The following is a 144,179-nucleotide window of genomic DNA, read 5'->3' on the forward strand; positions in this document are numbered from 1 at the left end:
TAAGTGGGGTCACCTCCAGCATTTGCATGTAAGCAAGGAAGTGCCTACAAGGCACTACTAGGGGGAAAGTCCCAAAAACTTTCTGGGAAATCAGCACTCTGGGATGCCACTCTGAAGTGCCTGTACACTAATGCACACAGTATTGGGAATAAACATGAGGAGTTAGACACCTATGTGCAGTAGCAGGGCTATGATCTTATCGGGATCATGACTGGAGCATCGCAATGGAGGGATATAGGCTCGTTAGGAAAGACTGGCTGGGAAGACGAGGAGGGGGAGTTGCCCTTTATGAGACAGAAATGCTGGAATGCACGGAGCTCTGTCTGGGGATGTGTGAGGAGCCAACGGAGACCTTATGGGTAAGGATGAAAGAGCAGGCAGGTAAGGCTGACGTTATAGTAGTTGTCTGCTGTTCCTGCCTGACCAGGAAGAACAAGTGGATGAGACCCATGTAGGAGTAACCTCGCGTTTGCAGGGACTTCAACCATCCTGATATCTGCTTAAGGAACAAAAAAGCAGGGCATAAGCAATCCAGGAAGTTCCTGGAGAGCATCGATGACACCTTTCTCACCTGTATAACAATCTCTGAAGTTCTGTGCCTTGCTTTACCCTCTTTAGAATGTGTCTAATGGCACTCATCAAAATGTACTGAGCTCTCCTTGCATCAAAAAAGCTGCTTCTGCATGTCTAGAACAAGATGCCCTGATGAGCTTTTCTTCTTTTCATGCATGAAGGCAAGAGTAAATCCTCTGCGCCAGTGAGTCTTACAAGCCTGGTGTAACAGAGGAATAAGACTTTTGTGGTGAATAAGGATTTTTTTCTCGTGTTTTATGCACTTGGAGGGTAAATAAAGAGTTACTCTATTCAAATTCTTTCAGTAGTAAGACATTGGCACAATTAGTATTACAGTATTAATTTATATAATTTACATCTGTCTTTGCATTAAGCTGAAGGGAACAAAATAGCTTTTTTTCAGAAGTGAAAATGGAGCTAATAAAACAGATGCATGATGTTTCCCTTTTCTCCATGAAGAATCATGTACTGGGAAAGGTACTGTCCAACCCAGCTGAATATAGTCTCCTGGGATTCTCTGACTCTCCAGAATTTCAGATTTTGTGCTTTTTGATTCAAATGACTGACTTGATAACCCTAGTCGTGTGGAGGGATTTTTATTAAATAACGGTCATCCTATGAACATTCCAAGCACTGAGGATTTGTTAGTAATAGTATAAGGCTGCTAAAGAGCAACTGTAGTTTTAGAGTCTCTGAAGTGATAGTAGAGTAGGAAAAACAGGCTGAGGAATGTAAATATCAGTAGATTATGTAACGGAATGCAGGCGGGGGAAGCGTTCGCGTGGACACCTGCTTTTGACCAATCTGTGTATGTTAAGATTCGTGTGCTTGCTGACTGTAAACCAATAGAGGATTCGTAGGTGCGCGTGTTAGTGTGGCTAGCTTATAAAAGTAGCACAATATCTTGAAATGAAGGAGAATGACCATACCCACATTGGGACTCCTCATTACTCCGGGAACGCACTCCCACTCCGACCCATGGTCACTCCAACATCTGGTAGCAGAGGATACGGAAACATGCTGGGCTCGTAACCCAGACGTCTGGTAGCAGAGACTACAATTCTTCGAGACTGCGGTAAGCGCAGCGAGAGAAGGGGAGCGGGAAACCAGCGACTGGGAGTTGTACTATTCTATTGCTCAAACAGATAGAATAGATATTGGTGCAGAGTGGCCAACTGCCTCCCAGAGGGTGCACTGCTATTATGGAGAATGAGGCAGCAGCTGCGTTGCTCGTAGGACTACTCTCTAAGAGAGGGATCGAGACAACGGTGAAACAGCTTATCAAGCTAATTAAGTTAGGACAATGTTTGGGACATTTTAAAGACACTCACACGTTGTTTTCTGTGTTTGAATGGCGGGAGCTGGGAGAACTAATGTGGCAGAAGCTTACTGGAGGTGATAAAAAATTTGAGAAGGACATTAAGTCTGTGTCAGACTTGTGGGGAGATGTACTAGACACTTTAAAAGCTATGAAAGCTGAACGGGAGGTGGCGTGTGCGGCTGTTCAGATGCTGGCTCCGGACCCCATGCCGGAACAGTCTAAGAGCATGGAATCCAAGGTGGGACCTTTCGCGCGATTTTTTGGGCTGCCTGCTGTGAAGGGTATGACGGGGTCCACCTGTAAGACTGTTGCGGAATTGCGCGATAGAGTTGAGCAGGACTTAAAAACGCCCGACAGTCTATGTTCGCCATCTTGCCCGACAATATCATCTGCACCACAGCAGCCGGAAGTTGCCGGGGCTAAAGCACAGCAGCAGTGTGAGGCAAAAACGGAAGAGCAACCGCTGGACATGAAGGGGGAGGAGTGGCCAGCTCCACCCACCCTCCCGATTCAAGGCAGGGAAACGTGCCGCCCTCCTCCCACTGCCCCTCCTCTCCACCCCCCCTTGCCACTCTCCAGTGATTCCTCCGGCGCTGCCACACCGCCATCTAGCGGAAAAGAGAAGAATTCAACAGAAAGTATTAATCAGCTGTTAAAAGACGTTGTGCAACAACTAAAGGACTTAACTACACAGATTCAGCAAAAAGGAGAACCTTGGTCAACCGCCGGTTCGAGAGACAACTTGCCACCCTGTTTCTCCGGACCTACTGCTGCTACCCATCCCGGCCGATGGAGTGGAGTTGTTCGGGATGCTATTTTGGACGGACAGTGGGGGGTTGTATCCAACATTGGCCCCATGGCTTTTCCGGTGGTACAGTACAACGGTCAAGGAAAATGGAAACCGCATGATTGGAAGATTCTACAACAAGCCAAAAATACTATATCGCAGTATGGTGTTAAATCGGAAGCCTCACGACAAATTGTTATTTGGATTTTTTCTGCTGATTTGATGTGTCCTCATGATTGTCAAAGTCTGATGAGACTTCTGTTGACACCTACACAGTTTTTGTTATGGGGATCGTCATGGTCTCAGAGGGCAGTGAATGCTGCTGCCCAACATCAACAGCCAGGGGATCCATTATATGGGATCACAGCAGAAATGCTCATTGGGGGGGGACGTTATGCTGATATAAATGTTCAACTAACTTTTCCTGTCAATATGTTACAGTTATCTTCTAAGCTTGCTTTAGATGCGTTTCTTTCCTTACCAGGATCGGAAGGCCCTTCTTTCAGCTCGGTGACGCAAGGTGTAACTGAGAAGTATAGCAACTTTATTGATAGGCTTTGGGATGCAGTAATGAACCACCCATATTTAGGAGAGAACAATAAACAACAAATGTTTAGAATTTTGGCCTTTGATAACGCCAATAACACTACCAGAGCCATTCTAGCCAGTCTGCCCAAAGGGGCAGGAGTGGAAGAAATGCTTTCTCGGGTGGAAAGAGCAGGAGTTCAACAACAAAATGAGTCGATGGCAGCTGTGGTGCAAAGTGCTGTCAAAGAAGTAGTACAACCATTGGCAGCTGTTGTTAGGCAAAAACACTCTCCAGGAATAGTTCAGCTCTTTAAAGGCATCTGCTATCATTGCGGGGAACAGGGGCACAGCAAGCGAAATTGTCATGCTCCCGTATGGTGTGATAGGTTTCAAAAAAATACCCATGCTGCTAAGACCTGTTCGGGAAACTTCAAATTGAGCGCGAGGAGAGGCCGCGTGCAGAAACAAATGCCCCCTCAAAACGACAGCAGCAATCAGGGTTTTCACAAAAACACTCGGCTGCCACCAAAGGAAGTTTGGGAGTCGACCTGGAAACAACAATAGATTTCACTTTAACCAATACAGAAGCGTGCAAAATCCCTAGCAATGCAGTAGGGCCTTTAGTAGCTGATAGTAATAGGATAGGTGGAATCCTTTTAGGTCAATCTTCTGCAGGAATAAAAGGATTGATCGTAATTCCTGGAGTCATTGATGCAGACTATACTGGTCAAATTCATATTATGGCCTATACAATAAGTCCTCCTCTCTTCATCCCAAAAGGCAGTCGAATAGCCCAGATATTAGCTTTTAAAAATCCTTTAAGTCGATCAAACCAAGATTGGGAAGAACGTGGCTGTAAAGGATTTGGTTCTACTGGGTCTGCTGTATGTTTCACTACAAAATTAGACCATCGCCCACTCGAAACTGTGACTTTGAGTCAGGAGAACCTTTCAATAAGAATCAATGCAATGTTGGACACTGGGGCCAACGTAACTATTATAAATCGAGCAAATTGGCCGTTGCAGTGGGACATAGAAACCCCAAAGGCATTAATTGCAGGAGTGGGAGGGAACTCAGCCCCATATATAAGTAGTAAACCGGTTCAAGTCAGTTTCCCAGAAGGCCAGAGGGCAACACTGAAGGTCCATGTTTTGTCACTCCCTGGAAATTTGGAAGCATTAATTGGACGTGATGTTCTCGGTCAGATCGGGGCAATGCTGACAACAAAGCATTTTTAGTCATGGGCACTGGGGAGCAATCGCCCAACCCACCGTTAACATGGATCTCCAATGACCCTGTTTGGTTGACCAGTGGCCCATGACTAAAGAGCGATTGCAAATAACTAAACAACTGGTATCCGAACAACTTATAGAGGGGCATATCAAACCATCTGTCAGTCCATGGAATACTCCTATTTTTGTCATCCCTAAGAAAAGTGGGAAGTGGCGTTTACTACATGATTTGAGGAAAATAAATGACCAAATGTTGCCTATGGGAGCCTTACAACGTGGAATGCCATCACCTAATATGTTACCTGAAAATTGGCACATACTTATAGTTGATTTAAAGGACTGCTTTTTCACAATCCCACTGCACCCTCAGGACACTCAGAGATTTGCATTTTCCATACCCTCGATAAATAAAGCAGCACCAGCAGAACGTTATGAGTGGGTGGTACTTCCACAAGGGATGAAAAACTCTCCTACATTGTGTCAATTATATGTCGCCTGGGCACTGCAACCGATAAGAGAAAAATGGCCTGACACTATCATCTATCATTATATGGATGATATTTTGTGTTGTCAATAAGTTCCTTTTGAAGTGCATCATATACAACAATTAACAACCATGCTAGCAGACAAGGGACTTGTAATTGCACCAGAAAAGATCCAGAGGTCTCCACCTTGGAAATACCTAGGGTGGACCATTGAACAGGCAAAAATTCGTCCTCAAAAAATAGCACTAAAAACTCCTCTTAAAACATTGGCTGATGTGCAAACGGTCTTAGGCGACATCCAATGGGTTCGCAATTGCACTGGCATTACCAATGCAGACATTAAACCACTAATTGAATTACTGCGTGGCACTCAGCCTGCAGCTGAAATTCATATGACGGACAAACATCACGTAGCCTTACAGCACATTATAAACAAACTTACTATAGCCTGGACCGCAAGAAGAATCCTTTAATTGCCACTTTCTTTGCTTATCTGTAACACCGAAGAATCACCTTTTGCTGTTATATGTCAATGGCAAAACAAGAAGGGGGAGATGAAGGGACAACAGGGCATGAACTCTGTGACTGCCATTGACAACAAGAGTAATGATAACTTGCCAAATTCCTCCTTTTTTCAAATTTTGGAATGGGTTTTCTTACGGGTACAACCACGTTTCAGTATACAAACTCGTCCTGAAGCCGTAGGGGAATTAATCCGAAAAGGCAGAACGCGAATTATAGAGCTGACAGGACAGGAACCAGCAGACATCAGTATTCCTGTTAACGCTGTAGATGTAGAATGGTGGATACGTCACATGCTGGCCATTCAAGAATCTCTGTTAGGATTTAGCGGAAAGGTGCACTCTCAGCAACCTCAAGGGAAATTGTGGCAGATTCTAAAACAAAATCAGTGGCTAGAAAAACCTAAGGTGGTTGATAGCCCGATACTCGAGGGGTTGACGGTATACACAGATGCGGGAAAACGTTCTAGACAAGCTGCATGCGTATGATGGGAGACAGAGAAGAGTCATCGATTATAATACATCACCAAAACCTTAAGTTTAACTCTCATACAACGCTTCCGAAACGAAAAGTAATGTATCGAGACCCAATCACTGGCATGTGGCTGGGCCCAGTTTCGGTAATATTTAATGGAAGAGGATACATGTGTGTTTCCACAGATAAGGGACCAATATGGGTGCCTAGCCGAGCGGTGAAGCCTGCACTTTCACAAGAAGAGGTTACCTAGGCAAACAAAACAGATCAATCTGCGTTTTGTTTTGTCTCTTGTTACGGCAACTGAGCCTTTCAGAACCTGTTTGGTGTGCCTGGTTTCTGGGTAGAAGAGTTTATGTGTTGCATGAACCTATCCGATCATGGTGAGTCTACACATAAACAATTACAATGGTTAAAAAACCATGTAAGCATGATACCACAAAATCATGGCATTTTAGATGAATGACTCATGAATATTTTTAGACAGTTGCTGCAATGGCTGATAGCTCTGATAAAAGAAGGTTTGCATATATTGATTATCATCTTAATATTGTGTGTATGCTTTTGTATTGCTTTTAGTTGTATAAAAAAGGCTGTATCAAAAGTAATCAATCAGGCTTGGATTGTTCAAAAACAAAAAGGGGGAATTTGTGGAGGGATTTTTATTAAATAACGGTCATCCTATGAACATTCCAAGCACTGAGGATTTGTTAGTAACAGTATAAGGCTGCTAAAGAGCAACTGTAGTTTTAGAGTCTCTGAAGTGATAGTAGAGTAGGAAAAACAGGCTGAGGAATGTAAATATCAGTAGATTATGTAACGGAATGCAGGCGGGGGAAGCGTTCGCGTGGACACCTGCTTTTGACCAATCTGTGTATGTTAAGATTCGTGTGCTTGCTGACTGTAAACCAATAGAGGATTCGTAGGTGCGCGTGTTAGTGTGGCTAGCTTATAAAAGTAGCACAATATCTTGAAATGAAGGAGAATGACCATACCCACATTGGGACTCCTCATTACTCTGGGAACGCGCTCCCACTCCGACCCATGGTCACTCCATCATAGTGGGGAAACTGCCTGTTATCATGTCAAAGTCTTCGACCAGCACCTTCACACTCCCATGTATTTTTTCTTTATGAACTTACCAGTCCTAGACCTTGGAAGCATCTCTGTCACCATCCCTAAATCAGTGAGCAATTTTTTGCTGAACACCAGATCAATTTCCTATTCTGGATGTGTTGCTCAAAACTTTTTCCTTGCTTTTTTCATGGTGGCAAATTTGTCTGTTCTCACTGTTATGTCCCATGATCACTATGTTGCCATCTGCCAATCACTCTACTATGCGAAAATAATGAACAGAAGATCATGTGTGGAAATGATAATGAGCTCTGTTATGCTCAACTCTGCGCTGCAAACTAGTATTATTTTTTCAGTAACATGATCAGTTGGTTCTTCTGTGAAATCCACCACCTTCTAAGGCTCTCCTGCCCTGACATCTACCACAGGGAAATTGCTGCCCTGATATTAATTGCTGGTTTAGCATGTTTCCTTTTTATTATTATGTCCTGTGTTCAAATTTTCTCCTTGGCAATGGAAATATCCTCTAACCAGAGTTGGTGCAGTTTTTTCCACTGGCATTCCTCATCTCTCTCTGTGATCTTCTTATTTGTTAGCACTCCTGCCTTTGCCTATTTGAAACCCTTCTCCAGTTCCTGTCCAGGTTTGGATCTCTTCGTAGCAACTCTCTGTTCTATTTGCCTCCAATGTTGGAGCCAATTATCTACCACATGAGGAACAAGTTGCTCGAAGCTGTGCTGAATAAAAGGACTTTCCTGAATTCATTTACTAGGACTACTTTCTTCTAGTTGTCTTAAACTTTCTTGGTTTTAAATGCTACAGTTTACAACATACGGCTAACACTACCTACAGGTGGGACAGTGACTATACATTCTAGATCTGCTGAATTTTGTATAATGAGTTTTGCTGTTGGTTTTGATCACAGGAGATCTGTTTCTCTACCATACAGTTAGTTATTTCCCTGTCTATACCAATATACAAGTCTTTTCTGCCTCAAATGCAGAACTTTGTCCTTTTCCATGTGGAACTTCATGAAATTTCTGTTTGCTAATCCTCAAGTTTCTCAACATCCTTCTAAGTAGAAACTCTGCTTTTTGGTATGACAACAACTTCCTCTGTTTTAGTACCATCTCCAAATTTGCTGAAGGTGCACTTTGCGTACCATCCAAGTAGTTGATGAAGATATTGAACAATTTTAGGGACTTCGAACAATTTACATTGATCTGCCCTGCTGAAATGGAAAAAAAATAGGTGAAATTATTTGGTGACAAGTTCCAGCAGCTGAGGATATTAAATGTATGTTAACTTTTTATTTTGTTTATTGGTCTGTATTAATGGCCACTTTCTAGCAAGTTACAACACACTTCTGTATTTTCAGAGAAGTTCTTCCAGATCTATGCTGGTGCCAATATGTGGTTATATGAGCTGAACAAGACTACTGGTTTGTGGATGAACAAGGAAAGTGATTTTTATCTGCATGTCTACGGTGGGTTGACCTGCGCTGGCTGCCAGACACCCACCCAGCTGCTCTGTCACTGTCTCTGCTCAATAGGAGGTTGGAGGGAGAAAATAACATGACAAGCTCGTGGGTCAAGATAAAGAGAGGGAGATCACTTACCAATTACTGTCACAAGTAAAACAAACTCAACTTGGGGAAAATTAATTTAATTTATTGCCGATTAAAATAGAGTTGGATGGTGAAAAACAAAGACAAAAACTCAAACACATTCCCCAACCCCCCCCCCTTTTTCCTAGACTCAACTTCACTCCTGCATTCTCAACTGCTCTACACCCTGCCCCAACCCCTCTCACCAAGGAGTACAAGGTCATGGGGAATCAGGGGTTGTGGTCACTCCATAACAGTTCATCTCTGATAATCCTTCCTCCTCATAATTGTCCCCTGCTCCATTGTGGGTCCTTCCTGCAGGCTGCACTTTGTGTGTGTCCTTTCCATGTGCTGCACTCCATCAGGATAAACCTGCTCCATTGGGGATCTTTCATGGGCTGCATTTCCCATCAGGACAACCTGCTTCTGGTTGTGGCTCCTCTCCATGGGCCACGGTTCCTCGTAGGAGAGCCTGCTCCAGCGTGGGGTTCTCCATGGACTGCAGTGTGAATGTCTACTCCAGCGTGGTCCACTCCATGGGCTACAGGAAAATACCTGCTCCACTGCATTCTTTTCCCCAGGCTGCAGGGGAATATCTGCTCCAGCACCTGGAGCACATCCTCCCTCTCCTTCTTTTCTGACCTTGATGTTTGCAGGATTGTTTCCTCACACTTTCTTCTCCTCACTCCTTCCTCATACTGCTGTGCAGCATTTTGCCCTTTCTTAAATATTTTTTCACAGAGTCTCCACCAACTCCCCTGATTGGCTCAGCTTTGTTCTGTGGTGGGTCCCTTTTGGAGCTGGCTAGAGCTGGCTGTGTCTGGTACAGGGCAGCCCATGGCCTCTTCTCACAGAAGCGAACCCTGCATCCCTCCTCATACCCAAACCTTGCCACTTAAACCCAATGCAATGTGTGGATGAGAAATCGCTTTCTGTAAGAAGGCTGCACATTACTGTATTTTTATTGATATATCTACTTAACTATTTGTTAGCTTAAACATGTTACCAAACTGAAGAGATGAATTAGGTGCCTGCAGTGTAATTGTTTACACATGAATTAGCTGTCTAGGTTCTTATTATGGTCAACTGAAATATAGCCAGTATCCTCAGTAGAGCTAAGAGAGGAATTGATGTGGACAATCTACAATGAGCTGAATCACTCTTAAGAAAAAAAAAAATATTGACTGTATCTCTTTGGAATACACAGCTAAGTGGTGCTTGGGTGATGGATGGGGACAGGGAATTTGATGAGTTTGATTCCTTGGGTCTCACTTAGAATTGTGAGCTACAGCTTTTTGTAGTTGTCTTCATTATCTATATGACAATGTGGCTGAGAAACTTTATGATCTGTCATCATATTGACCCCTGATCACAGCCTCAACACTCCAAGTTCTTTTTGCTGGACAATTTCTCTAAGGTCAATGCCAGTGATTTATTAGTCAATATGTAGGAAATTAATGTTAACAAAATAAATTTTTATGGAAGAGGAAAGCAATATTTAATTAGAAAACCTCTATGCTGTTTTTATCTGCTCACACTTGTTCTCATATAGATCTCATCCCTTCACAGCTTCATAAGCTCACACAAACCTGTTCACAAGCACCAAGACACATGAGACCAATTAATCCACCCGTTATAACATCTCACACAGAGGACAAGATATGCCAACTCTTGAGACCTCATCAGGTTTCTGGCTTTTTTTATTGATGAGAAATTACTAACTAGTGTTTGGACTGATGCTTATACTGTTTACACAATTGTTATGAGGTAGTTCTTTGCTTCAGAATCTGCCTTACTACAGTATCCATGTGTCTTAAGTAAGTCTGATGTTTGAAATATGCACATCTTTATGGCTATAATCTCCTTCCCTAATGGGTTAATAGTAAAAGGAATGGCATATGCAAGGTGCTACAGCATAGCTGCCACCCACCCACTGTTTGAGGGCTGACTCTTCTCCTGTGGTCAGATTCCTAGTGTTACTATGGTGGGTGGGCTTTGTCTGGCTGCCAGGTGACCACCAAGCTGCTCTCTCACTCCCCCTCCTCAGCAAGACAGGGGCAGAAAATAAGATGAAGACAGCTCATGGGTTGAGATAAGGACAGGGAGATCGCTTACTTACCAATTACTGCCAGGGGCAAAACAGACTCAACTTGGGGAAAGACTAATTTGATTTACTGCCAATTAATACAGAGTAGGATAGAGAGAAATAAAAACAAATCTAAATACACGTTCTCTGTGGAAGGATTTTTATTAAATAATAGATATTCTATGAACATTCCAAGCACTGAAGATTTGTTGGTAATAGTATAAGGCAAGCTAAAGAGCAATTGTAGTTTCCGAGTCCCTGAAGTGATAGTAGAATAGGGAAAACAGATTGAGGAATGTAATTATCAGCAGATTATGTAACGGAATGCAGGTGCAGGAAGCGTTCGCGTGGACACCTGCTCTTGACCAATCTGTGTATATTGGGATTCGTATGCTTGCTGATGGTAACCAATAGAGGATTTGTAAGTGTGCATGTTAATGTACCTGGCTTATAAAAGTAGTGTAATATTTTGAAATAAATGGGGAATGATCATACCCATATTGGGATTCATCATTACTCCGGGAACGCACTCCCACTCCGACCCATGGTCTCTCCGACATCTGGTAGCAGAGGATGCGGAAACATGCTGGGCTCGTAGCCTAGGGGTCTGGTAGCAGAGACTACAATTCTTCGAGACTGCGGTAAGCGCAGCGAGAGAAGGGGAGTGGGAAACAAGCGACTGGGAGTTGTACTATTCTATCGCTCAAACGAGATAGAATAGATAACGGTGCAGTCTGGCCAACTGCCTTCCAGAGGGTGAGCTGCTATCATGGAACGTGAGGCAGCTGCTACGTTGCTCGCTGGTTTACTCTCTAAGAGAGGGATCGAGACAACGGTGAAACAGCTTATTAAGCTAATTGAGTTAGGACAATGTTTGGGACTTTTTAAGGACACTCACACGTTGTTTTCTGTGCCTGAATGGCGGGAGCTGGGTGAACTAATGTTGTAGAAGCTTATTGAACATGATGAAAAATTGCAGAAGGAAATTGACTCTCAAAAATTGGAGAAGGAGATTGAGTCTGTGATAGACTTGTGGGGAGACGTACTAGACACTTTAAAAGCTATGAAAGCTGAACGGGAGGTGGCGTGTGCGGCTGTTCAGATGCTGGCTCCGGACCCCATGCCGGAACAGTCTAAGAGCATGGAATCCAAGGTGGGACCTTTCGCGCGATTTTTTGGGCTGCCTGCTGTGAAGGGTATGACGGGGTCCACCTGTAAGACTGTTGCGGAATTGCGCGATAGAGTTGAACAGGATTTAAAGGCGCCCGACAGTCTATGTTCGCCATCTTGCCCGACAATATCATCTGCGCCACAGCAGCCGGAAGTTGCCGGGGCTAAAGCACAGCAGCAGTGTGACACAAAAGCGGAAGAGCAACGGCCGGGCATGAAGGGGGAGGAGTGGCCAGCTCCACCCACCCCCCTAATTCAAGGCGGGGAAATGTGCCGCCCTCCTCCCACTGCCCCTCCTCTCTAACCCCCCTTGCCGCCCTTCAGTGATTCCTCCGGCGCTGCCACACCGCCATCTAGCGGAAGAGGGAAACATTCAACAGAAAGTATTAATCAGCTGTTAAAAGACGTTGTGCAACAACTAAAGGACTTAACTACACAGACTCGGCAAAAAGGAGAACCTTGGTCAACCGCCGGTTCGAGAGACAACTTGCCACCCTGTTTCTCCGGACCTACTGCTGCTACCCATCCCGGCCGATGGAGTGGAGTTGTTCGGGATGCTATTTTGGACGGACAGTGGGGGGTTGTATCCAACATTGGCCCCATGGCTTTTCCGGTGGTACAGTACAACGGTCAAGGAAAATGGGAACCGCATGATTGGAAGATTCTACAACAAGCCAAAAATACTATATCGCAGTATGGTGTTAAATCGGAAGCCTCACGACAAATTGTTATTTGGATTTTTTCTGCTGATTTGATGTGTCCTTATGATTGTCGAAGTCTGATGAGACTTCTGTTGACACCTACGCAGTTTTTGTTATGGGGATCGTCATGGTCTCAGAGGGCAGTGAATGCTGCTGCCCAGCATCAACAACAAGGGGATTCATTATTTGGAATCACAGCTGAAATGCTCATTGGGGGGGGACGTTATGCTGATATAAATGTCCAACTAACTTTTCCTGTCAATATGTTACAGTTATCTTCTAAGCTTGCTTTAGATGCGTTTCTTTCCTTACCAGGATCGGAAGGCCCTTCTTTCAGCTCGGTGACACAAGGTGTAACTGAGAAGTATAGTAACTTTATTGATAGGCTTTGGGATGTAGTAATGAACCATCCGGATTTGGGAGAGGACAATAAAAAACAAATGTTTAGAATTTTGGCTTTTGATAACGCCAACAAAACTACTAGGGCCATTCTAGCCAGTCTGCCCAAAGGGGCAGGAGTGGAAGAAATGCTTTCTCGGGTGGAAAGAGCAGGGGTTCAAAAACAAAATGAGTTGATGGCAGCTGTGGTGCAAAGTGCTGTCAAAGAAGTAGTACAACCATTGGCAGCTGTTGTTAGGCAAAAACATTCTCCAGGAATAGTCCAACCCTTTAAAGGCATCTGCTTTCGTTGCGGGGGACAGGGGCATAGCAAGCGAAATTGTCATGCTCCTGTATGGTGTGATAAGTGTCAAAAAAGTACTCATACTACTAAGGCCTGTTCGGGAAACTTCAAATTGAGCGCGGGGAGAGGCCGCGTGCAGAAACAAATGCCCCCTCAAAACGACAGCAGCAATCAGGGTTTTCACAAAAACACTCGGCTGCCACCAAAGGAAGTTTGGGAGTCGACCTGGAAACAACAATAGATTTCACTTTAACCAATACAGAAGCGTGCAAAATCCCTAGCAATGCAGTAGGGCCTTTAGTAGCTGATAGTAATAGGATAGGTGGAATCCTTTTAGGTCAATCTTCTGCAGGAATAAAAGGATTGATCGTAATTCCTGGAGTCATTGATGCAGACTATACCGGTCGAATTCATATTATGGCCTATACAATAAGTCCTCCTCTCTTCATCCCAAAAGGCAATCGGATAGCCCAGATATTAGCTTTTAAAAATCCTTTAAGTCAATCAAATCAAGATTGGGAAGAACGTGGCTGTAAAGGATTTGGTTCTACTGGGTCTGCTGTATGTTTCACTACAAAATTAGATCATCGCCCACTCAAAACTGTGACTTTGAGTCAGGAGAACCTTTCAATAAGAATCAATGCAATGTTGGACACTGGGGCCAACGTAACTATTATAAATCGAGCAAATTGGCCGTTGCAGTGGGACATAGAAACCCCAAAGGCATTAATTGCAGGAGTGGGAGGGAACTCAGCCCCATATATAAGTAGTAAACCGGTTCAAGTCAGTTTCCCAGAAGGCCAGAGGGCAACACTGAAGGTCCATGTTTTGTCACTCCCTGGAAATTTGGAAGCATTAATTGGACGTGATGTTCTCGGTCAGATCGGGGCAATGCTGACAACAAAGCATTTTTAGTCATGGGCACTGGGGAGCAATCGCCCAACCCACCGTTAACATGGATCTCCAATGACCCTGTTTGGTTGACCAGTGGCCCATGACTAAAGAGCGATTGCAAATAACTAAACAACTGGTATCCGAACAACTTATAGAGGGGCATATCAAACCATCTGTCAGTCCATGGAATACTCCTATTTTTGTCATCCCTAAGAAAAGTGGGAAGTGGCGTTTACTACATGATTTGAGGAAAATAAATGACCAAATGTTGCCTATGGGAGCCTTACAACGTGGAATGCCATCACCTAATATGTTACCTGAAAATTGGCACATACTTATAGTTGATTTAAAGGACTGCTTTTTCACAATCCCACTGCACCCTCAGGACACTCAGAGATTTGCATTTTCCATACCCTCGATAAATAAAGCAGCACCAGCAGAACGTTATGAGTGGGTGGTACTTCCACAAGGGATGAAAAACTCTCCTACATTGTGTCAATTATATGTCGCCTGGGCACTGCAACCGATAAGAGAAAAATGGCCTGACACTATCATCTATCATTATATGGATGATATTTTGTGTTGTCAACAAGTTCCTTTTGAAGTGCATCATATACAACAATTAACAACCATGCTAGCAGACAAGGGACTTGTAATTGCACCAGAAAAGATCCAGAGGTCTCCACCTTGGAAATACCTAGGGTGGACCATTGAACAGGCAAAAATTCGTCCTCAAAAAATAGCACTAAAAACTCCTCTTAAAACATTGGCTGATGTGCAAACGGTCTTAGGCGACATCCAATGGGTTCGCAATTGCACTGGCATTACCAATGCAGACATTAAACCACTAATTGAATTACTGCGTGGCACTCAGCCTGCAGCTGAAATTCATATGACGGACAAACATCACGTAGCCTTACAGCACATTATAAACAAACTTACTATAGCCTGGACCGCAAGAAGAATCCTTTAATTGCCACTTTCTTTGCTTATCTGTAACACCGAAGAATCACCTTTTGCTGTTATATGTCAATGGCAAAACAAGAAGGGGGAGATGAAGGGACAACAGGGCATGAACTCTGTGACTGCCATTGACAACAAGAGTAATGATAACTTGCCAAATTCCTCCTTTTTTCAAATTTTGGAATGGGTTTTCTTACGGGTACAACCACGTTTCAGTATACAAACTCGTCCTGAAGCCGTAGGGGAATTAATCCGAAAAGGCAGAACGCGAATTATAGAGCTGACAGGACAGGAACCAGCAGACATTAGTATTCCTGTTAACGCTGTAGATTTAGAGTGGTGGATAGGCCACATGTTGGCTATTCAAGAATCTCTGTTAGGATTTAGCGGAAAGGTGCACTCTCAGCAACCTCAAGGGAAATTGTGGCAGATTCTAAAACAAAATCAGTGGCTAGAAAAACCTAAGGTGGTTGATAGCCCGATACTCGAGGGGTTGACGGTATACACAGATGCGGGAAAATGTTCTAGACAAGCTGCATGCGTATGGTGGGAAACAGATCAATGGTGCAAAAAGATTTTGCAAGGGCAAGCTGGAGATACCTTACAGACTTTAGAATTAATGGCGGTGGTATGGGCATTAGGGAACTGGCCTGATCATCCTTTGAATGTGGTGACTGATTCTCTATATGTAGCTGGGCTTATACCAAGAATTCAAGATGCACTGATTAGGGAAACAAATAATCCTCAGCTAGGGAAACTGTTTATTCAATTAAGATCGACCATCTCCCAGTGAGCGGCTCCGTGTTGTGTCATTCATATCCGTAGCCATCAATGGGAGTTGGGTTTAGGACAAGGCAATCAGATAGTGGACAATCTTGTCAGTCCAGCGTGTCATGTACCACCTGTAGATAAATTTTTACAAGCTAGGCAGGGTCATGAAATATTTCATCAAAACTCAAAGGGTTTAAGAAGGCAATATGGGTTATCAGAAAATGAAGCTTGCTCTATCATACAGGCCTGTCCCAAATGTGGAAATCATGGACCTGGAATAGGGCTGGGCGTTAATCCAAAAGGTCTCAAGGCTTTAGAGCTCTGGCAGACTGATGTAACTCATATCGCTGAATTTGGGCAGCTCAAATATGTACATGTCACCATAGACACCTTCTCTAAAGTAATATGGGCCACGGCTTTATCGGGTGAGAAGGCTTATCATGTGTGTAAGCACCTCCTTGCTTGCTTCGCAGTGTTGGGTGTGCCAGAACAACTGAAAACAGACAATGGCCCTGCTTACACCAGTCAGAAGTTGAGAACCTTTCTGATGAGATGGGGGGTCAAGCATATTACAGGCATCCCAAACTCACCGACGGGGCAAAGCCTAGTAGAACGTACGCATCAGGTATTGAAGGACTATCTAGCAAAGCAAAAGGAGGGAGAAAAGGACCCGCAGATGAGACTGCATAAAGTCCTATTTACTCTAAATTATTTGTGTCTGATGGGAGACAGAGAAGAGCCATCGATTATAATACATCACCAAAACCTTAAGTTTAACTCTCATACAACGCTTCCGAAACGAAAAGTAATGTATTGAGACCCAATCACTGGCATGTGACTGGGCCCAGTTTCGGTAATATTTAATGGGAGGGGATACATGTGTGTTTCCACAGATAAGGGACCGATATGGGTGCCTAGCCGAGCGGTGAAGCCTGCACTCTCACAAGAAGAGGAAGACGTATCAAAGGAATTGTAGGTGGATTCCGCTTAATCACGCTAATCGATGGTGTGATCACTGTTATCAAAAGAAATTGATTTGACTAAAATATTGTTGATTACTGGGCATGAGATAACTAACATACTTTCATATCAGATCAGCTGTAACCAGTGGACTAGATTAACTGCTGAAAGAGCTTGCTTGCCTATTATTTTAGGTGTTGAGTGTAAACGACATAACCTGGCGCCAGAGATCTGGAAAGTACCTTTTAACCAATGGATTGCAACAATCTATAAAAGAAAATAGGTTTAGAGAAAATAGGTTTAGTAAGTTAAGCTTTGTATTAGAAGTGTTAAGTTTGTACCTCTGCATTAGAAGTGTTAAGTTTGTATTCTGTAGACTGTAGCGTTATATGATAAAAGAAGATAGGTTTAGTAAGTTAAGATTAATATTTGTCTGGCTAAAAAAGAAATAGGTCTTTGTATTAGAAATGTTAAGTTTGTCTTTATATTAGAAGTGTTAAATTAAGATTAATATTTGTAAGCTTACACATTGTTGAAAAAAACTGTTGTTTTGAAGATGATTCTATTTAATTTTCTGAATGTTATCAAACTTTTGGTTTCTTTTTTGTGGAAAGTATTCAGGCTTGGATTGTTCAAAAACAAAAAGGGGAATTTGTGGAAGGATTTTTATTAAATAATAGATATTCTATGAACATTCCAAGCACTGAAGATTTGTTGGTAATAGTATAAGGCAAGCTAAAGAGCAATTGTAGTTTCCGAGTCCCTGAAGTGATAGTAGAATAGGGAAAACAGATTGAGGAATGTAATTATCAGCAGATTATGTAACGGAATGCAGGTGCAGGAAGCGTTCGCGTGGACACCTGCTCTTGACCAATCTGTGTATATTGGGATTCGTATGCTTGCTGATGGTAACCAATAGAGGATTTGTAAGTGTGCATGTTAATGTACCTGGCTTATAAAAGTAGTGTAATATTTTGAAATAAATGGGGAATGATCATACCCATATTGGGATTCATCATTACTCCGGGAACGCACTCCCACTCCGACCCATGGTCTCTCCGACAGTTCTCCCCTCCCTTTCTTCCCAATATCAACTTCACTCACAACTTTTGTGTCTCCTACCCACTCAAAGTGGTGCAGGGGGGTGGGTTCATAACACTTCACCTCTGCCGCTCCTTTCTCCTTACTCTTTTCCTCTGCTCCAGTGTGGGGTTCTTCCCACAGGATACAGTCTTTTATCAACTGTTCCAACGTGGGTCCTTCCCACAGGCTGCAGTCCTTCAAGAACAGCTCCAGTGTAAGTCCTTTCCACAGGGAACAGCCCCACAGGCTGTTCTGTTGTTCCTTCTAATGTTTTGCGTACACACACACACACACAAACACTCTCTCATATACACTTCCATTCTTATTTCAATCATGCTAATCTTCAGATTTCTGTTACAAGTTTGACAAATACTCCCAAGTCAATTTCAAGTCTCCTCTCCAAGCGGGACCATTTTATTCAGAGATTGATTTCTCCAATTGTCCTTCACCCATATCACTGAGGGCATTTCAGGCTTTTATCTTGTGATAGTAGCAACTGAATCAGATGAGCCCATCAGTAAACCATCATAATACTCAGCAATCACGAACAACCACAGAAAAAGCGTAATTACTGTAATCGCTGTACGGATGGACTGGGGACAAATGGCAAAGTTTTGATAGCAGGTGTGGCTACAGGGGTCACCTCTTTTGGAGAAGGTCAGGGACTGCCCTGTGCTGGTGACAATTTGAGCTTGCTCGGCAGTAGACCCACTGCATGTCAATGCTGAGCCAGTCAGCAGAGTTTGTGATGCCTCTGAACTGATCAGAGAAGTTTGTGGTGCCTCTGTAAAAACATATTTAAGAAAGGGCAGTAAACACCAAAACCAAAAAACAAGGCCAGAGCAGTAGGATGTGCTCCATGGCATAGATGTAAATACCCCCAAAGGGACTGTGGCCTGTGGATGACTTGTGTTGGAGCAGGTACTTCCCTGAAGGAACAGTGATCTGTGGATAAATCTGTGTCAGGGCAGGTACTTTTACTAAAGGGGCTGTAGGCCATGGATAAGCACATGCCAGAGCAGGTACATCACCAAAGGAACAGCTGCTGATGGAAGACCCACACCGGAGCAGGTACTTCCCTGAAGGGACTGTAGCACATGGAAGAACTCAAGCTAGAGCAGGTACACTTTGAAGGGACTGCAGCATCTGGAGGACTCACACCAGAGCAGGTAATCCCCCTAAGGGACTGCAGTCCACAGATAACCCTTGCCAGAGCAGAGGAAACAAGTAAGAAGGAAGGAACAGCAGAAGAAAACAGAAAGAAACAGTGAGCAACAGAAAGAAACCATTTCTTCTTAGAAATATCTCAGATGTCAAAGTCCACTCTCTTTACACAGTCTGCCTTTTGCTGCGCCTTATAATACAAATACTGAAAGGTGACCCCATGTATTTATGTAATCAGAAAATAGTGGTTGGAAGGAACCTCTGGAGAGGTTGGAAGGCAGTGGTTGGAAGGAACCTCTAGTCCAACTGCTTACACTGCTTAAATCAGAGTCAACTAGACCAGGGTTCATATGGTCATGTTCAGTCAAGTTTTGAATATCTTCAAGGACAGAGACTTCACAACATTTCTGGGCAAACTATTGCAGTGTTTGATCACCTTCAGAGTAAAAAAACGTTTTTTGTTATATGTAAGTGTAATTTCTTTTATTTCAGTCTGTGCCTATTGCCTCCTGTCCTGTGCCGGGGTAGCACTATGAAGTGTCTGGCACCATCTTTACTCCCCAGTCAGATATTTATATACTTTCATAAGATCCCCCATGAACCTACTCAAGGTTAGACTATCCCAGCTCTCAGTCTCTCCTCATATATCAGATGATGCAAGCCCTTAATCGTCTTAGAGCTGGACTTGCTTCTGAATGTTCGCTTATTTCTTGTAGCCTGCTTCTTTCTTGTAGCTCTTACTTGGAGCCCAGAACTGGACACACTGCTCGAGAGCTGTGCTGAATAGAGTGGAAGGCTCACCTCCTTCAACCTGCTGGCCAACTTGCTTCTTAAAGCAACACAGGATGCTGTTGGCTGCCTTTGCATAAAGGAAAAACTACCGGTTCATGTTCAACTTGCTGTACATCAGGACCCCTAGGTCCTCCTCTGCACAGCTGTTTTGCAGCTGGTTCATCCCAAGTCTGTACTGGTGCATTGGGCAATTCCTTTTGGGGCACAGGATTTTTGTTGAATGTCATGTTGGCTCATTTCTCCAGCTGTTGAGGTCCCTCTTCATGGCAGTTGTGCTGGTTTTGGCTGAGATAGAGTTAATTTTGTTCATAGTAGCTAGTATGGGGCTATGTTTTGGATTTGTGCTGAAAACAGTGTTGATAATATAGAGATGTTTTCGTTATTGCTGAGCAATACTTACACAGAGTCAAGGCCTTTTCAGCTTCTCATGCTCTACCGACTGAGAAGGCTGGAGATACACAAGAAACTGGGAGGGGGCACAGCCAGCACACCTGAAATTTTCTGTCCATAAACAACTGAATAAAGTCCCTCAGACCTGCTCCCTTTTCAAACTCCTTCTCTTTCAGCTTCCTTTCTACCCTTTTCTTTCCCACCTTGCAGTGTTTCTGATGCTAATTCTAGGACATGTGTCCCAATTTCTGTTATACATTCCATGTCACAGAAAATTTAACCCTTCTGTGTTTCTGGATTTTTGGTAACTGGCATTACACACTTGTGCTGCTTTATGTTTAGGATTTCTCTGTAACAAATAATGCATTTTTAGCCTTCCCATTTGTAATCTTTTTCCACATAGGTTTTTCATGTCTCACATGAAATCATAGCCAACCATTCTGTTTTTTATAGTCAAGGCCTTGTGTCTCTATAAATATTCCCCAGACTTGCACGTCAATCTGTAGTGAGAGCGCCTTATATTCTTGCCCATGATAATTGCACAGCCACGTGCCACCAGAGCCATCATCAGTATTTCCAGCTGTGAACATGATTGTACGATGTCAGACAAAGCTCACAAAAGTTTCAGGCCCTAAATATCTTCCTGACATTCTTAATACCGTAATAACGTTCATCACATAAAGTGAAGAAGTAGGTCTTTTTTACATATCTGTGATTGTCACTTGGCTCAAAAATCACCCAGTCTTTTTTCCCCTCAGTTAGGAGGATGACAGATATATTAACATGTAGCAGATCCTCAGACAATGGGATCTTGCTCAGCCTGGCTTTCCTGTGCACAAATCCATCCAGTTTTTCATATTGATCTTTTGCACTGCTTAATAGTTCTGCATCTGTGAAATCCCTCTACTGATGTAAAGCTGTATGAAACTCCTAGCAAAAACAGAAGTTATTGTTCCTATTGTTTAGAACGTCTAAATAGCACCGTTTTTTGTCTAAAACTTAAAAATAAGGGACTGACTGCAGGGTTCTGTCTACTTTACGCTGTACTGCTAGCAAGATGAAAATTCTGATCAAAACACAGCTCTTCTATTTATAGGAGATTACTGACCCATTCTAAAAAACCCATTTGCATTCGTATTGCTTAAATGAATAGTGGAAGAATATAAAGAGTCTGCACGCTGACAGATTCAAGCCAGGGCTGAGTATAATCACCACATTCTAAAAGCTGGCGTAAGTGCTCAGAGAGTTGATCTACTACCTGCACAAATGTTACACAAACTTCATGTAGTAGTACCTGGTCCAAATTAAGAAATCTGTACTCTTCTACATATTGCCTAGCCTTGAACTTCTGGACCATTCCCACTGCCACACGTGTTCAGTATAAGCCACAATTGGCTGCCACCACTCCATCTCCTTTGTGGCATTTGATAGGAGTAAACTGGGCTTTCAGGTGACAATGGAGTGCTGTGAAAAGTGGTAGCTGGCTCCTCTGGGGAGACATCCGCATACTGAACTTGTGAGGACATAATTTCCTGCTCTGCAGAAGGGTTAGCTGTCCCGGAAATCCCTTTCAGGTGGTCATGTTCTGCTATAGCAGAAGTCGTCCACTGCCTCATAATATTCAGAAAAATTATTTGCATTTAAGGACCTTGTGGTAAGTGCAAATAAGATGCTTCTAGTGATGCAAAATTCATTTGCCTTTATTCATTTACCTCCATTGTAAATGTGTTTTTGCTTGCTAACCTGTAAACCATGGTCCCAAAATCACCAGCACAACCAACTCTTCTGTGACATACAACCTGCATGCTACTCCTCTGTATTTGTAATAGTAGAATCATAGAATCATAGAATACTTTGGGTTGGAAGTGACTTTTAAAGGTCATCTAGTCCAACCCCCCTGCAAAAAGCAGGGACATCTTCAACTAGACCAGGTTGCTCAGGGCCCCGTCCAACCTGACCTTGAATATTTCCAGGGATGGGGAATTTACCACCTCTCTGGGCAACACATTCCAGTGTTTCACCACCCTCAGTGTAAAAAATGTCTTCCTTTTATCTAGTCTAAATCTACCTTCTTTTAGTTTAAAACCATTCCTCCTTGTTCTGTCAAAACAGGGCCTGCTAAAAAGTTTGCTGCCATCTTTCTTATAAGCCCCCTTTAAGTACTGAAAGGCTGCAATAAGGTCTCCCCAAAGCCTTCTCTTCTCCAGGCTGAATAACCCCAACTCTCTCAGCCTTTCTTCGCAGGAGTGGCATTCTATTCCCCTGATCATTTTCATGGCCCTCCTCTGGACCCGCTCCAACAGGTCCATGTCTTTCTTGTGCTAAGAGTTCCAGAGCTCGACACAGTACTCCAGGTGGGGCCTCACCAGAGCAGAGTAGAGGGGCAGAATGACCTCCCTTGACCTGCTGGCCATGCTTCTTTTGATGCAGCCCAGGATACGGTTGGCTTTCTGGGCTGCGAGTGTACATTGTCAGCTCATGTCCAGCTTTTCATCCACCAGTACCCCCAAGTCCTTCTCAGCAGGGCTGCTCTCAATCCCTTCATCCCCCAGCCTGTGTTGATACCAGGGGTTGCCCCGACCCAGGTGCAGGATCTTGCACTTGGCCTTGTTGAACTTCATGAGGTTCACACGGGCCCACTTCTTGACCTTGTCCAGGTCCCTCTGGATGGCATCCCGTCCCTCAGGCGTGTCAACTGCACCACTCAGCTTGGTGTCATCTGCAAACTTGCTGAGGGTGCACTTGATCCCACTGCCTATGTCATTGATGAAGATGTTAAACAGTACCGGTCCCAGTATAAACCCCTGTGGGACACCACTTGTCACCGTGTCAAAGGCCTTACAGAGGTCCAGATAGACAACATCTGTAGCCCTTCCCATGTCCACTGAAGTAGTCACTCCATCATAGAAGGCCACTAGGTTGCTCAGGCAGGACTTGCCCTTGGTGAAGCCATGCTGGCTGTCTCGAATCACCTCCCTGTCCTCCATGAGCCTTAGCAGAGCTTTCAGGAGGTTCTGTTCCATGATCTTCCCAGGCACAGAGGTGAGACTGACTGGCCTGTAGTTCCCTGGGTCTTCCTTTTTTCCCTTTTTGAAAATGGGGGTTATGTTTCCCCTTTTCCAGTCAGTGGGAACTTCACCAGACTGCCATGACTTCTCAAATATGATGGATAGTGGCTTAGCAACTTCATCTGCCAGTTTCCTCAGGACCCACGGATGGATCTCATCAGGTCCCATGGACTTGTGCACCTTCAGGTTCCTTAGATCAGGTCTCGAACCTGATCTTCTCCTACAGTGGGCGGCTCTTCATTCTCCCAGTCTCCTCCTTTGCCTTCTGTGGCTTGGGTGGTGAGGCTCAAGCACTTGCCGGTGAAGACCGAGGCAAAAGTAATTATCTTTCAGGTCTGCCAAACCATGATTGTTGTTTATGCTTCTCCCTTTGCTCTTTCTGCAATAGCTGTGGACTCTGACAACGTGACTAAAGCCTGTATCCTAAGACTGTCTAGCTGCTTCCACAGTAAGCATGATCTATGCTAAGGACTGCCAGCTCCATAATCCCAGGCAAAACCAGTAGCAAGGCTGAGCATCATTCCCAGTAGGTACACACACACAGAGACACATGTATGCAGCACACATACACAAATATACACAAACACACATGGCTAGCTACACAGATCAACACAGACAGACACATTCAGCACTTACACAAACACAGAAAGAATCAATCGCCTTATCCTGTTCCCCTCTCTGGCTGAACAGGATAAAGATCTGTTAGTAGGAAATATATACATATATACATACAATATATATCCCTCCAGTAACTGGCTGAGATGCTCAGTCTGTTCAGTAACTTGCTCTGGAAACTCTATCTCCCCCATTGCTGGCACTTGAACATACGAACCCATGAGGCGTGCAACCGCTCTCCAGCTGTGGATACAGACCCCCTCTCACACACCACAACACACGAAAACACACACAGGTGCGTACACACGCACACTGTGAATCCCTCTAGGAATTAGCCTTACTCCATCCAGTAGCTGACCCCCTGGATCTTCACTCTCCTCAGCTGCCTCACACATATGCACACACACAAATGCATCTCAGTCAGCCCACAAACCCCATGCTCTCTCCAGTAGCCTACCTAACCCCCCAGGTCCCTCCAGTAGCCAACTTCTCCTGTGGTATCACTCAGAGGTACGTGCACATACTGCTTCCCAAGGCACTAAACATACTCACCAGCAAGTCCAACAAGATATTCACCAGTGATCTTGCACTGACATGCATACCCTTACTCAGTTCACTCACTGGCATCACATACATATGAGCCTTTGTGATCTGTGGTCTGACTCCAAGTGCTAGCACTTAGGCCTCCATACACACACATTCACACAGAACAGAATGTCCCTCACCTGGGAGAAGAGTTGGAAATGGAATTTAATGAGAAGGCAGGAGAGACTGCACTGATCAGGCACAGGGCATGCCAGGCAAGTGTACACTTATTTACACTCAACTAGTCCCTTTTATCCCCGTATATCTCCATTTTCACATGCCTGATCCTAACCAGTCCAACTTCCCTCTTTCCTTTCCCTACCTTTGGTTCCTCCCTTTAACATCCCTTAATAAGTCCTTTACAAAGCAGTAACCACCATCAGTTTGGAAGGTGATTTGGAGAGCCTTCCTATTGACTTATCTTGATGAGTTTCATAATTGGACAACATGACTAACTGCTCTCCTCTGATAACCCAGGAAGGAGATGGGACAGGGAGTCCATTTCTCTGATTGGGTTATTGGGGTACCTCACCTGCCATCGAGCATCTGTGCTCCTACCTGTCTGTGAAGATGAGCCTCTGACTGCTGGTCACTGTCCTGCAGTAGCCTGTGATGGCTCTGGAAGTAGCCAGGTCAGGATATTATTCAGGTTCCCTCCACCACAGCCTAACGAAACAGCCTTGTTTACACCCTCAGTCTTCTTTCTCTTATTCTCAACATTGACCAATAACAAAACAGACACAGAACAAGCCTGTACCTCATACTGGAATTACAAGTAGTTGTAAGCTCACTAACACCCATGGATAAAGGGAGCCAACTGACAACTCAGCGTATGTATGGGAGACTATTTCTGAAACCCTGATCCATCAGTAATTTCTTCTTATGTGTGGTCTTTTTAGGAAATCCCTTTGAAGCTTTTCCTTGTTGTCCCCAGACATTCCTTTTTTAATCAATGAAGAGAGACATAATCTATAAGGGTTTATTTAGGATTTTGAAGCCCACATTAGGATGAAATTAACTGCATCCTAAAAATGCTTGTCCCATTATAAAGGAACTAATTCATATGAAAGATTTTGTAATTGTCAAATTGAATGGGATGTTCCCTTCCCTAATAAACCGTTCTTTATTTGGATCAACTACTCCTTTCTGCACACTATGTAAAAATCAATTGCATGATTTTTCATTCTCATACAAGCTAGATTTTGCAAATTATGTATGTTTTTTCATATTTTGAAATATCTCGTATATATTTCCTTGAAACCATTTTTCCAGTATCAAAAGAGACACACCTCAAGTAATAATAACAGTAGCTTACATTGCTAACTCAGATACAGACAATTTCATCTGGATGCTTGAAATCAGATGTTTTGATATCCTTTATAGGATCTCAATGATGGTTGATGTGGTGGAGCCCAAAGTCAGCCAAAGTGTTTTGGTGGATGCTCATAGACGTGTTACTTTATAAGGAGCTTCACAAAATATTTTCAAGTCCCATTGAGGTTTGTTTGAAATATAAATTAGAATAACTAGTAACACATATAATTAGATTTAGAAAGCTTTCAAGGGACTGCATAAGGTGAAATAAAAATAACAAAGTTTTACAAATAACTCTCTCCTACCGATTGTATTCATGGAGGTTTTTTCCGTGATTTCAGGGTGGATTTCAACAAATGAAGTGATTTGCTTAGTTGCAATAAACTCTGCACAGGAGTCTTTTGTACTGGACCCTTTTTTTTCTAGACCAATTTCTCAATGCCACCTTTATTGACCACACAGGGTCTGGCTGGGATGGAGTTAAATTTTATTATCGCAGCCCATATGGTGCTGTATTTTGGATAGGTGACTAAAATAGTGTTGATAACACACCGATGTTTTAGCTGTTATTGAACAGTGTTTACACAGCGTCAAGGCTTTTTCTGTTTCTCACGCTGCCCTGCCAGCAAGTAGGCTGGGGATAAGCAACAAGGGGAACACAACTAGATCAGCTGACCTAAACTGACCAAAGGGATATTCCATGCCATATGATGTTGTGCTCAGCAATACAAACTCAGAGAAAGGGTGAGGAAGGGGACAGGATGTTTGGAGTTATGGCGTTTCTCTTCCCAGGTAACCATAACGACTATTGAGGCTCTGCTTTCCAGGAAGTGGCTAAACATCTGCATGCCTATGAGAAGAAGTGAATGAATTTCTTTGCTTGTGTGTGCAGCTTTGCTTCACTTATTAAGTTGTCTTTATCTTGAAAAAAAAAAAGGGGCCACCACAGTTCTTTTTGGTACTTAGCATGTGGCATGAGGGGTTCGAGATAAAATCAGACATGAGTGGAGTGTGCTAGACTGAATTTATTGCTTTTATAGATGTTTAGCTGTTAATTGGCAGGCTCCTGTGCTTGCTATGGGGCTTGCTTGCTTTGCTGTGAATTAGAGTATAGGGCTTGTTAGTGGTTGGTTTTGGCTTTTGCCACTTACTATACTGCTTATCATCTTATTCTACTGTGTCTGGGAACATTTTGATACCATGCACCTGGGCTGGCAGATGGCCATGGCATTGCTGCTTTTCCTGTGCTACTGTACTGGAAAAGATGGAACTCCAATGTAAGCTGGAGTTGAAGGGACTGTGATGTGTGGATAGGTCTACACCGGAGCAGGCACACCCCAAAGCAACCGTGGCCTGTTGAAAAGCTCACGCTGAAGCATGTAATATCCCTTTGGTCAGTTTAAATCAGCTGACCTAGTTGTGTTCCCCTTTTTACCTACCCCCAGCCTACTTGCTGGCAGTGCAGCACGAGAAACAGAAAAAGCCTTGATGCTGTGTAAACACTCTCCAGAGGGACTGTGACCCATGGATAAGCACCCACCAGAGCAGGTATAGCCCTGAAGGGTCTATGGCCCATGGATAGGCCCGCACCAGAGCAGGGGCAAGAGGTAGAGTTCAATGCAGTGTTAAACCCTATAGCCTGGTCCAAAGGGGCAATGGATGGAGATTGCAATGCATATACCTTTAAATTGTTGTAACCCGTGATTGGAGTTTAATGTTACAGGAAGTACTACAGCAGGAAACACATGAACCAACAGAGAAGGAGCCTCACAAGAAGCTGAGCAAGTACAGCAGACACCCAACTTGAGCTGGCTTTGGTGCCAAATAACTCAACACCACCTCTTTCCTAAGTGACCACCAAAAAAGACAGAACCCAATTCATGGACATTATTAGCTCAATTGACATTTTATGGACATTTTATGGATACGGGTGACCCATAGACTAAAAGAATGATATCTGTGTATACACCAAAGGATGGGGAAGGGGGTTAATGAGGATGAATTGGATAGGGCAGGTAGCCGTTTCTTGGGGACTGGCTGGGCATCAGTCTGCTTGCGGAAGGTAGTGAGTGCCTTTGCATCACTTGTTTTGTTTATTTTTTTCTTTCTTCTTCCTCTTTCCTTTGCTTATTAAACTATTGTTGTCTCCATACACAGCTTTTTCTTACTTTTGCCTTCCAGATTCTCTCCCTCATCCTGCTGGAGGGGAAGTGATTAAGGACTGGGTGGGGGGCTTACCTGCCAGCTGGGTCAAGCCACCACACCTGGCTATCTGAATCCCACACTTTCCAGACAGAAGTCTGTCAGGGAACTACAGACTTCTATCTCTTTGCTGTAACTCTCCATTGTCTCTCCATTGCTTGCACCACTGTGCTGTTTGGAAGCGTGTGTCCTCACAGCGTTCACAATAGCTCCAAGGGGAAGAATCATCTCCTCCTTACACAGCAGTCCATATCATCCAGATACTCCTTTTCTAAAGGAGTAAACCAGACAAACTTAGAGCAGATGAGACCGAGACTTTCTGTCCAATACCAATACGCCTTCCCTTTCCGTATGTCTTATATTAGGAAAAAGTACAAACAGAAACTGGTCAGTCAGTCAGTCACAATATGCTTATGGAAATCAAACAGTTCCTGGTTATCTAAATAGAGACAGCCAAATATGATGGGATAATCCAATATATGAATCAAGGATTTCAAGACAGTGATAGGAGGCCATTATATTAACATAACTTAGCTTTCTCTGGCAATAATTTTATCATGATCTATTAAATTCTTATAAGAAAAGGAAAGGAATTGAAGAGGAAGAAAATATATACGTCTCTCTAAAATAAATAATTTCAAACAAATGGAGTCCATCCATGGGAAGGATAAAACATCTCTAGTTTTATAAGCACCATTTTGCCTAGGTATAATGGTCTCTTTCTCCATCTAATATAAAAAAAAAATCAATAAGCAAGGGAGGAAGTACGTGAAAATGGATACATTTTCAAACCTGAAAGAAATCCCTTGTGATATCAGACTTTTGAGTGAAGCTACAAAGAGCATAGCCAGATTACTCAAGGAAAATTGTGATTGATTAGAAAAGTCATTGATTTGCACATTTACCTTGTACCACAGAAGACTTCTTTTTAATCTAACAAAGATGATACAGTTCTATTTCACTTTTTCTGTAATCAATCCCTCAGCATTAGAAATATCAACACATGGAAAAGTAAATTATACCAATGAAAAAAAATGCAAGATACCTTTATAGCCAATACGAATAATTGACTTAAGGGGAGAGGGAGGGAGGAGTGATTTTACTTGCCTCTTTTAGATGTCTATGCTGGAATGAGATGACCCCAGCACCAGACTCCACTTAACTGTATTGACAACTGCACCTACTATAAAAGGACCTAGGATGAGTAGCTCAAGGTTAAAGATCTACATCAAGTTCTAATCATATGAAACACATCTGTTAATATCTTCCTAGAAAATCCATATATATCTACAGTGATATGGTAGAATAGTTGCAGCAAAAAGGGGTGATTCTTCAGAAGGAAGTTAAGCCTTTCTTTTCCACCAGGAGAGCAGAATCCTTACAGACCAGTCTCCTGATGGCTTTTTCATCTCATCATTTCTCAAGCTATAGATCATTTGGTTCAGAATTGGGACAATGACAGTGAAAAAGATGGAGGCCACCTTGACCAGGGCAAATTTCTTGAAAGGCTGAACATAGATGAATATCCCTGGAATGAATATGAAGCTTATCACCGTTATTTGGGCTATGCAGGTAGACAAAGCTTTGTGCTTCTTTTCAGTGACTTGCTTCTTTATCTTGACTAAGATAACAGTGTATGAAATGAGCAGCAAGATAAATATTATTATGAGGAGCAACCCACAACTGGAGACCATCAGCAGCTTTGTCAGGTAGGTGTCAGTGCAAGCCAATTTTAGTACTTGTGGGACATCACAGCAGAAACTGTCGAGGGTGTTTTGATCACAGTAAGGTAAAGGGAGAAGCAGAGCAATCTGTACTATGGAGTAAACAAATCCACCTCCCCACGACACTGCTACTACCCCTACACACACCTCACGATTCATGATTGTCAAGCATTGCAAGGGTTTATGCATGGCCACATAACTACCAGCTGCCATTGCTGTGAGAACGAAGATGTGAGCACCACCGATGAAGTGAAAGAAAAACATCTGAAGGAAACACTCATTGAAAGGAATAGTTTTGTGCTGGAGAGGAGACCTGATAGCAGAACTGGAATAGTTACTGTTGAGTACGTGACATCTACGACTCCTAATTTGGCCAGGAAGAAGTACATGCGTGTGTGCAAGTGGTACTCAGTGATAAGGATGGTGATGTTTCCCAGGCAGGTCATTAAATAGATAATTAAAAAGTACACAAAGAGGAGCTGCTGACTCTCAGGATTACGGTTGAAGCCCAAGCGGACAAACTCCATCACAGTGTTATTTATGTTCCGTGGCTCCATTCATTACCATCCAAACATGCCTGTAAAAGGAAAAATATTAAGAAAAGGCTGAAGGAAATGAGCTCTTCAGTACTATTAACAAACGATGCAGTCCAATTCTTCTTAAATCAGAGAGATTCTTCACCTACCATAGTTCTCCATCCTGCTCCCATGAGGGAAACAAGTCCAAGTTTCCCTTTCTGTTTAGAGGGAAGCTGAGCAGTGAAGAAGATGAATTCAAAGATTTAAAATGAGACAGATGTTGGCCTTTTGATCAGAGACCCCCTTCCTCCCTAGAATCTTCCCTAAATTCTTGTGCAATTGATTTTCATCTCCTTTCAATGCAGTCTGATTTTGGATCAGCTGTTACACTCTTGACTGACCCAGACTGTTAGCCTGGAACTTCCTTACTGTGAGTAGAACTGTGTTATTGGACAGGATTGCAAGTTACTGTCAGCTGCCGTTTTTTTGGCATTACTATGCCACAGCTTTTACAAGAATTCAGTCTGTGGATCATGGTCCAGGACAGTAGACATAGGCAGGATTCGGATGCAGCTGAAACTGTAGCTGAGGGAAGACCAGAGGAAGAGTCTAAACAGCAATTCCCAAGGGGAAGGTCAGACCTTGCTGAAGCCTGGCTGCAGAGCTGTATGGGAAAATTCATGCCAAGGTTGCCAAAGGGAAGGAGGGACAACACTCAGCTGCACTACCTGTAAATTGTATCTAAGGCCAGGCAATCAGCCCCCCCCGGGGAGGAAAGGATATGTTCAGGATTCTTACACTTTATTGTTGACCTAAGTTATGAAAGAGAATGCACCCTTGAAAAGTTCATGTACAATATCAAGCCAAGGGGAGCAACTGGTACTCTGTCAGGCAAGTCTAGAGGGATCTAGACAGTCTGGAAAAATATGCTGATAGTAATCTGACAAAGTTTAGAAAGATGTCCCTCTCCAGACTCCGGATGAAGAATTATTTACTGATGGATTACTTCACATGGACAATGTATAGTAACTCCCGAAATCATGAAGAAATTGATGCTCACAAGCCATGTTGAGACATATATTGGAGCAGAAGCAATGGTCGAGTCAGTAAAACGATATGCAATAGGGACTAAAATATTATTGATTGCTAAAAGTGTGAGTAATAAATGTGAGATTTGTCTTAGGAACAATCCGAAAATCACGTAACCATAGGGGTTAAATGCAATTAGAGTATACATATTCATTACATTTCCGATAAATAATCTAAATATTCATGTTATTTCCCGGAATTCATTAACATATGCAAATGTCCCTGACATGTGCCCTTGTGCTCTTTGGTGGTCTTTCGTTGTCCAAAAACCGGATTCGTGCCCGGCGTGCTCCCAATCTGCTCCCAATAGGATGTCATCAACATACTGAAGGAGAGTGTTTTGTTCTTCCTTACCGGACCACTGTTCCAATTCCTTGGTCAGGGCTGCTCCAAAGATGGTTGGGCTATCTTTAAACCCTCGTGGCAGCACCGTCCAGCAGAGCTGAGTTCTCCTCCCAGTCGACAGATCTTCCCATTCAAAGGCAAAAATCTTTTGACTGTTTTCTTCCAGAGGTACACAAAAGAAAGCATCTTTCAGATCTATAACTGAGAAATATGCATTTGATTCATTGATTAGCAGCGTATATGGATTAGGGACTGCTGGATGAATGTCCACCACTAACTGATTTATTGCTCTTAAATCTTGAACCAACCTATATCCTTGGTTATGTGGCTTTTTCACTGGAAGGACAGGAGTATTGTAATCAGATTGACATTCTCTTAAAAGTCCGTATTTGAGAAAGTTATTTATTATTGGTTCCAAACCTTTTCTGGCTTCTATACTAATAGGATATTGTTTCTTTCTTACCGGTCGAACTCCTGTTTTCAATTCAACTTTTACCGGTTCCACATTTTTCGCTCTTCCTGGTTTCTCTGTTGCCCAAACAAAAGGGTAAACTGCATCTTTAATCTCTTCTGGAATTTCTTCAGATTCATCTGTGTTTGTCTGTAATAAATAAACTTGGGCTTGCCAGGCATTAGCTTCAGGAAAATAAACTTGGATTTTTCCTTTTTTAAAGTTAATTTGTGCTCCCAATTTATTCAATAAATCCCGTCCTAAGAGACGCATGGTGCATTCTGTTATATATAAAAATTCATGCATCAATGTTTTTCCTCCAATTTTACATTTTAAAGGTTTCAACAAAGGCCTTACCTCTTTCTTTCCCGTGACCCCAACAATAGATACATTAAATTTACTCATTGGTCCTTTACATGTATTTATAACAGAATATTTTGCTCCAGTGTCCACTAAAAAATTGACTACTTCATCTCCCAGCTTTACTGGAACCAGGGGCTCGGCTGGGAAAATATCTTCTTTTACCCCCGGTCCCCATCATTCAGATTCCTCTCCCATCATAAGCAGATCAGCTCCAGGTGGAATCTGTCATGGCTGATTAACTTTTCTATTTTCTGGACACTCGTTTTTCCAGTGTCCTTGTTTCTTACATGCAGCACATTGATTGATCCCTACTGGAGCAGACTGTCTAAATATATTTCCACATCCTCTACCTTTGCCCCTTAAATACCCTCTGCCTCTACCTTTCAAATATCTTCTTCCCCTACCTTCAGCACATCCTTGAGCATTCACAAAAGCAGCTGCCAGAATAGCAGCTTTCTGCTTCCTATCTTTTTTTTTTTCTTTCTCCTGGTTTTTCTTTTCTTCTTCTTCTCTATTATTATATACTTTATAGGTAATCTCAATCAACTACGATATAGTCATCCCTGTAATGCCATCCACTTTCTGCAATTTCTTTCAAATATCAGGGGCTGCTTGTCCAACAAACAAAGTAGTGAATATTGCCCTGTTCTCATCACTTTCAGGGTCTAAATCCGTCCATTTTCTGGCTGCCTCACATAAGCGTTCATAGACGGTGGATGGGTCTTCTGTTTTCCCTTGAATTGTCTGGGTTAATTTTGCCAAATTCTTTGGAAGGGATATTCCATTTTTCACCCCATATAAAATCAATTGTTGATACTGTTTTATCATTAATTTCCCATCATTACTATTAGGATTCCAATTTGGGTCCTGTGTTGGCATAAAATGAGCAGGACCTTCTCTTGCATTTATTCTTTCGTTTTCCGTATTAGCTTTTTCCAATACTACTCTCTTTTCTTCAGGAGTAAACAAATTATTTAAAAGAATTTGAATATCTTGCCAATCGGGATTATGATTTTCAATAATTGTCCTAAAGGATCTATACATCTTTTCAGGATTTTCTCTATATGACCCTGCTAGTTCTTTCCAATTCATTAAGTCAGAAGTTGTAAAAGGTACTTTCACAAATACGGGTTCCCCCTTGGGCCCGCAGCCTGACGAAGGGGTGCTAACAATACAGACCCTTGCTGGGTCCTAGTTCTGCCAGCTATTGGACTAAATGGATTACTTCCCCTTGCTCCAATTTCAGAACTTTCATTTCTACTCGGTGCCACCAACATCTGTGTATCTTCTTCCTCTTCTCCTAGTTTTAAACACTGTTTTCCTAGACTACAAGCAGAACAACAATGTGCTTTTGGTTCCTTGTCCTCCATCATCATCATCATTACATTACAATCTGAGTCTAAAAGTTTACATTTCTTCCGAATCTCATGATCATTTCTCAAGCTAAAAAACAAGTCCACATAAGGGACCTCATCCCATTTACCCTGTCGTCTACAAAATAACATCAGTTGCAAGATACTATTATATTGTAGAGTTCCCAATTCTGGCCATTTTTCCTCATCTTCCAATTTATACATTGGCCACCATTTAGTACAATATTCAATTAATTTCTCCTTTCTCAAAGGATCTCCTCCAAATTTTCCCCAATCTTTTATGATGCATCCAAGGGGAGAGCAAGGTGTTACTTTAGACTATTGAGTTCCCATATTTTTGCCCAAAAAGAACATTCTAAACCATGATTTCATATACTCCAGTCGTCACTGTCAAATGTATATGAATATACCTTTTTACCCTTGGCCACAATTTCATATACTCCAGTCGTCACTGTCAACTGCATATGAATATACCTTTTTACCTTTGGCCACAATTCCTTACCAAATGCATGCACAATTTTATACCCCAGAACAATATCTCATTTACCTTAGCATTGCACCGTTGAGTCGCTCACCTGCTCTGGTTGAGGAGGATACTCACGGAGTCCCCGATCAAAAGGTCGGTGTGCGCTGGAGTCCGGAGAGCAGGGTCTCCCCATCGAGAGGCGGCAAGTCGATGCAGGCAAGGCTTCACAGCAGTCCCACCTGGATCGCCAAAAACTGTAGTCCAAAAAGCGGATTCGTGCCCGGCGTGCAGTTAACCAATTCCACACGCTCAGGAGAGATAGTGTTTTATTCAGGCCTGGGTGCTCGGTGGACTTGCCACAAGTCAAGCACACTTGGTCTAATCACCTTTTTGCTTATATCTATGCTTCTCATACATATTTTAAGATTCTTTTTTACATATTCCTTAAATTTCCGAGAACTAATTATAATATTACATCATCCTAGACACATGCGCACTAAAGTCTTTAGGGTCTTCTTGAGGGTCTCGAGTGGTCTCTGGTGGTCGGTAGGGTAGTGAACTCTTCTTGAACCCGTTCCTTTCTTTCCTTATAAGGTCGAGGTTTGTCTCCGAGCCATGTCTGGACCATGTTCATTTATGGTTCTTAATTTCAAGGTTAATCATTACCAGGGTCTAACAATACCACACACCTGCAAACACAATACCTGCTAGTTACCTAACTCCTAAGCAACAAGTCTTCATTGTTTAGAATTAAAGAAGCAAGCAGTATGGAATAAGAGGTACTGTAACAGACTGTACCTACTGCATCACTCTGGTGGTCGTCAATAGTCTTCATCACAGTGCCCTCTGGTTGAACTCAGTCTTCACGCATGCTCCGTCTGTCCCTTGGCTTGGTTTAAATGTTTTTCACTTGTAACAAGCTAGCTCATTCCAGTATACCTTCCCTATCAACCCTACAGGTTAGCTTCTCTATCTAATTAACGTAAAGTACAAAGTTTCAAGGCTCTTTTATCAATTGAATGTCCGGCCTATCTATTCATGAAGCATTCCTAACCCATCTGCATCATTTGAACCAAGGAATCTCATGTCTCTTCACTGTTCCTTTCCTTCCTTATAAGGTTGTTCTCTTTCCATGGTTACTGCTTACTGGAGCCTAACAATGCTTTCAAGATACACAATTTATCTACATACCTACAAACACAACACCTATTAGTTACCTAACTTTAAACAAATTTTAACAAACTATATCCACTACACCAATTTGAGACTTACAATATTGCTCCCTATCAATCCCCCCTTTTCTATTGAGGGTATATAGTTAAAGCTCTATCCCTCAATAAATTAAACTCCTTTGAGACCATAGAAGGTGAACTTCACTGTAGTTCTTATATTAGTCTCACTCTCTCAGAACTTTGGTTTCCAATTACAGAACAACATTTCCAAAACCACTGTATTATTACATATATGCAAACAAAGCCTAATATAAGAATCATAAGAATACCTAACAGCTTTTTCACCCATTGACTAAGGTCGGGAGTCCATGAAGTTAACCATTTGAATGTTTCCCCTAATCCATCTGAAATGTCATCCTTCTGTATTTCATGAAGTATTTTTATTTGTTTCCAGATTTCCTCTAGATCAGTAGAAATTCTACCACTTTGATCTACGTATACACAACAGCTTGTGTTTAGCATTGTGCATACTCCTCCTTGAGAGGTTAACGTCATGTCCAAAGCCATTCTATTCTGAAGGGTTATTTCTGCCAATTCAGACACCTCTTCTTGCAAGGCCTTTATAGCATCATAGGTTTCGTTCCCAATTTTCTCAATCATAGCAGATATGTTTACTATAGCTTTCTCTAGTTCACCAACCCCTCAGCATGGGATAAATCATCGTGCAAAAGAATGGAACCCAGTGGGTCTCTCTACTAATGGGTTATTTCCACTTCTCTTACTTCTTCGAAGGTATGTTCTTAGCCACATTTAGATTCTAATTTCTCAATCATAGTAGTGTGTGGTACTACTGCTCCCAAAACGCATATCCCTGACCAATTTGGTGGCAAGACCTTACAGGCCTTCTTTCCACAAAACCAATACCAACCTCTTCCGCTGGGTACCGGCCATTCAAAAGATTCAACAAGTCTTAAGCCACCAATATTTATAGTCTTATTACAATTAGAATAATTTCCAACAAAATCAGTCTTTGTTAGGCATCTGATTTTGTCCATTCCTTTGGAGGGGTTACACCGTTGTACATAGGTACAATATTTTTGTTCTGGAGTTGGGGTCTCAATTAATCATTCGTGTTCTTTCATTTCCCTACTTATGTTAAAAGAAGTGTTTACCCACAGAGTGTTCCAAGATATACTAGCTGGTATAGGGATTCCAATTAAAGGAACTCCCCTCTTCGAGTGCTCCGGAAAATGAGTACAGGCCCAACATTCTGACTTATTAGCAATCTGGACAGTTCTTTGTAACAAGTCTATATGTAGGTTTCCTTTCCATGGATTCCCTGACCCCTCATGGAGTAATTCTATCCAAAAGCAACAAAGGAATATCAAGTCTCTTAGTGTTTTCATTTCTTATTCAAAAGCTAGTATCAGTGTATAATACATCAAAATCCCATGCGTAATTTACTGCATTCGAGAGAGTTTCAATTGTAATGGTCCTGTCCTCTCAGAATTCCATTCTCCAGGTGGAGCTTTCTTCACACGAGTGTGGTGTATCCAGGGTGTCTGCTCCTTGATCTTGATTGCAGTAAAGGTCGTCAGCAACACCTGGAATGGTCCCTTCCACTTTTCTTCCAGCGGTTGACCTGCAAAAACTTTGACATAAACCCAATCCCCTGGCTTAAAAGGGTGAACCGGTTGGTCTAGGCCCCTAGCTCAGGAGAGAGATATTCCAGAGAATAAGAAAGTTGCTGTGATTCGGCCCCAGCAAATTCCACCTGAAGCTGATCTACTTATGATGGGAGTGGATTCTTAATAATAGGGACTGGGGGCAAAAAAAATGATATTCTTTTTTTTAAACTCATTTTTTTTCTTCTGAGAGAAGAGCTGCAGCAAATGAAAAGTTTTGGCTTTTCAATTTAAGTGTACAATATGCCGTCCATCACCTTAAACTAATGGCATAGAATGGAAGAGGACAGAGGAAGACGTGGATCTTAACTCCAGGCAACTACCCTGTTGCTCACAGGTTTTTAAAACTCTTTCATTGTTGCGAGTTTTTTTTTTTGTTCTTGTTATCTAAAGGTGATGGGATGAACCTTGCACCTACTCTTTCTAGCCTTAACCAACTCCATAGTAATAATTGGGATTTTGTTTTTTAATGGTAGTTTTTCATATGTCTATAAGAGTGTCTTGAATCTTCCTCTTGGAAGCAAGGTCTGATCAGCTTTCACAGTAAGGTATACATCTTTAGGTTGGAGAGAAAAGGCCTTTAGAAATTAACATAGCTATCTTCAAATGCACACTGACAATATAGAGACTATTAGCTATCTCCAGATGCATAATTGACCACAGATGACTCACTTTGCAAAGAAGTACTGTATCTCCATTGATTATGAATGCAGTTGCCAAATTCTCAACATCCTGTTGAACAAGCTGTACTTTTGCTGCAGTGATTTTTAAAATAGCTTCTCTCAGGGTCTGGTGGGTTCGTTCTGTTTATATCTAGCATTCTTTTGTAGCCTCAGCCATAATCAAGAGGTCATCAACATACTCAATCCTATTTCCCCTCCTCTACTAATCAGGTCTCCTTGCCATGTAAAAACTGTTTTCTTGGGGTTATGGCCCTTTAGCAGAAGAATTGAGCAAAATTCATTTTGAAGACTCAGGACACTGAACCACCAGTGATGAGAGCTAGTCTCTATTAATTTCAGGTAAGATATCACCAATGTGGCCGGGAGAGGGCCCTTTTATACTAAGATGTCGGTAGTATTGGAATGTCTTCTCTGGCCACTCAGGGAATTAGGTATTGTTTCTGCACTGGGAACAGCAAACCCTCTGCCTTAACCAGGCCAGTGTGCATTCCCTGACCTCCATCCAGGGAATCCTGACTCCAACGCTCCAATAGTCATACTCCATAAGCACAACTCCTACTCCTACCCATAATCCGTCCTGCTGCCCATTCTGTTCCCTGTACTATCAGATTGTTGATCTCCCCCTATCCCTCACCCCAAGCTAGGAATCCCAAATTGTTAATTGCACAGTTCTATACAAGAGTCCTCCAAGGTTGGACAGCCAATAAAGTTGTAGTTAATTCTCTTTATCCAAGGGTTAGGTCCTACTGCAACGCGTTCCTCTTTTCTTCCAATCTGCAGCTGCAGCCTTTCTTCTATTCCATGTCCTCCTGCTCTCCCTTCCTCCCTCCCCCTCCCCCCTGCCCAAGGAAAATTACAGATCCATTGCCTGAAGGGGGAGTCTGTAGTCAAATTTAAGGTAGATCCAGCATCTAACACAAAGTTTTTACGTGCCCTTCTAGGAAATTAGCCCTGGACCTCCAGATTCTTAATATGAAGTTTGTATGTATGGTAACATACATTACAGTACTAACCCTTCTCTGGCAGACATCCATAATGGGAATCTGGGTTATTTAATGCACATACTGGCCTCTGCTTTGTTTGCAGACTCCAACATCCTTAATAGTCTACCTGCCTAGCAAAATAAAATGCACTGCATTTTTTTTAATCCAGCTCTCTATAAAACCTGGGGGAGAGCGGTGGCACAGATTTACCAAAGTGTACTGTTGGCCACGCTTCTTGATTTTTCTTCCTGGTGACTGCATGATTTCTTGGATTGGAGTTAAATGATCCTTTCAAAGCTACAGTTGAAACAGAGATAAGTATGTCCTCCGAAGAAATGTCACCCTTTGTTAAGATGTCTTATTTGTTCATGAGTTAATGATCCATTCCAGTGCTCCCCAGACCTTTGAAGACGACTCTCAGCAATATGGGGAGCAGGCCGTCTGCCCCACGGTTAGTAGCCCCCTGATTCTATTAATCTGGGAGAGTCAGTCAATAGTTGTACCCAAGCCTCGATCCCCTGGAAGCATTGACTGACTAAGAGTGAGTGCTGCTCTGTTCTCTAATTTGGGCCATGCCATGCTCCCATCAATAAATTCTATGTAATACTCTGACAACTTGTAACACCACAATTTGTTGGCTTCTCCATGTGTCCAACTTGGGCTCAGACTTCTCTATAAAGTGTGCCATAATTTGGATTGATACTTGTTATCATATTACCTGGTGGTTTTCTCCAGCTTAACCAGACAGTACAAAAAGTCATTCCACTGTCATGGGGTGGAACCTAGCTCCTAGTAGATAGCCTTTCTCTCCATAGTGGAGGGGGTAGGATCTGAGTGAGCTGAATCTGTTCAGTCACATTAACTTGTTGACCTGCAGGGAGAATCTGTCCTGACCTTCTTACATGGGGATCTAGCTCTATAGTTGTAGGAGACCCTGAAGAGAAGCAACTGTAATCTAGCTGTAAATGGCAGCGATCAAAGTATTATCATAGTCACTACACCCATGCAGGAGAGGCTGGACTGAGGCAGGGGCAGGCAGATTATAGTATAGACCTTCTTTACCATCGCAGGTGTCTGTGGCTCTGGCAGAATCAGAGAGGAAGGCACTGTTATTCCCTCTACTAGGTACTGGTGGAGAGTATATAATTCCCCATGCCTTGAGCTCTGTTCAGAGATTCACAGGTTCTTTAAAGTGAGAATCCTCCCAACCTCTACCTCTCATTCATCTTTGACTTGTAGCTTGGCCTGGCTGATGGCTGATGCTTTAAAATACCTTGTTTCTGAATTAACCCCTTGCAAAACATCCACATAGTCATTCTTGCATGAAGACGCTGGGACTATACCTCACCCCACTACAGTCCCTGCCTTACATCAGTTCTTATGCTTAGAGTGGTTACAATGTTCTCCACCCAATTTTTCCAGTCCACCTGGGGAGCTCATGGCTCCAGGAATACCCATACCCGCCCCATCTTTCCATCTATTTCCTTATCCTCTCTGAGTTTCTGCCAAAGGGCCGTTTTCCTTACCAGCCAAAACCTTGTTCCCTGCCATACTTAGTTTGATGGCTTCAGATTAGGATCCTGATAACTATGCCAGATATTATGAAGCTGTGGGTAGCTGCTGATGCCATTGTGGCAGTGCATTTCCCACCCCCCCTGCCCCCCCCCGCTCTCTTTTGGGCCACTCTATAATCTCAGAAACTCCCGTTAAACCTTGGCCTTTGTGTAATGAGTTGGGCGGTGAAGCGTCCCTTGACCGTACCAAGAACTCTGGCATGGCTGAGGTGGGGGAACAGCACTGGCCATACCAGGAACTTCTGCTGCCTGGCCCAGGTGGGGAACGAGACTGGGGATAATTCGTCATCCCCTGACATCCTTATCTGAGTCGTAACTTGAATGGAACAGTACCATTGTTCTGAAATCTTGAGAGTTTTAGTAACTACCACCTTAGACTGTGGCCAGGATGGAAGTTTATGGATGACTAAAGTCAATCATCTTGCGAACCTATAAACAGCTGTCCCAAGTGAGACCCTTTGAGTTCTCCTGGACCACAGCGGGCTGCGCCCAGTATCTCCCTCTGAGTGGAATGCCTCTCAGAGCTCATGAACTCTCAAGTTTGGATATTCAGAGGACCATCGCCAACTGCCATGGGACCTGGGCTGAAACACTCCTCGAGGCTCAACCCCTCTCCCATTGAGAAATGCCAAAGACATTTGACATGAATATTTCCCTGGACTCAAAGGGAATTTTTAACAGGTATACCTGTTGTATATTTATCTGTCTTTGTGTCTGTGTCGTGTGTGTGTGAATTGATGGAGATACCCAATAGCAAATGTAGTATAAATATTACCATCTCGAATCTGTAGTTAAACCACTGTTGTGATTGTAGTAAATTCTACTAACTCACTTTGTAAATGTTAAATTAGTCAATGATTAATTGCTGTCACAATCTTGTGATCCATCTTAAAACTGAATGAACCTTAGACTGCTGCTAGACACTATAATCCCTTAGACATAAACCATTGACCAAGTCTGGGACTAAGAGTGGATCCAGCCGCATGTCCTGGTTTCGACTGGGATAGAGATAATTTTCTTCCTAGTTGGTATACTGCTATGTATTGGATTTAGTATGAGAATACTGTTGATAACACACTGATGTTTTAGTTGTTGCTAAGTAGTGTTTACACTAATCAAGGACTTTTCAGCCTCCCATGCTCTGCCAGGTGCACAAGAAGCTGGGAAGGAGCATAGTCAGGACAGCTAACCCAAGCTGGCCAACAGGGTATTCCATACCATATGACGTCATGCTCAGTATTTAAAGCTGGGGGAAAAAGAAGGAAGGGGGAACGTTTGGATTGATGGTGTTTGTCTTCCCAAGTAACCGTTATGTATGATGGAGCCCTGCTTTCCCGGAGATGGCTGAACACCTGCCTGCAGATGGGAAGTAGTGAATGAATTCCTTGTTTTGCTTTGCTTGCATGCGCGACTTTTGCTTTACCTATTAAACTGTCTTTATCTCAACCCACGAGTTTTCTCACTTTTACTCTTCCGATTCTCTCCCCTATCCCACCGGGGGGGGGGGAGTGAGCGAGTGGCTGTGTGGTGCTTTGTTGCGGGCTGGGGTTAAACGACGACACTGCACCTAAGCTCCACCAGGAGCTTAGAAAGCAAGGGGGCTCTACTCTGAATCTCATGACTCGGCAGGAGGATTTCCTTATTCCTTCTATTTCTTCCATTAGATATAAACCGTTGACCAAATCTGGGAGTAGGAGTGGGATCCAGGTGCACCTAGACTCCATCAGGAGTTTAGAAAGCAAGGGGGTCTTCTCTGAACCTCGTCGTCAATGGGAGGGTCTCCCTTACCCTTTTTGTCCTTGGTCTCTGTATAAATCATTCTAGCTCAATTTTCCTTTGTATGATTCATCCATGTAGTAAGTGACAGAGTGAACCTTGCCATTGAACTTGGTTAAGTCACGCTTTTATAAATTTCTATTAAAATCACTTTCTGCTAATACCTTTGACGGTGATTCTTTAAGCGGCCTCTAAATTACTTATTTGCCACAGCCATCGAGTCTGGAATAGTCACCAACACAGTGATGCCAGGATGGTCAATCTATCTGTTTTGATGTATTCTTGCTGGCCAGGAAAAGCACTCCACCCTGTTCCCTCCCTGGTCCTTCTGAACATTGAAGCAGCCTCAGCTCTTAGGGTATAGTTAGAGCAATGAGTTTGGCTTATTGTTCTGCTCCACCCATGGTGGTTAAATGCAGTTGTCTAAGAGGTATCTTAGACAGCCGTGGTGACATAATTTGCATGCCTTAATTAATCCCTTTTCATATTTCCTGATCCTCCTTTGCACTGCCTTTGCACCTCCCTTTCTCCGCCCCAGTTTCCTCCCAAATAAACCATCCATCTTAATTACTTTTTCCCCAGTAGTTCTACTTTTTCTACATTCGTTTCCAAATATCGTATTTCTTATACTACTACTATCAGCCCTATATGGTATTACTGATATGGTTATCTAGCTGCCACTGGTTTTGCAAGATTTTACTCCCCCAAAGTGCTCCAGTACTGCTTCCCAATTATCTGTGATGTTCTTCTGTTCCTTACATAGACCCACTTAACCATCTGTGAAATCCAGCCATCTCTCACTGTGCTATCAGCAAATTTTCCACTCCTCACCCTGTTGTTATCTGTGATGTCCAGAAACTTCACATATCATTACCGGTAGTTTTTGATAACCTGTTCAGCTACCTTAACCTCAGGCTAGTGATTAGCCAAGAGTTAGTAATTTGCCTGCAGCCCTAACAAATTTCAGCACCTATATCTACATTATCTTAGGAAATTTTCTGACTTCTTCCAGACTAAAAGCAGATGATGATGAGTTTATGTGTAGGCAGCACAGGCTATCAGCACAGTCCATACCAGCTATGGTCTCTCAGCTTAATCCTAAACCAACCAAAACAGTCAGGGGTATGCGGTACTTGTCCTATGAAGAGATGTTGTTCAGCCTGGAGAAGAATAGGCTTCCTGGGGAGCTAACATTCCTAGGGTTAGGTCCCCCGGGCCCCTAGGCTTTTAACATATGAGAAGGCTATCGAAGAGATGGAGCTAAGCTCTTCACAGTAGTGCTTGGCAGGAGAACAAGTGAAACAAGCTCAAATAAGAGAGGTTCAGACTGGATGCAAGCAGAAACCTTTTTGTGGTGAGGACAGTCAAGTATCAGATAGCCCAGGTTGTGCAGCCTCTGCAGTCTACCCTTGTAGTTTTCAAGACTCAACCAGATCAAACCCTGAGCAACTTGGTCTGACCTCATAATTGACCCTACTTTATGCAGGATGTTGAACTAGATGGCCTTCTGAGGTCCCTTTCAAACACAAATTATCCTCTGATCTTCTGACCCTGTGATCCTATTACATCTATCGTGATTTTGATGCAAATATGTTACGGCTTCAACCTGACAATGAAAACAAAACAACATTAACTTCGGGAATGTTTCATGTCAAATAACTTTGAGTAAAGTAGACGTAGATATCTAAGCTACCCTCACTAGGTTGCTGAAATGATCAATAAAGAGAATGGGGAACCTTAAGAGAGATTTACTTTATTTCAGCCATCCTAGAAACCTAACTTAAAATGGGAGAAATCACAACTGATGCTTATTTCTTTATCTCTAACTTAAACAAACCTGAATAAAGGTAACTTGAGGTCCAACTTTGCTGAAGCCCATAGCAAATGAAACATGTGAGAGACATAAGAAAAAGGAGAGAGAAATACAGAGAGAGAGAAATTATGAAATTGAAACGAAGAGGTCTCCAAAAAACTCTCTAAGACTCCATTTAGAGTTTTAGAAAGCAGGTATTCTTTATTGCAGCACAGGGGATCGCTCCACCTAGTGTGCGTGCCAAATCACATAACCATAGGGGTTAAATGCAATTAGAGTATGCATATTCATTACATTTCCGAGAAATAATCTAAATATTCATGTTACTTCCCAGAATTCATTGACATATGCAAATGTCCCCGACGCATGCGCCCTTGTGCTCTTTGGTGGTCTTTCGGGGTCCTCTGGTGGTCGTCAATAGTCTTCATCACAGTGACTTCTGGTTGAACTCAGTCTTCACGCACGCTCCGTTAGTCCCTTGGCTTAGTTTACATGTTTTTCACTTGTAACGAGCTAGTTTATTCCAGTATACCTTCCCTATCAACCCTACAAAGTTAGCTTCTCCATCTAATTAATGTAAAGTACAAAGTTTCAAGGTTCTTTTATCTATTGAATGTCCGGCCTATCTATTCATGAAGCATTCCTAACCTATCTGCATCATTTGAACCAAGGAATCTCATGTCTCTTCACTGTTCCTTTCCTTCCTTATAAAGTTGTTCCGTTTCCATGGTTACCGCTTACTGGAGCCTAACAACGTTTTCAAGATACACAATTTATCTACATACCTACAAACACAACACCTGTTAGTTACCTAACTTTAAACAACAAATCTTAACAAACTATATGCCCTACATCAATTTGAGACTTATGATATTGCTCCCTATCAAAATTAACCAAATATTTCTCCTTTAATATACCAAAATAGTTAAAAATATTTACTGTGGAGGAATCAATGTCTGAGAGTACAAGCAGTATCATAGCGTTGGTAAACAAGAAGCCGTGGGAAGATGGGAAGTGAAAGAAGCCGTGGGAAAAAGGGAGGTAAGACGTGGCAGTTTGCGGTTCTGAGGGCGTGACAAAAGATAAGGAAATTAGTGGAAGAGGGTCGATCACGAGTTAGAGATGACCTTTGCTTAGGGGATGTACTAGGGGATTCTTTGAATTGCATACGTGGCATAATGTGAGGTATAAAAGGTGCTTGTGCTGTATAATAAAGGTCTTCATCTTCGTCTTCATCTTTGTCTTCGTTCCCTCTCAGACGGAGTCCATGCCCTTAATCACCACAAATGGCACCCGAACAGGGACCCTCTATCTGAAGGGCCATAAAGTCAGCAATTGCTGATCCAGTGGCAAGCCCTGCTGAACTGCAAAGCCGTTGAAAGGAAACAGGATAAAAGCTGTTGAAAGGAAACGGGATAAAAGCCGTTGAAAGGAAACGGGATAAAAGCTGTTGAAAGGAAACAGGATAGCGACGTCGCGTAATCATCTCTGCAGGACAGAGGTGAACAGCGGGGGACGGTAGTCATGGGTTCAAACATGACAAAGGAGGAAAAAACTGTTTGCAGGACCATGGAATTGATCCTGAAGAAATATCAAGTAACACTGGATAATGGGGACTTGAGACGACTCCTGAAGTGGGTGGCAACCACTGTTAAGGGAGTCGGTTCTACTACCATTTATAACCTAAAAATTTGGGATGAAGCAGGCACCCAGCTTTGGGATGCTGCCACTCGTTTGGACTCGGTGGCTGCGGGGCTGCTAGTGACCTGGAGGACTCCGCATGAGACCCTAAAAAAGCATGTCAGTGCTAAAGACAAGCTGAGAGGTGAAAAATCAGGAGGGAGCGCATCTGTGGCCAAAGAGCCTTCTGCACCCCCGACCACTGAGGCTGGAGTGGTGGCTGCCTGGGAGGAGCAGGGTAGCGACAGTGATGATCCCAACCCATTCAGTCCGGGGCCGGTCGACCCAGAGAAAGAGCCAGACATATGCCCCAGATCCGCATGATGTGTGGAAGGGGATTCAAAGGGAGGCAGAGAAAGAAGGGGACTCTGACCTCGCGGTTAAGCTCCGTGAGGTCCGGGCGTTCCCGGTGATTTACGAAGCTCATCAAAGGCCCCGGTGGGAGGGTCTGAGTTTCCAAGTAGTGAAGGAGTTGAGAAGGGGAGTGATTGAATTTGGCCTCAGTGCTCCCTACTCTGCGAACATGCTAGGGTCAGTCATGAGGAGTTATACGTTATGTCCACTCGATTGTAAAACGCTGGCGCAATTGTTGCTCTCCTCTGCTCAGTTTATGCTCTGGAATGGGGAGTGGCGGCAACTCTGTAAGGCCAAAGCCCTGGACTATTTGGGGCGGCCCACGGCAGATCCACTGAGATTCTTGGGAATTGAGGCATTGGTAGGAGAGGGTCGATATGCCACTGTCTCTGCCCAGGCACAACTCCCGACTGAAGCCCTAAATGATTCAAAGAATCTTGCCTACCTAGCATTTATGAATGTCCCTGATGTAGGGAAGCTCCAACGCTCATTTACTAATATTAGGCAGGGACCACAGGAACCATATATGAAATTTATCGAGACATTAAAAGATGCTTTGGACAAACAAGTAGAGAATGAGGAAGCGCGGCAAATATTATTACAAAAATTGGTGATTGAAAACGCTAATGCGGATTGCCAGAAGGTGCTCCGTCCGTTAAAAAACGGTAGTTCAAATGATAGAGGAATGCAACCATGTGGGGACCACGGAGCATCAGGCTGTGGCGATGGCTGCTGCTTTTGCAAACATGAAGTTTAGCCAACAGACGTGCTTCACCTATGGCCGTCCTGGTCACTTTAAGAGACAGTGCCCGCAAGCAGGCAGGCGGACACGGGAACCAGCTGACTCACAATTGGGAACGTGTCCAAAATGTAGGAAGGGCTGGCACTTTGTGAATCAATACCGGTCACGGTATGATAAAGATGGTCAGCCTATCCAGGGAAACGGTCGCAGAAGCGCGGGGAGGGGACGCACGATGACACAAGCAACCCCCTATGTGATGATGCAAGCTGCCCCCAGCCCCCTGCTGGCATCCGTGCCTCTGAATTATCCGCCCGGACACGGGGAAGTGCCGGCGTCGACTTGGCCCCCTCCCACCCAGTGAACCTGACTTCTACGGCTGTTCAAGCGGTGCCCACCGGAGTGTGGGGGCCGTTAGGTGGTGGTTACAGCGCACTCTTATTGGGACGTTCATCCGCCACGTTACAGGGCTTGTTTGTTCTCCCTGGGGTTATCAATGCAGACTATACGGTAGAAATTAAAATCATGTTGTGGATGCCTACTCCGCCCTGTTACGTGCCGGCAGGAGCGCGAATAGCACAGCTCGTCTACTTTCGAGCTGCCCCTCCTGCGGCGGAGCCTCAGGAGCCGGGGGGTGAAGGTTTTGTTCCACCGGCACGCCACAACTGTGGTGAGCGCAGCCTGTCGCTGCGGGGCGACCGCAACTGACTTGCTGCCTGTCAGGCGGTGGCCCTCAGCAGTCTGTGCGCATCAGCAGCCTTATTGATACTGGAGCTGACATGACAGTCATTGCACAGTCACACTGGCCAGCTCAATGGCCAACGAAAAAGGTCCCAATTGCCCTTACAGGTATCGGAGGGCAAACAGCACCACTGCAGAGTGTTCAATTAATTCAAATCGAGGGACCGGAGGGTCGGTGGGCCAATGTCTGACCATTCATTCTTCTGGTTCCTCTCACGCTACGGGGACGAGACTGTTTGTCATAATGGGGAATCATGCTGGGGACAAATTTATCCTAGGGGCTACTGATCGGCAGCACACCCTGAAGTTGCAATGGTCCTGTGAAAAGCCTATATGGGTGGATCAGTGGCCCCTCCCCACGGATAAGCTGCATCACTTGCAGGACCTTGTTGCTGAGCAGCTGCGCGCTGGGCACATTGTGCCATCCACGAGCCTATGGAACTCACCAGTTTTTGTCATCCAGAAGAAATCAGGAAATTGGAGGCTCCTTCACGATCTAAGATGTATAAATGAGGCTATACAGGACATGGGAGCTCTACAGCCAGGTCTCCCTTCACCAGCCATGAAACCTATGAACTGGCACATCACTATAATAGACCTTAAGGACTGTTTTTTTTACCATTCCGCTACACCCAGATGACACGCCGTGGTTTGCTTTTACTGTACCCACGGCTAATGTAGCCCAGCTGAGTCAACGGTACCATTGGACGATGCTCCCGCAAGGCATGAAAAATAGTCCCACCATATGTCAGTGGTTCGTGGCTCGGGCCCTTAGTCCAGCCCGTGCCCAATTGCCTGAAGTTGTAATTTATCATTATATGGATGATATCCTTGTAGCAACCCCCTCTGAGGCCATGATACGAGGGGCCATGGAGGTTGTTGTAACGAGCCTCCAGCGTAACGGCTTGATAGTTGCCCCAGAAAAGGTGCAGCAGACCGCTCCCTGGAAATACCTAGGGTGGCGCACTACTGAGCAAACTGTAATACCGCAAGGGTTCAAGATCAGTAGTCAGGTCCATACCCTGACTGATTTGCAGAAATTATTGGGCACCATCAATTGGGTAAGGTCTCTGTTGGGAATCAACAACGAGCTGTTGAGACCTCTGTTTAATTTGCTAAAAGGTGATCCTGTGTTGGGGTCTCAACGAACGTTAACCCCCGAGGCTCAGCAAGCGTTGCAGCTGATTGCTACAATGATATCAGCTCGGCAAGCACAGCGCTGTGATCCAGAGCTTCCTTTTCAGTTAGCAATAGTGAACACTGACTTCCAACCATATGAGTTATTGTTTCAATGGAAGCCAACACCCAGCGGCAAACAGTTGTTGGTCATAGAATGGATGTTTCTTCCCCATAAATTTGGAAAAACCATCACCACTAGAGCAGAAATGTTTGCATCCCTGGTCATGAGAGGGAGGCAACGGTTGATAGCGCTGTGTGGAAAAGAGCCACATACCATTTACATTCCTGTCATGATGCCTATGCTAACTTGATTGATGCAAATGCCTGTACCTTTTCAAATGGCTATGGAAGGTTTTACAGGAGCGATTTCTATTCACCCTCCCAGTTATGAATGGCTGCAGTCCCCGCTACCAGTGCAGCAATTGCTAAAATGTAGCTTGACCCCTTTGGATGCTCTAACGGTCTTCATGGACGGGTCCGGGCGCACGGGTAAGTCTGTCATTGTCTGGAAAGATGACCACGATCAATGGCAATCTGATATCCGGAAACAAGACGGTTCACCACAAATCGTGGAATTGGCGGCAGTGGTACGAGTGTTTGAAAAATGGCAATGCCCCGTCAACATCGTGACTGACTCTGCATATGTTGCAGGGGTAGTGTCCCGCATGGAGTTTGCTCATTTGAAAGATGTAAATAATGCCCAGCTTTTTGCTCTGTTTAAAACCCTCAGAGAACGCATTCATCGAAGGATCCATCCTTTTTTTATATTACATATCAGATCTCATATGCATTGCCGGGGCCCCTGGTTGAGGGAAACCGGTTGGCTGATTTGCTTGCAGGGGCTGTTGTTGACCCAGGGAAATTTGAGCAAGCGAGGCGTTCACATGACTTTTATCAACAGAACGCTAAGGCCTTGGCTGGAATGTTTCACTTACCACTTACGCAAGCACGCCAAATTGTCACTGCATGCCCTGAGTGCCAGTGTGCGGGCCCTCCACAGCCGGGGGGAGTCAACCCTCGTGCCTTGCAGGCGCTCGAACTTTGGCAGACTGATGTTACATATCTTCCCGACTTTGGTCGACTCAAATACGTCCACGTCTCAGTGGATACATTTTTGGGAGCAACTGCAGCCACAGCCCACACTGGGGAAAATTCCCGGGATGTACAAAAACATTTTCTTCTTGCTTTTTCCATTCTCAGAGTACCGAGCAAAATAAAAACAGATAACGGCCCCGGGTACGTTGCCCAAGCCACACGGACCTTCCTGCAAACGTGGGGAATCACTCATATCATGGGAATTCCACACAGCCCCACAGGGCAAGCCATTGTTGAGCGCGCGCACCGTTCACTCAAAGACATGTTAGCAAAACAAAAAGGGGAAGTAGGGGACTTAACCCCACAGGAAAGATTGGCAAAAGCTGTTTATGTTCTTAATTTTCTCAATCGGTGGGCTGAGGAAGGTGGACCCCCAATTTGCAGACATTTTGATTCTGTTGAAGGTCGTGAGGCAATCATAAGGGGCAAGGCATGCGTAAAGGTGAGAAACCTGGAATCTCATGAGTGGGAAGGCCCGTTTTCATTGATAACCTGGGGTCGAGGGTATGCTTGCATCTCCACAGATGGAGGACCAAGATGGGTACCAGCGCGGTTCGTCAAGCCATCTTTTTCGCCGTTGTCGCAGGCGTAAGCGCGTTTTGAGCCCCACTGCAGCCCAAAGAGAACGTCTGGATCGCCCTTGCGAATCAGACAGGCCAGGAGACCATTTGCCTTTTGCTCTCGTCACCTGGAAATCCTTTTTCCACCTGCTTAGTGGGGCTCCCATGGGACAATTGGACCCTAGGTCTCATGGAGCTGCATGCAACACTTTGTAATGGCGGCCGCAATGTGACTGACAATTGGGACGGATGTTAGGTGTACCGTCCACCCCTGAGCGTAGAGCCACAAGAGGTAGAATTATTGGGGCTTGGTAAAATGGGTAATGAGTTTGATTGAACTGGGAATTATACATTTAATTGTATTTGTATGTATTCTTGTGTGTGTACCATGTTTGTGGCAATGTGTAAAACGAGTGATAGAAAAGTCAATTAGCTCAGTGTTTGTTGTAAAAGAAAAAGGGGGAGATGTGGAGGAATCAATGTCTGAGAGTACAAGCAGTATCATAGCGTTGGTAAACAAGAAGCCGTGGGAAGATGGGAAGTGAAAGAAGCCGTGGGAAAAAGGGAGGTAAGACGTGGCAGTTTGCGGTTCTGAGGGCGTGACAAAAGATAAGGAAATTAGCGGAAGAGTGTCGATCATGAGTTAGAGATGACCTTTGCTTAGGGGATGTACTAGGGGATTCTTTGAATTGCATACATGGCATAATGTGAGGTATAAAAGGCGCTTGTGCTGTATAATAAAGGTCTTCGTCTTCGTCTTCGTCTTCGTTCCCTCTCAGACGGAGTCTGTGCCCTTAATCGCCACATTTACTTATGTCTTCTTTTCCCATCATTACTATAACTGAATATGCAATGAAGTCTCTTGAATTCTATCATATGTTTCTGTTTTTTCTTGAACAATATAAGCAAAGCACTTCTTCCCATGCAAAAATAATGATGTGGACCGTTCCTGCTCTTTCTTTGTCTTTACCTTTTCCACTGTTAAAAGAGGTAAAGTTTTGGAATAAAGAAAGAGTATGTATGTCAATATCTGTGAAGTGCATTTATCAGTATGGAAAAGTATGAGAGATAACATTAGAAGTATTTTTAGGAGTCAAAAGTATTTCAATTAATTTTAACATGTTCTGTTTGCTGCTGCCAGTTATACTTTCAGAACCATAAAGTGGAAAGAGAAAGTATTTAAATCTGAGAACAAGATTTTCAGAAATAGCTGCTTAGAGCCAGTGATCATGTCCCCTTAATAATACATCTTCATCTGAGGTGCCTAAATTAAGGATATAGCAGCTTTAGGATCTTTCCATAGCGGAAAGAAAGTGGCATCTCCAGAGAACATGCCCTCACTCTCTGGAGTTATCTGTTTCTCATTATTCAGTACATGAAGTGTTTCCAGGGTAAACTAGTCTTCCAGCAAAAACACCTCTTTTTACCCTTTGGAAGGGTAAGTGTGGTGCACCAGACCTTCAAGAAGGTTAGATTACTTAGGAAGAAGTAAATGGAGTACAGCTGACAATTCATCCTGACTATCACAAAGGTGATGACATTCTCAATTACAACCAGCATGTAAGTGATTAAAAATATTACGAAGAGTATTGTCTGAAATTCCAAAGAAGAGGTGAACCCAAGGGCGACCAATTCTTTGACACTTTCATTTCTCCTCCTCATGTCTTGGAGCTGAGTAAGAATGAGACTATCATACATTTTGGAGTCACTGCTATCAATGTTTTCAGAGTTCTTCAAAGAACTAAGGATATGATTGAGGAAATATAACCTGAACAATTGTGATTTATTTCACCAATTTAAGCTAATTTGCAAGATTGTCACAATAGTTACTGGAAAGAGATAAGCACTGCCAGGTAATATTGTACCCCATCCTTAAACAATGATCTTCATAGCTGATACGTGTTGCAATCCAGAGGTGCCTATTTTCTTTCTACCGGCTATACAGGGAGTTTGATGATAACTATATTGAGTTATTTTTCTCATTCTAAAGTAAAGATTTACATTAGGTCAGATGGGTCATTGTCCAGATTTTATTAACTGTATCAGCTAGATCTTACTTCAGTGGGGGTTTAGGTCCTTTGCTCAGATTCATATGCCTAAATTTATTTGTCTTACTCTAAGTTAAAACCACCTCTATTTTAGGTGAGATAAGTCCCATCCTAGATGCCTTTAATGTGAACATTTACTCTCTGTTTAGTCACCTGAAACTAATTTTAGGCAACGGTAACAAGTACTATAAATAGACAATTCTTTTGATCTGTTTTTTATATTAGCTTTAGGATGTCAGTCATTCATTAGACTCAACTGACTTTCACTGAGTAGGAAAGAAACCTAGCATAATTAGCTCAGACTGACATCTACATTTAACAGATAAATCCACTTTCTTTCCTTCCATGTAGATTTAGATGATATTTATACATGATTGAAAATTCAGGTACAATATAGACTGTAGAGTGTTGGTAATTTCCCTGGTATAGCTCTGAGGTTAAAAACTCCAAACTGAGAGTGAACGGTTTTGATTTCTTCATAAAGCTCAAGAATTGTTTGATTAAGTGACATTAGTCATGTCAGCTCAAATGTGATTCTTCTCTCATGATTTCAGGGAATGAAAAAATAGGTACCTATGTCTGTGCATATTTACCCCTTTGTCATCTGAGATAGAATTGATCTAACTAAAAGTTGTTATCTGCCTCTAAACTGGTCACCAAAAGAGGAAGTAGAGATCTCAAAATACTCAGTGGCACTTAAAGTGTAATTCATCTCTAGCAAAAGGTTGACATTTACATTTGAGCAGATGAATCATTCCTTGGATGTACCTCTTTCTCTCCAGTGGGAATGAAGATAAAAAGAATTTAGCTGTGCAGATGCCTAAATTAAGTCCAGATTCCCTTTACGATCAGTGATAAGAAACCCATGTAATTTTTCTCCTTCTAATGAAAAGATTTTAAAATGTCATCAGATCAATCATGATAGAGGTGCTAATTCCATTTTACCATAAATTTTTACTATCCTCAGAAAGTGCTGGGAATTTAAAAAATATTAACATTATTTATATGTGGAAACATTTATTTTATACACAAGTGCAATCTAAGATGGGATTGGTGGAAATTTTCCTTGAAGGCAATAGATTCCACAATATTCTCTTAACGGATTCTTTGCATCTTCTACTCACAGAACTGGTTATTGTCTACATGGAAGAAGGAACCCATAAACGAATTCCTAAATCTCCGAGTATCTCCTGAGAATAGGACTTTTTTGAACACTGTCTTTCATCTCATTATTATATTCCACGCCCTTTTATTCTTCTGCACTTCAGCCTCAGAACTGAGGTCTGCTGGGACAGAACTGGAGGCCTGCATCAGACACAGGAGGTGTGAACTGTCTGCTCCTAGTCATACTGACTACTAGAGCAGACCCATGACTAAAGAAATGAACAACTCATGTTCTTTTCAGGTTTTGTTTTGCCTTCATTTGTTTTTCCCCTTGAGGCCTGGCCTGTCTACTCCACTTCAGGAGGGATCTTAAAAATAATCTATTCTGCATATTATGTGGGTGTTTAAGGTAGCAGGATCTTTTGGAAGAAATCAGAGCAGTCCAGACTGATAGTGTAGGCAGCGCACTGTGTAAATGCAGGTTTTGATTATTTCCACAGATGGTGACTCCACAAACTCTCTGGGCAACCTGTTCTAGTGTTGGCCGCTCCCACAGTAAAAAACCCAAACACACACCCTTCCACAACTGTTTTTGCTGTGTCCCCTCTCAACCTCTTGCTTCTCCCAGACTACTCACTGTGGGGACAAGTGAGAAATAGAGAAGGTCTTGATGCTGTGTAAGCACTGTTCAGCAACAGCTAAAACATTGTTCTGTTATCAACACTGTATGGGTCACAAATCCAAAAAACAGCACCATACAGGCTGCTATGAAGAAATTGTCTCTATCCCAACAAACCCCAGTACATGCAGGTAGCTGTCTTAGGATAATGAATGACTCCCAAGTGGTGCTGATTTCTTAAAAGTAAGTGTAAAGGGAAAAAAGATGACTCAGACAATTACCATTTTAAAGTTAAGAATGAATATTTATCTTAAGATGGGAGTCCTTTCAGCTAGCTTTAGACATTTTATATTTGATTGTCTAGGTGTAGGGATGGGATTAATTTTACGTAACTTTAGGTACATACAAAGCAGACATATGTTTCTGAGTTACTCCTAGTAAACTTTGTATACTCAACGGAGAGAGACATTCCTTGTTTCCATGATCTGAACAGTTTTAGACACCTTTAAGATGGGATAAATTGTGTCCTGAACTGCTTGTACTAATGTGATTCTGCTGCCTTGCTGAAGATCCAAAAATGTCTAGGCAACACTAAAAGTCCTTCCAAAATATGGATGTTCACCACTTTCCTTACTTGTTATGAGCTGACAGTATTTATTATTGTAATTAATAACTGTCGTGGTTTAACCCCAGCCAGCAAATAAACCCCACGCAGCCACTCGCTCACCACCCCGCCCTCTTGTGGGATGGGGGGGAGAATTGGGAGGACACAAGTAGGAAAACTCCTGGGTTGAGATAAAAACAGTTTAATAATTGAAATAAAACAAAGTAGAACAATTAGGACGAGAGGAAATGGCCTCAAGTTGTGCCAAGGGAGGTTTAGACTGGACATTAGGAAAAATTTCTTTACTGAAAGAGTGGTCAGGCCTTGGAACAGGCTGCCCAGGGAAATGGTTGAGTCACCATCCCTGGAAGTATTTAAAAGACGTGTAGATGAGGTGCTTAGGGACATGGTGTAGTGGGTATGGTGGTGTTGGGTTGATGGTTGGACTCGATGATCTTAGAGGTCTTTTCCAACCTGAATGATTCTATGATTCTATGATTCTATGATAATAATAATAACAGTGATAACAACAACATATACAAATATACAAAGAATATACAAAGCAGGCAATGCACAATGCAACTGCTCACGGACCGCTGACCACGTGTCACAAACAGGGGGCGAGCCCCCCCCCACCCCTGGTTTTTCTACTGGGCATGATGTCACATGGTATAGAATACCCCATTGGCCAGCTGGGTCAACCACCCCGGCTGTGCTCCCTCCCCCCCGGAGCTTCTCCTGCACGTGGCAGGGCATGGGAGGCTGAAAAGAGAAACCAAAAGTCTCCCCGGTACAAGCACCACCCAGCAACAATCAAACTATGAATGGGCCATCAACACTCCTCTTATATCAAACCCAAAACACAGCACACCCCCCAAGCTACTGGGAAGAAAGTTAACTCTGTCCCAGCCAGAACCAGGACAGTATCCACCCGTTATTCTAGACCATCTACATCATGCCCAGGTCTCACATTTTTCAAATACATTCCAATTAGTCATCACCACTTTTCCTGCCTTTTTCTATATACACACACAGAGATATCATTCCCTTAGTCCATGGGCCATCCCTCTAAAATGTCCGTTGAGTTCATTTAGTCCATGACTTTGGGCTCCATCTGTCATAACAGTCTTTCAGGGCAGGAGAGATGGCGTGTGGTGTTGGACTGTTGCATGCTGAGGCCAGTTCTGGTTCCATTATCACTGCGCTCGTCCGGTTCTATCATCATTGCACTTTGCGCCGTTTCATCGGAGTTCATTCTTCATTAATCTGGGTGATTCTTACTGAAATACTGTTAATATGGCATATAATAACCATAGAAGTGAAGACATACAGTATTATATAGTAATTAACATCATACAATTGAGTTCATTGTCTATTTTCACCCAAAATTAAATGAAAATTTGAGAGCCCAAATTGCCTACAGACATTTTTTAAGTCTCTGGCTGAATGTTAGTATTGAATGTGGTTGTCTTTATCTGCAAGCTGAATCACAGGCTTCTTCAAAGGCTACAGTAAAGCAAATGAGCCCCAACCATGTGTGTTCTACACACTCACTTAAGTATTGTGTAGCTGGAAAACACATTGGGTAGGAATTTAAAATCTTCATCTCTGGGAGTTTGTGTTTGATGGGAACCAGAGTGCAAATAAACGTGAACCATGGCAGATGGTCAGGATTTTTGGGCTCAGTAGGAGCTAAAGTTTAAAGTTGCCAGAATAGAATAGAACAGAACAGAACAGAACAGAACAGAATAGAATAGAATAGAATAGTTCAGATGGAAGGGACCCACAACAATCATCTAGTCCAACTGCCTGACCACTTCAGCTGATGCATTCAACTCGTGCATCTAGATAATTGATAAAAATATTGAACAGAACTGGCCCTAGAATTGAGCCCTGAGGAACACCACTGGTGACCAGATGTTCACTACAACCCTTTGAGCCCTGCTGTTCGGCCAGTTCTTCACCCAGCACACCTTGTACCTGCTCATCTCATAGTTGGACATCTTGTCCAGAAGGATGCTGTGAGGGACTGTATCAAAAGCCTTACCAAAATCCAGAAAAACTACATCCACTGCCTCCCCTTCATCCACTAGGCAGGTGACCTTATCGTAGGAGGATATCAAATCAGTTAAACAGGACTTTCCCTTTGTGAACCCATGTTAACTGTGCCTGATGGTTGCATTGCTCTTTAAATACCTTTCAATAGCACCCAGTATGATCTTCATTTTCAAGTTCATGATCTTCATGTGCAAATTCCTTTAGAGAATAGAGGTCTCAGCTAACTGTACTTTTTTTTTTTTTTTCAAAATATGGGCAAATAAAAGTAATAAAGGAATAGTGAAGCACTCCAGAAAAGAACCTAATTAAGTTAACCGGTGAGGATATATCTGTATTGACACATAATTTTTTTTTCTGATTGAGTTCAAGGATACTTTGTTTGATCCATTAAACATACTTATATGCCATCATACAGACAGTACATTCATTTCCATGCTATGCATGTAACATCTCGTTGTGTAACACATTTTTGTAGTGAGGCAAAAACCAAGGAAAAAAAAACCCAACCAAACAAAAAAAACCCAAAAAACAATAGTCTTTCAAGAGCCACAAAAATACCACACAGAGACTAGGGGAAACTTTGGAAAGATGCGGCTTAGATGTAGCAACCAACTTTACAGAGGACTAATCATGACCATGTTTGATCAAAGTTACTCTGTACTACTTCATCTGGCAGGCAATTGTATGTCTACACTCCTGGGATCTATGACTAGATTAGGGCAGGTGACCCTTATCCAAGATGCCCACATGCTTGGAAAAATGGTCATAATCAAAGTCTGAGCAACTGTCTGATGCTCATCAGAAGCCCTGGTATTGTGGTCTTACAGAATAAATTGTTGTTATTTCTTATCAATTTCCTGTTACTCAAGAAGGAATATTCCTACACAAAGTAATAAACTGGATGAAGGCTCACCGTCTGACTCTAAGGAAGGCTGCTGACACACAATTGACATACAGTACAGCTTTGCTGTGCTTATACTGGTTCAGCAGGTATGTGAGGAGACATGAAGTAGAGGAGGAAGAGAACAGCAGCTGCTGAAGTGGAGGGACTGAAAGCACCGCAGGTGAGTACTGTGACTGGAGGGTATTAGGTGAGAGCAGCTAGGGCATAGTGGCTAACAAAGGTGGTTACAGGTGGAAGGGGTGATCAAAAGCAGCTGAGAGCAGGGGAAGGTAACTGTGCAGAGGAAGATGAGACTAAGAGTCTTGTCAGAGGGTATGGTTCAGATCAGCAGAAATCCCAAATACTGACTGGAGGACAGAGACAATACGATGGTGTAGACACTCTACTCCAAAAGGGAACTAGCTGACTTGGAGCTATCTACACTACTCTGTCAATCTCTAACAGCAACTGACAACAACCTCTGGTGAAAAGCAGACACAGTTCCTTTGGTTTTCATGAAATGGAGATTATCCACAGTTCTTCAGAGTCAATAGATCCCTGACATGAGTCTGGTCATCTCTCCTGAGCCACTTCATGTGCATCCTCATCACCACTTTGCCACCACAAATATGTATTCTGTTAACTTTGTTTTACAGTTCTAGTCATGATGTGTTTTTTTTTTTTTTGTCTTGTCATTGCCTCCTTATTCTGTTCCAGGTACCACTGTCCCCAGACAGTGAGCAAGAACCCACTGCCTCCTCCAAGGAAGGAATATTGCTGTAAGGGACTGAGCTTCTTTCTGCATGTCCTGAAAGATTCGGCGTGTATATCATTCTGAGACATGAGGATAAAACCCATCTGACCAGATTCATTTTTAAGGAGAACTCACTGCCTGTAGAGACCAGGCAAGTTTGTGGCGTTATTGTGTTTTTTTTTTTTTTCTGCAGAGAAACTGTGTGTAGCTGTTTATCCTGCTTTGGGAATAAGATGTATTTATGTGTACTCCTTTGGGTTTTCAAGTGGTGTCTGGAGACATATATGGATGAGAAGATTCCCAGAAGCAACAAGTTTATTTTTTCATTTTGATACTCTCAGAAAGTTCTCAACAACAAGCATTAGAAGTAACAGAGATTCACATGAAGCTTGCAAAATGATTCATTATCCAGGGTGTGGTAATTGATAAGAGATTTGGGAGGTCTCCTGACCTAGTCCTTTGCAATCTCTGGGCCTCTGCATCCTTTGTAACTCTATTTCAATTTATTTGAGACAGGTAGTGTGGGATTAATATCAAATATTTTTTTCTATACATAGTGTTTTTATCGGTATATGTTATGTTGCTTAACTCCAAGACACACACACACATGCACACACAAGACCCCTTTATGGCTCAAAGGCTGTTTGAGGTTGGAAGGGACCTCTGGAGATCATCTGGTCCAAGCCCTCTGTTCAAACAGGGTTGCCTAGAGCCTGTTACCCAAAACCATGTCCAGACAGCTACTGAGCATCTCCAAGGAGGGAGATGCCACAACCTTTCTGGGCAATCTGTTCCAGGGCTCACTCACCCTCACAGTAAAAAAGTGTTTCCTTATGTTCAGACAGAACCTCTTGTGTTTCAGTTTGTGCCCATTGCCTCTTGTCCTGGCATTGGGCACCACTGAAAAGAGCTTGGCTCCATCCTCTTTGCACCCTCCCTTCAGGTATTTATATACATTGATAAGTTACCCTCTGAGCTTTCCCTTCTGCAGGCTGAACAATCCCAGCTCTCTCAGCCTTACCTCATAGGACAGATGCTCCAGTCCCTTCATCATCATGTGGCCCTTTGTTGAACTCTCTCCAGTATGTCCATGTCTCTTTTGTATTAGGGAGCCTAGAACTGGACACTACTTCAGGTGTGGCCTCACCAGCACTGAATAAAGGGGAAGGATCACCTCCCTCAACCTGCTGGCAATACTTTGTCTGATCCAGCCCAGGATACCATTAGCCTGCTGTGACAACCTGAAGGTTTACTCAACATGCAGGTCTGTAGAGATCGTGACCATGAGTTCACACAAGGAGATGGATGCTTTTATCCTCTAAATGTCTCTACTTTATTACACATTACCACAAATACTACAAAAATCACCACTAGCAAGTAAACTATCACAAAAATTACCACTAGAGAATATACCTATAATTAATAAAGCTAGTATGAATTAATATATATCAAGCTATTACAAATTACTATCAGCTATCAATAATATATTATCAATCAAAAGTACGGTATCAATCAGTAATAATATCAGTCTGTATTGTAGTACATCCAATAACAGCAACATCCAAGTAGTTATGTACTATTACTGATCACTACAACTTACCATTAGTGAAGCAAACTTATCAATGGTATAACAGTAGATATGATAGTTTACTTATATGTATATATACAACATCGATATGAAGCGAATTAGACACCTTCTTTGCAGCAAGGGCAAATTGCTGACTCATATTCAACTTGGTGTCCAACAGGACGCCAGGTCCTTCTCTGCAAAGCTGCTTTCCAGCTGGGTGGCCCCCAACATATATTTATGCATAGGTTTTTTCCTCCCCAGACTTTGCACTTCCTGTTGTTGAACTTCAAAATGTTCCTTTCAGCCCGTTTCTCCAGCCTGTTGAGATTCCTCTGGATGGCAGCACAACCGTCTGGTGTATCAGACACTGCTCCCAGTTTGGTGTCATCTGCAAACTTGCTGAGGGTACACTCTACCCCATCACCCAGATCATTAATGAAGATGTTGAACAGGACTGGACCCAGTATAGATCCCTGGTGTAGACTACTAGTAACTGGCCTTCAACTAGACTTCATGCTGCTGATCACCACTCTCTGGACCCAGCCATTTAGCCAGTTTTCAATCCACCTCATTGTCTGCTCATCCAGCCCATACATCAACAGCTTCTCTCTGAGGATCTTATGGGAGACAGTGTTGAAAGCCTTACTGAAATATAGGTAGACAACATCCACTGCTCTCCCTTCATTTACCAGGCCAATCATTTCATCACAGAAGCTGGTTATCAAGTTGGTCAAGCATGACTTCCCTTTAGTGAAGCCAATCTGACTATGTCTGATGGTTTTCCTGTCATTCACGTGCCTGGAAATGGTTTCCAGGATTAGATGGTCCATCTCCTTTCCAGGGATCGAGGTAAGGCTGACTGGCCTGTAGTTCCCTGAGTCCTCCTTCTTGCCCTTCTTGAAGATGGGGGTGACATTTTCTCTCCTCCAGTCTTCAGGCACATCTCCCAGTCATCATGATTGTGAGAGTGGCCTTGCAGTAACATCTGCCAGCTCCCTCGGCACTTGTGGGTGCATCTCATCAGGCCCCATGGACTTATGTATGTCCATTTTGCTCAAGTATTCCCTGACCTGATCATCTTCCACCAAGAGTACATCTTCCTTGCTCCAGCCTTTGCCCCTGGTCTCTGGGACCTGGGATTCCTGAAGGCCAGTCTTGTTAGGTAAGACTGAGGCAAAGAAAACATTCAGTACTTCAGCATTTTCCTTGTTCTGTGTCATCAGGTCCTGCATCTCATTAAGCAATGGGCCCATATTATCCCTAGCCTTCCTTTTGTCTCCTATGTACTTCCTTTTTGCTAACTTTGACATCCCTGGCCATATTCAAGTCCATTTGGGCTTTAGCTTTCCTAACTTCATCCCTGGGTGCTTGGACAATGTTTCTATATTCCTCCCAGGTTACCTATCCTTGCTTCCACCCTCTGCATACTTCCTTTTTGCATTTGAATTTTGCCAAGAACTCCTTGTTCATTGTCCTGGTTTTGGCTGGGATGGAGTTGATTTTCTTCCTATTAACTGGTATAGTGCTGTGTTTTGGATGTAGTGTGAGAATAATGTTGCTGACACACTGATGTTTTGGTTGTTGCTAGGTATTGTTTACGCTAGTCAAGGACTTTTCATCTTCCCATGCCCTGCCAGATGTGCAGGGGGCTGGGAGGGAGCGTGGCCAGGACGGCTGGCCCAGCTGGCCAATAGGCTATTCCATACCATATGACGTCATGCTCAGCATATAAGGCTGGGTGAAGAAGAAGGAGGGGGGGGGGGGGCGTTCGGAGTGATGGCGTGTGCCTTCCCAAGTAACCGTTACGCGTGATGGAGCCCTGCTTTCCTGGCGATGGCTGAATACCTGCCTGCCGATGGGAAGTGGTGAATGAATTCCTTGTTTTGCTTTGCTTGCGTGCGCGGCTTTTGCTTTCCCTATTAAACTGTCTTTATCTCAACCCACGAGTTTTTCTCACTTTTACCCTTCTGATTCTCTCCCCCATCCCACCTGGCGGGGGGGCGGTGAGCGAGCGGCTGCGTGGTATTTGGCTGCTGCCAGGTTAAACCACGACAGTCCTTTTTGGTGCCCAACGTGGGGCTCGAAGGGTTCGAGATAACAACAGGTTTGATTGGAATGTGCTAGACTGAATTTATAGCTGTTACTGCTGTTTAGCTATTAATTCGCAGGCTCTTGTGCTTGCCATGGGGCTTGCTTGCCTTAATGTGTATTAGAGTCTTGTGCTCATTAGTGGCTGCTTTTTTGCTCTCGCTGCTTGCTGTACTGCTGCACTGCTTATCGTCTTACTGTGCTGTGCCTGGGAACATTCTGATAACAGCAATGGGGATGCGCCTGGGCTGGCAGATGGCCAGGGCATCGCTGCTGCTTCTGTGCTGCTGTGCTGGACAGGCTGGAACTGCAGCGTGAACTCGAATTGAAGGGACTGTGACCTGTGGCTGAGTCCATGCGGGACAGGACACCCCGAGGCATCTGTGACTGTGGATAAGCCCATGCCCAAGCAGGTACATCTTGAAGCGTCTGTGGCCGTGATTATGTCCGTGCCACAGCAGGTATACTTCTGAAGGGATTGTGGCCTAAGGATAAGTCCACGCTGGAGAAGGTACACCTCGAAGCATCTGTGGCTGTGGATAAGTCCATGCTGCAGCAGGTACACCTTGAAGTGTCAGTGGCTGTGCATGAGGCCATGCTGGAGCACCTCAAAGCGTGTGGCCGTGGATAAGCCCATGACAGGGGAGGTACACCCCTGGAGAGATTGCAGCCATGGGTAAGGCCGTGTTGGAGCAGGTTTACTTCTGAAGGGACTGTGGCTCTGGGTAAGGCCACGCTGGGACTGGTGCACCTCGAAGCGACTGTGGCTGTGGACAAGTCTGTGCCGCAGCAGGTATACCTCTGGAGAGACTGTGGCTCATAGGTAAGGCTCTACTTGGAGCAGGTACACCCTAAAGGACTGCAGTCTGTGGATAAGTCCAAGCCGGAGCAGGGGCAAGAGGAGGAGTTCATTGCAATGTTAAACCCTATGGTCTGGCCCAAAGGGACCAGGGGTGGAGATTGTAATGGATATACTTTTAAATTGTTGTAACCCATGATTTGAGTTGCATGTTATAGGAATTACTATAGCAGGAACCACCTGAACCAACGGAGGACAAACTTTACAAGAAGCAGCGCAAGTGCAGCAGTGACCCGACCTGAGCCGGCTTTGGTGCCCAGTAACTCCACGCAACACACCACCTCTGCTGACCTGAGTGACCACCATAACAGATGGAGCCCAAAGTCATGGACTAAATGAACGCAGTGGACATTTTGTGTACATTTATGGATATTTTATGGACATTTTACAGGGGTGGTCCATAGACTAAGGGAATGATATCTGTGTATTATATCAAAAGATGGGAAGGGAGATGGTGGGTAATGAGAATATATTGGATAGTGTGGGACCTGAGCATGATGTAAATGGTATGGAATAAGGGGTGGATACTGTCCTGGTTTTGGCTGGGATGGAGTTGATTTTCTTCCTATTAACTGGTATAGTGCTGTGTTTTGGATGTAGTGTGAGAATAATGTTGCTGACACACTGATGTTTTGGTTGTTGCTAGGTATTGTTTACGCTAGTCAAGGACTTTTCATCTTCCCATGCCCTGCCAGATGTGCAGGGGGCTGGGAGGGAGCGTGGCCAGGACGGCTGGCCCAGCTGGCCAATAGGCTATTCCATACCATATGACGTCATGCTCAGCATATAAGGCTGGGTGAAGAAGAAGGAGGGGGGAGGGCGTTCGGAGTGATGGCGTGTGCCTTCCCAAGTAACCGTTACGCGTGATGGAGCCCTGCTTTCCTGGCGATGGCTGAATACCTGCCTGCCGATGGGAAGTGGTGAATGAATTCCTTGTTTTGCTTTGCTTGCGTGCGCAGCTTTTGCTTTCCCTATTAAACTGTCTTTATCTCAACCCACGAGTTTTTCTCACTTTTACCCTTCTGATTCTCTCCCCCATCCCACCTGGCGGGGGGGGTGAGCGAGCGGCTGCGTGGTATTTGGCTGCTGCCAGGTTAAACCACGACCTCCTGGCATCTTTACCTGACTCTCTTCTCATTGGGATGAACTGCTCTTGAGCTTGGAGGAGGTGATTCCTGAATATTAACCAGTCTTCCTCAGCCCCTCTTCCCTCTATGGCCTTATCCCAAGGGACTCTTTTGAGCAGATCTTTGAAGAGGCCAAAGTCTGCTCTCCTGAAGTCCAGGGTTGTGAGCTTGCTTTTTACTCTTCCTCCGTCCCCTCAGGATCCTGAACTGCACCATCTCCAAATGTATTGGGTTTACGTAGCAAGGTTTTGGAAGCGGGGGTTGGGTGGGGTGGGGTGGGCTGCAGGCCTGGCTTCTGTGAAAGATGCCAGAAGCTCTCCCCACGTTGGGCAGAGCCAGTTCCAGCCGGCTTCAAGACGGACCCACCACTGGCAAAAGCTGAGCCAGTCAGCAACATTGGTAGTGCCTCTGTGATAACGTATTTAAGAAAGGGTGAAAAACACTGTGCAACAGCAGCTGAGAGAGAGGAGTGAGAATATGTGAGAGAAACAAATATGCAGGCAAAAAGGTCAGTGAAGAAGGAGGGGGAGGAGGTGCTCCAGGCGCCGGAGCAGAGATTCTCCTACAGTCTGTGGTGAAGACCATGGTGACGCAGGTTGTCCCCCTGCAGCCCATGGAGGTCCACAGCGGAGCAGATATTCACCCTGCAGCTTTGGAGGATCCCATGCTGCACCAGGTGGATGTGCCCAGAAGGAAGCTGTGACCCTGTGGAGAGAAGCCCGCTGGTGCAGGCTCCTGGCAGGACCTGTGATCCCATGGAACACCCACACTGGAGCAGTCTGTTCCTGAATGACTGCACTCTGTGGAAAGGACGCATGCTGGAGTAGTTCTTGAGTAACTGCAGCCCGAGGGAAGGATCCATGTTGGAGAATTTAATGAAGGACTGTCTCCCATAGGAGGAACTCCACACTGGAGCAGGGGAAGAGCATGAGAAGGAAAGAGCAGCAAGTAACTGCCGTTCCCTATCCCCCTGAGCTGCTGGGGGAGAGGAGGTAGAAAAGTCAGGAATGAAGTTGAGCCTGGGAAGAAGGGACGGTTAGAAGGAAGATGTTTATTAGATTTGTTCTTATTTATCATTATCCTACTCGGATTTAATTGGCAATAAATTAAATTAATTTCCCCAAGTCAAGTTTGTTTTGTCCATGATGGTAATTGCTGAGTGATGTCCCTGTCCTTATCTCGACCTACAAGCCTTTCGTCGTATTTTTTCTTTCCTGTCCATCTGAGGAGGGGGAGTGATAGATTGGCTTGGTGGGCACCTGATCTCTAGCCAAGGTCAACCCACGACATCAGTGAAGAATCAAGTAATGAATAAATTGATGATCTGTTCATGTTTTCTGCAGGATTAGGCGATCTACTACATTGAAAAGCCTCCTCTTCTTCATTGACAGCAAGGAACATAAAAGTCATTAGTTCAGATAGATATTTGTATTTTAGGTATGCAAATCTAGCTACGTTAATTCCACACTCAGATTCCTTTATATCTAATAGCTTATATATAGGCATATATGAAAAACTATATTCTATTAATATTTCAAAATGCAGCTTTCACATTACAAAAATTGTTCTAAGATTTAAGGGACAAGAATCAAAAGAAAAAAATGGTCAGTTGAGTAGGTCATTCATCAATGTTTTGACAAGCACAGAATTTTGTGTCAAATGCCTCTTGAGTAATCAGCAAATCAGCCATTACAGTCTGTAGTCTAATCATCTAACTAGAAATCAGGCTAATCAGCAGGGCTGTGTATAGTGCCTTTGATAGTTACATTTGAGTTTGTTTCCAGAGTCTTTAACATCTAAATTTGAGTCCATTATCAAAGTTGGCTGTTGCGTGCAGCACAAAACTCCAGACCTGGGACACAATTCATTATCTCTGTGTGAGACAAGGGGATTTGATTAATCTGTGCGTATGTAGACATTTACAATGTATATCAGCAATGTGGGCAGGATTAGATTATGTTTTCACTGGCACCTGCTTCCATTTTAGTTTCCATGCGATAACCTTGCTTTCCATCACTTTTACTCCTAAAGGTTTCAGTAAGAGTAAAGCTGTATTTGCCAATGCATTATAGATCATAAAGTGATAAAATAGTTGAGGGACGTTGTGAGAAAATACAGTAAGAAAGCTCATGGGTTGAGATGAAGATAGGGACATTGCTTACCACTTACCATTGTGGTGTAAAAAAGACAGGGACATTGCTTACCAGTTACCATTGTGTGTAAAACAAACACAACTTAATTTATGCTAATTAAAATAGGTTTGGATAGTGAGAAACAAATGTTAAAACACCTTTTCTCTCCGCTCTTCCAATCTCAATTTCAATCCCTCACTCTGTACTCCTCTACAGCTCCCTGAGAGTGGGATGAGGGAGGCTTATGGTCATAACATAGCGATTTCCCTCTGGTACTCCTTCCCTCTCACACTTTTCCCCAGCTCCAGTGTGGATGCTCCCCATGGGTTGCAGATCTTCAAGAAAAAAATGCCCTGGCGTGGGTTCTTAATGGGCCACTGTTTCCATCAGGAAAATCTGCTCCAGTGTGGACTCTTCCATGGGCTGTGGCTCCTTTCAGGAAAACTGCTCCGCATGGGCTCCCCACAGGCTGCAGTGGATAACTGCTTTGGCACCACAGAGCACATCCTCCTTCTCTGACCTTGCTGTTTTCTCTGCTGTTTCTCATTCTTTTTCCTCCTCTCCCTGTCTGGTGTTTCTTGCCCTTTCTTAAACACGTTTTCACAGAGGTGCCTCAGACATCACTGATGGACTCATCATTGGTCAGCAATGGATATATTTTGGAGCCATCTGGACCTGGCTCTATCCTGCATGGGGAAGCCCCTGGCCTCTTCTCAAAGAGGCCACACCTACAGACCCCCCTGCTAACAAAGTCTTGCTACCTTACATCCAATACGCCCTTGTATTTCCATATCTCTCTGTTTTCGCATCTTTGTTCCTCCCTAAATCACCTTAATGTCTCCCTTTCCCTGCTTTTGGTTCCTCCCATAAACATCCCATAATAAGTCCTGTACAACGTCAGAGTGCTCTTCCCCTACATCACATAAGAGCCTTTCTATTGACTCATCTTGATGAATTTTCCACCTGGACCATGGGGTTGATTGCTGTCCTGTGATAGCAAGATGAAGAGCTTTTTCAAGTTACTCTTACCCGCCCTCCCAACTGTCATTCTTTGTGCTCCACTATGTGTGTGGAGAGAAGCTTTTTATACATAACGTATCATTCTTAACTAACTATAAGTTAGTATCAATTCTTCAGGTCAGTTTTAAAGGAAAGAGAAATATTGTGATTTCATCTGATTTTAAATATCCAGATGTAAAAATGCTAATATCTAACACTGTGTAACACCAGAATGGGAAATGGAAAAATATGTAAAATTTAATACCACTATTCTTTTCATCACAGGAACAGTTCTACAGTGTTAGGACAAGGATCAGTCTAGTCCTCTATTTATTCTCAAACAGTGGTCAGAAAAAATTGCCCATAGGAACAAAGACTGGGCAAGTATGTCATCTGAGTATACTATCTGGCTACTTTTTGATTTTTCTGAACCTATTTTTGCTGTCTGCTAGGTAATCCTCAACAAACCATTCTTCCAAATATTTATTCAATCTCCCTTTGAACTAATGTGAAATTTTTGCATCTACAATGTTGTTTGGAAAGGAGTTCTGCAGCTCCAGCTATCCTTTTGTCATGGTTTAAGACCAAATGACAGTGTGGGTCTAAATGGATTTGGATACCAGAGCAGTTTCATCACAGATGTATGCAATTTTATGAATGACCCAACTTACCTGTTTTTGGCAAGAGACGGCACAGAGAGAAAAAGAAGCCAAGTGGGTTAGCACAGCGGGTTTTTAATGCAGCCTCCCCAGTCTGTGGGAGAGAGAAAATGCAGTCTTGGGGAGAGTTTGGGCAAGATAGTGTGGTAGGTCCTGCCATGCTGTATATTATATTGGTACAACGACATGGGATTTTCCTGGAGACATGGTTGTGGATCCCAGTGGTTCTTCCCCCGTTAAGTCTATCAGGTACTCCTGGATAACCCAGACATTCCTAAGTGTCCTTAGTAATAGGACTGGGTAGGGAATACCACATGGGTGATTTTTCCATTCAAATTGTACTGGTGGTCTCTGGTATGCTGTCACCATTACTGGCTTTCACAATCAGTTTGTCCCATCCATTTCTGAAGAGTTTTGCATTATTTTGTGATTAACATCTTGTTTGAATAGTTTGCCTGTGTGTTTTCTTGAGCACACTAAGCTATTTTACCATTTGGGAGAGGTGGTTAATCATATTTTGTCTAATTCTACTAAAGCAAAATTCAGTTATACTTTACATGCTAATGCTCTCCATTATGCTAACTAGACCTAACTCATTCTACAAGATAAACTTCTGTAAAAAGACTGCTTTACTTCACTCATTTTGAACTTGGTTCCAAATAGCTTCATTTAATTAACTCTGCTCTCTTTGAAAGGCCATGGAAATGAGGGAAATCTGCACGGCCTCCAAAACGCAAATACTACACCCATATTCAAGATAGGCAAGAAGGACAATCTCAGGAACTACAGGCTGGTCCATCAAACTTTAAATTTAGTTTGAATTTCTGGTGCTATTTTTTAATGGAAAACAATGTTTACAGGAGAGAAAAAAATTACACAAGAGTAAAAAGCTTTGATAGACATTCCCCAGAATTCTTAAACAATGCCATCTCAATTTTTCTTTGGTAGAAAAAACACTTTATATTAAAAAGACCCATCAGTTGTGGAACAATTGCAATTGATCATTTACTTATTAATTACACTCAAAACTTTGCAATTTAGATTGTTTCAAGTGAAAAGTAAAAATGTTTGTTATTAACTTTCCATCTCTTGCTTTTTTTTTCATATAAGCAGAGGAATTGGTCCATCAAAGAACGTCTTGTTTTGGTTTTTGTTGTTTTTTTTTAAAATGAAATTTCCTGTTGCCGAGTGCTTTGACTACCTGCGCTGTATCTTGGGCTTATACCATCAGAGGTGTAACAACCTCTCCAGAAGGAAGAACAAACATGACCAGAAAACAAAGGAAACTAAATGGTGTCAGCTTTTGTAGTGACACATCCGATACATCCGATGACATCTTAGTTGTGAGTTGTCTTCTCTCTGTAATGCATTCCATACTCCTGGTCCTTCAGCTGTTTACAATGGGAACTGTATTAGAATACACAATTACTTCTCTGTGTATTTTCCTGATTTATCTTTTGAAGGAAGCTATGCTGTACGTGGCATTGGTATACATACTCATCTTTAATTGATAGTACATATACTATGATATCTCACCATCTCTGGAGGCAATTTTGTGACTAGATAGGGCCAATGACATTTAAGATCACATTGTGTGCCTATCTAGAAAATAAAATCTGCATTCCAAGTACTTATGGTAGACACATCTACATAGATATGTATATTTAGATTTCTTAAACATGAACAAATTCATGCATATTTAATATTTACATGTGTAAACTGAAGGAAATTTTTTTTAAAGAAAAAATATCATTCTCAGAATGTCTCGTTTTATTCAAAATACAACTGCAGAATTCCCAAACATTATCGCAAATATAATTCCTACCAAGTCTTGTCTTCCTAATACATTTTAGGGTCTTTGCCTTTACCTAAAATTGCAACAAGAACTTCTAGTGTGAATATCTTTTCTGTTTGACAGTAGGAATGCTGGATAGAATTGTTCCCTTCTAAGAAAATCCTATAATAGCTTGAGTGACCAAAAGTGGCTAACATTTCCACAGACAGATCTGCACAACATACTGTTCCCTGATTAGAGGTCTGTTTGATGCTTCACAACTCAGGGTTCCCAGCATCTGAAATGACGTAGGATTATTTGTATCATCCAGTTTTTCTTTATAGTGTGAGCTCCAATAAATGGCATTTCAAGTGATACTTTACAGAGTCTGAGTCCCTTTCTCACTGGTATCACAATGAACCCGCACCTCCAGATGCAAAACACAGGGCTTGAGGCAATTGCATTCCCACCAGTGCTAGGAGAGCCATCTTACTCATACGGACTAGAACCAGTGTGAGATCCAGTGTGCAGTATATACAGTCACAGAATTAGGGCTCCAGTGCCACTATGAGCTGTACATAAAAGAGTAAAAATGATGTTTCCCATGCGTGATGCAGCAGTAGTACTACTTTTCTCAAGTTTGTTTTGTCTGACTTGTTATTTCAAATTTTTCAGGCTGTAAAAATAAATCTTATGGGAATTAAATGGACATCTACTACTTAGTCCTAGATTGATATCACCTACTTTACACCTCTTTCTTAGATTGATGTAAAACACTTACCAAAAGGGTCTAAAATGACTAGCTCAGTTAAAGACATCTACCCAAAGATAACAATTCTTCTTCTTCATAATGAAGTGGACTAAACAACAAACAGTTTTGTTGAAAGAGTGGTGATCATTCTGATACTATTTATTCCTAAGGAATACATTGGTCTCATACTGCAACAGTGAGTATTATTACTCAGTTAATAACTCTATGATCTGTTGTAATTTTCTATCAATACTAAAAATCAGCACCCTTCAGATTCCCATTTTTCCTAATAATAGCAAGCTGGTTAACAACAAGATAGAGAAAATTATATCATCATTAGGTGTTATTACTCCTAACAACAATGTTGTACTCTAAAGAATTTTGAATATTTTAATTAACTCTTTCAGAGTTAATATTGTTCCGTAAAATAATAATGAATTATGAAGTACTGTATATTAATTGTAATAACAAAACCCACAATTAAGCTTAATGATAGCCATTATAGGGCTTATTTATTCTGTATTATGCTATAGACTTCTCCATAATAGGCATGGGATTAATCTTTTCTGTTTTAACAGTATGGTTTGTAGGCATGAACACCAATCTTCATAGGCTTCACAGAAATACAGAGGCATTTTCATGGTGCTAGTAATCAGACAAAGAAAAATATAAATTTGGATTGAGATACATCTCGCATATGCCCAGTTGTCATCACTGACTGTAATAAGAGCACAGGGAGACTAATGTACGTTTAGAGTTTTATGCGAGAATAGTTATTCTCAAATAAATTCCATCCATGAGCTAGTAGCTATCTTGCCTAACTTTAGGGATTGCAATGAGCTTCCTAAACATATAAGTCTAATGACAGTTTTACAAGACAACCAAAATAGCTGAGGTAGGCTCATAGTTGATTACCTAGCCTACATATCCGGCCTCCCCCCAAAGTTAATGAGGAAGGACACATATCTCTAGAGCGTGACGTATCTTACATAAAATATACTAAGTTATTCTTTGCAAGTGCTTCTCCCTTTTCCTTCATTGCAGACTGTATAAGGAGACAGAAGGAATGGTTTTGACCTTTCTTATAATATTTAGAAAACTAGATGTAAGGTGAGGAATATTTTAAGATGGAAGAGGTGCCAAAATATAAAGTGCTTATTTTCATCTAAGATTTATTATTACTACTACTGTAATGGTTGTTTTCATTATTAATTAGCTTAAGTAATGTACAAGAAAAAAATTAAAATGAAGAATATTGTGTAGTTTTTTAAAATGGGTTAGGAAAAGAACCAAGACTATTGCAAACCTTCACCTTAGATTTTTGGACATTAATCACAGACCAGAATAAAAACAAAAGTGCCGACTGAAGAAAACCATTGTTAGGTTTATGGAGCTTTTCCTTATTTTTTTCTTTCTTTTTTATAAGTCTTTACGCATTTTTTTTTATTTGCTTACGGTTTTTACTACTTATTGTTTCCTATTGTTGATTCTGATGGCAGATTTTACTTTCTGATTTCTCAAAATGTAGATGAAAGGATGTAAAACAATAGTTACAACATTTTACATGAAAGTGAACAACATGCCTCTTTCAGACTAGCCTCCTGAGAAGGGTTGAGTGTGAACACAATCAGATGCAGGTAGGGGAGAATGTAAAGATAGGAAATGTATATTACAGTGAAGGTTCCCAGAGACAGAGGAGATTCAACATGACCATCTTGTAGTGCAGAAGGTTGCAGATAGCCATGTAGCAATTATAAGCCATGACAGCCAGCAGGATCACTTCAGGGATGCCTGGAAAGTGGAAGAAATGGAGTTGGGACAGGCGGCTTGCAAAGGAAAGAAGTTTTTGCCCTAAGAGAAAGCCAGCCAGTGTCTTAGGCACTGTTACTGTAGAATAACTGTTGTCCAGACAGGAGAGATTCCCCACGAAAAAGTACATAGCTGAGTGAGCATAGGTTCGGCTAGCACCCCAGTAACAACATGGCCGCATTCACCACTAGGCTGGTGGAAGTAGGAAGAGGATAAGGAGGAAGTCCTGCAATTCCCAGGTGTTGGTCAGACACAGAAGAACAAATACATTCACTTCTGTCTGGTTGTCCATCCTGGAATGGGCAATGACAAAAAGAGAATAGAGAGTGTTGCATAGCAATGTGAAACAGACTGGATAGTTTCAAAAGCAACTTAAGGAAGTCTCCAGATAACAGACTGAGGTTCTTATGGGGGACTTTAAGCTCCCCAACTTCAGTGGGCAGCACTGAAGGACACAAGCAAACCTCAGGGGTGTCAGGGATAAAGTCTTAATACAAATGCTGGATAGATAAACTAGCTCTTCTGAATCTTCTGTATTAAACAAGGTTGAACTGATCAGGGAGATGATAATCAATGGCAGCATTGGCTGTAGTGACCATGAAAGTGGAATTCAAGATACTCAGGAGAATGAGAAAGTCAGTTAGCAGAGTACAGACCCTAGACTGTATAAGGGTGTAAGTAGACTTCAGCTTATTCATTATTGATAGGTGGGAACTCATGGGAAACTGCTGTTTAGGGCAGTGGAAATTACTGGATTAAAACTCTGTAAACATAAGCTTTGTTTTGTGGGTAAACAGTGTCAACAATCTTCTAAGGCACTCAAATCACTTTAGTCATTATTTCCCATTGAAGACTAGTACTCTGACAAACTGATCAAATGGTTGTCTGTCCTGTACATAGTCCTCACTCTGCTAAACAATTCCCTTGTCTACAGCTTTAGAAAGAGATTAATAAAAAGTCCTGAGACAAGTTGTGAATAAATGCAGGGTTCTCCAAAATTCAGACTATTTAACTCAGAAAATAAGCTTGTCTAATTTCTACAGTGAAAAAAAGTCAGGTTCTAGGGCTTTACTTAAATTTGGGAGTAGGAAGCAACTCGATGAAAATAGCTGATTGCAGCTAAAATGAGCCTGGGGAGAATGAATGTTTCCCTGTATAACTCTTTGTACTACTGAATAGATCCTGCACGTGCAATTTAGTTGCATAAGCACAGGCACCTAGTTTCATTTGAGGCTATCCTAGAGTCTTCTCCATGCAGAGCTATTGTTATATATAAATGAGGTGGCAACAGTATAATAAACAGAAATTGGCAACTCCAGAAGTTGAAGTTAATAATTTTTTTAATAGGAACTTAGTTTTCTGGATTAAATAATTTTCTGAATATGTTTACTTCTCCCTGTTACACTGTAGTTCACAACTGAATGACCAGAAAATCCACTCTGGTCAAACTGACCCATAACTGATCAAAGATGCAGTCCCTGAAAGCATATCCATACGTACCTTATCGTACATTAGGGCAAACAGATTGGATATATAATGCTGTGTATCACAATGTGAAAGGGATCAGGTGCCATTTGAGATACACTAGGATATTCTAGTCCTCCATTTTTCACATCAGAAGAGTATAAGGCTCCCATAGATATTGTGTTCTATCTTCCAGACCTCTGAGACACACTACAATATCTCAAATGATATGTAAAAGATGAACAATATGAACACATGAACAATGTTATGAGAGTAAGATTCAGCTCCAGATGTCTTAAATTTAAGTGTCTAAAATGCAAAGTCAATATACAGATGCACAATTTGATTGCCTAGAGATCAGTGTCTATGCCATTTGAGATGCTCCATGATTTCTTCTCTAGCCTCAAGCTGTAACTACAGAAGGTTCAGGATATTTCTTAAGTATTGAATCATATCTGTTGGCATGTGTGATGGTTTCAAATACTATAGGATATACTAGAGGACACTAGCTGCTGATGTCTACCTATTGGGCCCTAAATATCTAAACTGCAATTTGGCAGATGATGGGGATCCAGTCAGTGCAATCAGTGGTGTACAGTGAAATCCAGTGACCAGTAACCAGTGGTGTTCCCCAGGGCTCAACTCTAGAGCCAGTTCTGTTCAATATATTTATCAATGATCTAGTGCAGGAATTGAATGCACCATTAGCAAATTTGCTGACGATACTAAACTGGGAGATGTTGTTGACTCTCTTGAGGGACAAGAGGCCTTGCAGAGGGAACTAGATAGATAACAGCATTGGGCACTCATCAGTGGCATGAAATTTAACAAGTCCAAGTGCCAGATTCTGCACCTGGGATGGAGTAATGCTGGGCACAAGTATAAATTGGGAGAGGAGTGGCTGGAAAGCAGCCCTGCAGAAAGGGATCTGGGGGTGCTGGTCGACAGCAGGCTCAACAGGAGTCAGCAGTATGCCCTGGCAGCCAAGAGAGCAAACTGCATCCTGGGGTGCATCAACCAGTCAAAAGAGGTGATTATCCTGTTGTATTTAGTGGTGGTGCAGCCTCACCTTGAGTACTGTGTGCAGTTCTGGGCCCCACGATCTGAAGGTCCTTGAATGCATTCAAAGGAGGGCAAGAAAGCTGGTGAAAGGGCCAGAAAGCATGTCCTATGAGAACCAGCTAAAGACTCTGGGTTTGTCTACTTTGGAAAAAAGGAGGCTGCAGGTTGACCTCATTACTCTCTACAGCTTCCTGAGGCAAGGAAGCGGAGAGGGAGGTGCTGATCTCCCTGATATCCAGTGACAGGACGTGTGGGAATGGTTCAAAGCTGCATCAGGGGAGGTTCAGACTTGACATTAGGAAACATTTCTTTACAGACAGGATGGTCAAACTCTGGAATAGGCTTCCTAGAGAGGTGATCGATGACCCAAGCATGTCAGCGTTTGAGGCATTTGGACAATGCTCTTAATAATATGCTTTAACTTGTGGTCAGCCCTGAAGTGGTCAGGCAGTTGGACTAGGTGATAATTGTAGGTCTCTTCCAACTGAACTATTCTATTCTATTCTATTCTATTCTATTCTAGATGGCCATATGTCATTACCTACTTCAGTGTGAGTCCAATTGCTCTGTAAGCACCGAGTATATCTCCAGGGTGTTATTCAGTTGTCTAAAGAGAGGGTTCAAGTACAATTTTATATGACCCAAGATAATCCCATTTGATCTCCAGATGCCACTCAAGGAAAATGTGTTTTTTTCCATAAGTCCTATGCCCTATTTGCCAGTGCTGTGAAGATGTCTTGGAAACTTTAGGGGTTCTTGAATAGCACTAAACATTTGATAACTGAACTTAATCCACATATATGTAAGACAACTAAACTCAGATCCTCCAAACGGAGCTGAACTATTCCCATATAAGTGATTATATGTGAGAAGTTTAACTCTACCTGTGTCTGCAGCAATTCAATTTTGCCAACCTCTCCATGGCCACTGGCTCAATTGTTGCAAAATGATTCACATTTACAGGATTTTGGGCAAATCTTTTTTAGACCAGTGTGGCCCTGTACCTGTGTACTGGGTTTACATGGCAAAGTTTTGGTAGCAGGGCATGTGCAGGGGTGGCTTCTGTGAGAAGTTGCCAGAATCTGTCCCCATGCTGGACAGAGCCAATTCTAGCCGGTTCCGAGTCAGACCTGTAGCGAAGACCATGGTGACACAGATGGTCCCCCTGTAGCCCATGGAGGTCCACGGTGGAGCACACAACCACTCTGCAGCCTGTGGAGGACCCCACGCCGGAGCAGGTGGACATGCCCTGAAGAAAGCTGTGATCCCCTGGAGAGCCCACACTGCAGGGTCTTCACCACAGGCTGCAGGGGAATCTCTGCTCCGATGCCTGGAGCACCTCCTCTTCCTCCTTCCTCACTGACCTTGGTGTCTGCATACTTGCTTCTCTCAAATATTGTCATTCCTCTCTCTCAGCTGCTGTTGTGCAGCAGTTTTTAACCTTTCTTAAACATGTTAACACAGAGGAGCTACCACTATCACTGATTGGCTCAGCTTTGGCCAGCAGTGGGTCTTGGAGCCGGCTGGAACTGGCTCTGTCCAACACGGGGGCAGCTTCTGGCATCTTCTCACAGAAGCCACCCTTCAGCTCCCCCCTCACTCCGCTACCAAAACCTTGCCAAGTAAACCCAATACAACCTGTATCACACCCTGTACCCTTTGTCCCAGGTCTTTTGTGGATTCCCATTTGGTTCCTCGTAGTCCTGAGATACATATCTTCCTTGTTGTGCTCTCAGAGTGCATGAAATAGTGCAATAGTTTATTTACTTGAAGATGACCTTAATCACACCATAAAAATGTCTGTTTTCTCTATTGAAGTGACTAGCGCAGGTGTAGACATCTGCTTTACAAATATGGGTGATACAAATCCCATGATTTTGTGGCTGCATGCTAAGGGGAAGTAAACAGTAAAACTGAGAAGGAGGCAGGAGGATTAGTAATGTTTCCTCCACTTTTTAGATACAGATATAAACATATAAATATATAAGCGAGCAAAGAGATAGATTATGGATTGTACTAGTAAAAGAAATTACCATGGATATTCAGACCATTATTTTTGATTTTTTTTCTGAAATAGTTGCAAAGCATGTGGTTTCAGGAATTCTCCACAGAGATGAACATCAGAGGTCTTTTTGTTTATTTCTTTTTCATTGTTCAGAGGGAAAACATACTGAAAAGTTATAGAACTTTTTCCTCAGATTTTTTTTTTACACATTAAATCACTCTTTAGTTTAATTTTGGACCAAGCTCAACTGTTTTCATACATCATGCAAGAAAATGTTCAGGGATTATATTTGCTTATTTTTAGTTTTAATTAAGGTTTTCTTTCTTTTAAGAATAAAGTTGGTCCATTAAAAAAATACATGTTTACCAGCCAGGAGAAACCCTATTATATCATGTGCTCATTCAAATGATAAAGTTTAGCAAAAATCTTCCTGAAGGAAAATTTATGCTATTGGCTACACTGTCACTGTACAGAGAATCAGAGATAATAGTAAGCTTATTATATTTCTGCCATCCAGCAAAATCTGGTTGTATTTATTTTACATGGCAAGGTTTTGGTAGCAGAGTCCCCAGGGTGGGGGAGCTGCGGAGTGGCTTCTGTGAGAAGATGCCAGAAGCTGTCCTCATGTTGAACATGAGCCGGCAATGAGCTCTTGAGCCGAAGAAGGCCAACAGCATCCTGGATTGTATTAGGAAGAGCACTGCCAACGGGTAGAAGGAGGTGATTCTTTCCCTCTACTCAGCACTGGTGAGACCACATCTAGCATACTGTGTCCTGTTCTTGGATCCCTAGGGTGACATAGTCATAGTGGAGCAAGTCCAGCAAAGGATCTTGACGATGATTAAGAGATGGGAGCATCTGACGTACAAGGAGAGGCTGAGAGAGATGGTGGTGTTTAGCCTGGAGAAGAGAAGACTCAGGAGGAATCTTTTCAAAATATAAATGTCTGTGTAAATATCTGATGTAGGCTGTAAAGAAGATGGAGCCAGACTCTTCTGAGTGGTGTTCAGTGGACAGATGAGAGGCAATTGTCATATGTAGAAATACAGGAAATTCTGTCTGAACATAAGGAAAAGCTTTTTTACTGTGAGCATTGTTGAACACCGGAATAGGTTGCCCAAAGAGGTTGTGGAGTCTCCGTCCTTGGAGATATTCAAAACCCAACTGAACAATGTCCTGGGAAACCTGGTTTAGTTGATCCTGCTTTGACCAGGAAGGTTGGACTAGATACCTCCACAAGTTCCATCCAACCACAACCATTCTGTGATGCTGGTCTTGAGGGGACAGAAGATTTTTCTATGGATAGGTCTGGAAATAACCTTCTAATATTTGGGATTACAGCAGATTGACCTCACTTGTAGAAATAAGTTTACATTTCCCAGCGTGTGATTCAATATACTTGACAGTACCATTAGAAAAGTTATTTTTCCAATTCTAATCTAAAATACAATCCGAATGCTGTAGAAAGATCTTCTAGAAAGGTGATTCCAGCCGCACCTAGGCTCCAAAAAGGAATTTAGAAAGCAAGGGGGTTCACTCTGAACCTCATGACTCAACAGGAGGGTCCTCTTTACTCTTTCCACCTCCGGTCTCTGTACGGGTCATTTTAACTCAATATTCCTTTGTGTGTTTCTTCCATGCAGTAATTAATAAGGTGAACCTTGCAGTGTGAAACCACTGTTAAAACTTTGTTAAATTCCATCAAACTTATTGAACTCTGTCAAATTATTATTTTACTTCAGCGAAACATATTGCTGTTTCTCTCTTTTGAGTGAGGTGCATTCCGCTCTTCTTCAATACTACTAAAATAAGCAAGGTAACCAGATTCTTAAATAAGGTGAAGCTGTTTTAAAAATCAATGAAAATTAAGATTTTTTTTAGCATGAAATGGAAGGAGGAACTTACTGGCTTGTTGCTTTATGTCTCAGCTTCTACAAATGCTGCAAGTGGTACTCAGCAGTATTTGTAAAGTGCTTTAAGGCTCTTTGAAAGGAATTGCTGTGCAATTGTTGCATCTCACTATTACAAATCATAGTACAAGACAGACAGTGATGCAAAGGAAAGCAATGGGGTCTTGTTGTGGTTTAACCCAGCAGGCAGCTAAACACCACACAGCCACTCGCTTCCTCCCCCCCGCTGGAATGGAGGAGAGAATCGGAAGAGTACAAGTGAGAAAACTTGTGGGTTGAGATAAAGACAGTTTAATAAGTAAAGCAAAAGCTGGCACGCAAGCAAAGCAAAACAAGGAATTCATTCACTACTTCCCATCTGCAGGCAGGTGTTCAGACATTTCCAGGGAAGAAGAGCTCCATCATGTGTAATGGTTACTTGGGAAGACAAATGCCATCACTCCAAACGTCCCCCCCTTCCTTCTTCTTCCCCCAGCCATATATGTTGAGCATGATGTCATATGGTATGGAATACCCCTTTGGCCAGTTGGGTTAGCTGTCCTGGCTATGCTCCCTCCCAGCTTCTTGTGCACCTGGCAGAGCATGGGAAGCTGAAAAGTCCTTGACTAGCATAAGCACTACTCAGCAACAACTAAAACATCAGTGTGTTATCAACATTATTCTCATACTGAATCCAAAACATAGCACTATACCAGCTAATAGGAAGAAAATTAACTCTATCCCAGCCGAAACCAGGACAGGTCTTCACAAGAGAAAACCAGCCAGAAGCTAAGCATGATATCAAGTATGGCAAGAGTGGTGACCTTACCACAAAGAGCACAGTACGCAAATAAGGTGACAGACCAGGTCCATTGATAATTGGGTCTTAATTGTAAATTGGGAACAGATTGACCCATTTACAGAACCAATGTGAGGAAAAAGGTCTGATATCTCTTCAGGCATCTGTTTGGCCCTCCAGAGAGACATTCCTCAACTCTTCTGTAGTTGAATAATGGAGTAAATATGTACATGAAAGGGAAGCAGATCTTACCACTCCCAACCACACCTTATGCACTAAGCAGACTGGAGATAAGAAGAATTAGCTCTAGGGTTAACTGTGCATGTTTCTCCGTGGGTGTGAAATGACCTCTGCTGGGTGGTGTGGAGATGGATGGTACGTCAGCACTGACAGTTGTCTTCCCCAGATTTAAACAACCTCAATTCTGATGTCTCCATGGAAGCTAATTGTGTTGCTGTGGAGAGAAAAATGTATAATCCAAGCATGTTTTGTATGACTACATATATGTATGTATCTAATCATTGTTAGCAGAGTTGACAAAGCAACTCAGCAACTCTAAGAATCTATTCCTGTAGATTCTATCCTATAGATAGGTAGCTGTGGAGGTTGACTCCTCTTCTGACTGATATGTAGCTGGGCAGAAAAGAGTCCTGAAGTGCCCTATCAGGGTGGTGAGCAGACTGTTGCTTAATTATCAGCCTCTTTCATGCTATCTATTGACTGTGTTAGCCAATACATAATTATTTCATACTTTCAAGCTCTATGTGTGTCCTATTTGCAGAATCTCTGTCCCAGACTAAAGATTCCCAAATAAACTGACCTAAAATAAGGATGGTAAGAAGTTCTTGTTCGCTCAGTGTTTTGAAGTTCAGGGTTCACCACCATCACCACATACAAATGGAATTGTTAAATATATAATTTAGGACTTTGAGAAATCTCCCATTTACTCCAAATCTAGCAGTTTTTCCCTGAAAACTTTTCTGTCCCTCTTCAGTTGAGGTTTCACAATCAGGTAGAAACCCCTTATCTTCAAATCCTGTAAATTAAATACTATTCTGTCACTGTACAGCAATTGCCATCTTCTCTTCCACACAGAGGAGAAACCACTTTGGGATTCTTCCAAAGTAATGTTTTAATGCATTTTCCCCACCACTGCAGCTTAGAGTTTCAGCCTCTTGCTGTGGGACCTGAAGCATTATACATGCTGAGTCCAGGGCTGACTCAACATGCCTCTCTGGTGACAGAGAAGGTCAGGTCTATGAGAACTTTGGCAAACAGGCTGTCGGAAAGGCAGTTGCAAAGGCGGGTCTTCATAGTCAATTGTGGAGTGACCCTACTGGGAACAAAGAATTTTGGCGAGCCTTCAAAAGAGGAGGATTTACGATCTGCTGTCTCTGACGTGGATTGGCAGTATGCAGGATACATGTGAAGAGTGTTGGGGGCCAGTACTGATAGGAGGACTTTTCCAGTCTCAGATCTTTCCATGCTTGAGCACCTGCATGGATTTTGTGGTGTCTGTTGTGCTCAACACCCTACTAGTCATACATGAGTATTGCATGTTTGTCATGAGAAACAAGCTGCAGCTGTGAATCTCTGAGTCCTGTAATGTAGGAGGAGAAGACTTGATTCTATGCATAGGGGCCTACATTCAAACATGACACAGGTCCCCCTACCCTGCCCCCAGAAAGCTGAAGGAACATCAAATTAAAAAAAAAAAAAAGGAAAAAGAAAAGAAAGAAAAGAGCTCAACAAACCACTGTCATATGCTTAGAGTGAAAATGCCTAGAAATGGTCCCAACCTCTCCATTGTGGGGCATCTACAGCCTTTCTTCTTTACCCTCACAAAAGAGATTACACACCTCACAGGATCCCAAAACAGCAGGACTATCCTCATTCCTTCCACTTGGTGCTCTTTCCAGCCCAACACTGCGGTTACAGTCACCAAAGTTTCCTCAAGAACACATTTATATTCTGGTTCCTTAGATTGTACATGATGGAGTTCAAGACAGGATAACTATGTAGAGAAGTGAGATTGCTTTGTCCATTGGGTAGGAAGAAAAAGGCCTGGTGTAGATGTAGTTACAAGGTCCAAAGATGAGTGTGACCACAGTGATGTGGGAGACACAGTTAGAAAGACCTTTACAATGCTCTTGACTGGAATTACTTCTCAGTTTGGCTAAAAGGATGGAATAAGAGATGACTAATACAATAAAGCAAAGAAGGGTTACTAGGCCATTGTTGGATACCATCAACAGCTCCGTGATGGTGTCTGTGCAGGCCAATCTGACTACTTGAGGTACATCGCAGTAGAAGTTGTCCAGCTCTTTAGGACCACAGAAAGGGAGCTGAACAATGATGGTCACTTGGACAATAGAGTGAAGGAAGCCCCCTACCCGACATGTTACTAATAGCCCTACGCACACCATCTGATTTATCGCAATCAGGTAATGAAGTGTATGGAAGATAGCCAGTAACAGTCATAGGCTATGACAGTAAGGAGGAAGATTTTTTATTTCTCCAGTGAAGTGGAAAAACAAAATTTGGACCATGAAGACCACAAAAGAGATTGGCTGTAGTGGGGGAAGGAGGAAGCTGGTCAACATCTCGGGGGCAGTTATAGAGGAGTAACAACAATCCACGAAGGAGATATTTCCCAGCAAAATGTACATGGGCCTGTGAAGTCTGGGCTCACAGTTAAGCAGCACCATGATGAGGAGGTTTCCCACCACTGTTGCTCCATAAATAGCAATGGAGGTGATGAAGAGGAAGGGCTGGAGAGCTGCAGATCCAGTGAGGCCAAGGAGTAGGAATTTGTTTGCTGTGGTGTTTCTTTCACTGTCCAAGTGATAACAAGATCTATGTGAAAATGAATACCTCCCAAGAGCTTTGCTCATTGCTTAGTCATGGCCAGATCTTTGAGCTACCCTTAAAATCTGGCTAAAATTCTAGTTTAACCTAGGTTTATAACCTTTTACTGAGGGAACCCCTGCAGAAAAAAAAAAAATCCCAAGCCCTATAGCTCTAAGGCTACCCAGGACATGGAGGTTACATTGTATTACCCAACCATTTCTTGTTGGAATGAAGAAACAAGTTGTGGGCCCATTATCCCGATTACCCAAGGTTCCTGGTATTTGAGTCCATCTGAAATATAACCTTGGCTCTTTTCCACTCACGTCCCAAGAACCCAATTCAGGTATTAGTCAAGACATGACTTTCAAAGGTCTTTAAAATCTGCCGTCTGTCCTTACTTCATCATTATAGAGCTTATGCTCAGGAAATTGCTGTTGAAGAATCAAACCTAACTTCCTTGCCACATATTACCCAAAGAATTGGATTTCCCCTTAACCCATGTTTAGGCTAATGCCCAGCACTTGGGAGAAAAAGATTTACTGGATCTAATTATCTCTGTTGTTGATTTGTTTCTCTATCAGGAAAAAAGGAACAAACAGGCAGTCTACCCACCCTACTACACATGATCCTTTTCACCATCCACCCCTACATTCATCCCAGCCATCCACCCATCCATCAATCCCCTTTTCCATCTGCTCTCTTTATGCATACGTTCCTGTCACTTGCACAGGAGGGCAGCAGAGACGACGCCTGTGTGCGCTGTGACCAGGTTGATGATCTGCTCAGCCTGGTGGCAGAGCTGAAGGAGAAAATGGAGAGGTTAAGGAGTATCAGGGAATGTGAGAGGGAGATAGATTGGTGGAGCTGCACCCTACCGTCCCTGAGGCAAGGGCAGCACATGGAGGCTCCACAAGAAGCGGACGATCCCCTGCCTTCTTGCCACCAGGCAGAAGGAGGGGACCCAGGTGATGGAGGGGAATGGACACAGATCCCTGCTCGGGGCGCCAGGCGAATCGCCGCCCGGCCTCCCTCACCTCAACCTTCCCAGTTGCCCCTACACAACAGATACGGGGCTCTGTATCTTGAGGGCCAGACAAACAAGGATGCACATGAAGGCCCATCCAGGGGGTTGCCCGAGGCAAGGCAGTCAGCCCCATGCATTACGACTGCCTCCGCTAAGGAAAAAAGGAGGGTAATTGTCATAGGTGATTCCCTTCTGAAGGGGACGCAGGGCCCAATTTGCCGGCCAGACCCATCCCACAGGGAAGTCTGCTGCCTCCCTGGGCCCCGGTTAAGGACATTAGTAGGAAACTCCCTAGTCTGGTACTGGCCTCCAATTACTACCCACTATTGGTTATACAGGCTGGCAGTGAGGAGGTTGCAGAGAGAAGTCCCAAAGGGATCAAAAGGGACTTCAGGCACTGGGGCGACTGGTGGGAGGATCGGGAGCACAGGTAGTGTTTTCCTCAATCCCTTCGGTGGCAGGGAGGAATACTGAAGGGAACAGGAAAACTCAACATGTGGCTTAGGGGCTGGTGCCATCAGCAGAATTTTGGTTTCTTTGATCATGGGGACGTTTACACAGCACCGGGCTTGCTGGCGACAGACAGCGTTCAGCTGTCTCACAGGGAGAAAAGGATTCTCGCTTATGAGTTGGCGGGGCTCATCGAGAGGGCTTTAAACCAGGTTCGAAGGGGGAAGGGGATAAAACCAGGCTCACTAGAGAAGAGCCTAGGGGCAGCACGCCAATGTCGGGGGAGAAATCGGCAGCCCAGCTCAAGTGCATCTACACCAATGCACGCAGCATGGGCGGCAAACAGGAGGAGCTGGAAGCCATTGTGCAGCGGGGTAGCTATGACTTGGTCGCCATCATGGAAACACGGTGGGATGAGTCTCACGATTGGAGTGCTGCAATGGATGGCTATAAGCTCTTCAGAAGGGACAGGTGAGGAAGGAGAGGCGGTGGGGTAGCCCTGTATGTGAGGGAGTGCTTTGACTGTCTAGAACTCAATGGTAGTGATGACGAGGTCGAGTGCTTGTGGGTAAGGATGAGCGGGAAGGCCAACAAGGCAGATATCCTGCTGGGAGTCTGTTATAGACCACCTAACCAAGATGAGGAGGCAGATGAAATATTCTACCAGAGCCTCGCAGAAGTCTCACAGTCGCTAGCCCTTGTTCTCGTGGGGGACTGCACCTTTCCGGATGTCTGCTGGAAATACCACACGGCAGAGAGGAAACAGTCGAGGAGGTTCCTGGAGAGTGTGGAAGATAACTTCCTGACGCAGCTGGTAAGCGAGCCTACTAGGGGAGGTGCCTCGCTTGACCTGCTGTTCACAAACAGAAAAGGACTGGTGGGAGATGTGGTGGTCGTGTTGTCTGAAAAGCGGATTCGTGCCCAGCGTGCAAGTAACCAATTCCACACGCTCAGGAGAGATAGTGTTTATTCAGGCCTGGGTGCTCGGTGGACTTGCCACAAATCAAGCACACTTGGTCTAATCACCTTTCTTTCCTTATATCCATGCTTCTCATACATATTTTAAGTTTCTCTTTTACATATTCATTGAATTTCTGAGAACTAATTATACTATTACATCATCCTAGACACATGCGTACTAAAGTCTTTAGGGTCTTCTTGAGGGTCTCGAGTGGTCTCTGCTGGTCGGTAGGGTAGTGAACTCTTCATGAACCTGTTCCTTTCTTTCCTTATAAGGTCGAGGTTTGTCTCCGAGCCATATCTGGACCACGTTCATTTATGGTTCTTAATTTCAAGGTTAATCATTACTAGGGTCTAACAATGCTACACACCTGCAAACACAATATCTGCTAGTTACCTAACTCCTAAGCAACAAGTCTTCATTGTTTAGAATTAAAGGAGCAAGCAGTATGGAATAAGAGGTACTGTAACAGACTGTACCTACTGCATCAATTCCCCCCTTTGAGATTTATGATGTTGAGCATCATGAGTCTCACACCATTCACTTATAAGCATTTGGTCTACAAAAAGACATACACTGAATCATACAACAAGTAATTATAACTAAGATGACGACCAGTATTGCAAGTAAAAATAACTCTTTGAGCCAATTTAAATTTGGAAACCATGAAAATTTACTTCTCGGGTTAAAAGTTCCCAGATATTTTGATTTCTATTCCATTTTGGCAATAGAAATTGGAATTCAGCTTTATTGATCGCCGTAACTAATATCAACAGGCTCCACACTTTCTATTCCTAAACCCACAATTCCTAATTAATTTGGTTTCCTTTCTAACAATAAATATTTTAAATATCACAAATAATTCAGCAACATCTCCGGTGACTCATCAAGTACACCTTAAAGTTAATTTCAATGGTTCCTTAGGTGTAGATGTCCACGGTCTAGGAAGTATTTTCTTTATTCTGGTGTAATGAATCCAAGAGTTTATTTCTTCTAAACACTTGGAAGGGTCCTTTCCACTCTTCTCCAAAGGGGTCATCCTTCCACGTTCACAGGTAGATTTGGTCTCCTGGACTGAATGAAAGTACCAGAAATTCCAGGGGTAAATGTGTGCTCGAAAGAACATATTTGTGTAAAGAACTCACTATTTTACTCAAAGACAAGAGATATTCTGTTAACACTTTTTTCTCCTATTATGTGCATTTGTTCAAACCTTCCTGTTAGATGGACATTATGTCCTGGTTTTGGCTGGGATAGGGTTAAATTTCTTCCTAGTGCTGTGTTTTGGATTTAGTATGAGGAGAATGTTGATAACACACTGATGTTTTCAGTTGTTGCTAAGTGCCCTCCTAGTCCAAGGACAGCTCCCATGCCTACTGACTGAGCTAGGTACACAAGATGGGAGGGAACATAATGAGGACAGCCAGCCCAGCTGGCTAATGAGGTATTCCATACCATGTGACGTCATGCTCAGTATATGAAGGGTAGGCGTGATCCAGGAAGTACCGATCGCTACTTGGTTATCGGTCAGCACAGGTGGTGAGCAATTGCATTGTGCATCACTCATTTTGTATATTTTATCATTATCATTATTATTTTCCCATTTTCTATTCTATTAAACTGTCTTTATCTCAATCCACGAGTTTTTCTCACTCTTACCCTTCCGATTCTCTCCCCGTCCCGCTGGGGGTGGGGGGAGTGAGTGAGTGGCTGCGTGGTATTTGGCTGCCTGCCAGGTTAAACCACGACACATTATAAGGTTTGCCATACAGAATTTCAAATGGACTTATTTTTTCTCTAGCTCTCGGGGTTACCATAATTCTTAACAAGGCAAGTGGTAAAGCTTCAATCCATTTCAACTGAGCTTCCTGATATATTTTAGAAATTTGTCTTTTTAATGTTTGGTTCATTCTCTCTACTTGTCTACTAAATTGTGATCTTCTTAGTGTCTTACTCACACTCTTAATAACCTCTGCCACAACCTCTGTCCGAGGACATCCCTAAAGGGACTCCAAATCTTGGAATAATTTCTTTTAAGAAGTGTTTTGTTACCTCTTTTGCTTTGTTGGTTTGACACGGGAAAGCTTCTGGCCATCCAGAGAAGTTACCTACCAATACCAATAAATATCGGTATTGACTGCACCTTGGTAATTCTGAAAAATCTATTTGCCAATACTCATCGGGAGAGTTATGCTTTTCCTTACCTCTGCACGAGGGGGTCGGATTTGTATTTTCGGATTGTTCCTAAGACAAATCTCACATTTATTACTCACACTTTTAGCAATCAATAATATTTTAGTCCCTATTGCATATCGTTTTACCGACTCGATCATTGCTTCTGCTCCCATATGTGTCTCAGCATGGGTTGTGACCATCAATTTCTTCATGATTTCGGGAGTTACTATACATTGTCCATGTGAAGTAATCCATCATCCTTGATCATTCTTTCTGCACTGTAATAGTTCAGCCAACTTATATTTTTTTTTTTTCATTATAATTTGGGGTGTGGTATTCAGCGCTACATGCTTGGCAGCTTCATTTGCCTTTCAATTTCTTTGTATTACTTTTGAGTTTCCTCTTTGATGCACTTTACAATGAATCACAGCAACTTCTTTGGGTTTTTTTTGTACTGCTTTCAATAAATTTAAAATCTCTGTTCCATAGTTTATAGGTGAGCCACTGGCAGACAAAGTTCTCGCTCTTTCCATATCGCTCCATGGGCATGAACAACTCCAAAAGCATATTTAGAGTCTGTATAAATATTAACTCTTTTACCTTTAGCCGGATCTAAAGCTCTTGTCAAAACTGTTATCTTTGCCTTTTGGGTGGATGTATTTGGAGGTAATGCTTTTACTTCTTGATCTTCGGTTAAAGTTACCACGGCATAGCCAGCCCTCCTTTCTCCTTTCACAACAAAGCTGCTTCCATCAGTAAATAATTCTTCATCTGGAGTCTGCAGAGGGACATCTCTCAGGTCTGGCCTGCTGGCATATACCTGTTTGATAACTTGTAAACAATCATGATTAGGATCACTCTCTTTTTCACTTGACATTGAAGAAGCAGGATTTAAAATGGCACTTACTTCAAAATGATGTCATCTTGTTCCACTAACAGAGCTTGATATTGTAGATTGAGGGGGTGCCATCTTGCAAATGGCCTTTTTTTCCTATCATTTCCCAATCTTCGTTGTCCTTGGGAAATCCCAAATCCCAACTAAATTACAGTTTGTTTTGCAATTTGTGCTTTCTTTTCTGACAGCCTGTACCCAGCCATTCCCAATAAGTTTAGGAGGCTAACAGTCCTTTCTTTGCAGATCTCAATAGTATCTGCTCCCAATAGGATGTCATCAACACACTGGAGGAGGGTGATTTGATCTTCCTTACTGGACCAGTGTTCCAGTTCCTTGGTCAAGGCTGCTCCAAAGATGGTTGGACTATTTTTAAATCCTCGTGGCAGCACAGTCCAGCACAGCTGAGTTCTCCTCCCAGTTGACAGATCTTCCCACTCAAAGGCAAAAATCTTTTGGCTGTTTTCTTCCAGAGGTATACAAAAGAAAGCATCTTTCAAATCTAAAACTGAGAAATGTGCATTTGATTCACTGATAGTTGTTAGCAGCATATATGGACTGGATGAATGTCTACCACTAATTGCTTTTTCACTGGAAGGATAGAGTACATTCTCTTAAAAGTCCATATTTGAGAAAATTATTTATTATTGTTCCAAACTTTTTCTGGCTTCTATACTAATAGAATATTGTTTCTTTCTTACTGGTTGAACTCAATTTTCAATTCAACTTTTACCGGTTCCACATTTTTCGCTCTTCCTGGTTTCTCCGTTGCCCAAACAAAAGGGTAAACTGCATCTTTAATTTATTCTGGTATTTCTTCAGATTCTTCTGTGTTTGTCTGTAATAAATAAACTTGGGCTTGCCAGGCATTAGCTTCAGGAAAATGAACTTGGATTTTTCCTTTTTTATAAAGTTAATTTGTGCTCCCAATTTATTCAATAAATCCCATCCTAAGAGAGGCATGGTGCATTCCGGTATATATAAAAATTCATGCATCAATGTTTTTCCTCCAATTTTACATTTTAAAGGTTTCAACAAAGGCCTTACCTCTTTCTTTCCCGTGACCCCAACAATAGATACATTAAATTTACTCATTGGTCCTTTACATGTATTTATAACAGAATATTTTGCTCCAGTGTCCACTGAAAAATGAACTACTTTATTTCCCAGCTTTACTGGAACCAGGGGCTCAGCTGGGAGAATATAATTTTCTGCCCCCAGTCCCCATCCTTCAGAATCCTCTCCCATCATAAGTAGATCAGCTTCAGGTGGAATTTGCTGGGACCGAATCACAGCAACTTTCCTATTCTCTGGACACTCATTTTTCCAGTGTCCTTGTTTGTTTTATGCAGCACATTGATTGATCCCTAATGGAGTAGACTGTTTAAATATATTTCCACATCCTCTACCTCTGCCCCTTAAGTACTCTTTGCTTTTACCTCTCAAATATCCTCTGCCCCTACCTCCAGCAGATCCTTGGGCATTTACAAAAGCAGCCACAAGAATAGCAGCTTTCTGTTTCCTATTTTTTTTTCTTTCATTTTCCGTATTAGTGTTTTTCCAATACCACCCTCTTTTCTCCAGGAGTTAACATATTATTTTTAAAAATTTGGATATCTTGCCAATATGGATTATGATTTTTAATAATTGTCTTAAAAGATGTATACACCTTTTCAGGATTTTCCCTATATGATCCTGCCAATTCTTTCCAATTCATCAAATCAGAAGTAGTAAAAGGTATCTTCACAAACACTGGTTCCCGCCGTAGGTCCACAGCCTGACGAAGGGGTGCTAATAAGACAGATCCCTGTTGGGTCCTAGTTCTGCCAGCTATTGGACTAAATGGATTACTTCCCCTTGCTTCAGTTTCAAAACTTTAATTTTTACTCGGTGCCATCAACATCTGTATATCTTCTTCCTCTTCTCCTAGTTTTAAACACTGTTTTCCTAGACTACAAGCAGAACAACAATGCGTTTTTGGTTCCTTGTCCTCCATCATCATCATCATCACATTAGAATCTGAGTCTAAAAGTTTACATTTCTTCTGAATTTCATGATCATTTCTCAAGGGAAAGAACAAGTCCACAGAAGGGACCTCATCCCATTTACTCTGGTTGTCCACAAAATAACATAAGTTGCAAGATAGTACTATATTGTAAAGTTCCCAATTCTGGCCATTTTATCTCATCTTCCAATTTATACATTGGCCACCATTTAGTACAATACTCAATTAATTTCACCTTTCTCAAAGGATCTCCTCCAAATTTTCCCCAATGTCTTATGATGCATCCAAGGGGAGAGCAAGGTGTTACTTTAGACTATTGAGTTCCCATATTTTTGCCCAAAAAGAACGTTCTAAAACATGATTTCATATACTCCAGTCGTCACTGTCAAATGTATATGAATATACCCTTTTTACCTTTGGCGCCACAATTTCATATACTCCAGTCGTCACTGTCAACCACATATGAATATACCTTTTTACCTTTGGCCACAATTCCTTACCAAATGCATGCACAATTTTATACCCCAGAACAATATCTCATTTACCTTAGCGTTGCACCGTTGAGTCGCTCACCTGCTCTGGTTGAGGAGGATGCCCATTGAGTCCCTGATCAAAAGGTCGGTGTGCGCTGGAGTCCAGAGAGCAGTGCCTCCCCATCGAGAGGCGGCAAGTCAATCCAGGCAAGGCTTCACAGCAGTCCCACCTGGGTCACCAAAAACTGTAGTCCGAAAAGTGGATTCGTGCCCAGCATGCAGTTAACCAATTCCACACGCTCAGGAGAGATAGTGTTTTATTCAGGCCTGGGTGCTCGGTGGACTTGCCACAAATCAAGCACACTTGGTCTAATCACCTTTCTTTCCTTATATCCATGCTTCTCATACATATTTTAAGTTTCTCTTTTACATATTCATTACATTTCCAAGAACTAATTATACTACTACATCATCCTAGACACATGCGCACTAAAGTCTTTAGGGTCTTCTTGAGGGTCTCGAGTGGTCTCTGCTGGTCGGTAGGGTAGTGAACTCTTCATGAACTTGTTCCTTTCTTTCCTTATAAGGTCGAGGTTTGTCTCCGAGCCATATCTGGACCACGTTCATTTATGGTTCTTAATTTCAAGGTTAATCATTACTAGGGTCTAACAATGCTACACACCTGCAAACACAATACCTGCTAGTTACCTAACTCCTAAGCAACAAGTCTTCATTGTTTAGAATTACAGAAGCGAGCAGTATGGAATAAGAGGTACTGTAACAGACTGTACCTACTGCATCAATTGGAGGCTGGCTTGGGCTTAGTGACCATGAAATGACAGAATTCTCAATACTTAGTGAAGTAAAGAGGGGGGCCAGCAAAACCGCTACCACGGACTTCCAGAAGGCAGACTTTGGCCTGCTCAGGACACTGGTCGAGAGACTCCCTTGGGAGACAGTCCTGAAGGGCAAAGGGGTCCAGGAAGGCTGGACGTTCTTCAAGAAGGAAGTCTTAAAGGCGCAGGAGCAGGCTGTCCCCAAGTGCCATACGAAGAACGGGTGGGGAAGACGACACGCCTAGCTGAACAGGGAGCTCTGGCTGGACTCAAGAAAAAAAGGAGAGTTTATCACCTTTGGAAGAAGGGGCAGGCAACTCAAGAAGAGTACAGGGATCGCGTTAGGTTGTGCAGAGTGGAAATGAGAAAGGCAAGAGCCCAGTTAGAACTCAACCTGGCCACTGTCGTGAGAGACAACAAAAAATGCTTTTACATGTATATTAATGACAAAAGAAGAGCCAAGGAGAATCTCCATCCTTTATTGGATGCAGGGGGAACATTGCCACCAAGGACGAGGCTAAGGCTGAGATACTTAACGCCTTCTTTGCCTCAGTCTTTAATAGTCAGAGCAGTTATCCTCAGGGTACTCAGCCCCCTGAGCTGGAAGACAGGGACGGCGAGCAGGATAAACCCCCCATAATCCAAGGGGAAGATATTAATGACCTGCTACGCCACCTGGACACTCACAAGTCTATGGGGCCGGATGGGATCCACCCGAGGGTACTGAGGGAGCTGGCGGAGGAGCTTGCCAAGCTGCTCTCCATCATTTACCAGCAGTCCTGGTTAATTGGGGAGGTCCCAGACGACTGGAGGCTTGCCAATGTGACGCCCATCTACAGGAAGGGCCAGAAGGAGGATCCGGGGAACTACAGGCCGGTCAGCCTGACCTCGGTGCCAGCGAAGATTATGGAGCGGTTCGTTTTGAGGGCGCTCACGAGCCAGGTGGGGGCAACCAGGGGATCAGGCCCAGCCAGCATGGGTTCATGGAAGGCAGGTCCTGCTTGACCAACCTGATCTCCTTCTATGACCAGGTGACTCACCTCGTGGATGAGGGAAAGGCTGTGGATGTGGTCTACCTGGACTTCAGTAAAGCCTTTGACACTGTCTCCCACGGCATTCTCCTAGAGAAGCTGGCGGCTCACGGCCTAGACAGGTACACTCTTCACTGGGTAAAAAACTGGCTGGACGGCCGAGCCCAGAGAGTTGTGGTCAACGGAGTTAAATCCAGTTGGCGGCCGGTCACGAGCGATGTTCCCCAGGGCTCAGTACTGGCGCCGGTCCTGTTCAATATCTTTATCAACGATCTGGATGAGGGGATCGAGTGCTCCCTCAGTAAGTTTGCAGCTGACACCAAGTTGGGTGGGAGTGTTGATCTGCTGCAGGGTAGGAAGGCTCTGCAGAGGGACCTGGACAGGCTGGATCGATGGGCTGAGGCCAACTGTATGAGATTCAACAAGGCCAAGTGCCGGGTCCTGCACTTCGGCCACAACAACCCCAGGCAATGCTACAGGCTTGGGGAAGAGTGTCTGGAAAGCTGCCCAGAGGAAAAGGACCTGGGGGTGCTGATTGACAGCCGGCTGAACATGAGCCGACAGTGTGCCCAGGTGGCCAAGAAGGCCAACAGCATCCTGGCCTGTATCAGAAATAGTGTGGCCAGGAGGAGTAGTGAGGTGATCGTGCCCCTGTACTCGCACTGGTGAGGCCGCACCTCGAATACTGTGTTCAGTTTTGGGGCCGTCACTACAAGAAAGGCATGGAGGTGTTGGAGCGCATCCAGAGAAGGGCAATGAAGCTGGTGAAGGGCCTGGAGCACAAGTCTTATGAGGAGCAGCTGAGGGAACTGGGGTTGTTTAGTCTGGAGAAGAGGAGGCTGAGGGGAGACCTCATCGTGCTCTACAACTACCTGGAAGGAGGTTGTAGCGAGGTGGATGTTGTTCTCTTCTCTCAAGTAACTAGTGATAGGACGAGAGGAAATGGCCTCAAGTTGCGCCAAGGGAGGTTTAGGCTGGACATTAGGAGAAATTTCTTTCCTGAAAGAGTGGTCAGGCCTTGGAACAGGCTGCCCAGGGAAGTGGTGGAGTCACCATCCCTGGAAGTATTTAAAAGACGTGTAGATGAGGTGCTTAGGGACATGGTTTAGTGGGCATGGTGGTGTTGGGTTGATGGTTGGACTCGATGATCTTAGAGGTCTTTTCCAACCTTAATGATTCTATGGTTCTATGATTCTATATATTATTTTCCCCTTATTCCCCTTCTTGCTTACTGTATCTCTCCTACCAGTCTATACATATCTAATAATCACTATATTCCATTCCTTACATGTTTTATTTCCATCCATCTGTCCATTAATTTGTTCATCTCCTCCAGCCATTCATCCATCCCTCTACATCTCTTCTACCCACTATCATATGTCCTTAGACATTCTTTGTGTTTCTCCCTCCATCCCTCCATCTTCATACAGAATTTTTCTGTTAATTTTTAAAAAAAAAATCCCTCCATCTATTTCCTTGTCCCCATCCTAAGATCTGCATCCATCTAGCCATCCCATTTACTACTTCTCTATCTCTCCATCTGTCTTCCTCTGCATCCTTCTCTAGCCATCCTCCACATGCACTCATTTATATACCTACTGATACATCCATTATTCTCTATACAAAACTGTACATATATGTATATATGCATACATAGTTCTCTATACATAACCCTGACCTCTCAACCATCTGCTCATCCTCACCTATCCCACTTCCATCCATTCATCTGGTGTACATTCTTTCTTAGTGTTCATTTTCTAGATGTTCATTTTGCCTCCTTGTGTTCTGAAGGAATTTTTAATCCCTGAGCAGTGTTCAACTCCTAAATATACTCTAAAGCACTTTCAACAGCAACCATCTTCATTGGAATTCCTTCCTCTGCGCTTCAGTGGCTCTACTGCTGGTCTCTCCTGTCCACCAGCTGTTGGTCCTTCAATGCTCAAGAGGAACTTGGTCCTGGATTTGGCCCAAGCAATTTTGTTACCTCAGTCGTATTCAGGCAAACTGTACTGAAGGATATCCAAAGGGACAGCATGTCATCATATAGTTCTCGGGTAAGAGCAGCAACCACTACCTTCTTCTACAGCAATGTTTTATAGCAATCTGCAAGCCAGGGCAAGGTTTAAATCATCTTGCCTTAGGCGTTGCTGGCATTATTTGCACTCAAAGCTTAAGTCATGAAGGGAATAATTAGAGTGTTAGCTTGTGCTATGGCAAATTACTTCTTCCAAAGCCCTCCTGGAAAAATGTTTGCATTTCACCCTAGCTTCTGGAGGAGACCAAAATATGAGAGAAACAGTAAGAGATGCTGGGAGCGGCTTTGAATCTGCCACTATAAAAAAGAAAAAAAATTTTACATTCTAAATGTCTGAAGTGAGTCCTGGTATTCCCATATTTTCAGAAAATTGCCCTCCTCAGTTTTCTCTTCCGTAGAAGAAACAGACCCAGATCTTTCAACCTGTGCTGTCAGTATTAGGCAGTGAACTGACTAGCTGAGCATTAGCCCTTCTAAAAGGAACTGGACATGATAGACAACTTAAAGTTTAATATGCACAGTGTACGGTCAACTCAGTGTAAATTCCAGATATATCTCAGCTACAAGACATGGTTATATGTGAGATCTGATTATATTCCCCAGTATTTGGATAGTTGTGCTTCATGAATTCTAAGAATATATCAAACTTTAATTTTTATTATGCATAGCACTGCCACTTGGTATTTCAGATTTGATGTAAACGTAAGCACTTCACTAATGAAATACTTAACAGAAAACATAATGTAAATATTTGGGTAAAACCTCCAAAAGGAAGTTGTGCACATTACTTGAACATGATATAATGAGCCATACCTACAACTATGTTGCTGTACGATTAACTTTTCCTTTACGCCTCAGATATTTACACCCATTTATTTACAAAATTCTTCCACAGCTAGTTAAGCATTTGTGTGGCTCATTAAACTGTTAGTCACTCCAGAGTTGTCATACAATTGTTAATAGATATTTATACACATACTGTTGAGTTACTTTGTGCATGCTCTCACTCACTGCATTAGAAATATTTAGTCCTTACAAAGCCAGGCAATGACATTCAATATTTGTCTGTAAGAAATAAGGATTTTTGCAGCTTTTCCAAAGGCATTACTAATATTTTAATGATTTTGTAGATGTTGGATCCATGTTCTATCAAAGTAACTCTACACTAATATTCCGGACCATTGATGGACCTACAAATGTCTCTTGAAAACTCTTCCATATACAAAAAAATACTATAATTCTGTACTTTATGAATGCATTTCCCTTCTATTTCCCTCTCCCTAGAAAGTACTGCAGCAACAAACGTTTCATGGCACTGAGGATCTCCCTGTTCCTCAGGGTGTAGATCATGGGGTTCATGAGGGGAAAAACCATGGTGTGGAACACAGCCACCACCTTGTCCAGGGGCAAGCTGCAGAAAGGCCGGCAGTAGATGTATATAGCTGGTCCGAACATAACAAAGACAATAATGATGTGGGTGGTGCAGGTAGATGCTGCTTTGCTCTTCCCTCTGGAGATGCCTGTTTTCAGACGGATTAGCAGGACACCGTAGGAAATCAGCAGAAGAATGAAACACATAAAGATGACTAGGCCACTGTTGACAAACATGATAAACTCCAGTATGTAAGTGTTGGTACATGCTAACTTAATCACTTGTGTAACATCACAAAAGAAGTTGTCCAGTTCATTGGGGCCACAGAAGGGAAGATGAACGACAAATGCAACCTGGATGATTGAATGTGTGAATCCTCCAGCCCATGCTGTCCCCACCAAGACCCAACAGAGCATTTTCCTCATTAAGGTTGCGTAATGAAGAGGCTTACAGATAGCCACATATCTGTCGAAGGCCATAGCTATGAGCAGGAAGATCTCAGCACCACCCAGGAAGTGGAGAAAGAAGAGCTGCGCTATGCAGCTTCTAGAAGAGATGGTCTTCTGTTGTGAGAAGAAATCAGCCAGCATTTTAGGTGGAGTAATAGAACAGTAACATATATCCAGGAAAGCCAGATTAGCTAGGAAAAAGTACATCGGGGAGTCCAGCTGTGGATCTCCCCTGACTGTGAGGATGATGAGAATGTTTACTGGAAGGACAGTGACATAGAAAAGGAGGAAGAGGAAAAAGAGGACGAGTTGCACTTCACGCGTCTGAGACAATCCCAGCAGCACAAATTCTGTTACTTCTGTCTTATTTTCTGTTTCCATCACATTTCCAAACATCCCTAAAATAGAATAAATATAAATGAGATATATCTATCACACTGGATGTCTAAAATGCAGGATTGATTCTTCCTAGACATTTAAAATACAATGCTGAGCAATTCACAAATGGCTTCTTTTAAAATCAATATCTGGCTTCTTACTTATCTCATTAAAAGTTAGACATCTGAAACAGTTTCGCAGTGCTTTTCCCTAGAAATATCTGATGCATCCCAAACTCCCATTTCAATCCCTATTACAGTAAATAAGAGAATAGCATGCACAATATACTTAATATACCCACAGATTAATGGACCAAATATTTAATCTTGTATTCAGAGAAATAATTCAGGTTAGAAATTTAACCATCTTAATTTCAAATCTTTTTAAGGTAACTTTCTGATTCTAATGTAGTCATCTATATGAGAGAGAAAATCAATGGAAATGGAAACAGGCATTACCCAGCTAATTTAGACAGTTCTCTTTGGAGGAGAAGAATGACTCTTTGCAATTATTTATTTTGCAATAATGACAATAAAGTGACTATAAAGGAAATATAGACCAATTAGTCTAAACTAAATGCTTGACTTGTTTGCACTCACAAAGGAATCTAGCATCACCTGAACTTTCTTAATGTATCCTGCCTGGTTTCCAGTCATCACTGAAGAAAATCACAGGTCTTCTCTGGAATTGCTTCTTATCTGCCCATCCAATACAAAGCCTTGGTTACCCCACAGCATTTGAAAAGGAACTAAATGGGTAGACAACTGAACTGAAATGAGCTCAAGTCTACATTGTGACACCTATGTGTAAAACCTCAAGCTGAATCCCACCCCTACAATTACAGAAATACATTTCACACCCTTCATACTCAATTTGGTGTTGTAGTCCTTCTTTAGGATTGTTTTGCCTTACTTTAATTGACAATTAATTAAACTTATTAATTAATTGACTGGCTTTTTTTTCTCCAAATATGTAGTTGGTAGGGGAAGGGAAGGGAAGGGAAGGGAAGGGAAGGGAAGGGAAGGGAAGGGAAGTGAGAAGGGAAGGGAAGGGAAAGGGAAGGGAAGGGAAGGGAAGGGAAGGGAAGGGAAAGGGAAGGGAAGGGAAGGGAAGGGAAGGGAAGGGAAGGGAAGGGAAGGGAAGGGAAGGGAAGGGAAGGGAAGGGAAGGGAAGGGAAGGGAAGGGAAGGGAAGGGAAGGGAAGGGAAGGGAAGGGAAGGGAAGGGAAGGGAAAGGAAGGGAAGGGAAGGGAAGGGAAGGGAAGGGAAGGGAAGGGAAGGGAAGGGAAGGGAAGGGAAGGGAAGGGAAGGGAAGGGAAGGGAAGGGAAAGGGAAGGGAAGGGAAGGGAAGGGAAGGGAAGGGAAGGGAAGGGAAGGGAAGGGAAGGAAAGGAAAGGAAAGGAAAGGAAAGGAAAGGAAAGGAAAGGAAAGGAGAGGAGAGGAGAGGAGAGGAGAGGAGAGGAGAGGAGAGGAGAGGAGAGGAGAGGAGAGGAGAGGAGAGGAGAGGAGAGGAGAGGAGAGGAGAGGAGAGGAGAGGAGAGGAGAGGAGAGGAGAGGAGAGGAGAGGAGAGGAGAGGGGAGGGGAGGGAAGGAGAGGAGAGGAGAGGAGAGGGGAGGGAAGGGACGGGACAGGGATAGACTCACTCTCTGTGTGGAATGGAGTAAACCTCCACAAGAACATGCTGTCTTCTGAATATGCAGGCTCTCTTTGATATATCTTTTCCACTCCTAAGTTGGGAGGAACAGAAAGCTAGAGCCCAGGGAAATGTAGATACATCTTGATTTCAGAATGGGAGCTTGTTAGCAAATCAGCACTGGATCATAGAACTAGGACTGCCCAGAGAGGTGCAGCTGGCATCTTCATCCCTGCACAAGGTCATCAGGGAAACGAACAATTCATTTCAGACTCTGCAGCATACATTGCCTCAGCATGAAGTTTGGAATTCAAAGTGTTTGTATTATCTCCAAAACTCGCCAGACTCTTCACATACAGATTAAGTCTTCTTGTCCTCAAAGACACAAAAAAGGGAAGGAATATGCCCCAAATCATACAATGCCATAGGTATAATACAAAGGCTCTGACTGCTGTTGTTCTGAAACATATCATATCACAAACCTACTGGAGACCTGAACGGAAGAAAGAGATTGGCTATTTCTGTTCTAAGTGTAAACATTTAAAACTGATAAATTCTTAATTCCAGTTTCCTTGTACTGTCATTAGACATAATAAAAGGGTTCCAGAGACCAGGTAATCTCATTTGTCTTTGACACCTGTCAAACCATCAATTACGTAATCTTTTCCTAAAATATTTGCAGAACGTGAAACCTTTGGGTAGTGTAACAGACAGAAAGGAAAGGAAAGAACAGAAAGATTCTTGCTTATGATTCAGTTGTTTATAGCTAAGAATTTACTCATTTTTATTCTTACATTCTTTAAAAATATTACAAAAAATGAGTACTCTGTTTCTTTAAGTATCTTCATATTCAACGTACTTTTACCTAGACATTTAAAAATCAATAATTTTTTTTTGTGGGGTGTGTGTGGTTTTTTGTGTGTGTGTGTTTCTACAATCAAAGTGGAGGGGGTGGAAACACTGCCTGAAAGTAATTCATCAAGCCTTTCTTAATATATATGATAGGAGAATAAGTTTAATGTTCTGAAGGTTGCTCTTTCTCTCACATCCTGCAAAACTTTACCGCCATATGAAATGTAATAAAGGAGTAATTAGGGAAATGTACAATATATCAGGTGTTCTAGCAACAAGAGACCTAGATTCAGATACATACTCCCAGTCCTTGTGAGATGAAATTTAACATAATTATTTCTTGATTTCCCTTCATAATCCATGGAGAGAGAGATGCATTCCACCACATAATGGTTCCTTTTATCAGGTGGTTATAATGAACTTTTGCTGTTGTTCATCTCCAAAGTAACACGGCATTCAAGTTAGGAGCCTTAATTAAGTCCCTCAGGAGGGATGGCATGAATCTGGGTTCTAGAAACAAAAGCAAAGGACAACAGAATTTGAACCTACTCCTTTAAAGGTCCTGTACACTGCAAAAATGGATGAGATGATTTTATGAAAAAATATTACATATTCAATACATGAAGCAAAAATTTCTTAAAGACAAGCAATGTTTTTCTGGTTGTAACTGTAGTCCTTTTATATTTATTATTCTTGAGGTGAGAAAGTGGAGATAGATAAAGCTTCACTTATTTTTCTGTCTGATAATAAACATTAAATTAAGTTTACTCACAGGTAATTATAAATTCCAATAAAAGATATTGCAGTGAAAATGTATCTGTCTTCATATATTACTTTGTATTACAATGTTCAAGACAGATGTCTGCTTACTTTTTTTAGGATTTGCTTTTTGTGGTGAGGTATAGTGAGAAGCTGCACAACCTGGGTAATGTTCCTATGGATGTGAATGAAGATGACCCCCTAAATTTTAAAAAAGATTCCTCTAACAGGTAACATACTTGCTAACATTCCTTTTTTAAATAAACAAAAGTGGGATTCCACTCTGTTTCAGAGATCTAAAATTTCTATGCTTCCTGCATTAATTGGCAGAGAAAAATAGACACTTAGAAGTGTATTATACATTGTCCTTCTATGACAACGATGTTAAGAATGCAGTGACTCATTTTCTTTTTTCTCCTCCACGGACTGTCAGTGAATTAATATTTTTTATAGTCTTCTCAGTGTTAGGTCTCTAACATTAAGTAAGGGAGTCTCAGCAAAAAGACATCTGAAGGAAAGAAAAACATGCCAATGCAAATTTTCCATTTTTTCTCATTTGTGAACAAAACAAAGACATTTATGAAGGATTTTTTTACAAGATTATGTCCTTGGAACACTAAAAAAATGTTCACTCTCATTCTGAGTCTGTGTATTACTCCTTAGTGGTTGTTTGGTTTCTGTTTGGAGCTTCTATGTAATACTAAAATTACAATATTAAATAACTTTGTTAAAGTAAGTGAAAGAAAAGAAGGAAGGAATTGCAAAATTATGTCATAACTGTTAAATATTTGGTTTTTCAATGATTGCTAGACAAGGGTTGATCAAGAAAGGAAAATTTGTTTTCTTGACTGCTTACAAATTCCCAAAACTGTTTTTATTGTACTGTATGAACTGAAGATCTTTCTTTTTTATGGTCTTTTCAAAATTTTGTTCACCATGTGAAATTTTGAATTGTCCTTAGTAAGGGAAAGCAGCTAAGAACATTTTTTCAGATAAATCTATTTGCTTACTTACTTACTTATTTATTTCACAAAAAAAATAATTTCAGGATGGGATTAATTCTGTAGATTATGATACTTTTGTTTAGATTCATTAATTTTAGATATCTTAGAATATCTCACTTGGCCCCCAGCAGCTGCTCCAGGAAGCAGAAAATCTTCCATGGGTTCTGTGTCATATTTGTCAGATCATTTGTACAGATGTCTTATATATCTTAGTGTCTCTAAATTGCCACTGGACATAGATATTTAGGAACTGTATTTCACCTTATTCACAGATAATTTAATTAAATAGTTGCAAAACTTTCTTTGTAATTTATGGGTCTTTTTGTGACATTTTAGTCTAGAATATTTTCCAAATATTATAGGGAATTCAAATTGTCAAATTCTACTAAGCGTACAAGAAATTTAACTCTTATAGCCTAGCTTGCAAATCACAGCAAATAATTTGTATCTTTGTGCTAATGTGTATTGATTCTGAGGTTGGGTTTAAATCATCTGTAAGGAATGATTCTGAGTGCGATTTTAAATAATCTGTAAGGAAATGTGTACATGTATGCTGGTCATTTACACTCTCCTTACACTAAGTGGTATGAAAAAACAATGTGTAGAACACAAGTAATCTGACCTATTTTAGTGCCTACTTTCGGGTTAGAATGAACTGTCATTTGGAGATGTCTCTTAGTTGAACTGAACATTGAAGAAACAATCTTATATTTAGCTGTTTACTTCATTGACCTTTAGTTGCAGTTTGGATACCTTAACTGAAATGTTTAGTGACATTTTAGACACCCCAGCCTTCTTGACTTCCAATTATTGGACTAGAAGAATGTGAGTCTCCAATACTTTTGTGTGAAATCTGTACTGCCCTTTGTGGAAATCTCAGCGACTCAGGGACATCTAAATTGACACCACAATCACTCTCCAAAACGTAAGTGATCTAAATCATTTCTACTGCAAGATTGCAAATCAACTTTCAGACTGAAAAAGAGATAAATAATATAATGTAGGAACATTTAATGTATGTTTAATTCTACTTGTGCATTTTAACAATTTTATTACAGAGCTTGGTGGGTTTATGGCAGACACAAAACAAGAAAATCAGACATCCCTCATAGAATTCATCCTCTTGGGGTTTGGGAATCTCCCTAAACTACAGATTTTTCCCTTTCTGTTTTTTCAATTAATCTACTTTGTGACCATAATTGAGAACATAGTCATTGTTCTTCTGGTTGTGATAGATCAGCATCTACATACACCTATGTACTTCTTCCTGGGGAACTTGTCCTGCTTGGAGACCTGCTACACTTCAAACATCTTACCCGAGATGCTGGTCAACTCCCTGACAAGGGAAAACACAATCTCATTTAACAGCTGTCTCTTGCAATTTTATTTCTTTGCTTCCTTGACATGTGCTGAGTGTTACCTTTTATCTGTAATATCTTATGACTGTTATTTAGCAATATGCAAATCCTTGCATTATACAACGCTTATGAATGTCAGATCCTGCATCCTTCTACCAGCTGGATCCTGGTTTTGTGGATTTCTGGCTAGCATCTGTACTACACTATATGCATCATGGCTGACTTTCTGTGGGCCCAATGAAATTGACCATTTCTTTTGTGATTATACACCATTATTATTGCTCTCCTGCAATGAAACCCACAAAACAGAATTGGTAATGTCGGTTTTAGCCTCTGCAGGCACCATGCCTCCATTTCTTTTAACCCTGGCAACCTATATTAGTATAACACTGCTATCCTGAAAATCCGTTCCAGCATAGGGAGGCAAAAGTCTTTCTCTCCTTGCTCCTCCCACCTCATTGTACCCACAGTTTTCTATGGAACCCTAATTGCTGTCTACACATTGCCCAAAACTAAAGCCCTTAGAGAGTTAAACAAAGTTTTATCTGCTTTTTATACTATTCTGACTCCTATGTTCAATCCCCTCATCTACAGTTTAAGAAACAAGAAGTTTAAAGAAGATTTGAGAAAAGCTATTGGCAAATACATTCATTAAACTCATTTAATTTTTAAATATATGTGACAATATAGACAAGTCATTGGCTATTGAAATTAAACTGATTCCACTTATGTTGACACACTCCATTAAGATACATATGTCTGGACTTCATTTATCCTAGTCTCCCTGTACAGTCAATGGACAGTTAGCTATTTTTAGAGTGATTAGTTTTACCTAATTTCAGATATATGCATTGTCAACATACAAATCAGAGAAGTTTAGACTTCCTCATGGGTTAGCTACTCAACTGTATTTCCTTAGGAGTTGCAGCACTTCTTGAAAAATCTCTGGCTGTCAGAAAACTGTATTCATATCAAAGTCTGGTAATTCATGTCTGATTCCACAAATTGCTAAACATATTTGATTTCCTGTGGAATAGCCTCAATTTTTTGTGCTCCTCCACTAATTTCTACCTCATATCTACATCTCTTGTCCACCACATGATTAGAAGCAAACAAATAAAGAAAGAGAACAACAGAGACGAAAAAAATCTCCCCTAAACTCTCTGGTTTTATTTTTTATTTTTTCACAATATGCATTCCTTGTCTACATCAGATAAAGTTCTATTTTGCCAAAGAAAATCTTACCACCACTAAAAAAAATGCATAGTCTTCTAACTTTAAGGAGTTTAAAAAGCTCATGCTTTTTCATTTCCAATCTTTTCAGCATTTTTACTTGTCCCTAAACAAGACATCCTAGATTTTTTTTTACAGGAAAAGTTTTAACTATTCCTAGATGAATCCCCAAACTTTCTTTGTAAAAATTCAAATTCCAGTCTTTTGAGCTCAGAGAAAGTCATGTGCTTCTCAGGCATAAGGATTTTCTCTTTCTTTTTTGAGCCATGCCTCCTAAGTTACTCTGAAGCTTCAGTAGAAGCTGACTCCAGTTCAGGAAAAAACAGAGGGAGATGCAGAAAATTTAGAGAATTTGGAAATTACCTATGATAATGTAGAAATCCTGTCTGGTATTCAGAACCTTGAAATTAAGGAATAGATAATAGTTAAATGATACATATTATTATTTAAATTAGAAACTGAATGACAATAGAAATGACTGGAAAGCATACATAGATAAATGGTTACATACATATCTATCTTTCTCGATATACATATGAGACGGAGCTTTCAATATTTTGGTGTACGATGTGATTCTACATTTTTTTAAGAAATTCTGAAACAAAGAGTGGTGAATGAATTTCAATATGTGATCTGTGAGCAGTGACTCACCTAGTTAAAAAAATATAAATCCTTCATATATTTTTTAAATCAAAAAATGAAGATTTATTCAATCAGAAGCAATTCCACTCTGTTTTTTAATGATTAAACTGCTTTGTAACTTCAACATTCAATTCAGATCTATATCTTTTTCTTTCATAAGGAGATATATTTAGTAAAGCCCTGCTCCTTATAGTGTGAAAATATTTTCTATAAAGAAAAAAAGTCATTAAATAAAAAAACCCTAACTTTTCTTTAGAGTAAAACTAGCATAGAAAAGAAATACAACTACACACGAAGCTTATCATTAGTGGCATCTTTTTAGAAAAAAGATAAACTTACAAAATTTAATTAGGAAAGAATAATTTATTGAAAAGTAATTAAAAATGATTAAATTAATCTAAAAATGTTTTGAAACATTTCAGTTTTCTTGAATATTTGAAACTCAAATATAGACTCAAATATGGACTATTTTAAAGAACATACTTCAATATATTTAAATGTGTATAATATGAGGACATTATAGATTAATCTCCATTGTGCGTTGGTGTAAAGAAATGCTGTTTTTAAACTGGATATAATTTTCTTTGTAAAGTCCTCTAATAAGAGCTATGATTACCCACAGATAATGAAGATATTATAGGAATATGAATATGGAGGTGTATTACTATATGATTACAACTACTTTCTATCTTTTTCTTTTATATATGAATGAATAAACAGCAGCCATGTAAATGGTTTAAGGTTATTCTGTTTACATTTCTTTGTTCTATTCCTCATTTTCTTAATATGAACATGAATGCAAAGAGAACAGGAAAAAATGTATATCATCTCAGTTGAGCTTTTTGAATTATATAGGAAAAGAACATGTATTCATTACAGCTAATGTAGAAACAACTAAATTAGTTTTGACCTCAAAATGCTTATTTTTCTATTATCATAAGGAGAGTCCGGGATGACATTAATACTGCAAAATGAAAGTCCTCATCCAGGGACTGTTCTCCAACCCTGGAGAAATATGGCAATGCACATATCACTTCTGCATAGCTCTCTCTCCTCTCCAGAATTCGTTGAAAGCATCCAAAATGCTGAAGGGAAGGCCTACATTAAATGGAATTGCATCTCATGGAAATCCCATCTTGGGTATCTCTGTAGTTTTCACCTGAATTTTCCCTATGAAGGAAAAATATCAGAGGAGAAATTGCAGCAGCTAAGGAAGCAGGAATGCAGAAGCACCCAGTACCTGCTCAAAACTGGGTGGAGCTACTTGAAGACTGTGCAACATTGTTCTCACCATGCTGCGGGGAATCTCTCTGGCACTGACTGCTGCTAATGGCCCAGCACACTGGAGGCCTTGACCCAGACAGAGATCCAGGATGTGGAGACTGCTGTAGAGGTCTTGGTCTGGGGCTGAGGTGGTCTCTTGTGTGTGACGTACTTCAGACAAGGCACTGAGTCACGAGGTGAAGGAACTTGAGGAATAGGTGAACAGACCATGCATCATCAGGGAAAACAAAGGGGAAATTGACCGGGTCTTTGCAGAAGATCTGTGGTGATGAGAGTTTGAAGCACAGAAAGCAAGGAAGGTGTAACCATAGCTGGAAGCCATGGTGAAACAAACAGTGGATGGTTTGAAAATGACACCAAACAGTGGGAAGAATCTGATACAAAGAAAGGCAGAAATGCTTATTCAGAGAAGTTTCGAGTCTAGAAGAATAGACTGAAAAAATCCTCATGAAGTTCAAGAAAAGCAAATATCAAGCCCTGCATCTTGGATCAAAAAAACCCACGCAATGGGACAGGCTGAGGTCTCACTGGTTAGGAGAGAGCTTTGCAGAAAAGCATCTGGGGGGTCCAGGTGGACAAACTGAATGTGAGTCAGCAGCATGCCTTTGCAGAAAAGGTCAACTACATCCTGGGCTGTGCTAGAGCAGTGAAACAACCATGTGTGATGGATGCACTCAACTCCTTGCAAGGGGGGTCCACTCCGAACCTCGTGACTCAACGGGAGGGTCCTCCTTATTCTTTTGCATCCCTGGTCTCTCTGTGAATTGTTCCAACTTGAGTGTAACTCAATTTTCCTTTGTATGTTTCTTCCATGCAGTAATTAATAGAGTGAACCTTGCCATCGAACTTTGTTAAGTTCACACTTTTACAACACCATATTAAAACCACTTTTGCTAAGGCCTTTGAAGGTGATTCTTTAAGTGATCTCAATCACTCATCTGTGAAGGGATTCTTCCCCTTCATTCAGCACTTGTGAGATCCCATCTAGAGTGTGGTGTCCATTTTTCTGCTCTCCAGAACAAGGAAGATACTTGCACACTTGAGTGAGTCCAGTGGAGGGCCACCAAGATGGTTAGGGAGCTGGTGCACAAGATGTACAAGGGAAGAATGAGAAAGATTTTTTTTTCAGGGTTAAAAGAGGAAAAGGATCAGGGAGATCTTCTTTGTATCTACAGCTAATAGAAGAGCATGGAGAAGACAGATCCCCAGTCTTCTTACAGATGCACAGGGGAACAATGAGAGGCAATAGACACAGGTTGGAACATGCAAAATTCCTACTTGACTTAAGGAAACAGATTTTTCTGTTTTAACCACCATCATGAGGGTGGTTAAACATAGTAACAGGGGCCCTGAGGGGTGATGTTATATCCATCCTTGGAGTTACCCAAAACTCTACTGGAGAATGCTCTGAGCAACTTAACTCAGATTGGACCTCCTCTAAGCAGGAGGTTGCACTAGAGATGTCCAGAGGTCTGTCATGACCTATAGGGTTACCCAGCCTATGGGTGTATAGAGATTGCAACTGTTGATTTGTAGGATTCCGTAATACATCAGCAATGATTAATAAAACAAATATATAGATATAAAGCTACTACAAATTAATATCAGCAATTGATAGTATAGAAGCAATCACTAATAGCAACAATCAATAATAGCAGCAACAAATATATATATAATATTACAGGTTACTACGAATTTATCACTATAATATAATAGCAGATACACTTATGATTTTTTATGTATATGTGTGTATATATGTATGTTCATAATATTACCACTACTGAGTGCATCAAACTGATCTCAGAATGGGGCGAAACCATCCCAGAAGGGAGGACAAACTGAACTAACTCCAGAAGGGGGCCCAGAAGGGGGACCAATAAAATAACAGACAGAGTCTTACTTCAAAGGTGATCCAAGTCCCAGAGTTTTGAGTCAGTGAGGAGTCGCCAGTGATACTGCAATTACTTTTCCAGGAGTTCTCATAGAAAGTTCGTGCAGGGACTTCAACCTGTTTAGGAGTAGGAAAGGGAACAGTACATGCAGCATGGGAAGTTCTCAGAGAGAGTAAAACTCCCTTTTGGGTAAAAAATAAGACATCTGTATATTACAGACACATAATGGAGCGTAGGACACCACCACTTTGAGCAGCCAATGGATGCCGTTTATTTCTATTTTTCATCTGGAACAGCAAATAGATCATTATAGTTTCTACTCTCTCAGAGTAACTGTTTTTCCAGACTCTTTTCCAATACTTGCAGTTAGAACAACCAACGGCAATGACTGATTCTTACTTTCTCAGGATGTTTTCCCCTTTTTCCAGACTTTTTTTCACCTTTTCAGATGATAAGTTGCTGTTACAGGTCCTTGTTTTTGCACTTATTGGTGGTATCTCAGGATGTCTCCAGCTTCTAAGTACCCAGCTGCACTTCAAAGAGGCTACCTTCACTTCTCAAGCATGCTTCTGGTTCACAGGCCTAGTTCCCAGGCTCACAGTTCCCAGGTTGGCAGACATTTTCTCTGTCAGTATTTTTCCCCTTACAACCAGGTCACCTTTATGGCAGCTCACATCAAGATCCTTTCCCACCTGCGTGATTCTGTGATTTTAAACAAGGAGAGAAGAGAAACATATAGAAATGTTTAGGAGTGACTCCTATGATCTACTTCAAAGTCTATTTCAACCCATGGTAAGAGTCCTTAAAAAGGTTTGTTATTGTGTTTTGCCCTCAAGTGACTATAACAGCTGTCTAGGTGACTATGACAAATGTTACAGTCTGTATTGCAGAGAAACATAATCTTATCATGGACTATGTCTTTGACCAGATCTAGATTAGCAAAAATTTCTATGAAAATCCTGTTGTAGTATTCATGTTAATGAACACAAAAATTTTATTTACTACAGGTATCTGCACTCAAAATCCACCTGTATCATTCACTTTTCCCCCTAAGCTTTAAAATGAATTCTATGGCAACACAGAGAAGGTGAATGGATGACAAGTCCAGAAGATAGCAAGTCCAGAAGGTGATCTATGACAGAAAATTTAACTATGGCACTCAAGAGAACTCCTGGGTTTCCACCTTCTGATCTTTCTCATCTGTATCCCTGAAAATGTGAAATATTTCAACCAAAGATACTTCCAGCTAATGAGACTGAAACAAAGAAGTTCCTAATAAACTCTCTAAGACTCAATTTGGAGTTTTAGAAAGCAGGTATTCTTTATTGCAGTGCTGGACGCACAGGGAATCGCTCCACCTAGTGTGCGTGCCAAATCACTTAACTATAGAAGTTAAATACAGTTAGAGTATTCATATTCATTACATTTCCGAGAAATAACCTAAATATTCATGTTATTTCCCGGAATTCATTAACATATGCAAAAGTCTCTGACGCATGTGCCCTTGTGCTCTTTGGTGGTCTTTCAGTGTCCTCTGGTGGTCTTTCAGGGTCCTCTGGTGGTCGTTGATAGTCTTCCTCACAGTGTCCTTTTGTTGACCTCAGTCTTCATGCATGCTCAGTTTTAGCTCCTGGCTTAATTAGCACATTTCTTATTAGCACAAACTAGCACTACCCTCTTACCTATTCTACTTAAGATACAAGGTTAGCCTCCTTATCTATTTTATAGAGAATACTAAGTTTCAAGGCCTTTTTATCTACTATATGTCAGATCTGTCTATTCACAAAGTGTTCCTAACCATCTGCATCATTTCAACCAAAGAACTGTATATCTCTTCACTGTTCCTTCGTATTTGATGTTAATCCCTATCAGACATTACATTTTACCCTCAAAAAAGCCAGTCTGACCTTTGATAGACAGCAAGAATTCCATCAAGCCAGTAAAGGGTGTAGAAGACCAACTGGAAGATAACACCAAGGCTAACTTGTAACTCCCTGGAACAAAGAACTGTTTTCTCAGAAGGGTGCAGACAACAACAGGAGACAAAAGTTGATAAGGGAGCAGGGGGTGGAAATCTCCTGAGAAAGGCTTTGGTGAGATAAAGGAATGCAACAAAAGACATTATTCACCCTCTGTAGAGAGTTAACTGTGCATGGTCTTGGGGGAAGAAACATGCTAAGTAAAATAAGCACCACGAGAACAAAGTCTGCCAGAAACTACTTGAACTACGGGTGAACTATCCTAATTATCATGTTAAGAAAACCACCCACCAGCAGGAAAAGCCCCCTACCCAACAAAGCCCCTTCCTCACTGAATATACGCAGTAAAAAGAAAGACACTGTAACTTTAAGTGAAGACGAGGCATACAAGAACAAAAAAAAGTGAAACTCTCTGAGCTACGGAACTGCCACCGTAGCAGAGGGGCAGTTTTGTACTGAACGGCATAAAAGGGGAAGGCAAGTGCCATAGGGTGGGGAAACTTTGGAACGAGCGCTCCTACAGACCAGAGAACCCCCGTTGGCTGGACCAATGCTGGAACCTGGACAAGTGATCTCTTTCTCTCTCTTCCTCTCTCTTCCATTCTCTTGCTCTCTTCTTTCTCTTTTTTTTATTCTTTAACCTTTTCCTAATAAGTAATGCAAGGCTTAGACCCCACGTGTGGTGAGTAACAAGGCTTACTTCAACTTTCTGTAAGACTGAATATTGGAGTGTGCCAAACTAGATGGGAAACTTGTTTCATAGATCTTTCATTAAAATCGGTGTGTGTGCTTGGACCTTGAGTGTCATTTCACTTTAATTCGTCCCAAGGGAATCAGCGTATCTGAGTCATCTCTCCCTCCCCCTTGGTGGGACATGACAAAGGGGCAGAGACACGAATAAAACCTTTGTCAGAAGAGTCAAGACTGCCTTTGGTCAAGGGTTTCCTTGGAAATGAATAAGTAAAGAGAAGCTATATGCACCTATTACTAACTGAAGAAGAACACTTAAACTTATGTTAGTTTTTCAAATGTGTTTTATTTAGTTTTCTCTCTGTGGAGACAAAAAAATAGATAGCAAATATGTCACCCCAGTAGCAAGCATAGGTTTTTACCATGCCTGATGTAGTGGATACAGTTTGTTAAGATTTGTTGCTTAAAAGTTAGGTAACTAGCAGGTGTTGTGTCTGTAGGTATGCAGATAAATTGTGTATCTTGGAAGCATTGTTAAGAAAGGAACAGCGAAGAGACATGAGATTCTTTGGTTGAAATGATGTAGACAGGTTAGGAATGCTTTATGAATAGATAGGCCGGACATTCAGTAAATAAAAGAACCTTGAAACTTTGTACTCTACGTAAATTAGATAGAGAAGCTAACCTTGTAGGGTAGATAGGGAAGGTATACTGGAATAAGCTAGCTTGTTACAAGTGAAAAACATGTAAACCAAGCCAAGGGATAGGCGGAGCATGCGTAAAGACTGAGTTCAACCAGAGGGCACTGTGATGAAGACTATTGACGACCACCAGAGGACCCGAAAGACCACCAAAGATTACAAGGGTGCTTGCATCAGAGACTTTTGCATATGTTAATGAATTCTGGGAAATGACATGAATATTTAGATTATTTCTCGGAAAAGTAATGAATATGTATATTCTAATTGTATTTAACCCCTAGGGTTAAGTGATTTGGCACGCACATTAGGTGGAGCGATCCCCTGTGTGTCCAGTGCTGCAATAAAGAATACCTGCTTTCTAAAACTCCAAATTGAGTCTTAGAGAGTTTGTTAGGAACTTCTTAGTTTCAGATTGGTGACCCAGATGGGACCTTCTCTGCTTGCCTGCAGGACCCGCTGAGAAAAAGGACTCCCCTGGGTACCACCGGAGCCTTCTCCGGTGGGACTTCTCGCCTCATCTGGATCACCACAGGAGCAAAGGACTATCTATTGGATAAAGGTATTCTTTAACTCCTTAACTTTTGGGATTGGCCAATTTGGGCTCTCCATAAGACGTAGGCAGAGGGTCCTATGCAGGACAGCGTATACCAAGGCGCTAGCACCTTAGTGGTATACATTGGTTTTGGTTTTGGTTTTGGTTTTGGTTTTGGTTTTGGTGCACCCTAGTAGTATACGTATACATTGGTTTCGGTTCTGATTCTGAATAAGTTTGGAAGTATTGACTTGCGGAAAACGGACTCCACAATCTGTAAGATTGTAAAGTAGGTATGTTTATTCAGCGTTGGGCAGCACGGGGGGTAGTCGAACCAAAGTCGTGCGCGCCCCAACATGGTACTTGCCAGAAATATATACAGCGAAGTGTTGTATATACATAAAGTTTTGCAATACGCCTATACATATGCATGACCTATCCCCGCTTCGTATTAAAATGAGTTCCAAGACGTTATTTCCATGAGGCCCTCCCATCTGCGCTTGCGCATTGCCTCCTGGTGGTGGTCGTCGGGGGTCGTGGGGATGAAGGTTAGTGGTTCCTCTTCGTCACCGATAGTAACCTTTTGTTCTTGCGCAGCCTCAGTTGTTCCTTGGCTCTTGCCCAAACCGTAGGGTCGGTTTTAGCTGGTCTCTTAAGGCAAGTTCTTAGTTCTTATCAGGAACTGTCCTTGTGAGGAGTCACAGTTAATTTACACACAATAGTTAACAAAGCTTATCAGGAACTATCCTTGTGAGGAGTCACAGTTAATTTGCACAATAGTTAACAAAGTATCAAACTTTACCTACTAATTCAATCCTTTAACCACTATCAATCATTCAACTACTAAAATTCCCTTAGCCCCTTCTCTCAGCATATGGAATTATCTGTATACTGTTGCTCGTTATGATTTTGGTACTTTAAATGAGTTTTGGGGTGTACTGTGGTATGCTATTGTTCATAACGATTTGTTGTTACTGTTATTGCAATTGTTATTGCAAAATAACAAGAAAATTTTGTTATTCTTTGTGTAAGAATTTTGTGTATATTATAATGGGCGGTAAGCAGAGTGGAGGTATCTTGAAGAAGAGTCCCCATTTGGTCGGGGTTAGAGCCCCCATTTGGTAAAATCTGAATAAGCCCGCTGTAACTATTGTAAATATTTGTCTGTTTGCGGAGAGTGACACAGGGGTTCGAGTCCCCTTCGATTGTTTTGTGTAAAGGTATTGTCTCTCGTCATAGTGATTGAATATTTGTGTTGCTGTTATGCAAAACGTTTGTTTATGTGATTTCCCGTGTGTAAAATGGGATGAAGTAACGTATGCAGATATGTTTTTCACTTTGCGAAACCATCCGGAATGGCAGAAGGAGTGTGGTATAAATTTAGCACCTCAAGACCCTTTTGTATTGGCATTAGAAAAGGAACGACGGGAAGGATCAGGGAAAGTTGAAATGGTGTTGTTCAGCATGTAGCATTGGGCAGAGATGTTTGGGAACAAAGGAACAAGATAAAGAGGAAGAAATGGAAATGTTGATAACGCCCTGGGCTAGGTTGCTAGAAAGGGGGGCAGAGGGGTATGTTGACTCATCTCCAGATAAGAGCGATTTAGAAACTGCTGAGAAAAAGGAAGGCAAAGGTTTTAGCCCTGTGGCAGAAAGGACTCAAAGGAACAAAGGCGGCAGGGGTGCATTACCCATTAAAGCTCCTTTATAGGAGGCTGTGGGACCGGCAGGTCCAGTAGTAGTTAAAGTCCCCTTTACGATTGCAGATTTGAATAATTGGAGACAAGCAGCGGGCAATTATCGAGATAACCCTGAAAAGACAGCCCGAGCTTTTGAGATGTTATAAAAACTCAAGATCCAGATTGGAGTGATGTAGATGCTGTGATGGGAGAGGTGTTTGACTTCGAATTTCTGGTAGACTCTTACTCTGTATTAAACCAAGAATTAATGCCCGTGGATGAGGATTTTGTGACTGTGATAGGGGCTACTGGCCAACAAGAGAGAGCTTTCATTTTTTTACAGCCACTTAAATATAAGTTAGGGAAACAAATAGGGATACATAAGTTTTTGTATATACAAAATTCTCCAAAATCCCTATCGGGCCGAGATTTATTAGAACAATTGGGAGCAGAAATAGCATTCAAAAGAGATAGAATGGAATTTAAAATTAAAAATGAACAATTAATCGAAGTCTTAAGTCTGGCTCTAATACAAACTGAAAAAGCAAAACAAATACCTCAAGAAATTTTAGATCAGGTATATCCAGGGGTGTGGGCCTCCGGGATACCTGGGAAAGCCAAAAATGCAGCACCAATAAAGATAGAATTAAAGCCAGGGGCTGGCCCAGTTAGAGTTATACAGTATCCATTGAGGTTAGAAGATCGAAAGGGAATCAAAGAAATAATTGACAATTTCTTGCAATTTGGACTACTTGTGGAATGTGAGTCAGAGTATAATACTCCTATTTCACCTGTGAAAAAGCTGGATGGCAAAAGTTACAGATTGGTTCAAGATTTGAAAGTGATAAACAAAATTATAGAAGATTTGCACCCTGTGGTAGCAAATCCTTATACATTGCTAACTAAATTAAAGAATAGTCAGATATGTTCACCGTACTGGATTTAAAGGATGCCTTTTTCTGTCTGGCTTTGGCAAAAAAGAGCCAAAAATTATTTGCATTTGAGTGGGAAAATTCCGATACAGGGAGCAAGATCCAATTAACTTGGACAGTGTTACCCCAAGGATTCAAGAATAGTCCTACTATCTTTGGTAATCAATTAGCATGAGAGATTGAAGCTTGGAATCCCCTGTCACAAGATGGCACTCTATTATAATATGTAGATGATCTTCTAATTGCTACAGAAACAGAAAAAGAATGTGTGCAATGAACTGTAAGTTTGCTTAACTTTTTGGGTTTATGTGGTTATCGAGTCTCTCAACAGAAAGCTCAGCTGATACAATCACAAGTGACATATTTCAGATTTGAAATCTCAGGAGGACAAAGAGAACTCAGAGCGTAACGAAAAGAAGCTATTTGCCGCACACCAGAACCTAGGATGGTAAAAGAACTCAGAACCTTTCTTGGAATGACCGGTTGGTGCAGATTATGGATATATAATTATGGACTTTTAGTGAAACCACTGTATGAACTACTGAAAGAAAATCCATTAGAAGTAGTTTGGACCGGGGAAGCAACTCCTAGAAGCTGTAAAATTGCCAGAGAAAGTGGCTATTATGCATTGCAGAGGACACCAAAAAGGTAACACTGAACAGGAAATTGGAAATAAATTGGCAGATCATGAGGCCAGATAAGCCGCAGAAAAGACAGAAGTTGAGGCATTGGCTTTGATTCCAGATGGTAAATTTCAAGTATTAAAATTGAATTTAGGCTCTGAAAGATATTCAAAGGAAGATAGGAATTTGATTGATGATTTAGGAGGGAAAGAAAAAGACGATGGATGAGTATATACACCAGATGGATGTATTATAATACTCTCCAGAATATTGTGGAAATTAATTTTAGATGAGCACAGTAAAACTCATTGGGGAGCAGATGCTTTGTACAAGGATCTAAACAAAAGAATAGTAGGTCGCAATTTGTATACTGTGGTGAAACAAGTAATGCAGCAGTGTGGAATTTGTTCGAAAAACAATCCTAATATAACCAATAGGGTACAGGTAGGGACAATTGGAAAGGGTAATATCCCAGGGCAACAATGGCAAATAGACTTTTCCGAACTCCCAAGAAAAGGGGGGTATCGGTACTTGTTAGTGTTAACAGACACATTCTCAGGTTGGCCAGAAGCTTTCCCTTGCAGAACAAATAAAGCTTGAGAAGTCATCCGAGTATTGCTGAATAAAATTATACCTCAATTTGGAATACCAGCAGTAATATCATCAGATAGAGGTACTCACTTCTGTGCACAAATAGTTCAACAACTTAGCAAAATGCTAGGGATTGAGTGGCAGTTACATACGCTGCATCGACCCCAAGCAAGTGGGCAGGTTGAGAGGATGAATCATTTGATAAAACAACAACTCGCTAAAATTTGTCAAGAAACTAATCTATATCGGTATCAAGTGCTTCCACTTGCTTACGATCAGCAGGCTATGTCTAGCTACTTCCTGGGAAGTGTAGGGGTTGCTCCAGAAGACAAACATCATAATAACAAATGCCCCCCTCCCCCTGCCTTTCTTTTAGCTTTTCTTGCTGAGCAGACGTCATATGGCATGGAATATCCCTTTGACCAGTTTGAGTCAGCTGTCCTGGCCATGTTCCTTCCCAAGATCTTGCCCACTCCCAGCCTACTGACTTTTGGGGGTGAGGGAGACGGAACGTTGGAGAGACAGCTTTGATGCTGTACGAGCACTGTTCAACAGTAGCCAAAACACTGGTATGTTACCAACACCTTTCTAGGTACCAATACAAAGCACAGCACTATGAGGGCTGCTATGTGGAAACTTAATTCCATCTCAGCCATACCCAATACAGGCCTTTTTGGCACCCGATGTGGGGCATGACGAATTCGAGATCAGAATAGTATTTGGAAGAGATAATGGGCAAAACATGGACTGAACACAGCTAGAGAACAAAGAACAGAATGATCTTGGGGAATTTCGGTGGTTGTAATTGTGGTGAAGGGACAAGGGGTGGACTGTGTGTAAATTGTCCACTTTTGTCAGTGTTGTGATTATGTATTTTGATTTTGGTGTGGGGGATTCTTTTTGTTGATGTAAGTGAAGTTTGTGAAGATTGTGTGATGAATGTGTATTTTAATAATAATTCTTAAATATGTGATTCACAGAGATGAGGGGTGGAATGTATTTGGTTTGCGTGGCAAGGTTTTGGTAGCGAGGGGAGGGGCTACAGGGGTGGCTTCTGTGAGAAGATGCCAGAAGCTCCCTCCATGTCCGATAGGGCCAGTGCCAGCCAGCTCCAAAACGGACCCACCACTGGCAAAAGCTGAGCCAATCAGTGATGGTGGTAGCGTTTCTGTGTAAACATATTTAAGAAGGAGAAAAAACTGCTGTGCAACAGCAGCTGAGAGAGAGGAGTGAGAATATGTGAGAGAAACAAATATGCAGGCAAAAAGGTCAGTGAAGAAGTAGGGGGAGGAGGTGCTCCAGGCGCCGGAGCAGAGATTTCCCTGCAGCCCGTGGTGAAGACCATGGTGAAGGGCTGTCCCCCTGCAGCCCATGGAGGTTAATAGTGGAGCAGATATCCACCTGCAGTCCGTGGAGGACCCCACACTGGAGCAGTTGGATGTGCCCGAAGGAGTCTGTGACCCCGTGGAGAGCCCGCGCTAGTGCAGGCTCCTGGCAGGACCTGTGACCCCATGGAAAGAAGCCCACGCTGGAGCAGGTTTGCTGCCAGGACTTGTGACCTTGTGGGGGACCCAGGCTGGATCAGTCCATTCCTGAAGGACTGCATCCCATGGAAAGGACCCATGCTGGAGCAGTTCAGGAAGAACTGCACCCAGTGGGAAGGACCCACTTTGGAGAAGTTTGTGGAGGACTGTCTTCCGTGGGAGGGACCCCATGCTGAAGCAGGGGAAGAGGGCGAGGAAGAAGGAGCGTCAGAGACAACATATGATGAACTGACTGCAGCCCCCATTCCCCATTCCCCTGTGCTGCTCGGGGGGAGGAGGTAGAGAAAATTGGGAGTGAAGTTGAGCCCAGGAAGAAGGGAGGAGTAGGGGGTAGATGTTTTAAGATTTGGTTTTATTTCTCATTATCCTACTCTGATTTGATTGGTAATAAATTAAATTAATTTCCCCAAGTCGAGTCTGTTTTGCCCATGACGATAATTGCTGAGTGACCTCTCCCTGCCCTTATCTCGACCCACAAGCCTTTCGTTGTGATTTTCTCCCCCATCCCGCTGAGGAGGGGGAGTGATAGAGCAGCTTGGTGGGCACCTGGCTTCCAGCCAAGGTCAACCCACCACAGTCCTCTTTGGCCTAGAAAACCTAGAAAGTGTCGTGTGTGTGTCTGCACTAGTGACCTCTGGTCTCTGCCAGCTCCAGAGGAAGAGGAGACATTGCTGCCTGTGCTTGTGTGTGATGTAGGTCCTGTATGTGGTTGCTTTTGACAGCAGAGCCTTGGCTATGGCAGTCTGTGTGACCAGCCATATCAGTGTCCACAATGTGTATGTGTCTCTGGGTCTGCCTGTGCATGTCTGTGTGCTTGTGTGTATGTCCATGTGTGTCTGTGTGTCCCTGTGTATTTTTCTGTGGGATAGGTGCTCAGCTTTGCTACTGGTTGAATCTGCAGATGGGAAAGCGGACAGTAAGACCATTGCACATTGAAGACCTTGTGATCCAAATAACATCTACCCTGAGGACATCCAGGTCTGTGCTGTGCTGCACATACAGCTTGGTCTTTGGGTCTGCGTTGTGCTGTACAAATCCCCTGGCTGCAGAATAAACTCGGAAGCTTATTGTAGCAGAGGAGCCTGTGGGCAGCTCCTGCTCGGTACCAGCGATTACACTACCTGCATGGCCTTGCCTTTATCTAACAGTGCAGCAAGAAGTTCTCATGTGAAAATCCGTTCTGTTTGACAGTAGAAATGATGGATCTAATTGTTTTCTTTTTAAAAAATCCTATACTAACTCAAATGACCAAAATGGAGAAACCCTTCCATTAACAGGACGTACATGGCATGCTGCATGTTGATCAGAGGCTCATTTGGCACTTCACAGCTTGGGGTTCCCAGGGTCTGAAGTGATGCAGCTTTATTGATACTATCCTTTCCTTCATAGCGCTAGCTCTAATAAATAGCTTTTAAAATTATACTTGACACAGTCTGTGTGTCTGTCTTATTGGGATCATAATGAACTAGCAATTCCTGATGCAAAACACCCTCTTACGCTTCTCCCATCTTAATGACTAATTTCACGCCACTGTCTTCACTTAGCAAAGAAATGAGAAGAGTGAAGAGGTAAACTAAGATCCCATGAATCCTCCAGATGGATACATACCACAACCAGAGGAAAAAAGGAAAAATAAATGAAGTTTTAACTTTCCTTTTTAAAATGACAGGTCTCAAACCAACTTCCCTATGACCACCCATTTCCTTAAAACTCAAGTAGTTTCTTTCATTCCACAATCAACCTTTTATTTGCACAAAAAGGGACATTGTTTTCATCTGCTCTCAATTTAGAAGCCCAAGATATAGATATGTTTACATAAACTTATTGTTTTGACTTCACACACAAACAGCATACAGTAATAGAGATGTCTAAGTGATAGTTTGTCTCTTGCTACAGCAGAAATCTAGTTTAGAACACATAAACTGTCTTTTTACTTCATCTATTTCACTCCATTCAATACCAGTGGAGAATAGGGTTATCAGTCCAGCCATAGTTCTTTACGGTCAAGATATTTGAATCATTATGCCTTCAGGCCTTCAAACAAACTTTCTTCACAGAATAGAGCTGAAGAGCTCATCTGGGAAATATCTTAATCAGACCTCACCAGAAGACTAATGTCTTAGATATTTGCGGAGTGCTTCTTACTAGGTCCATTGTCCTCTTCTCTGATAATTTCTTGCCCTCATCACTGTGTAATTATTTTTAGATAAGCTCCACAGAAATGTTTTCACAATATTCTCTTAATAGAGTTTCATCTTATCACAGGTAAACATATCTGCAAAGTACAGAACTATTTCTGTGTGGACGGACAGGACATAAAGGATACAGTAGCATGCAATTCACTTGATCTGTATGCCAAACCTACCTTAAAATGACATGAAAAATAATCTGGAAAATACCTCTTAAAAAAAGCAACAAAAAACCCAAAATAAAAATGGAATTATCTGGAGGATTGACTCAGAGCTACAAGGTAGATATAAATTTTTGATAAGTGATGGCAAGTCATGTTGTCCTTGCAGTAATGCACACAATATCAAAGCTACTGCTAGATTTAATTTAATATAATTCATAAACATGTCACATATTTATATTTTTGGCTATCAGTCTTTTCAAGGCTTGTTTCACCTCTTTGTTCCTCAAGCTGTAAATCAAGGGGTTCATCATTGGAGACATCAGTGTGTAAGAGAGAGAAAGCAGTTTGTTACTGCTGCTTGAATAAAAAGCTTTGGGTCTCAAGTAGGTCACAATGCCAGATCCATAAAACAGAGTGACCACGACCAGATGGGAGGAGCAGGTAGAGAACGTTTTTCTCTTGCCCCCAGCTGACGGCATCTTGAAGATGGTGTGGAGTATCTGGACATATGACACAACTATGAGTAAGAAGGGGACCATGATGAAGAGGACAGCTATTATGTAGGTGGTGATTTCATTCTTGTAGGTGTCCACACAAGCCAACTTCAGTAGAGGTGGCAGATCGCAGAAGAAGTGATTGATCCTGTTGGGCCCACAATATGGAAGGGTAAAGATGAAAGTTGTCTGCCCTGAGGCCACCAAGACTCCAATAAGCCAAGATACAGCTGACAGCAGGAAGCACTTATTCCAGCTCATCATGGTCGTGTACCGCAGGGGATGGCATATGGCCACATAGCGATCGTAGGCCATGGCAGACAGCAGACAACATTCTGTGATCCCTAAGAGGGTGAAGGCATACATCTGTGTGGCACAGCCCAGAAAGGATATGCCCTTCCTTTGTGTGAAGAAGTTCACCAGCATCTTGGGGATTGTGGATGTAGTGTAGCCAATCTCCAAGAAGGACAAGTTCTTAAGGAAAAAATACATGGGGGAGTGAAGGGCAGCATCTACCATAGTGATCATAATGATGAGAATGTTTCCCACCAAAGTACTGAGATACATGAGCAATACCAGACAAAAGAGAGAGCCTTGGATTTCTGGAATGCTGGAGAAAGGTAAAAATTGGAAATAGGTCACCACTGTGTGGTTCCAGCTGGTCATGTCCCTCAGTTTTGTTTTTAGCTGGAGAAATCATTACATAGCTGTTTTCTAGTTAATCTAGAGAAATATGAAATAATAAATTAACTATTTATATATATTGCTTTGTAATAGAACAAGATCCTAGAAGAGGAAGTGGTATTTTACTACTGTGTTTAGGTATTTTTAGTGCTGAAGATTGTTTAGAGGAGGGAAGGAAGGTGGTTCCCTTCACATAGCTGTTGATAAGTAGGAACAACTTTTCCAAATGAGTGTACTTTGCCTTTAGTCAATGGAAAGGAAGCTATGTCTTCTTTATGATGGTAGAATATTTTATTCTTCCTGCCTTTTAGGATGAGGATTGTACTCTACTGCCCCAGTCTTTGAAGTGGACTTTTCTCCCATTATCCAGCTGAGATCTGCTACCCTAACACCTGCTGCCAAGCAAAGAAGGCTAGTCCTTAAAACCCAGAAATGATTAATTTGTTGATAGAGCAGGTTTTTTGGCAATGAGTCCCTCTTGCTATCACTCTGTGGATGGGGTTCATTCTAGAGAAGAATCACATACTGAACGCCGATAATCCTGTATACACTCCACAGTACCGCACATGATTACTGTCATCAGTGTGTGTCTTCACTTCTATCCCACCTGCACACTACATGAAAACAAAAGTAGTACAGTTCTGCAAAAAAAAGTAAAACTGAGATGCTACCTTTTGTTTCTCCACTCAGGGTTAGGTCAAGTTCAGCATAGTGTGAACAGACAGGAGGCAATAGGCACAAATAAAAATACAGGAAATTCCATTTAAAAATAAGAGATGTGTTTTTTTGGTTGGTTGATTGTTGTTGTTGTATGTTGAGTTTGGTCAAGCACTGGAACAGGTTACCCAGAGAGGCTGTGGAGTCTCCACCTTTGGAGATACTCAAAATCTAATGGGACATGGCCATGAGCAATGTGCTCTAGCTGACCCTGCTTTGAGTGGGGGTTTTTACTGGATGGTCTCCACAAGTCCCCGCCAATCTCAACTGTTCCATGATTCTGTGAAAAGAACATTTTACAGAATGGTACACATGCTATTTTAATCTCATAATTTATCCAAACACTAGAGGGAGGTTTTTTGAAGGTTTTTTTTTTTTATTTTACACATACATTGAAGAGGACAGGGAAGACTTTCTGTTTAAAATAGCTGCTCTGATTTCATTAATATAATTTGAATGGGATGGGGGACATAACTTTCAGTTAATAAGAAAAAAGCTAGATCCAAAACACACACGTGCAGACACACAGACATGCACAGAAAACCCCAGACATTATAACCCCTTCCTATTAATAATTAGAACAGAAAAATGATAAAGAATGTGGATCGCTCTTCAGGAAATTACCTTTGTCCTGGGCACTCTTCAGGAGGAGCAGTTCTTTTCAAGATTAAAAAATGTCTTGGAATTTATTTTCTATTCCAATAATCTGTCCACTTCATAGATAGATAGATGAGTCTCCCTTAAAGAGAAGCCCTGTGTAGATGGCACAGGCACAATAACATATGGAAGAAGAGAAAGAAGACTGAAGTAAAACAAGGTAGCTCACCTGCATTAGGAGAAGGCTGTGGTTAATATTTTTGGAAAAGCCACATCACAAACCTTGAATATTTTCCCAGTGGAAAAATAGTCTGTTGGGTATTGATTGCTTGCAATTATAGGAGTCATTGTTTAGGTACGACAAAACACTCTGGTTCTCCTGTTAACTCCTGGAACGGACTGTAAAGAAAGACCTATAGAGCACTTGAATATCTACTTTAATCTGTTAATTTTTAACCAGTCATGGTCTTGGGGCTGATCCCACCTAACTTTAGGGATAAAAGTATGGTATGGAAATAAACTACACAAACTAGGCATGGGAAAAAGGGTTTGCAGGAGGAGAGAACATGTGCATAACTTCTGTCTAATTCTGGCTTTAAGCTCTCTAATTAATGGTGAGGGACAGGCCCCTCCATGGGAGAACTCATCATGCCATCTCAGATAGGCCCTTCAGATTGTTCAGAAATTGTCCTCTATGGATAATAATTTCTGCCTTTATTTGTGTCAATCATACTATGCTTCTGTTTAATTAAACAAAGATACAGCACTTTTAAGGAGTCACTTACCTTATCATCCAGAAGACACCTACGTCACTTTAGGTGATCTTTCCCTACAAAATCACTTTCTCTCTGTTGTTCACAGAAGATGACTACAACGCAGAGTCTACAGTCGATTAGTAAAGATAAGAGTGGGGAAAGACAGTCCCAAGGCCAGGTGAAAGAAATTCAGACTGAATGAGATGTCTTAACACTGGCAGTGCAGATATCAGTCAGCAATTCCACTTTTAATCAAATATAAGCCCCAGATTTCTAGAACAAATTGCTCTGGTCTCTGTTGGCACTTTGGTCAAAATCCCCAGAACACTACAAGTGGAATTTTTCTGTATTGATTCAAATAAGCAACATCCAGTGAGAAAAATCTAAGTCCATCCTCTGGGCCCTGTTCTGATCAGTGGGGCTGGGGAGGGGTCAGGAGGAGCAGGGGGAGCGGTTCTCCATTGTATGATTTGTCTGAAAAGCTGCGGTACATGCTGTCGGAGTCAGGCCCAGAGATAGTCAAGTCTGGATGCAGATTTGCTCTCAACAGAGTGTAACTGGGTCTGTTTCAATGCTTAATGTCCATCTGAAATGATGGTTATGCCAGTCATGGCATACTGGTCATGCCAGTTAACAGCCTAAGTGGTACATTGCTTTCCTTCCGACCGTGGAAGATGGGCGTCATCTCTTCTGCATTTGGAGGGGCATTGAGGTGAGCGAGACAATGCAGGGTTCCTTCCGGATCCCAGTAAGAAAGGCCCCACAACAAATGGCTAAATAAAAGAGCTGCTTTAATAGGATACAATAAAAATACAATAAAAATATGGGTAGTGAGCAAATCTTATGTCCCTTCCGATGCTGGGAATCCTGCATTCATGCAGCAATGGATGGATTTTCCCACGGCATGCTGTGTAGATCCTGTCCATGGCAGTAGCCCTCCCTTCTGGTCATTCGATCTATTATATAATTCCCTCACAATAAAACAGCTCTGTTCCTAAAGGATGTTTTCATGAGAACTTGTAGCTTCACTTTTAGACACAGGCAAGGCCACACAGATGGTGTTGTCACCAGTACTGAGTGGAAGCTGCCTTCAGGCCCCTCGCTTACCATGAGCTGCTGAGTTTATCCTGTGGCCAAGGGATGTGTGGGGCACAACACATACCTGAAGGCCATGCTGGATGTTCAGCACAGCACAGGCCTGTGCCTTCTCAGGTGAACTGTTACATGCATCACTAGCTCCTAAACGTGCAATAGTCTCCTGATCAGGATCAATATAGGGCCCAGCTTGAGTGATCTTAAATGTAGACCCTGGGCCCATGGGCAGAAGGTGTGGGTGGAGGCCATAGGAGAGTCTGAGCAGGGGCATTCATGCACTCAGGTCCTTTATAAGTTGCTTTCCAGTTTATCGTCTCCTTGCAGATACCTACAAGTTTGTAGTAAGATACAGGTCATCTAAGTTTAGAAGTCACATCTGTCACATCACAGATACATCTGTGTCTGAATTCTTGGTCTGGAGGTCTGAATGTCTTTTATAGTCAATGGAGAAAAACAAGCACTTCTACGGTCTGTCTGATTCTGGTACACTGCAAAGAGCAAGATGACCTAAATTGTGAAAGTGTCCACCTCTCCCCACTGAGTATAAATGTAGATGACTAACTCTGGCCAAGATCCCTACAAGGTTGAGAGCTTTACTAAAGTGATTTGAGTCTCACTCCTAACATAATGTCTATATAAACACTTCCTCCATGTCTGGATGTGAAGAAAGATAAAGGTTCTTTTGAAGGTCAGTTCACCATTTCCCAGGGAAGGTATCTGACGTGAGACAATGAATTATGTTGCTTAGGCAGTCCTACCTTCATGAAATACTGTGGGTTGTGTGAAGAAAATTCTCAAGGCCTCTTTCACTTTCTCATTCCTCAAGGTGTAGGTGAATGGATTTCGCGAAGGTGTGACCAGTGGAGTCAGTACATTTGCAACTGTCTTGAGATCAAGAGAAGTCTGTGAAATTCTCATATACATGAATATGGCACTGCCCTAGTATAGAGAGGCCACAGAGATATGAGCACCACAAGTGAAGAAGACCTTTTGTATTCCTGAGGCAGATGTGATCTTCAGCACAGTGGAGAAGATGTATTGTAGGAGATGATTGTCCATGTTAATGAGCTCAGTAAAACAATGACTGCTGTCAAAAAGTCTGCAAGTTCTGTCACCACAGGGAAGTTTCAAGAGAGGTTTAGGGTAACAGAAGAAATCATCAGTGACATTAGAATGTCCGTATGGCAACCTGAACAAGAGTGATAATTTGGATAATTGCAAGTAGAAAACTTCCTAGCTAAGACAAGTTTAAAGCACACCTTTGTATTTGTGGGTGCAGGAAACTAACTAACATAGAGATCAAAGGACATGACAGCAGAATGAATGTTGCTATCCCCAGGAAAAAATAGAAGAAACACTGGATAATGCAATCTGTGAAAGATACAGCTTTAATGTTTGAGACAGAAGGTTCATTAAAATCACTGGTCTAGTGGATATGGTGAAACAGATTTCTAGAAAAGACATAGCGGTGTGCAAATTGTGATCTCTCCAAAACCACTGTGATGCTTGTTGAGTTCCTCAACAGTGTTGACAAGTAAATGGCCAAGAGCATCAGGAACAGTGGAATCTGAAGGTAGTGGGAGACAGAAAATCCCACTAGAATTAATTTAGTCACAGTGCTCTGATTTTCCAAGGACATTTCTCCTGCATGGAAAATAAATGGGGATAACTGCAGGTAATGTATAAAGGTTTTGAACAAAGTAATAAAATCTTGGGATCTTTACAGGAAGCAGATGTATATTTCATGAAAATTTAGGCCTCTACATCTCTAATTACACTAGTTAATTATTGCCTGTGAACACAAACTAATTACCTATGAACCCAAATGTCCTTTCTTTCTATGTTATTTCCAGAATACTTAAGTGCCAACTTCAACCAGCATCTATGGGCCCTAATCTGATACTGGGACACACATTAAAAGTTGTCTACCTACTATATTTCTCCATTCAAGAAATTCTACAGAGACATAAAGTTTTTGTTAGAATATTATACAGAACATAAACAAAAGCTGAAATAGAATACAGTACAGTTAGAGCAGGGTCAACATTGTTAGGTGAAGTGATAAACTTATCTGCATATACAAAGGAGGCACAGAGAAACAATGGCAAGTCAATTAATAACCTGCCCTGGCTACTGCCAGGCTCATCAGAAGAGAGGCACCAGCCCATCAAAGGCCCATTTCCTAAAATTCAGAAGGGCACAGAAGTATAATAGCTGGGGGAGGGGGATGATGTCAAACTCCCAAGGAACAAACACCTTACCCAAGCTGTCCTAGGAGACCCATCAGACTTGGAAAGCTGTCCCAGGAGGTTCCTCCCCCACTGGAAGGTCCTGGCCAGCTGCATGTGTGTGCACGTGTGCGACGGCCTGTACCAGCAAATGCAATGGGACTGTCATCTCAGGGGCTTGTATGTCCAGATGCCAGCAGCTGGGGAGATTTGGATCCAGGGGAGACTGCCAGCTACTGGGCACACTGAGTGTCTGAGCCTGGCTGCTGGAGGCATCTACCTTGTACAATTGTATAAACGTATATATTAAGCATATGTACATACACATATATGTGCATATACATATATATGTATATACACATATACATATACGTATACATATATATACATATATCTATGTAGGCATGTGTGTATATATACACACACGCACATATATATTTTGAGGCATTCGGACAATGCCCTTAATAATATGTTTTAACTTTTAGTCAGCCCTGAAGTGCTCCGGCAGTTGGACTAGATGATCATTGTAGGTCACTTCCAACTGGAACTATTCTATGCTATTGTATATATATTTTCTTACTGTTGGACGTCCATACTGCTCAGCTTAAGAAGGATGAGATCACTGGTGCCGACTCTGTTTGTTTGAGTGCTCTGTGTCTCTGCCTGTTTGTGTGGCCAGATGTGTATGTATATGTATGTATGGAGAGATATGGATTGATAGGTGGACTGTCCGGTGGATGAGGAGTTAGTTGGATGGTTGCATGCAGAGGGTAGTGGTTAACAGCTCCATGTCCAGATGGAGGCTGGTGATGAGTGGTGTCCTGCAGGGGTCCGTACCGGGACTGGTACTGTTTAATATCTTCATCAATGCCATAGACAGTGAGATCGAGTGCACGCTCAGCAGGTTTGCAGATGACACCAAACTGAGTGGTGCTGTCAACATGCCTGAGGGACGGGATGCCATCCAGAGGGACTTGGACAAGCTCAAGAAGTGGGCCCATGTGAACCTCATGAGGTTCAACAAGGCCAAGTGCAAGGTCCTGCAGCTGAGTTGGGGCAACCCCTGGTATCAATACAGGCTGGGGGATGAAGGGATTGAGAGCAGCCCTGCCGAGAAGGACTTGGGGGTACTGGTGGATGAAAAACTGGACATGAGCCAGCAATGAGCGCTCGCAGCCCAGAAAGCCAACCGTACCCTGGGCTGCATCAAAAGAAGCATGACCAGCAGGTTGAGGGAGGTGATTCTGCCCCTCTACTCTGCTCTGGTGAGACCCCACCTGGAGTACTGCGTCCAGCTGTGGAGCCCTCAGCACAACAAAGACATAGACCAGTTAAGTGGGTATGGAGGAGGGCCATGAAAATGATCAGGGGGATGGAACGCCTCTCCTATGAAGAAAGGTTGAGAGAGTTGGGGTTATTCAGCCTGGAGAAGAGAAGGCTTCGGGGAGACCTTATTGCAGCCTATCAGTACTTAAAGGGGGCTTGTAAGAAACATGGGGACAGACTTTTTAGCAGGGCCTATTGTGACAGTACAAGGGGGAATAGTTTCAAACTAAAAGAGGGTAGATTTAGACTAGATATAAGGAAGAAATTTTTTACGCTGAGGGTGGTGAAACACTGGACCGGGTTGCCCAGAGAGGTGGTAGATGCCCCACCCCTGGAAACACTCAAGGTCAAATTGGATGGGGCTCTGAGCAACCTGATCTAGTGGAAGATGTCCCTGCTTTTTGCAGGGGGTTGGACTGGATGACCTTTGAGGGTCCCTTCAAACCCAAATTATTCTATTCTATTCTAAGATGTCCCTGCTCATTGCAGGAGGGTTGGACTAGATGACCTTTACAGGTCCCTTCCAACCCAAACTATTCTATGATTCTGTGAATCTATGATATTGTATGTAGCATAAGCTGCCTACCAGGATTGCATGTTCAGCTTCACTACTGGAAGGAACCAGGGGACTGAGTTAAACTAGGAAGAGCTAGTGCCCTAGAGAGTGCTGCAAGTGGTCCAGATGCAGAAAGAAGAATCTTCCAGGCTCTCGAGATCCTCTGATGAGGTAATCCTAACAAAGATAACATGCAACAACTTTATATTTCAGAAGAATTTGGGTAGAAAACTGTTAGTAGAAGACTGACCTAGTGGTATGTATTCTTCTATAATTTATAGAAAGAAATAAGCATGTCTAGATCTATCACATCCTAAAGTAAGCATTTAAAACATATCACATGGATTGAAAGCTAAGATTTACTAGTAACTTATGTTAACTATAAAAGTCAACCAACATAAAAAATTACTTTACAGGGGAAAAGTATGTCTTATTTCCTTTCATAAACAATAAAAGGATTTTTTAAATAACAGGATTTCCAGGAGAATAAACATTTCAAGCTCCATCTCTAAAAATTATGAATTGACATATAAGGAAAAAAAAGCTAGAGGGGATTTGCAGAACTCTGAATGGATGAGACTGATTTCCAGCATTATCTCTATTTTCTACATATTTATATGTACTGTGTATCTATATTATCTATGCTTTTTATCTATACAATATAGATAAATATTTTCCACTGAAAGAAAGTTAGCAGAGCTTCTAAATAGTTCTGCCCAAACATAAGCATCCAGTGCTATTTTGGATGACTTAGAGTAACCAAGGCAGCCACAAAATCTGGTAGATATTATACAGATCATCTGCATAGGTAGTAGGGGAGCAGGCACTTTTCTGGACAGACATGTAGAGACCAGGCAGGCACGTTGCTTATGGTGCCTTCTCACGTAGGGCAGGATTTATCTCACAAATTCAGGGCATCTAATAAGAGCTCTGACTGTGCTTCTAGAAGACGAGCTAGTTGGCAGAAATCTGGTCACAATCTAGAAAGCAATTAAGTTCTTCCTGGGTAGACAATTACTCTTAGCCAGCTGAACCGCCTTCCAGAGCAGTCCACTGAATGTATTGTAATGTGGCTATAAAGGACTCTTAGACAAATAGATTGCAAGGAGACCTGCCTATGCATAGGTAAGTTTCAGTGAGGTAAAATGCACTCTGAGAACCCTAATTTGAGCATTGCCGCCCAAGACAGTGCTGGTATAACCTCAGCTGCTGCCAATATCCTGTATATCTGGAAGGTGTCCTGAATAACTGTATCTTTTTTTACAGCATTTCTGGAAGCAGAAACAATTTTTACACCTGATTGACAGATGGTGAGTGATTCCTTCAGTTTCTGTGCTCAGTAGTTTCCATCCCATTGCTTACCCTCTATCTTTCTAGCCCTAGAATGCCCATTTTTAGGTCAGCATTTATTTTAGCCTAAGGTAGACAGACAAAATGGTCCAGCTGAGCTATATCCTAAAAAGTACCCAGTTGTCCCTAGTTTCTCAGTTCAGATATCTAAACAGTGGCTTCTAATGTAATTTTATACACTGTGGACTATCCTAATTGTCTTCCAGCTGCTATTCACTAAGGTTGTGGGTGTCCCATGTATTCTAGGTCTTCTCTGCCTGCCCTATTACTAAGGTTTTGAATGCTCTAGGACATCTCAGCTGGCACTAAGCGCCTATGAGTCAGCAGCTGGGTCAAGCAGAAGAATTATTACCTCAGATGTAGACTTTTAAGATAATGAATTATCTAAAATTAAGTGAAATATATCCCACCTTTGGCCTGCCTGTTCCTCAACTTGTTAGCTGTCTTTTTCTTTTGACTCTCCTTCCCTGGGGGAGTTACATCTCACTTTAACATCCTACCCTATGGCATGGTGTTAAAGCTATGTAAGTGGTCTAGATCCTCTTTATACTCAGTCAGAAGAACAGGGCTCCCCCAGGGAAAGTTAACCTTGGAAACTGATTTTAAGGGGGGGAGCAATGGACATACTAAGCTTTCAGTCCCTCTCCATTGATCATGGATATCAACAACCTGTGAGCAAGATGTCCTGCTGGAGCACTGGGCCTCCTAGCAAGGCCTCTGCAGGAAATAACAAGAGTGATTAAAACTATTCAGTGGCAAAGATAATTTTGAGCATGGAAACAGTGTGTGGAAAACATGTTACTGTGTTGCTGTGGTATGCAGACTGCATATAAGATAACTGGCTTATGCTTTATTGTAACTAGGTAGAGGAATTAAAGCCAAAGTAGAATGATTTGTCTTAGAGACTGTATGAGGTAAACAATATGTTATCAATATGAACAAGAAAACTGTATGGGGAGTTTTTAGGTGCACTTGTAAACATATCAATGAAATCATGTGTGCTGGTTTTGGCTGGGATAGAGTTAATTTTCTTCACAGTAGCTAGTATGGGGCTATGTTTTGGATTTGTGCTGGAAACGGTGTTGATAACACACCGATGTTCTAGCTATTGCTGAGCAGTGCTTACACAGAGTCAAGGCCTTTTCTGCTCCTCACACCACCCCACTAGCGAGCAGGCTGGGGTGCACAAGAAGTTGGGAGAAGACTCAGCCGGGATAGCTGACCCCAACCGACCAAAGGGATATTCCATACCGTATGATATCATGCTCAGCAATAAAATTAGGGGGAAGGTTGGCAAGGGGAGCTGCTGCTCAACGACTGGCTGGGCATCGGTCAGTTGGTTGTGAGCAATTGTTTTCATTTGCATCACTTGTCTTTCTTGGGTTTTATTTCTCTCTCCTTCTTATTTTCATTTTCATTACAATTTATTATTATTATTACTACTATTACTATTACTATTATTATTATTATTATAATATTTAAATTATTAAACTGTTTGCACCTTAACCCATGAGTTTTCTCACTTTTACCCTTCCAATTCTCTTCCCCCCATGCTGCTGAGGGGGAGTGAGTGAGCAGCTGTGTGGTACTTAGTTGCTGGCTGGGGTTAAACCATGACATCACGTAAGACGAAGATTGCCTAAGGAACAATATCAGAAATACCAGATGTGGTGCAGATGTAAGCAGAACAGAAATCAATGAAGGAAAGGTAATTAGAATCATAGAATCATTTAGGTTGGAAAAGACCCTTAAGAGCATCCAGTCCAGCTGTAAACCTAACACTGCCAAGTTCACCACTAAACCATGTCCCTAGGCACCACACCTACGTGTCTTTTAAATACCTCCAGAGATGGTGACTCAACCACTTTCCTGAGCAGCCTCTTCCATTGCTTGATAACCCTTTCAGTGAAGAAATTTTTCCTAATATCCAATCTAAACCTCCCCTAGCACAATTTGAGGCCATTTCCTCTTGTCCTATCACTTGTTAATTGGGAAAAGAGACCGACACACACCTCGTTACAACCCCCTTTCTGGTACTTGTAGAGAGCGAGAAGGTCTCCCTTCAGCCTCCTTTTCTCCAGGCTAAACAACCCCAGTTCCCTCAGCTGCTCCTCATAGAACTTGTTCTCTATACCCTTCACCAGCTTCATTGCTCTTCTTCGGATGTGCTCCAGTGCCTCAATGTCTTTCTTGTAGTGAGAGGCCCAAAACTGAACACAGTATTTGAGGTGCGGCCTCACCAGTGCGAGTACAGGGGCACGATCACTTCCCTACTCCTGCTGGCCAGGACTATTTCTGATACAAGCCAGGGTGCTATTGGCCTTCTTAGCCACCTGGGCACACTGCTGGCTCGTATTCAGCCAGCTGTTGACCAACACCCCCAGGTCCTTTTCCGCCAGGCATCTTTCCAGCCACTCCTCCCCAAGCCTATAGCGTTGCATGGGGTTGTTGTTGACTTGCGGAAACTGGACTCCGCAATCTATGAGATTGTAAAGTAGGTATGTTTATTCAGCGCGGGGCGGCACGGGGGGGTAGTCCCACCAAAATTGTGCGCGCCTCAATGTGGCACTCACCATAAATATATACAGTAAAATATTACATATTCATAGAGTTTTGTAATACGCCTATACATATGCATGACCTGTCCCGCTTTGTATTAAAATGAGTTCCAAGAAGTCATTTCCATAGACCCCTCCCATCTGTGCTTGCGCATTGCCTCCTAGTGGTGGTCGTCGGGGGTCGTGGGGATGAAGGCTGATAGTTCCTCTTCGTCACCGCTAGTAACCTTTTGTTCTTGCGCAGGCTCAGTTGTCTTCTTACTTTTGTCCATACCGCAGGGTCAGTTTTAGCTGGCTTCTTGAGACAAGTTTTTACTCTTTATCAGGAGCTGTCCTTGTGAGGCGCCTCAGTTAATTTACACCATAGCTAAGTCGGCCTTATCAGGCTGAGCCGGCCTTGTGAGGAACAAAGTATCAAGCCCTTACCTACTGATTCAATCTTCTAACTACTATTAATCATTCAACTACTAAAATTCCTTAATCCCTTCTCTCATTGTGACTCAAGTGCAGGATCCACCACTCAGCCTTGTTGAATCTCATACAATTGGCCTCAGCCCATCGATCCAGCCTGTCCAGATCCCTCTGTAGAGCCCTCCTACCCTCAAGCAGATCAACACCTCCACCCAACTTGGTGTTGTCTGCAAATTTACTGAGGATGCACTTGATCCCCTCATCCAGATCATTAATAAAGATATTACACAGAACTGGCCCCAATACTGAACCCTGGGGAACACCACTTGTGACTGGCCGCCAACTGGATTTAGTTCCATTCATGACAACTCTTTGGGCTTGGCCATCCAGCCAGTTTTTTAACTGAGCAAAGAGTTTGCCCGTCCACGCCATGATCAGCCAGTTTCTCCTGGAGAGTGCTGTGGGAAATGGTGTCAAAGGCTTTAGTGAAGTCCAGGTACACAACATCCACAACCTTTCCCTCATCCACTGAGTGGATCACCTTGTCATAGAAGGAGATCAGATTAGGCAAGCAGGACCTGCCTTTCATAAACCCATGCTGACTGGGCCTGATCACCTGGTTGTCCTGTACATGCAGTGTGATGGCACTCAGGATGATATGCTCCATAACCTTCCCCAGCACCGAGGTCAGACTGACAGGCCTGCAGTTCCCCAGATGCTCCTTCTGGCCCTTCTTGTAGGTCGGTGTCACTGGTTGTTGGGAGGAGTTCTGGTGAAAAGAGGGAAGTACAAGGGTGATGAAAAGTGTGTTGAGAAATAGAAGAAACAGTGAATAAGACATAAAATTGGGTAAAGCCCAAAGAAGCAAGGATCTTTCAAAGGTAGGAGTGCCAACACCTATGGACAGTAATGGAGCTGATTTGTGGCTCAAAGCCCACTTGGATGCGTGAAGGAACACCCTTGGATAACCCGCTGGAGTTTCCATCATGCCAACATACAAAAGGTTTTTTGGGGAAGGATGGGGAAAGGAAGTATGGGCTTGAACCCTAATATTAAGTTGTTTGGGGAAGGAATTGTAATTCAATAGCAATCATGCATGATTCATAACCTCTAAGAGTGGCTATCAGTATCTTTATAGTAGTGTGTAATAGTGTGCAAAAGCATATAATTTTAAATTTAAAATGATATGTTTATTAGTTAGGATATTGATAATATGATTTATTAGTTTTTTAGCATTACGTTGCTTAAACAGTGGTGTTATAATTTCTTAAATCAGTTATGTCTCGAGTGTACAGTCTGCAAAGGCAGAGTCAAACTGAAATAGCACGGACTTAGTCTAGAACATACCAGTTACTTCAATATAGATAAGATCATACATGAACTGTATATATTTTTGTATGTACTGCATTGACTTGTAGGCAAGATTAATGTGGTTTGATTAAAGGGTGAATTCAGGCTCTGTTTCAAACAAATTTCTTAGTAAAAATGTTCTATCATCTCACTGATAAATATATTGATATAGACATACATGGATATGTCAAAAATGTCTTAGTGATGTTTAATGTTTAACTGCTGGGTCAGAGTGAAAATGCTGAACAGACTACTTTAAATAATCATATTCTCTGCATTCCTTGGTTTGGTTTGGTTTGGTTTGTGTGTTTGTTGTGGGTTTTTTTTTCTGTGTACAGAAAATGAATCTCAAAAATTATGTGAGAAATCACACCACTTTTCCCATATTCATCCAACAGGGTCCTTCAGGCATGTCAGATGCAAAGGATTTTTTCTTTGTTTTCTTCATAGAAAGAATAATTTAAGTTGAAAGGAACCTATTAAGGTACCAACTGTGTGTGTTGCCTCTTGTCCTATCCCTGTGCACCCCACAGAAGAGTCTGTTTCTGTCTTCTCTATACCCTCCTAGTAGGTAGCAGAAGACAGCAATAACACCTTCCCTGAGCTGTCTTATCTTAAAAAAATGAACAAACATAGTTATTTCAGCATCTTGGCATACATTCTGTGCTTCAGCCCACTAACTATCCTGGTGGCCCTTCCTGTACTCACTGCCATATGTCTTTCTTGTCCTGGAAAGCACTGGACACAGTACTGCAGATGGGGTCTTACAAGTACCAAATGGAGGGGAAGAATCATTTCTCTCACTCTTCTGGCTACACTCCTTCTAATACAACCCAGGTTGCAGTTGGCCGCCTTTGCTGCAAAAGCACCCTGCTGACTCAAGTTCAATTTGCTGTCTACTACGACTTTCAGGTCGATTGCTGCAGGATTAGGGGAGCTGTATGCCATCCTTCATGACCACAAATAATAATAAAGGAACAGAAGAATTGCTTTAAGTAACCTAAAGGAGTACTTTTTTTTTTCCCTTTCTCTTTTCTTCACAGATGTTGAAAGGAATCACACTGCGGAATTTGTGTTTATTCTGTTGGGATTTACTGATCATTCAAACCTGCAAAGGTTTGCTGTTTGTGGTCCTCTTCATCATGATCATTGTGGGGAACATCATGATCATTGTGCCCTCATGACAATGAAAGACTCTTCCCTATTGCACTGATATATATTTCTTTTTTCAGGAACTTTTCCTTACTGGAGATCTGTTACATGTCAGGTCCCTTGCTAAAGATGTTGTTCAGCTTCCTAATGGAAGACAAAAGTATCTCTTTCATTGGTTGTCCGGTCCGGATAAATATCATGGTTTTGCTTGGTACTGCAGGATGTGTCCTTCTGGCTACCCTGACCTATGATCTTCACATGGCCATCTCTGTCCCACTGCAGTACAAACTGATCAAGAACAGAGAGCTCTGCACTAAATTGGTAGCCAGACCATGGGTGATTATCATCCCAGTCCAAGTAAGATAGATGTGTTTTCTTTGCCTTTCTGTGGATCTCATGAAATTAATCATAATTGAGCATTGTTCAGCAACAGGTAAAATGGCAGTGTGTTATCAAGACTGTTTTAGTCACAAATCCAAAACACAGAACCACAGGATCTGCTGTGAAGAAAATTAACTCCATCCCAGCCAGAGCCAGTACAATCATCATCCTGACAATTGCAGTCATCTCTTTTTATTGATCATTACCCTAGAATCATCAGGGTGGTTTGGAAGATGTTGTCTTTCACAAGAAAAATCTAGGCCTTCTCTACCTGTTCCTCCCACCTGAGTGTAGTGACTTTATTCTATGGCTCTGCCACTGCTCTGTAGTTAAAACCCGGGCCTAAAGATGATTTTGATCTGAAACATAGGGCAGCTATGTCTAGAGGACTTGCCAAAATTGAGGGTCCACAAACTACATTTGCAGGGCGGATCTACCTGATTGAAACTATGCAATTGTCTCTGATATGCTTTCCAAAGAGCCCCTGACTTCTTGATGAGAAAATGCAAATAATGATTTTGATGTTCTGCTACTTTCCCCCAGCTCCTCTTGTTCCCAAAAAGACAGTCGTAACAATAAAGTGGAAAATATTGTGACCAAATCAACTGTGCCACAAAATAGGATAGGAATAATCTGGTGTTAACTTAGGTATCTCCAGTAAAAAGATATGTATCTGGGCCAATTGCTTTAGCCTCCCTTTATAGTCAAAGGGGAGAAACAGTCCAATTTAAAACATGATTAGTGTCATCTACCCGAGGATGATCTTAAGCACCCTGTAGAAGACCTCACCATTGAGCATAAAAAGAATCTAGACAAATACCTCAAAAAACAGGTGTCTCCATTTTAGATATCTGAAGGAAGGTGAATGAATCCAGTCTTCAAAAGAAGTTTTAAAAGCACCATTTCTTAGTTCTGAGAATATTAAGAAACCTGTAGAAAGGATCATGGGTAGAGGTGGTACTCATAATACCTATCTTCAGCAGTTAAAAAGTAGGTTTGTTCCCCCAGCAATAATAAGTGGGAAGCTCAAGGAAGCTCAGAGGAATGAATTTACTGAAGTTATTCTTTTGGTTATCTTTAATCTGGTATTCAAAAGCTAGAGAATTAGGAAACTTATACTGTGATATGTCTGTAGCCCTGGAAATACGTGATGAAGTGAAATTCTTAGTCTCATGAAAGTCATAATTTAAAAATTTTCTACAATTTTTCCAGGGAACATTTAAGGACATTCAGTGGCAGGGTTTTATATCACAGATGTATGAAAGTCATTCAGGTGCATGTTAGGTCAGTCACATTCCTGGAAATAAATTGGATGTAAGTTGGAAATAAATTCCAACTCAGTTACGTAATTTTGGTCCAAAGTCATGCTTCTGAGGACTGTCAAAAGCATGAGACTTATAGCAGAGATAACCATGGTACAGATTTCTTGTTGATAAGAGATACTAAGAGCATAGCTATTTGATATTCACATATCAAAGTCCTGTAAGATAAGCTACTTAAATCAGCCTTTTCCTTCTTCACTGATCTTCAAGAGCTACTGAACTACAAAATACTTTTTTTACTGTTGCTTGTGGCAAATGATTTTTCACCATGTGATGGGTTTGAAATTAGTTCTAAATTTTAACATGGGCAAAGCAGCAATAGCAACTGCATCCTGATTTCTGCTGGTCTACAACACGTGTAACTAGATTGCTTCCGGGATCTTTCTTTCTGACACTGAAGCTGGAACAATTTAGTATTTCTATTAGTTCAAGAACTGTTCTTTTTGGCAGTATGAATGGGATCTCACTAGTTTTCACTCTGTGTTTTTGGCCCAGCCTTCCATCCCTATCTCAGCAGGATTTATATCCCCAAATGAATGTGGACTGAATCCCTCCCCCTAGAGCTTCCCCTTCAAATTTTGATGAGAAAGAATAAATATGATAAGCCTATGCGACAACTGTCTCATTAATTCGGGTGTATTATGAAGTAATAGTAATTACTTCAAAGCCAAAGACAGCTCTCTCTATTCCAGCTCTCTCTATTCTCTAAACCCAGGACATCTGGGTTTGTACAGAAGTGTACTCCAAGTTATATAAAACTGGAGAGACCAGAAGGAGTGTCTGTGAGTCCAACTAACATACATACACCATGCTTAGCAACCAAACTGTGAGTAAAAACTATCCCTTATTGCTCCAATTAGCACTAGCGAGTCTCAGTGGACAGTATATAGTGCTGGGGAAAACCATCACTCTTGCTTCACCGGAAGGAGTGCTTGGAGCAGAATGCTTTTCTGGAGACCCCCATCATTTAGTCTCTCTTTCTTCCTCTTGTTCCACCACCCTCCCCACAAGGTAACTTCAGAATACATGACTGCCATCAGCTGTGGATCCCACAAGTAAATCCTTATGCATGCAAAGTCTGTCTTTAACGGCCCTTTAACCCTTCTCATGATATGTAGCCTAGCCATGAATATAGTAACAAGATACTTTGGACCAATTGACCTCGGGAACAGCAATCATCCCCTGGAGCAGATCACTTAGATAACAGAGAAATTATCTTTGTAATATTCAAATGCTGCTGCTGATGTACTGATGCTGTTGGAACTTGAAGTGATTAGTCCATAAAAAGATATCTACTATAAACATTTTTTTTTCTTGTTCTACAGGGTGAAAACTGTAGCTGAGAGTTTGAAGAGAGTAGTAAATGTGCAAACTTCAAAGGCAATGCTATGAAAGAAGAAAAATCAGCGAAAAAAGGAGACGAAATTATATGCATAAGACTGCCTGATTTTCTTTAGAAACTTTTATAATCTGTTCAGAAGATTTTTTCAAAATCTGGATAATTTCTAAATTCTACTCATCCATTTGCCTATTCAGTCAGTCAATTGTATTTTGATTGTCAATTTGCCTGACTGTTTACAACCTCATCAACTACTAAGCCCTAAAATGAAGAGAGAATAGTTCTGCTAGGTACCAAAGAGGGATGATTCCTGTGAACCTCAGTGAAGTGAGTGAATTCAGACTCATGGGTTTTTCTGAAGTCTCTCACTTGCATCCTTTGTAGTCTTATTCTCTCTTTATATACTCACCTTGATGGCTAACACAGTAATTGCTCTGATAATAAATGGTGATAACACCCTTCACACCCCCATGTATTTCTTGCTCACGCAGCTGTCCTGTTTGGATATCTGCTATTTGTCAGTCATTGTCCCAAAGATTCTTAAGAATCTAATGGTGGGAACAATAGGTATTTCCAATGCAAATGTTTTTCTTCCTCTTCTTTGGAATTGCAGAATGTTTCCTCTTGACTGCCATGTCATTTGACCGTCATGTGGCAATATGCTACCCCTTGCATTATTATCATTATGAACAGTAGAGTCTGCAAAAGCTTGGTTGTTGGAACTTACATTTGCAGGACTGCTGTAGGATTAGTACACTGCATCATAACATTCAGCTTACTGTTCTGTGGTCTTGCCATCAACCACTTCTTCTGTGAGATTCAACCCCTCTTGGAGCTGCTTTGTGGTAACACTTCCCCAAGTGAAATTCAAGTCATTGTGGTGGCTGTCTTTGCTATTGTAGGTCCCTTCTTACTGATAATTTATTCATATATTCACATCATTTCCACAATTCTTAAGATGTCATCAGCTGAAAGCCAACAGAAAGCATTTTCCACTTGTTCCTCATACCTTTTAGTTGTGACTCTTTTCTATGGTACAGAAGCTCCATGTATTTGTGGCCAAAATCCAGTTACTCTGTATCTGTTGATAAGTTGCCCTCACTTTCTTACACTATGGTGACTCATTTATTGAATCCCATTATCTATAGTTTGAGGAATGAGAGGGTGAAAGGAGCCCTGAGAAAAAGATGGAGGAATATTAGTTTTGTGTGGAAATGAAATACAATTTTTCCATTGTTTCAGGTGGTTTTAGTGATATTTTTCACTGTAAATTCTTGTTCAGTAAAAATAATTTCCAAATAATTCCCAAGAACACTTCAGCTTTTGGGGAGGGAAGAGGGAGAAAAGTGGAGATTTTCAACCATAAGAGACAGTGTTAGCAGAGTTATGTTAGGATTTTGAAAGGAAACTTCTTTCAGATACTTAAGAAATTCTTAAATAAATAAACTTTTTTTTTTCTTTTTCCTTGCTATTTGCCAGAAACTTTAAAATCATGCTTTCATGTTTCTGACTTTTTGAACAAGAGAGTAATGTTCAGGAGCCTGATTTTACTGAAAGAACTGAGAAGAACAAGTTTTCATCAGTTTGCCTTAATTTCTTGAAAATGTTTAGTAAATTTCTTTGGGGAAAGGTGAGAACATAATTCAAGTTATAATAAAGAGTCCAGGAAATTACTGATTACCAATTATGAGTTCTGAGATTGTTATTGACAAAAAATTGTGCAAAATTGCATTCCTGCCCCAGAGATCTTGTTTAATTTCAAAGCCATTGTTTTAAACATTTTAGAGCAAGTCTAGGCTTAATTTTTTATAGATGAACAATCTATGATGTGTAGAATTTGGATCAAAATATCTCGTTACTTTCATATATGGTTTTCGCCTTTAATATTTCTACTACAGATTGTTATGATGGTGTTATTAGGACATACTTGACTCTATTAACTAGAGAGCTTTGCACTCCATGACTAGAAAGGTAGGATTTACATGCCCTAATTTAAGTATATAAAGGTCACTCATCTAAGTCTGTGATAATAAATTTAATATTTCCTTGGGAAGGGAGGCAAATAGCTTCCTCCAGAAAGAAATTTTTCCTACATATCATAGGTATCTCTTTCAGAAGATGAGCCATTTTCTGAAACTACCAATTTGGAGACTATAGAGGTGAGATTCACTAGCCTAAGAATGATTTTTCAATTTCATCTCATATGCCTTAAGTAATCAAAGGCATTTCTCAGATATGACTCAGGATCTATGGGAAACCCAAACCCTTCTGCAGTGACAATCAGAAGATAGTAAGGGAATTCTAAAACATCTAAAATACACCTAGGTGGTGTTTTCTTAAGTAGTGGATTCCTACTATAAATTGAACTTGGAGTCCTGTTCAAATATGTCCAGTGAAGGTAGATTAATTCCACCCCAAATACAGAAATCCACAAATGAATTAGAGAAGCCAAATTAACACCATTTGTAATAGCAAGAAAAAAGGAGCCGTCTTCCATATATTTAAAGAGAATGCACATTAGTTGCCTCGCCAAAACACCAAACAGCTCTCATAGCTGCTCCCATAGCTGCTCCAGCTGATTTGCAGGCATCAGATAGATCCTTTTTTTCCACATATTCTGTCACTGCTTTACCAAAAGCCCTGAGATGAACAGAAAAGCAAAACTTAGAATTGGACTGATAAACCCACCAGCTTCCTTCACCAGCAGCTTCTTTCTTTTGAAGGACACACTTTTACTATTCAAGCTTTTGATGAATTTGTGGCCCTTTTTCAAGACATGTATCTGGTGTTCTGCAGCCTTTGTTCAGTAAATATCTTATGAAGATTGCTTATGAAGGGCAAAATTTATATTGTTGTACTAAAGTTTTAAAAAAACCCAAAATATCTTAGAAGTGATGAAGTATTTGTGGCTGTTAAAGTTTCCCTTGAGAACCAGAACTTGCAGTTCTACATCCATAGCCTTGGGTCACTTTACAAAGATTCTTCTGTAGCCCTCCAGTCCATCCAAGGGCCTGATATTTGTAATTATAGACAGATTTCTCAGTGGCAAAGGGCACCAATTGAAATACTGGAAATTCCACTTAAAAAATAAGAAAAAAAACCCCTTTTTTAGTGTTAGGGTAGTAAAATGCTGGAATGGCTTTCCTAGAGAGGCTGTGAAGTCCCCATCCTTGGAGGTATTCAAAAGTCAACTGGAAAAGACTTTGAGCAGCTCTAGGTGGCCCTGCTCTGAGCAGAGAGTGTTAAACTATGGCATTCTAGCTGTCCCTTCCAGCCTCAGCTATTCTGTTCTTGATGGTCTGGGCCTAATGTAATTCATTGTATTTTCTGGAGCAATTTCAAAGCTAGCAGCAGTTAACCTTGAGATTTTATGATGAAATTATCTGAAGTCAGGAGAGAAAAAATAACAAAGGAGCAAGGCTAAGAGGGCTTTCTTTCATCTAATCCTGTAAATACCATGTTTATTGAGATCTAAGCTAATTTTCCTTGCTTCTTCTCTATTCAGCAGTTAGAAAAGCCGAATCTTCTTTTTGACCCTACCAAGAAATGAATTTCTTCATTCAAATGAAAAAAAAGAAATAGAAAACAGCCAAAATAAAAAAAAAGTATCCTAGCCAAGTATGCTAGTCCCATTGTATGTCAGCAATGATGTAAAGTCTTAGAGAATGATTCATCTCGTAAAATATAGATAACTTCAATACTGGTTACTGCATCTTAGCTAATCTGTATGGACCTCCTTTATTAACCAAAAAAATTCTAGGTTGTAATTAATCTTACCCTAAAGAAACATCCTTGGTCTTTTCTTACATGTAGACCTATGTGCTATAGATATCTAATTCTGACCAGATAGGTTATTCCCTGGTGGTTTAAATGTACCCACTGTATTTTTTGTCTGATAATTTTTGCAACATGACTCTTTCAGAAGAGGCCATTTGATTGAACACAGCCACTGTAATGATCTGTAACTGTCAATTAAATTCTTTATATTAAATCCTCAAAACCTAAATGTAATTGGAAAGGTAAGGACATGAATGACTCCTTAAATTAATTCCTTCATTCCTGGAAAGAATTGTAAATATAAACAGCGTAATTGTACAGTGTTCTTAATTCTATGTCATCTGAATTTTTATCTTGAGACCTTGCAATTCCACAGAAGAATTACAAGGTGTACCTTTTTGCAGAAGCTTAACATGTTTGTTTTTATTCACATCTTAATTCGTACAAAAAATATTAAGTAAAACAGAAAAATGAAGAATATTTTTTCAGCATTAATTAAAACAGAAAATGAGCTGGCAATAAGAGATTCAATTCATCATCTTTTCAAATCTCATCTCTATTTAAAATGTAAAAGCATATTTGAGACATATTTCATATCACTGCTGATGTAATCAGAAAATAATGTACCATATGAGCTGAAGGACTTATACTGAGAGGATGTTTAATTTTTTTATAATGGAGGGCATGGATTGTTGATTTACACAATCACGTCTTTACTTTCACTATGCCAAAGATAAGTAGGAGTGACTTAGTGGTAGTTATAAAAGGTTGGAGAGACAGAGATTCTAAGATAAATTTAGAAATTCTGTTCTTCAGGAACAATTGATTTCATCTTGGACTTACCACGTATACTCTCTGAAAGATGGTCTCAATATTTATCAAGTGATTATTAGCACCGATTCCTAACATAGATTAGGTATAAGATTTCTGACATACAACGGGGAGGTACAACAGCTGTAAGAGGCTCATATCATTTTGGAATGGCATTTGTGAGACAGATGTAATACTCCTGGACACTAAACATCTTTATTTAGTCTAAAATGACACTAAATATCTTTATATAGGCATCAGAATATCCAAATGTCTACAATTGAAGTAGGTGTCTAAGCTGTCACTGTGGACTGTAGATGCCAGCTAGACTTTTTCAGTAGATTCAGTCTCCAGACTACATTAACTTTTTGGATTTGTTCTTTTTTATTATGATGGGAATTCAGACATCCAATAGGCTTGTACACACCTGCAAATAGGTGTCTGGATCTGGAGCCAGATCACATCCCAATTGATTAATATTTATGTGCCCAAAATGGCATGAGTTGCAGACAAACCACATGCGCAAGGTTTGGGGCCTCCTTCTCCAGGTTTGACTCAATAGCCTGAAGGCAGACCTTCTATTAATATCTCACACATCCTAGGATAATGGACAGATCTGTGAGGTCTGTAAGATATAACACAGAGCCTACAACAAACCTTTGCTCTTCCATAGGAACAGTTTGAGTCCATAGAAGATACACTGGAGCATCCCAGATGAATCTTATGATTCTTATGATCCTGCTTTTGCTTTTTTATTCTTTTTATTCATATAAATATATATTTATATGTATAAAATAGATATTATAGATACACAGCACATACTTCTAACAATTAGTAGAGTAGGTGAGAAGAATGAATATAAACAAAAATCTTAAATCTGTTTAATCTATTAATCTATTAGCCCACACCCAGAGTAAAAAAAGCAAGCAAAATGCACTTGTATTTAATAAAAGAGAAATTCCACACAGCATTTAGAGGACTGCAAAATATGTTAAGAAACAATATCGGGCTAGATTTAAAGAAAAAGAAAAAGTATAAAGCATATAACTATTGAGATCTTACTCTATGAATTGGGTATCAATATTCTTTTTCTGGAATAGTGAAACCCATCGGTATTTTTTGGCACAAAATCTGTCATTTTAAACCTGGTGGTCCCCTCCAATAATGGGATTAACTCAAGATTACAGTTGATAAATTTAGATAACTAAATATAAGAGATTTCATGTCTGCTAAACTTCTGTACTTCCATTATACTCAGTGGGGAACTTTTTAATACAGTCTGTGGAGTCTAGAGAACTACTTAGCTATCCAACCAGTAGGTATTTGCTTTAGAGTAATGGAATTGCTTCACTGAGGGCAGGATTCAAATGCCCCTAAGTAGGGATCTAGTTCCATATGAGTGCTCTGCCTAGCTGTCTTTTTTTCCCCAAAAAAATAACACAGATCTTCCATACATTCTGCATTGTGTTTGCCACATATGTGTGGAATTTTTGGGATATTCTCAGATATCTCTTAATGGATGACTGTGAATTAAGCCCAGACTGCATTAACTGAATCTACGCTTCAAACACTCTTCAGGGTTTAGAAACCTGGCTCATATATTGATTCCTATATTCAGATGCATACATTAATTGTCTTAACTTTAAATGGAATCTATTCCAAATCTATGCTGAAAAACTGTAAAGCTTAGTGTTAAAATTCACTTTTAAGAACTATATATCTTAACAAAATGTTCTTACTATCATAAAGTTCTCATGCTTTTAATTATCTTCAAAGTGGATAGACTAAACCTAAATATATTTTTTTCATATTCCAGGTATTATATCAGCTACCTATCTGTAATCCCTTCCTAATCACCAAAAATAAATAAATGCTCTATAAGTGTAGTAGTAAGGCATTGTACATCTCATCCTAATATATAAGTTCAAGTGAGTGATTCTATAGCTTTTAAAGCAAGGCCTAGATGTCATTGTTTATGTTTCTTCCTCCATAAGTGTATAGTAGTCCCACATAGAAATGATTTTATTGTTCTATTGTTTTATTTTTTTTGTGAAGGAAACATTAACTGTGATACGAATACTAAATGAGTGACATAAATGAAAACAAAGCCAAAATAAGCTAAAATGCACACTATGTTTTTAGATTCATGAGAATACAATCTTTGCTCCTGAATTGTACTTTTATCTATCACCTCAAGACATTTTTGTCATGTATTCTCTATGAATTCCATCTATTCCTTGACACATTCCCCCTTCATTATATTATGTTTTGTCATTCTTTATAATTTCTACTAAAGTAGAATGATTGTGTAATATGAAGCATGAATTTGAAATTAATTTTTGAGGTTTTTTTAAGCTTAGTTTGAAAATAGACCAGTTTATATACTAATAAGTTATATATACTTGGAAATATTCCCAGGCACTGAGACCCAGTGGATGGTAATGATAGCATATGAAATAATAAACTCTTGTTATCTCCAAAACTGAGTAGTTCTATCTAAAATGCATGTTGAGAATGTTTCTCACCTCTACATTTGGCTTTTAAATAATTTGATAGAATGCTAGTTGGCACAGACAGAAAAACTGGGAGCTGGGAATGATATTC

The 144,179-nt window shown here is 41.9% G+C and overlaps 3 protein-coding genes, 1 long non-coding RNA gene and 3 pseudogenes across 4 annotated transcripts in view; 1 reads left to right on the plus strand and 6 right to left on the minus strand.

The window, feature by feature from the left end:
- Positions 1-10,866: 10,866 nt before the first annotated feature.
- LOC142092059 (uncharacterized) lies at positions 10,867-90,820 on the minus strand. Its single transcript, XR_012676945.1, has 2 exons — positions 90,758-90,820; positions 10,867-11,248 (listed from the first exon to the last, which is right to left on the minus strand). It is a non-coding gene; the product is annotated as an uncharacterized LOC142092059 (long non-coding RNA).
- LOC142091648 (olfactory receptor 4D1-like) lies at positions 29,375-30,323 on the minus strand (annotated as a pseudogene).
- On the minus strand, positions 80,818-82,356 carry LOC142091649 (olfactory receptor 4D5-like; annotated as a pseudogene).
- A 4,640-nt stretch (positions 90,821-95,460) lies between the features above and the next one.
- Positions 95,461-96,396, minus strand: LOC142092058 (olfactory receptor 4N5-like). The gene has a single exon (XM_075171796.1). It carries the CDS (start codon positions 96,394-96,396, stop codon positions 95,461-95,463), a length of 936 nt encoding a protein of 311 aa, XP_075027897.1.
- A 5,316-nt stretch (positions 96,397-101,712) lies between these two features.
- Positions 101,713-102,653, plus strand: LOC142091650 (olfactory receptor 5AR1-like; annotated as a pseudogene).
- Positions 102,654-118,897: 16,244 nt separating this feature from the next.
- Positions 118,898-119,833, minus strand: LOC142091651 (olfactory receptor 10A4-like). Its single transcript, XM_075171048.1, has one exon. The coding sequence runs from the start codon at positions 119,831-119,833 to the stop codon at positions 118,898-118,900; it is 936 nt and encodes a 311-aa protein (XP_075027149.1).
- Positions 119,834-137,921: 18,088 nt separating this feature from the next.
- Positions 137,922-144,179, minus strand: part of LOC142091652 (olfactory receptor 2A12-like) — an 8,969-nt gene continuing 2,711 nt past the window's right edge. Inside the window, exon 2 of the mRNA XM_075171049.1 lies at positions 137,922-138,017. Within this exon, the coding sequence (XP_075027150.1) occupies positions 137,922-138,017 (96 nt within the window). The remainder of the gene's footprint in view (positions 138,018-144,179) is intronic.

This window comes from Calonectris borealis, chromosome 22, assembly GCF_964195595.1.
Source record: "Calonectris borealis chromosome 22, bCalBor7.hap1.2, whole genome shotgun sequence".
In the NCBI taxonomy this organism is placed as follows: domain Eukaryota; kingdom Metazoa; phylum Chordata; class Aves; order Procellariiformes; family Procellariidae; genus Calonectris; species Calonectris borealis.

What these genes read in the sequence shown, in the direction of transcription:
- LOC142091651 (XM_075171048.1), bottom strand. Translation starts at nt 119,833, where the DNA reads ATGACCAGCTGGAACCACACAGTGGTGACCTATTTCCAATTTTTACCT.
- LOC142092058 (XM_075171796.1), bottom strand. Translation starts at nt 96,396, where the DNA reads ATGGAAACAGAAAATAAGACAGAAGTAACAGAATTTGTGCTGCTGGGA.